Source organism: Pithys albifrons, chromosome 4 (genome assembly GCF_047495875.1).
Source record: "Pithys albifrons albifrons isolate INPA30051 chromosome 4, PitAlb_v1, whole genome shotgun sequence".
NCBI classification, from domain to species: domain Eukaryota; kingdom Metazoa; phylum Chordata; class Aves; order Passeriformes; family Thamnophilidae; genus Pithys; species Pithys albifrons.
The window spans coordinates 62,182,576-62,304,471 of record NC_092461.1 but is presented as its reverse complement, the minus strand read 5'-3'; the positions used below and the strand labels follow the sequence as shown (position 1 = coordinate 62,304,471).

General features: G+C 39.6%; 3 protein-coding genes and 1 long non-coding RNA gene across 8 annotated transcripts; 2 read left to right on the top strand and 2 right to left on the bottom strand.

Moving 5' to 3' along the window:
* Nucleotides 1–837: 837 nt before the first annotated feature.
* TRAM1 (translocation associated membrane protein 1) lies at nucleotides 838–19,736 on the bottom strand. Its single transcript, XM_071554366.1, has 11 exons — nucleotides 19,522–19,736; nucleotides 16,633–16,696; nucleotides 15,923–16,044; nucleotides 15,636–15,752; nucleotides 14,818–14,876; nucleotides 14,338–14,422; nucleotides 10,612–10,682; nucleotides 10,418–10,522; nucleotides 9,751–9,894; nucleotides 8,711–8,871; nucleotides 838–7,042 (listed from the first exon to the last, which is right to left on the bottom strand). The coding sequence occupies exons 1-11, from the start codon at nucleotides 19,642–19,644 to the stop codon at nucleotides 6,969–6,971; spliced, it is 1,125 nt and encodes a 374-aa protein (XP_071410467.1). The 5' UTR covers nucleotides 19,645–19,736; the 3' UTR covers nucleotides 838–6,968.
* Nucleotides 19,737–22,311: 2,575 nt separating this feature from the next.
* On the bottom strand, nucleotides 22,312–52,116 carry LACTB2 (lactamase beta 2). 2 transcript variants are annotated; one of them, XM_071554365.1, is made up of 7 exons: nucleotides 51,883–52,116; nucleotides 51,171–51,334; nucleotides 49,750–49,873; nucleotides 39,806–39,984; nucleotides 29,182–29,330; nucleotides 27,382–27,459; nucleotides 22,312–24,631 (listed from the first exon to the last, which is right to left on the bottom strand). In XM_071554365.1, exons 1-7 carry the CDS (start codon nucleotides 52,002–52,004, stop codon nucleotides 24,557–24,559), a joined length of 891 nt encoding a protein of 296 aa, XP_071410466.1. In that variant the 5' UTR covers nucleotides 52,005–52,116; the 3' UTR covers nucleotides 22,312–24,556. The 2 variants fall into 2 exon arrangements, with proteins under 2 accessions (XP_071410466.1, XP_071410465.1); XM_071554364.1 differs by having other exon boundaries at nucleotides 27,378–27,459; nucleotides 51,883–52,112.
* On the top strand, nucleotides 51,637–70,870 carry XKR9 (XK related 9). Of its 4 annotated transcripts, XM_071554362.1 has the most exons (5): nucleotides 58,770–58,880; nucleotides 62,318–62,359; nucleotides 62,731–62,859; nucleotides 68,646–68,869; nucleotides 69,919–70,870. In XM_071554362.1, the coding sequence occupies exons 2-5, from the start codon at nucleotides 62,334–62,336 to the stop codon at nucleotides 70,560–70,562; spliced, it is 1,023 nt and encodes a 340-aa protein (XP_071410463.1). In that variant the 5' UTR covers nucleotides 58,770–58,880; nucleotides 62,318–62,333; the 3' UTR covers nucleotides 70,563–70,870. The 4 variants fall into 4 exon arrangements, with proteins under 4 accessions (XP_071410462.1, XP_071410464.1, XP_071410463.1 ...); XM_071554363.1 differs by lacking the exons at nucleotides 58,770–58,880; nucleotides 62,731–62,859 and adding an exon at nucleotides 51,825–51,902; XM_071554360.1 differs by having other exon boundaries at nucleotides 62,318–62,859.
* A 26,370-nt stretch (nucleotides 70,871–97,240) lies between these two features.
* Nucleotides 97,241–107,596, top strand: LOC139670937 (uncharacterized). Its single transcript, XR_011697608.1, has 3 exons — nucleotides 97,241–97,328; nucleotides 98,822–99,037; nucleotides 107,444–107,596. It is a non-coding gene; the product is annotated as an uncharacterized lncRNA (long non-coding RNA).
* Nucleotides 107,597–121,896: the final 14,300 nt, after the last annotated feature.

Genomic DNA, 121,896 nt, shown 5'->3' with positions numbered 1-121,896 from the left:
AAGACTTAACACTCACTTATCCTTTTCTTCCAATTTGTTTGAGGATTTGCAAGTTACAAATGGAGGTTTTTACGAGTTATTTAACTAGTTCAATAGTTCTTCAAAAGCAACAATCTGATGTATCTAGAGGTGACCTGAATATAGAGCTAGTGGGATCTGTACTCAGTCTCTCCACAATGTATCAAATCAAACCCATGGGAAAGTAACATTCATAGTAAGAGGTCCCTAAAAACAGTCTAACTTTCCTAGGTTGGGTACAGTCCTCAGGTTCCATATTGCCTAGCTCCCCAATAGAGCAGCACTGAGGGTCAGCTTCAGATTGGATGAAATTTTACTCTTCTGTATCAGTGAAGCTGAAGTCTACGCAGGGTTTAAAAGTTGTGTAGCTGAACAGAGTGGAGACACTGGAATAGCAAAGCTCACAGGCCACACCAGACACTGCCCAACACAGCTTGTGGTGTCCAAGTTCATGGTTACCCTCGCAAGCTGGAAAATGCTACTCAAAGGATATAAAATGCTGCACAAGCAGTACAGCACACAAGCCCCACCTTCCCAAGATGAAGGGTCAATGTAGTTTCTCAAGTTGATAGAAGATGAGAAACTCAAGTCCTGAACTCCTCATAATTTTGTGCAGGCTCCAGCTCCAGCCTAAGTTACAAGACATTCCCCTTCAGATTAAGCAGATTTTCTGTCTGTGTTCACTGGTTCAAGTGAATATCCCCCAAAAAAATCACTGTATTTGTCTTTAACCAGTATGTCACTGATGCTGCTGGACTGTAAGCAAGGCCAGATGCAATTTACATAACTCAATTTTTGTAACAGACTATTCAAGAACAGTTTTAATTTGATACTGTTTATTATGATATCCAGGAAAACAATAACAAGGTGATTGCTTATTACAACTTCCACAATTGGGCTCCAGACCTTACAGTCCTGGGTACACGCACACACACACACACACACGCGCGCGCGTGCGCACGCACACACACACAAAGACAACCCTTGCCACAAGAACGTACAATCTAAATAAACAAAACAAACATAGTTAATCAAGAAACAAAGAGGAAGAATCACCTGCGTGAGAACACAAGTAAAGTTTTGACTTGATTTCTAGTCTGGAGTTCAAAAGCTGTAATTCCTACTCTGTTACAGTCATCTTATGACCATGGGCTGAATTTTTATCTGTTGATTACAATTCAAGATATACTCTTCAACACTTATAACCAATATAATGGAGACACAAAGCTCAAGTCCTAGACCATAATTAGTGGAGTGGTATACAGCAAAACCATAGTCTAGAGATTTAGAGAATTTAATTGTCCAGTTTCATAAATGAGAAAGGCAGTAAGAGTGAACTGCAATATGCAAAGGAAAAACATCCAGGAATATCAATTTCTGCTAAACCAGTCAAGATTTACTAATATTTTTTTCAATTCAATATATCAAACTGCTTAACACTTTTCTGTGTAGAATGAAGTAACAACTGTGCTGAGCTGCATGACAATGCCTGACCTTTACCATTAACCACAATAAACACAGACAAAGAATGAATATTGAAAGGCTATCAAATTATAAAGCTGCACTCTATCTGCACTGATTCTGCAAAAAGTTTCAAACACAAAAAGAAGAAAAAGGAGTTGTCATTTCTGGCACTCACATCATAGACTTGCCATCCTTGAACAGAATAAAACTAAAGTACTGGCAGAAACCTAAAATAAAAGTGACAGGACATATAGAGATCAAGTGTATAGGATTCAAAACTGGGCTGTTTAAAAAAAAACAAACAACAAACAGAAATCAGAGTTGTTGCCTTTTGAATTGACAACATCAAAAGAACTTCTCTAAAAGGCAGAAAATAGTCTACTGCTGCTAGAGCCTAGCAATGCTCAGCCATCCTTCACCAAAGGGAACTGACAGTGGCAGATGCTAATAGCAGTTCCATTTCATCCACAATGGCACTTTCTCTATGGATGTGAGCTATATCCAATGCAAGTTGTATTTCAATATATTCATCCTAAAAGTTTCAGTTTCCATGAAGGAAGTTCTGATGACAACCAAAACATTGATGTGCTTATTTCTTGCACATCTGATCCAGGAACAGAAACACTGTTCCAATTTTAGCTCTGAAGAACATACAAAATTCCTAATGTGTAGAGATATAAGCTTATCAGACCAAAAACTGAGTAGGTCAGGGAGCAGTGTGAAGAAAGGATACTCCACAGACATTCACCGCAACAACCTACAGTATATAAAACAACCCCACCAACAAACAAAAAAGCATGGGCTAATCTAGTGCTCTAAAGACAATCCACAGCTAACAATGTAAGAAATTCAAATATGATGAACAGATGATAACTGACGTCAGTCCTTTGAAGTTTTACTCTTTTTAAAGTATCTTCTAAATATTCCCCAAACCTTCATTTTCTAGGGCATTCTCATACACTGCACCAGAAGTAACCTAAATATTTGCACAACAAGATGACTATTACTACAGCCTGCAGGCATTAAACCAGAACCCCTCTCCCTAAAACACATTGTCTCCATGTGCAGGCTCTCACCAGCCTGTAAATGTTAAAAACACCATGACTGTCTCTACTTTGTGTTCAAGTCCCTTCAATACTGCCATTTTCCAGAGAACAATTGGGACAGCAGTGCTCAACACTGCATAGGGAGCCTATTGAGGCTGCCAGTCTCCATCTTCTACAACACAGGCCCAAAGGGCTGAGTCATAAATGGAACCAAACGCAAGTATGACCTAGGAATCAGCTGGTGAACTTCCTGAAAACAGGAAAACAAAATAAGAGAAACCAAACAACCCTCCCCTCCAGGTACCAAGACAGGCATGCAGTGCAGTTCTTGCAAAACTCTCTGGAAGACCTACTTCAACACATAAAGGGTTCATGTGGAAAAAAAAAAATCCCACACCAAAAAACCTGCAGTTTCCTGGCTGTTAAGGAAAGTAATCTTGTTTGTTTGATCCACGACAACCTACTAAATTCCTATTTCTACACCACCAGTATCACCTTGCACTGCTTGGAAGCCTTGATGACAGATAAAAGGTACCTCAGTACAGTAAAGTACAATTAATATTTCCCCTTCCCCCACAATATCTGCCAAAAATCCATTAATACTTAATGGATTTGGCATGTAGGAGCCACCAGAGAGACCAGCTCCTTTCTGGTACCAATGACTGGAAGCCTGTAAAGGAGATCTTCCAACTCATACTGTGATCTAGTGTCATTTTTAAGCAACATGCTGATGAAAGGTGTAGCTGACTGAGAACATGATTCATCTTTTCCCTGCGTCTTTTCTTCTTGTGTATACCTAACTACTTGAGACCCTCTGTGATTACCATCAGGCAACTAAACCAGTGGAAAAAAAGCCAAGCAAACACCTGCACCAGCTCCCTGATCTAACTCACCATGCACCCAGAAAACCTTATGCTAGCCAAGGCAAAGGACAGAACTCCCAAATTGGCAGCAGCCTACATTATTTTCAGCTTAGCATGACCATGGAAATGCTCCCTTCCCTTTAATATAAAGTTTTGCTCCTGACAAAATCACCTCAGGTGCAGTTAGTCAGAAATATTCAAAGAAAAAATGGACTACAGATGTGTACTGACCCTTTTTAAAGATGTCCAATTATTTGTACCAGAGTACTGCACTGCTTATTAAAATATATAACTCCATTAACACAATTAAAATTTTCAAGGAAAAAAGTACTAAAAGTAGTAAAAATATAAAATGCTTACAAATAATGATATTTTTCCAAATGCATTATCCCAATGTCCTCAATTTCTCTTCATCCTAACAGAAATAATCAATGCATTTTCTTATTCAAGGCAAATTCCTTCATAATTCCTAAGTTTGGGAATGGGATCACCAGAAAAGCAGTATTTCCAAGGAGTATTTCCACATTCAGGAATAATTCACACAGGAGAAATCAGTCTTTGCAACTAGTCAAAAAGAAAATGTCCAGTGAAAACTAAAACTCTGAAAATTAATTTCAGCTGCTCGGCTGCTTTGGTGTTATTATATATAATCCCTTTAAAAGTAAAATACTAGTTTTGATGGTAGATTCTGGCGCAGAAACCAAACACACATTTTGGGGGGCAAAAAAGTTATAAAATCATCTATTGTTAAATCTTGAAAAGTTCTGTGAAGATGGGGCAAAAGGAAGCGGGTTTAAGAAAAAAACCCAACCAAATAAGCCTCATTCACTGCCTGTAATTATTCCATTCAAATCCACCTATACAGACAAAGCTTTCTCTTTGTGGGACCTGTCAATTGGCCAGGATAAATTACTGCAGCCTAGCTAAAAATTATTTTATTAGGCATAGTTGAATAAAATAATGTCTATTTTCCTGATTCCATAATTAAGACATGATTAGTTTCAGCTTACTGAACTGCATATTACAAGAAAGAGCCAAAAATGCAGTAACATTTAAAAATCAGTTTTAAGCAACTCAAAAGAAGTTATCCAGTCAAAAAATAGTCTTATGCTAAAACAAGTGATATCAAACTGGAAACCGAAGTCTCAACATCTTCAAAGCTCACGAGTGTTTCCATCCCAAGGTAGAAAATTAAAAATTACTGCTTTTGCCTCATCAAACATAATAAATATGTATTTTTAGTTATGACACAAAAAACAGAAGATATTGGCTTCCAATATTCTATCCAAATTTTAAACAACTCTTATTGTTCTCTAATACTTGGCAGATGGCAACAACTCCTCTAAGGCAAGGATGAAGACTAAGTCATTGTGGAAACAAAAATGCTTTAGTGAAAGTCCAAAGGCCAAGAATGTCTGTCCATAAGGCCAAGACAAAAAACAATGTCCGTATTAACAGTCAAGAATATATTCTTTTGAAGTTTTTGGAAATTAACCTGAAGTTTGCATTTCAAGACTACTGTGCCATAGAATGAGGTTTAAAAGAAACAGTTTGCCTTAGGGAAACAACTACTACAACCCTCAGACTCCTTTAAGTCTTAAAGATCTCAAGAAGTACCTTGATTGCTCCCTTCATAATTTGTTCCTCCATGTGTCATGATTCTGAGAGCCCAGAATATCCAGATATCACAAACTGACACAGAGTCAAAGCACCAGACTAGACACTTAAAATTTTTTCCCTCCTTGGCTTAAGGTACAAGTTGAGAGCAAGGCACACAGAATTTATGAAGGTCTTGCTAGAAACATCAGACAGGAAACATGATTTTGGACAGTGCATATATAATGTACACAATTCTCTCAAAATTTCTGAGTTCCCATTTTCCAGTTTCATGGTCAGATCAGACAGATTCACCGTTCCACCACTTCAAATTAAGACATAGGATAGCTACTTCTACTGAAGCAGACTTGGCATATTACAGGGCATGCTGCCCCAGAGTTCTCAACCCAAGCAAGTACAAGTCTGCCAAGTCCACTTCAGGAGCTGTGAACCAAATACTTGGGAATTGCAACTGTAATTAGCTGAAACATATAATAAATTATACTGCAATCATTCTAAATAGCACTAAACATTTGAAGAATGGATAGTTACTTGTAGAGAAGATTTTGTACTAGAAATGTTTATTCTGAATAGTAAGCAATTGAATTGTAGAAGATACAGAATGCAGATGCATTACTTTGTTGGGTATAAACTCAATTATAATAACAGGTTTTAATTAAAATTATTTTATTTATCAGCTTGATTGCTCATATTTATTCCTCAATCAATAAGCAGTTCAATACTTGGGTTAACTTGATAGACTAATTTAGCAACTTCTTCTTAAGACTGAAATAAATCTCTCAGTCATTCTCAAGCACAGTGGGTTGAATTATGCCCATCACAAAGGTGTACAGAGGAAACAATATATGCATATTAAACTGGAAAACTAACTGGACAAAGCTTCACACTGAACACAATTTTGAAAGATAATGGAAAAATTCTAAAATTTAGGTTTTTCCAGTTGTAGCAAAGGGCACAATAAATCAGTTTTAAGAAGCTGTAGCTTTTAAATATTTTTTCATAAAAATATATATAGGAGAAATCAAACTATTTCCTAAGAGAGGTGAAACAAAGCAAAGCAGTTAGAATAAAGGAATGTTTCTCATAACTTGATCCATTTATTTAATTCCCTCTTCATGGAGCAATAATTGCCTCCCAAACAAATATAACACATTGTAAAAACCTCCACCCTCTAAAATCAGACAAGTTTTCAAAGAAGGTTCAATGTACTAATTCTCTGAGATACATACACTTTAAAAGCACAGACAGAAGTGAACAGTGCTACTCAAATCAACTCTTCCTATGAACATACACACTCCCTTCTAATTTTCAAGTGCTAAAGCTATCTCTCAAAAAGGTTTTTTGTTCCTTTTAAGAGATTTCTAACCAACAAACAGTAAGACTCTGCAACATTTCTGATTATTTCAGTTTTGTTTTAATGATATGGGGCAATTCTAAGAGCAGACATTGTGCAGCTAGTAACTACAAAGTAAAGAGGTCTATTGGTCTTGGAATCCTAATTTGAAATGCAAATTTGAGCCATGGTAATTAACTGAAAAGTCAGAGTATCTGAAAATGCATACTGAGTTTTCACTTCAATTTTGCAATACTTCTTGGGGAACTTGGAAAAAGTGAAGTTGGTAGAACAGCATATATCACTGAGATTACAAAAACTGGAGGGAAATAATACATTGCAACAGCGATCCTCATTAAGTAAGTTACTTCATCACAGTAAATATTTAAAAAAGTGTCAATATTTTTTAAAAAGTGTTGAATCCTCCCCCCAAGTATTTGAAGAGAGATAAACCTTTTTCCTTAGTTAAAATGGCTTTTTAAAAAAAGTTTCTCAAAACAACATCAATAATCAAAAAACATGAATTGTATTTTCCTTAATCCATAATATCTCTAGTGCTGAAGGGCCATCCATGTAAAAAGCAGATTCTTTGGGGACATTAGTCAATTAACTTAATAAAACTCAGTTTTACGAGGATTTATCCTTCCTGCTGCGAGGTGAGTCTGCCCCATTTGAGGTCACTGTTCCATTTATTCCATTTTCTACAAAAAAAGAAAAAAATATTTTTCAAATACAATGAGATGCTTTATATATTTTTTTACATTTTTCTAGGTCCTATGGAAACAGTCTTTTAACTTCTTTTCTGATGTATCTTCTTCATTTAACGTCATGATTTTAATTCAGAATGCAACTCTATAATGAAGCTTTTACAAATTGCAAAATGTAAAGTTTACTACAATAAATTCCCATTTGCTGATGTGGCCAGACAGTGAAATGTGTGCATTATATACACCTAGACTGAAAATCAAGACCAGTTATATAGGAGATATTCTGTGAAAAAGTAAAACACAATCTGTAGGTAAGACTGTTCTGTGAAATTTTGGAGACACACAGTATATATACAATTCTCTTGTATAGGTCTTAATTTCCACCTAATTCATATTGTAATTTTTGCTAAAATTACACTCCTTCACTTACCTTTACAAGTATTTGATATTCATAGGAAAGCCTTTATATACACATATATGTACAATTTTTAAAGCACATACTTTAAAGCTCTGATTAAATAGGACACTGACTCAGGAAAATACGTTCACTCAACTACAAGAAAAACCTCCCACTGAATTTTCTGATGAAAACAAAAAACCCCAACCCCACACAAAAGCCAAGTTGTGATAATCACAAATCACCTAAAGGGAATACAGGAATAATCTAAAGCACATAATTTTAATAAAAAAAAAAAAAACTTGGGGGAAATTAAAAAAAAACCCTAACTGAATTGATCTCCCACCATAAATTTCAGGTCTTGGTGAAAATGGTCTTGATATGCATTATGTTCAATGTATCAAAAAGTAGAACAGGTTGGTAATACATGATTGGGAGCAAAGGATCATGCTGAAAAAAGCTTTTGAAACAACTTCAGCAGTTTCAAAAAAGTCCAGAAGTTATTCAAGCTAGCAATTAAATACTCAGAAGCTACAACAGAAATACTTAGGTATGGGGGTATTTTATCTTTTTTTTAAAAGAGCACATAATTTTTCTTGGAGGAAAGAGCATTCAGTTCATCTTTCATGCCCTTTCCATAAAAAGAGTGTGACATTATCAAAAAGTCAAACCTGGAGTCATTAGTTCATTTCCAAATGCCTCAACAGAGGTTTAGAGTAGTAAGTAGTTATCACCTCCCCTTACACAACTATCAAATTCTATTTTTTATGAAAACAGCCCAACACAAGACTATTTACACTATTTACTGAGTGGATCATCAAACCATCTCTTTGCTGTAAACCCTCAGAATTCTGTGGCAATAAAAATCAAGCTTGAAATTCATTGCAAGAAAATTTTACAAATAATTGTTTATAAGAACAGATCTAAAATTGCATCTGTTCCCTTTTTGTAAGGAAACAAAACATAAGCATGACAAATTTTGTTCAGGTATCAAAATTAAAGATAACAAAAATATCATGTTGCATTAACTAAAGATACAGTAATTCCTTCATTTGGGCAACTAGAAAACCCAAACAATATACAGTGTTTTTTTAAAAATCAATTCTCCCCACAGTAATATTCATCAATACTGTTTCTGTAACTGAGTCACTTCACTTGCAAGTTAAATAGAAAACACTTCTCTAGAAACTCTGTTAAAAAAGGCTTTCCATATCCTAAAGTTGTTTTTGAGAAGTCAAGGCAACAGAAAAACTGAAACTACAAACCTCTTTCTTTTCTGGAGGTCTTTCCTTTAGCTGATACAAACTTCTTTTTCACTGACTGAGGCTGAGAAGAAGAATGCTCTCTCCACCGCCGAAGCTGGAAATTAATGAACTTCCACATCATAAATGCTTGTGTCATGCAGATGGAGGCCAGCACGCTGATTCTAGAAACAAAACATAGGTAAAGTTTTATCAGTAAGTTTGTCACACATTAGAGCGATTCCCTCTAGATAACACAAATTTCTACAAGTTCAGTTTTATTCAGGTTAATTGTTTTTTGGCAATTTCCACCTTCTCCTCCTAGTAACATCCATTTTTCTAAGCCATACAAGTGTTTGTTTATATAGGGCAACTGGGCTGAAGCATGACCAAGATGATCAAAATTAGATATACAGTGATAGTGAAGTCTCTCCCCATCAAGACTGGAAAGTACTAGATTTCTTTCCTTCCGTCTTTTCCAGAATTACTCTCAGAGTACCAGGCAGCAACAGCTGAAAATTATATAAGAGTGTCTTGCCATTCTGAGTGTCTATTCTGCAGGGTAATGCTGACATTGTCAATGTTTCAATATCATTCTTTTCTGGATTTAATTCATAAGAATCTCAGGTGGCTGGCTGAACATTCTGCATCACACAGCAGCAATAGGAGCCATAATAACTGCAGAGAAAGAAGCAGAAATCTTCAACCGAGACCAAAGATGCTCTGGACATAACACCTTGACTCTATAGATAAATGCACTGCAATTATATCTAGAATTCAATTTACTAACTCTAAAACATTTAAAATCAGTGTTTGCAATTGAATATTCCTTTTAATTCTGGGTTTTTTTTCCACAAAGAAAGAGTAACCATTTACAATTTCTCAGCTGTAGACTGTAAATAATTCACTTCACTGTGTCTTAAAAGTTTGTTATATAAGCTATTCCTACTGATCTCACTGATTGCATGAAAACAATCATTCAGAATTAATACCATACCATTTATATGGTGTATTTCACACAGGTTTACAAAACATGTGTAAGAACCATTCCAGGTTTACTATACCTAATAGCCAGGATATTAAAGTTTCCAGTACTGAAATTCAACTGCTGATCTTCTGCTCTTGCCAGTCCAAAGCCAAAAGTGAGGACTGAGAGAATCAAGGTGAGAAGCCTTCCCAAAACAAAAAGAACTGCCCACAGTGAAAATCTAGAAAAAAACCACCACAAAAACTAAATGAATTTTCCATTCAAAACACACACACTAACAAAGCAAATGTTTACCCTTTACCAAGCAAATTTTTTTGAAATATAAGAGCTTACCTAAATCCATTTGTACCTACCCCAATTAAGTCTTGTATTATGTTCTGAAAATTAATTTCAACTCAATAGAAAGTGCTTTCCAGTACTATTAGAACACAAGCATGTTAATAGTTCCTACAGAATTGACTGTATTAGCAACCAATCCTGTTTTATCTCTACAAAACTTTTAAAACAAAAATGAGTAGACATTGTTAGATTTTATTTCATTTTATACTGCTACTAACATTTACTTAAATAGGCTAAAATAAGGTAAAAAAATCGTTGTTTTAGAGTACTAACACTATTCTGGGGAACTGTGGTCTCTAAGAAACCAAAATTACAACTTTCTTGTAATTTTGGTTTCTGGTTAGTTAAATGCAAAAGGTTTTAAGACAGAAATGATGTGAATTTAAAAGATAAAGACTACTTACCCTTTCTGGTACTTTTCATCACTGAAGTAGAAAAGACGGGATATGTGGAAAAGAAATTCAACGAAATAATGCAATACCAGAAGAACAAGTCCAAGATGGGTCAGCCTATCAAAACAAATAAAACACACATACAGACATTTTGTTAGATGTTTAAGACAGAGAATGAAACCAGCAAAAGTTTACAATTCACTTACTTCAGGAGATAGGCTCCAGCAATATGAAAGAGGTAAAGCCCAATGTAGACGACCTGGCGAAAGATATCTTCCTAGCAGGAAGAAAAAAGCAACCAGGAGTTATACAAAATGTCATATAGTATTGTACAATGTTGTATATTATTACTATTCCTTCGTCTCGAAAATCTTCTTTGTTTATCAGCTACTTTAACACGGGTTGGTCTGGCACTGAATTACTCAGCTGGAATCATCTAATTCCACACACAGCTTACTGCTTACTTGGCAATAACATTCAGTATCTTACACATATGCCACTGTGATAAAACAGATCAAACACCAAAAGGATGCTTTCTAAAAGAGCCCAGTTTTATTTGACTCCTGTGAATTTGCACAAGTCAATACAATACTTATTTTGTATATATTACTGTATCACCAGATCCTACAGTTTCACACATTTGCTGCCAATCAGATTGTCAAGAGTGGTACAGAAATAAAATAATAGTCCACAAACCAAAATGAAAAGTTTCCCAAGTGTTGGCATCTATTGAAAAATTTAAGACCAACCAAAATTCTGGAACACTGTTGCTGGCAAATACAGAGAATATTGTTATTAACCAGTCATGCTAAAACACATGGTCACACTTCAAGTGAGGTTTTAGCCAGCCCTATTAAACTGAACACTTCATGGACACAAAATAATAAAGAGGAAGATACACAACACATGGAAAGCAGATTGTGCCATCTGTGAATGGAAGAATCACTAAAGTATGCCAGATCACAATAAAAATCTGTTTTGGAGTGGTATGCAAAGTACGTTCAAGTTGTGCTTAAGAAACTCCTACTTTCTGGAAAGATTCCCTAAAGTTCAAGCAAGAATCTTCAGCTTTATTTTGTATACATGCAAATAAAAAAGGCCTAAAATTTTAATCTTGTAATATCTATAGTATGTTATGAAATACTCAATCTCAAATCCAACAAACATAGAATCAAACACTTGTGACAACAGAAAGAACCACGAACATACACAAAGAGCAAGAAAACAGATGGAGAAAGACCTACTCTAAAGTATCTGAAAGAAAACAAAAAATTAATTCTTTCAGATAAATTAGAGAACAGTCAGTACAAATGGTCAGTTTCTGCAAGTATTACTAGGAAGAGCCTTTTACATTTTTACTTCAGAACTGAGGTAACATTTCAACAGCCCAAGCTGCCTGCTTAGACAAACTGGCAGAGACTGAAGGCCTACTGGAATAAAGCAGCTGGAGATATACATCACTATACAGAGGAACCAGAGTTAAGAAGTTCTGTCCTTGTCTATGTCAGCAGTACAGACAACTAGACCTGAGAAAAAGCAGCCAGTTCCTTCAAGAGAAGGAATAAGGCAAGGAAGCCAAAAGGGCAGAGGTGAAGCCATGGTGAGAGAAGTATTGACTATGAACTTCATAAAACAAACTATTACTCTTTAAACTTACTGCAAAAGTCAGTGGTCAAAATTTCAAGCAGTGATCCAGTAAAACATTACAATTCAACATACAGCACTTAGGTAATTTGTGACAGCTTTCTTGAAGTTACATTAAAAAAAATCTCCACACTTGGCTAAGAAGTTAAATTTGAGAGGTATCTTTAGCACAATATGAACACATCAGCTGCAGTGCATCTGCAAAACAGTGTTTATACTGCATCTTATCAGTATAAAAACAATGCATCTCATTACTATTTTACTTAGCCTCTTCTAGGCTCCTGAAAAAAGACCTATGGTTATATGACACCTATGTTTTATTTTCTTGAAAAAACACAGGCAGCAGAGATGCAGCCTAGTCACAGAGCAATAACAGAATGGTTTGGGCTCAAAGAGATCTTTGTACATCATCTAGTCCAACATCTCTACCATGGGCAGGGACTTCTGTCACTAGATCAGGTTGCTCAAAGCCTCATCCAACCTGACCTTGAACACTTCAAACGAAGAGGAACCCGTAACTTCCCTGGGTCAACTGTTCCAGTGTCTCATCATCTTCATTGTAAATAATTTCTTGTATCTACTCTGAACCTATCCTCTTTCAAATTAAAATCACTGCCCTATGTCTTGTCACTGTAGGCTCTGATAAAAAGTCTCTTTCCATCTTCCTGACAAGGCCACTTCATATAGTGGGAGACCACAATAAGTTCGCCCTGGAGCCTTCTCCAAGCTGAATAGCCCCAACTATCTCACCCTGTCTTCACAGGAGGGGTGCTCCAGTTCTCTGTTAATCTTCATAGCCCTTCTCTGGACCAGCTCAAATAGATTTATATCTTTCCTGTGCTGGGGATCCCAGAGCAGGACTCAGTAGACCAAGTGTGGTTTCACCAGAGCAGAGGGGCAGAATCACCTCCCCCAATTAGATGGTCACTGATTTTTATGCAGCCCAGGTTACAACTGGCTTTTGGGGTGCAAGGGTACATTGCCAGCTCATGTCCAATTTTTCATCCCCCAGCAGCCCCAAGTCTTCTGCAGGGCTGTTCTCAATCCAATCAGCCCCAGACTATGCTGATGTTGGGGATTCCCATAGTCCAGGTGCAGAACCATGCACTTGACTTTATAGACCTTTATGAGGTCCACATGGACCCAGTCCTCGAGCCTGTCAGGATCCCTGTGGATGGCATCCCTTTCCTCAAGCAAATCAACTGCAACACTCAGCTCGATGTCATCTGCAAACTTGCTGAGGGTGCACTCGATCCCTTTGTCTGTGTCACTGATGAAGATGTCACACAGCACTGGTTCCAGTACAGACCTTTGAAGAACGCTGCCAGTTACTGGTTACCACGTGGATATTGACTCACTGATGGGAACTCTCTGAAAGCAGCCATCCAGCCAGTTCCTTAACCATCTAACAGTCCATCCATCAAATCCCTTTTCCAATTTAGACATAAGGAATCTGTGGGGGATCCTATCAAAAGCCTTAAGAAAAGTTCAGTTAGATGACATCAGCAGCTCCTTCCTTATTCTCTGATGCAGTCACTCCACCACAGGAAGCCACTAAGTTAGTCAAGTATGATCTGCCATGTTGAAGAGTTTAAAACAAGGAAGTTTAAGAAGAAAAATGTATATGCAAAATTATCTTGAGTAAAAACATGCAAAAAGACTACTTAAAATTGGTCCAGGAAGGCAAAAAGTGTGCTACAAAAAATCTACAGCAAACTCAGTGTTATGAGAACCCAAACATGAAAACCCTTAGGGAAAAAAACAATGCTCTTTAAAATTGAGCACTGAAAAAAATCCAATACATACCTAACCAGCACTTTTGCTGAGGATAGTGGTTTTTAAATCAAATCCCAGACTTCAATACTGCTTTGATTTATAAAATTATTCAGTTTTATTCTACACGTATATCATGATTCATGCAGTAACTGTGATTTCGGTGACTGTTCAGACTACCGAGTACGAGAAACAATAAAAAGAGTTTGAAAAGAAAATCTCACATTCATTTGCTCAAGGAAAAATTCTTTCAGCAGATGACAAACACTAGTCATTTTTATCTACGCAACAGATATATAGCAATTTTACTGGAATTACAAATACAGCATTTAACTGAAAAGAAAAAAGCCACCTTTCTCACATTTTGAGCATACCAAATTCCATCAGGTAAAGTGGGTAGCACAAATTAGAATCAAGAATCTCGGATAACACATTACTTTGGAAGTTCAAAAGAAATTAACTATTCCACCGTTAGGTTGCTCTGGAGTTGCCTTCCATTTAGATTCTGAACTTACTTTTTTCGTTTTCTGGAAGTACAATTCTGGAAAAGCATGAAACCAATATGCCAACTGTAAGATGTAGAAAAACTTCATTTGAAACCTGTGCAATACAGCAAGAATTGAACGATATTACTTACTATGAATTATCTTGAAAAATTTTAGAAGCTTTCTAGTGAATATATTTTATCACTGTCTCTTAACCAAAGAAAAAATACAGATCCTTCCTGCCAACCAACTCCAAACTCTGATTTTTACAAACAAAACCATTAATATAAAGATTGCAAAAAATTAATTCTTTAAGTAACAGCCTACAGAAAGAGAACTTCGTATGCTACATATTGGCAGAGAATCAAGAGCCCACATAAACACAACCAAAAATATATTGACTAATATAGTTTTACAAACTACTTATTCCACACAAATCGTATGTGACACAAGCTAAGTTTGAAACACTCCCTCCTCTCGCCCAGCAATCCCCTAAGGAAGAGGCCTTACGGAATCAGAGTGTGCGGGTAGTCCCTCCACAGAGAGGTTGGATCTGCTATAAAGTTCTCCTAAAAAAGTAAAAACAAAAACCCACCCAATAAACTCTCAAACATGTTACTTTTTAGTCAGAAGTAATGACTGGATGTACATGTATGCATTTATGTATATGCACGTGTGTACATACAAACATGTGTACACATCTACATACGCAAGTAAAAGCTGCAGATCTATGCTTTTTTTTCTGAATCCCAAGAAATCATAAATAAACAAAACAAAACCCAGCCAAAAAAACAACCTCCCAAAACAAAAGACAATTGTACTGGTTTAAGAAAGTAAAAAACAACCAATCAAATTATATGTTTGTTCAATATAGAATGTCCTTACGAGATGGAAGTTATTTCAGCATCACTACAGCCACAAGTCTTCTCATGTAAACTGCTGACAGGCTGTGAGGTTAACTGAGAGAAGGAATGTTTTTCCAGGATTTATTGTTAAGGAAATAAAAAAAGATACTCTTCCCCTTCTACGAAGTTAAGCTCATAAAGATTGAGCTTTTTAAACATTTATGTTAATTAGCCAACATAAAAAACTAGAGAGAATTAAGTACCATAAGATGTTAAATGGTTTTACCTTATTCAGTTGACCGTAAATCAACTCAAGGCTGAGCAACAGCAACACTACTGGACTTCATACTTAGTTATGACTACACCCTACACAGAATTCATAAACTTGTCCCCACTTTCAACCAACCAAAACCCAGAAAAATAAGCCACCTAAATGAAGTTTCTGAAATTTCATAATATAAACAGAAAAGGAAGCATACTTACAGAGACAAGAATACTCGTTCCCCAAACACAGGAGAAAAGGTAGAATGCGCTAAGTTGCCCAGACTCATTGAACTTGCTATGCTTTGTTTTTGAAAAGTGCATTTTCCTGTTGATTTTCTGAAATGAAAATCCATTGTTAGTTACATGTTGTTAGAACATCTAAAAGTTTTAATGGATGTTTTTACAGTTAAAAGCTTTAATGCAGAAGTTTACTTTTAAGTTAATAGTCTTAAACTCTTAATTAAAACCTTTTATCTTGATGAAAGGAATTAATATTTTGTACTTACATCCAGTACGTACTCCTGAATTATAGCATGTATGATTATTGCTACAAGCATGTAAAAGAAAATCGTAGCCAAGTCTTTGATGCCATAGTGATAGAGAGTGATAGTTTCTGCAGATTGTTCTTCTAAAAGACAAACAGAATTAACTGTTAAGCACCAATACAGTTTAATGGCTAGTAAGTTTGTTTCTCAGAGTGAAACCTTTCAGACAGAAGTGGCTTGTAGTCAGGTGAACAAATGAAAGTCAAATTAAACCATCACCACAAACTAGGTCACTAGATTGTTTATAGTTATCTTCTCCATCACATCACAAAAGTAATTTGACTCTGCAAAGAGGTACTATAAAACTAAAAACTAAAGTGCACTTAGGAAGCTTACCCAAATGCATTTAAAGTGAACAATAAAAATATGTTAAACTATCACCCCACTTTGACTATTGAAGATTGTCGTTTGCAAAGCCAGAGTAAGAATTCATGAACTCATTTACCAGTCAGATGGTGGTTTTGAACTAATGATGAATCCAGCAGAACAGAAATACTGTCTTTAACCTAATTAATTAAAATGGAGTTTTAATAAAAATAAAGGGAAAATCTTGAAAACTGTTTATTATATATTGAAAGTGACAAATTCACTTACTGTCAGTCTAGAAAGTATGGCATACTAATAATGTGTAACTACACTGTCTCATAACTAACCTCCTGTAAGATACATACCTGTAGCAGGAAAGGTAACATTATATTGAAGTGTAACAAAAATGACGGCTCCTTTTGCTGTAATCTGTAAGAGAAAAAAACCCAAAGTGCCATAAATTCTTGTGGAAATAAACAATATTAAATTGAGGACATTTGTCCATGCTTTTAACACCCTTCACCAGCATGTCTGTCTCCCCAAAAAAGTGTTCAATTCACATTATCACATGACATGACTTTTCAAAGGCTGCACTAATCACCTGGTCTCTACAGTTTTGTTTACAGAATACCCAACCTGCTGAATGAAATATCCTTGAAAATGCTACTTACAAATAGTCTTTCCTACAAGACTTAAATGAAAGTGTTACAATTCTTTCTTCAGTCCACACTGTATTATTACATTAACAAATGTACATTGTCATGGAACCCCTAGACCATGATGCATTCAGCAATGGCTGAGAATAAAATTTATTTAAAACTATCTTTTTTTGATTTGACAAAATTTGAAATCAATTATCATATTCATAAACCTGTGAGTGATCTGAAAAACGTGAAGGGAAGGAAAAAAGCATAAAGAACAGAAAACCATTTCAGACCAGTGGCATACCAACTCAACACAAGTCAATACATTCTTTTGACCCTGGGGATCCTTTGGCAACAACTGTAAAACAAACGAAATTAAATTTAGCAGTAGTGGTACTACACCTTTAGGATCTGGCTGTAGGAAAAAGCAGAATGAATAAAAGCAATTTGAAGGGAGGATGTTTGCTTTAATGGCTTTTTTTTGGAGGTGGGGATATTCTAAAAACCCCAATAAATAAGCAGGAGTACAACTGCTCATTTGTCAATAAGCATAAACTTATTTTTAACTGTAACACATCTTTGTTGAATCCCAACATGAATCACCATGTCTTAACTGAGAAGGAAAAATAACTGTGCTTTACAACAATATTCACGATCATTTCTCTTTGCTGTAAAAATCCAGTGTCTTTGTGGCAGTTATAGGGCTGACAAAAAACACAGGCTCCTTTATGAATTTTGGAAGGATACTTTGAGTATCTGAAGACAATGATTAGATTATTACCATCTTAAATTACCATTCACATGAAATGAAATGAAATTTTAAAACCAGTGCTTTGTCAACAAGCCTTAGATTTTCTATGAAAACCTGAATACATGGCAGACTGTTCAATCCATGTAACTTCAGGGTATGAACTAGTTTGCCTGAATTAGTGAAGTTCCCTCGGGCTTCCTATTCATCAAGGGAGCCCTTAGAAGACAACTGAAAACGCTGGTCAATTCTGAACTGGCCTTTGAGGGTTCTGTCACCTACTCTCAGTACTTAACTGAATTGCACAAGTCAGGCAATACAAACACCATACCATACCAACTTCAACCACAACAGGTATTTTCCAAGACCTATATCAAAGCATTTGAAAAACTTCAACAATCTTCTCAGCAACACCACATCTGTACTAGCAAAGACATATGGCCTTCCTACATCAAGGCAGAAAACACCATGGATTAAAAAACCTGGAAACAAAAGAATTCAGCACACCCCCATCTCCCCCAAACCTCCCACCCTACCAGGAATACTGTTAATACAGTAAGCCTCAAGTAGGCATAAAAAGTAAATGTTTAGGTCCACCTGTTTAACTTCATTCCCAGAAAACCACCATATGGAGGCTGTCTTGGTGATTTTTGATAAGGAAACTCAAACATAACAGCTTTGTTGATCTGCCCTGTTTCTACTTTTCACATATACATATGTATGTATGTATGTATGTGTTTTTCCTAACTCCACTGGCCCTTCGTGCTGAGCAGTACCAACGGCTAGATAAAACTATTCTGAAAATCATCCATGTAACAAAAAGGTTCACGACCCTAAAAAAAGTCTAAAATAAATGCCTAAATATATATATAAACAAATGTGTAGAATACCAAAACCCCAGAAACATTTAGCCAACAAAGTGTCTTTGATGATCAGTGATCATACTCTGAGAGACCCAAGTCTCAGTGATCTGATCACAGAACATTTTGGCAGTCACACAGGCAAGCTACCTTTTCAGTTCTCTCAGAAGGTAATCGAGAAGAGCCCAAAAGGCACGTTTTAAAACATCTGCATTCAACATGAGGGCCGAGAGAGCGCTTGGCCTGCAGCAGGGCTGGCCCTCAGTAGAGCTCCCCTCGGCCGCTGCCAAACCTCGGCCCATCTCCGAGGCGGGAGAAGGAAGCGGGGGATGAGCAGCGGGGGATGAGCAGCGGCAGCCGAACTGCGCCTGGAACGGCCTGGCGCGCCGGGATGCTCAGCGGGGGCGCAGGCAGGGGCCCCGAGCGGCGGCTCTAAGGACACGTCACCGCTGCTCTCCCTTTCCCGCCGCGCCGCCCGACGGGAGCCGTAGTCCCGGCGGGGCCTCGCACACAAAGAGCGGGGGATCGGCTACGCGGCCGGGCCTCGCCCCCCGCCCCCTCTCCCGGCTGCCACGTAACCTCATCGCCCGCAGGAACCTCCCGCCGCGGGAGGCAGCGCCGACCCGCTCCCCGGCCCCGCACGGCCTCCCCGGGCGGCGGCGGGAAGCGGGACCCGGTCCTGGCGGCAGCCACAGGCTGCGCCACTCCAAGCCGAGCCGGGGAGGAGGGCGTGCCCGCCGGGAAGCGGGGACGCGCCGCGGGGAGGGCGCGCTGGTGCCGGGGCCGTGCGGCGGGGCGCGGGTCTGCTCCCTTCCCGCGTACAGCGGGGCGGGCGCGGGCAGGTGCGCGGGAGGCGGTGGCGCTGGCTGGGGACAGCCGCAGACACCCGCCCAGCCTCCTCCACTGCATCGCGACTCCCGCGCCCTCCAGCACCAAGAGCCCCCGGCGGAGTAGGGGGAAGCGGGACGAGGATCCCCGGCGGGGGCGTTGGTGCCGCCTCACCTCGAACATAAGCCCCAGTAGGAAGATCATGGCCATGCAGGACACGATGTCCGCATGGTTCTGCACGATGAACTCGTGGCTCAGCACTGGGGGGTTCTTGTTGCTCTTCTTGCGGATCGCCATAGCGGGCCGGGAGCTGGGCGCCGGCGCCGCCGCCTCCCCGCTGCCAGCACAGCTCTTCTCGGCGCGCCCAGGAAGAGGCGGAGGAGGAGGAGGCGGCCGCGCAGCCGGGGTGGCCCCGGCGCTGCGCAGCTTCCCCCGCCCGCAGCGCCCCTGCCGGCCGGCGGCGCCTCCGCCCGCTCTCCGCCCCGGGGGCGGGAGGGCAGCACCGCCATTCAAACCCGCCAACCCGGCAGCGCCCCGGGAGGCAGCGTGCCCGCGACTCGTCAGTAGAGCCGAGCGCTGCCGAGCTGTGCCATGCCACCTGGGCAGCGCCGGCCGGATGCTCGCGGGCGGTAGCCCGAAGCCCGCGCTAGGCACCGGCTTAGCTTCACTCTACTCTTCCCACCGGGGCAGCGGCGACAGAAAATGACTGTGGGCTCCGCAGGGGTCGCGGAGGAGGCGCGATCCAACAAAGCGGGCTGCCGCCGCTTCGGGAACTTCGACTTCACTCTCTCCCGGTACCCCCGCCATCCAGGTTCACCTTCGATGCCTCTCTTCTCCCCCGAGGCTAAGCTTGGTTATCGCCAGCCCTCTGTCCGGTGTAAGATGCGATCCTGGAGGGTGCAAGAAGGCCACGCTCCACGGGCTCGTTCTGGGTACGGCCGAGGCACAGCCGCACAGTGCCGGTATCACTCGGCCGGCAGCGGCTTCCACCGTCCGTCTCCTCACGCCGTACGGTGTAGCCAGAAATAACAAGTAACATGTAACAGTAACAGTAACAAGGATTCCAATTGCAAGGAAGCAGAACGGAAGAAAAGCTAACCAAGAAGTACAGAAGGGATACATTAACAGGGAGGCTAGAAGTGGATTGAAAAAACCCATCCAGGCAAAGGAGTTTTTTTGGCAGGTGAAAGTGGATAAATTAAGAGGTCTGAGAAATCAACGCTGAATTCAGCTGTCCTTCATCCCCTCAAAAATTCATGCTATGTTTATTTATTAAATTTTCTGGTTGGCACATATTTCCAGTGGATCTATGGAAAGGAAAGATCAAGAAAATGTCTAGTTTGTAGCTGAAATATAGTATTGCCAGAATGGCTTTTGCCATCAGCTAATGAATACAGGGTAGGAAAACAGGGTAGGAAATTAAGGTGCAACAATTTGGTAATGCTTTGCCTTACCAGAATTGAGACCATGCACCAAATACATTGTATGAGCTGTTTTTAATAGATTTGTTTCTTCCTACTCTGTGGATAGTGAGTGACACATGGTGCAGACTGATGACCAGGTCTTTGAACTATAAAACATCTTCATCAGCTGTTTAGATGCTCAGAGGCTTTCTATCAATATAATAACTCATCAGACAAATATATTTGGTGTCTGGAGATGATCTAAGATACTTAAAAATACAGAAGAGGCTACAGAAAAATTTCCCTTCACAGCTTTTTTTTTTCTTTTTTTAAGCTTAAACAGAAACAGCATTCATATTTCAGTCCCAAGATGTTTAATATCCTATAAATCCCTTAATCCCCTGGCCACACCAGTATTTTGTTAAAGTAAGCAGAACACTTTCAACAATAACAATGTGAAAGTATACCCTTGATTGCATACAGTGTAGTTATGGATGTAACATACCGCACACCTGTGAATCCTTTCTGCAGTATGTTTGCATCTGTTTCCCACCTCAGAATTAAATCATGTCATCTCATTTCCACAGAACATAACAAACAGGACTTAACTGGAACAAGACGTGCTTTCCTCAAGCTATAAGCAGCAAGTGCCTTGAGTGTCTGGCTGGATGTCCTGTCATACAAGCACTGAGAACCTTGGTTTCAACTTGCTTTTATGTTTGTCCTGACAACACAGTGTAAATTGCTATACTGAAATGGAAAACAAGGAAAGCTGTAGCCTTATCTGAAGTTTCCAGACCTTCCTTTTATCAGGAGTTCCCTCTTCTGCTACATCATGTTTCATATGGCTCTTTAGGCAAAGTGGGATAATCTGAAACACTCAGCCCTCACTCTGCATCTTGCCAATAGGTGGCTGGTCTGTGTTTGCCAGGTTTCTTTCTACATATTTTTGCTTTGCAACACTAGGCTTCAAAATGATCACATCATTTACAAAGGAAGTTTCCTACAATCTAAAACTGGGGAAGCCACCAGCATCTGTGCATGTGTGTGTGTCCTCAAAACCTCACCATGGAAACCAAAAAGAGCATTTCAGGTGGCAAGACTGTGGAGACACTGGAAGGAAGAGTATTACAGTACCTCCAGTTACAAGATGCATACAGAACAACACATCCTATTTGGGAACCTTTCCTGAATTCACTCATCATCAAACATGCTTAAAGATGGAAACAAGAACAATTTTAAAAGAAGTATAAATAAGCAAGTTAGCAAGAAACAAAATAAAAAGTGCCTAAAAGGTTATAACTATCATCAAACTTCTTTCCTAGGTCTTAAGCCTAATAAATGATGCAGCCTCTCAGGACAGGATCTTCAAATTAGCTAGCAGGAAGGCTGAAAACACAATATGTGCTGCCTCCAGCTTCGGTCCTCAGCTGTTTAGAAAGTTAACACAGCAAATGACATTTGCCCTTCCAGTCTGTTGTGACAGAAATTGCCCCTTCTCTTGTTTTTATTTGTAACTTTTAATGCATTGTGCACAGATGAACATATTCACACAAGGGACTGAACAGGCTAATCCCCAGTTTTATTCATACATGGCCCATAGCTTACATTACCACCATTTTCTAAATAAACATTCCATCTGGTATAATCAACAAGGGGTCTGGAGACCTTTACAACACATCATAGCAGATGTAAGCATCCTTTATTATATATACATCTTAGGAACACTGCAACCCGTGCTCTTAATATTCCAGACACAATACACAATGATTAATGACTTATCTGATTAAACTCCCCTTTCCTCCTTGTTTTTTTTTTTTTTTGGAAGATGTCAGGTATTTGTTGCAGCATAGCAGAGAACATGAAGTTCTCTGATTTGTACCCTCTTGCTTTCTTTGCTGCCTGCAAGTTCCAACAATTGTTTAATTAGATTCTAAAGCCGTTTCCTTGTATTTAAAATTTTATAATAAAAGAGAAGAAAATGGTTAAGGGACATCAGATTTCCTCTTTAGATCAAAAAGATCACCTCTTCATACCAGTTTCCTGCTGTCTTAGGTTCTTGGACCTAATGACAGAAGACTGTGTCATTTGACTGATTTGTTTTCCTGAAGCAAAATTACATCACTCAGAGCATTTGAATTATTTTTCCCCAAAACAGAAAGTAGTGATAGTTATGCTTTTATTCCCAACAATGAAAAAGATAACTACAAATTCATGAAATACCTACAGAACTAATTATTAATGGCAACAAGTCCATATGAAAACTTCTGAGTAATTATGAAGAGAGAAATGATCCAAAAGGAATTGAAAAAAAAGTTTGTGCAGGGAATGGATAAAAGTGTCTGAAATGGAAAATTCAAGTAAACAGAAAACAAAAGAAAGGAAAACTAGGAGACCTGAAAAAGACCTCAAAATGGCACTGCATTGAAAGTTAAAAGTGATCATGTGTCATGATGTAGCCCAAAAGTCAGATCAATGAAGTTTGCAAAAAGCATCATTTTAGTAGAAAGTAATTGATTCCCATCTTCAGGGGTCTCGCAGCTACTTCAGAATATGATTTCAATTTTGGACACAGTTCTTGGTAGTATTTTTGTTTTGGATATGTCTCATCTGATCAGAACAAATGCCATCAACTTCATAAAATAATGCTAATTATTCAGACATGCCTTAAACACCCAAACATATTCACGTTTCAAAAATGAGGGTACAGGATTGAACAGAGAAAGGTTTTCAAGGGCATATATTTGTTCTGGTATTTTCAAAACAATTCATATCTGCTTTTGTTTTTTAAGGTTGAGCCAACATTAAAAGAAGCAACTATGTATCATTCAATGTCTCACACTTTGAATATACACAGTAATGCAAATATTTATGCGCTATTCTTGAAGCTACACAGAGCTACACAGAGAACTGAACTTCCAGTTTAAATTGATCTTCAAACATTACATTTTAATACCCTATACAGTATCTTACAATCAAATACAACTGTTAGTCAAAATATCTGAAGTTTAATTGGATTGAGCAGCAAAACGTGAAGATTGTTAGTTACGATGTCACAGACAAGGTTACTTCATACGGTGTGTAACACATACCCAATTTATACAGCTTTTTAATCACATTTTTGCAGAATCTATAAGATAAAGAATTTAGGAACATGCTCCAACTTGGTGCACTTTTGACAACGGTTGGTTAAATTTAATGAATCGTCTGAATGAATTCCACAGAAATGGCATTTCCACCAGAAAAGAGAAGCCTGAAATTACTTTCAATGTTTGTTAAAGCCTATTGCAGTGAGCAACCAGTGAAGATGAGCACAGTCAGCTAAATTAGAAAAGGAACATAAACCCCAGTATTTACATCTGTTAATAAAAATAACTTGTTTTTTAGAATATACAGATAACTTAGCAGAAAATCACTTTCTGAGAAGCACAAGAAAATGAAAACAGGCTTGGAATACCGTCTTTTTACTAGAGACTTTTTTAATGTATCTAATTTATTAACTTTATAAGATTGCTTTATGATATTGTAATAATAAGTTTATAAGACCTTGCTATTTGCCACTGATGCCAAAATTGGGCATTTTATAACAAAGGTAAGATTCGGTCCTTCACGCTCATTAGCTTTTATTAACTCAGTACCTACCAGGATATTTTAAAAATCCTAGGAAGTAGAATATGAAAAACATTACTTAACTGACTGTAACAATGCTTTAAAACTTACCACATTTAAAAAAATAAGTAAAAATTAGTCTTTATTTTACATATAGGCTGAGATCATTATATTTTTTCATACAGCAACTGTGCAGATTAAATACATTCTTGACCAATCTTCTGTAACTTATAAATTGTTTTTCCATCTGAAGCTGGGAGTTTCATCACGTACTGTTAAGAAAAAAAGACAAAATTAGTCAGAAACCAACACTTAGATTCTATTTATAAACATTAGACTGTTTAAAACTTAAAACTGTACATGCATATATATGTCTACATGTCTTTTTTTATTAAAACTATCGAAACACTTCTTCAGGCCAGTGTTCAGTTTTAATGAAAGGTAATAAACATAAGCTGTTTCACAATGTAACCTAGCAATATAAAGAGTGATTAATAAAAAGGATTTAATAATCTTCTAGTTATTTAGAGTTCAGAATATCAAACTTTATAAATATTACAAAATCTGAGGTAGCAGATAACTTGTTGCATTTTCTGAAATTTATAAACTTCAGAGGGAAAAAAGCCTGTAATGCTAAATTAATAGCCAAATTATTTCTATCTCTTCATCAGCTGTGATGTGAAACTATGACAAAATTATTTAGATCCAAATACAGGAGAATGCTTTTATATGCATATTGTGCTGCGCTCCTGTTTACAAGACATTATTTTTCTGTTTCAAGTAAGAAAAGCAGATCTGCAAAGGCAGTGTCACTCCCAATTGAAGATATAAAAGTTATGTACCAACAAAAACTGCAATCCGAAGTATGAAGTGGTAAATTAATGACTGTAGCAGACAGTATATGGCCACCATTTGCATTGACTAACTCCCTTGTAAGGCTGTAATATGCCTGTCACATTCATTATCGATACTGACAAGATGTTTCTTTGGAAAAATATTTTGTGACAATTAAGCAGACAGTGTTATGTCTACAACTCGAGTCTTCCATCATGAGAACAAAATCTGAAATGCTGCAACTCTGAGGAGCTGGAAAGGACATCAAAAGATATCAAAATCAAATGAGCAAGTACCATGAGTACACAAACATTTATATGCTACATGCCCAGAACCAACAGAATCAGTTTTCCCTAACAGATGTCCTTAATTTGAACTGAAAAATGGACTAAGGTCACATGATGTTGTTTACCATATTTAAAAATTCAGCAATTGCAGAGACCAGCATAGAACCCCTAAGTGTTATGGAGAGATTCCTTTGCTCCTTCTTTGTGAGCACAAATTGAAGATTAAAAACCAAACAAAACCAAAAACCTTCAAAAGGCACTTCCTGTGCTTCCTGGAAAGCACATGCATAGTTTTGAACTAAAGATCTCCAACTCCAGTAAAGAGTCACAGCAATTATTCTGATTTGTATCTCATCTAGTTATTTAAACATTCCAATAATTCCAAGCAACTGATACATTGTGAACAAATACCTGACTGTATCTGCTGTCTCTGTGAAAATGAAAACTGATTGCTAAAGAAAACTGAGTTATTTTTGTTCAGTAAACACAAAAATGGTGGTTTCAGAAAAACAGACAAACCCTTAAGTCAGTGGTTCACTCAAACAAACTAATTCCTGGAAATCCAAGATGCACGGTCTTTTGTAGAGAAGACTGCAAGTCTACCTTTAAAGAGAAAATTTGTCCACTACTTGATCTAAACAGAAAATACTGTTACTTGAACTACTCTGGCAGCAAAAGGAAGGGATAACCAGTAACAGCACCTTATGCCCTTGATGAATCTGGTGGAGCCAAATTGCAGAAATGTGTAGGTCAATAATGTATATTACTAACCAAGAATTGAGATAATATTTAAAAGCTGGTGCAGTGTCATGCTGGTAAGCCTCTATGGCATTCTGCACAAAATAAGTCTAAAGACAGTATTTTCTGAATGTCAGTAATGACTCTGTGTGACTCTAGTCTATTTTGTTTGAATAAAAAGCAGGTTATTATTATTACAAAAATTAAGTTCCAGTTGTTCAATTAGTACCTAGTAGCTGTTTTATCATTAAAATAAACAGAAGGTCTAAGTTGAAAAAAACACCACTAATTTCATGTTATTCAGGTTGGTAAGTGCTGAAAACCTGAAACATCTGTGAATATTTGTGTAATTATTTATTTATAAGTAGACAGTTGTGTGTGCAGGAAAAAATATATTCCTTAGCTTCTGTCTGAATAATGTTTCCATAAGTGCATGCCATTACAGAAAGAGAATACTTCACCTTGTTCACTAAGAGTAAAGGCACAATATAAAACCAGTAGACTAAATAGAGTTGCTCTACTTAGGTACTGTAATCAGAAATTGTAAAAATTTATAGTGCCTGATTTTATGCATCTCTAGAACACATACACAAAAATACGCATTTCAGAAAGGCAGAAACTTAAATGTAAACTCATAAAATGCTATGTACATGCATATTAAGGTATGCATTCCAGAAAATACAAAAAAGTATAAATGCCAGCACTAGAAATGTATTCTGTGGTATGCTGTAAGTAAAAATGTAAAGGTACATGCTCTACAGTTATCTGTGCTAAGCAAGTCACAAATACTTTATGGAATATTTTCTAAAAGTCTGGAAATACTGTACAACCATTTTGTAAATTACTCTACTTCAAATTGAAACACAGCTACTGCAACAAATTGCATTTTTTTTTCCTAGAAAATAGTGCACTATAATAAAAGCTCAGTTGGTTAAAACTTGGCTGTAATAATACCAAGGTCATGGGTTCAGTCCCCTGTACGGGCCATTGACTTGAGCTGGACTCAATGATCCTTCTGAGTCCCTTCTAACTCAGAATAGTCTGTGATTCTGTGACTTCAGTATGAGACCCTATATATAATTTCAACACAAAATGAGTAACAGTACACAGAACATCAAAATGGAAATGACCCTCCTTTTATCCTCCATCGACAACTTACACACTTTTCCTTCTTTTTCCAGCTTCTTCAAGTGGACTAGGAGGTTACTTTCTGCTGCTTTAAGTAAATTTTCAGGGATTTCCTAACGGGAACAAAAAATATGTATGTTGTATTTGTTTAAATATACATCAATTATTTTATTATTTGGTTTATTAGCACAGATTTCCTCTTCCAAATTGCCACGTTGAACATTCAGTTAGTTATATGACTACAGTAACCTGAGTTGAATAAATAAATTTTACACCTGTTCAACTAATAGTCTAACAACATATTTTTGTTTACTTTGCTCATTTTTTTTTGTAATCCATTTCTATGATGCAAACTTTGGCCAGCATTAAGAAGTCTGTGATCTTTTGAGCTTGGTCTGCCCTGGGTTGTCAGTAGTTGAGTATTTTTAAAGACAAATTTAAGATGCATTTCTCCAGAGATACCTATCACGTCTATTCCATGTCAACATTTCCATAGGTTTAAATATCATGTAGCAATTCATGTCTGTAAATGAGTAAACAAATAAAAAATACAACAGCTTCGGGAGGACATAACATCTCTTAAAATTTTTCAACGCTCACTAGGTAAAAAATGGTAACACTGGCTGCCCAGAGAATCTGTGGATGCCCAATCCCTGGGTAGGTGGGGCTTTGAGCAAACTGGTCTAGTGGAAGGTGTCCCTGCCTGTGGCAGGGGGGTTGGAACTAGATGATGTTTAAGGTCCCTTCCAACTCAAAACATTCTATGGTTCTATGACAATTCCTCAAAGTCCCCCTCTCCAGCTTGATCATCCTAATAGCAATTTTTCCTTTTTGAAAATTAAAAAGGTCTCCTCTAAGTAATATAAATGTGGTAGGAAAATTCAATAGAAAACTAGCTAAATAAATAGTGAACCTTTTTAAAACACTTTGAAAGCATACACTTTTTTTGTAATATAAAGGTTTGGTGATACCCAAAAAATTCTTATATAGACAGGACAAGTGGTTTGTGATTTACAGAAACATGGGAATGGCTGTATCCTTAATAACTAGTTGATCAGGTGGGAAAACTGCAGAAGCTGAACTGCCACAGGTAATGGTCCATCAGCATTGCAAAATGTTCAGTTTGACACAGTCATTCTTCTGGAAACTGGGAATCAGCAGAACCATGAGAAATAAGTCGTGAAGCTGTTACAGACCTGTTCACAAGCCAAAGCCATTGGCAACTTTGACACCTTCCTCCAAAGAAAATGCTTTCTCTTTTATCTCTGCTTGTTAGGAGGGGCAACCCTCACACAACAGGGACAAATTGCAGAGGTTACAAGAGGAATGATGAAATAGCGCAAAAGTATTGTTACACCTGTCTAATGACACACACAAGTTATCCCACCCCTGAGCCGCAATATCCACCTCTGTGGAAGTGCAGTTCACCTGCAATCTCCTGCAGACTGATAAATCAGGAACTAGAAGTTTTAACCAATCTTCAGGAGACTCCAAACACACTTTGGCAAATTAGTGACTTACAGTCATGTCATACTTTTCACTTAGAACAAAGAACTACAACTTTATTTTCACTTTGCCCTATGAAACTGTGCTTAGGGCCATCTAGATAGGGAAATAAGTTCATAAGAATCATCCGGGCTCCACTCCAATGAATTGCTTAAACAACCCAATTTAAATGCAGTCATAAGTGAATCTTGAACAAACAGAAATCTTTCTTTTTTTTTTTTTTTTAAAAGCTACCATGGTGTTCACTCAAAGACTTCAACAGTTACAATTTTTTGAACATAATCTCATTTTTCTTCAGCTTGATCTAAAAACTTTTAATCAACAATTACCTGGTATACTATCTTTACAAGCTCTGAGGATGTATATGATTTTCCAGCATTCTTCTGAAACACATTTAGAATTTGCTGTTCACGTGCAACTCGGTGAGAAATGTAGTTTTGGATTCTAGTATTTGCATCACGTACTACTGGGCCATGACCTAAAAATCAAAACACATGTACCACAGCACTATTACTCAAATTTGGAATTAAGTATGCTATTGAATAATTAAAAAATTCTTACGTAAACTCTGGCAGATTTAAGAGTCATAAGAAAGAAGCAGCACCTTTATGTATCACCCTCTCAGCATATCCTTGATGTTAAATTGTCACACACTCTTTGAATGATTTTGTGTTTGGGTTTTTTGGTTTCTGTGAGTTTTTTCCATCATATAAATAGGCTAAAATGAAGTTTGAATGTCTGTTTCACAGTCTGCAACTGAAAAGCATAGTAAGAATTAGAGTATGAAATGTCTGAATGAGGAAAGGGAATAGTTCAGGTGGAATAAGGAAAGCAAGGGAAAGCCACTTTAGGCTATTAAAAAAGTGGAAAGGAGTTCACTTCTCAACAGAATTAAAAAATGAGATTCATATTATCTCTGTTTGCCTGTCTCCCCCTCCCCAAAAGATATTGATACTGATGATTTAAACTGATACTGGCCTTTGAAAAATAGTGGCTGATGTAAAGGACTCTGGTACTAACTGTGCTGTTGGGGACTACCTAGCAAAAACCAAGGAGACATCTTTAACTGTGACCAGTCATTTTCCAGGACAGACCTTCAAAACTGATTGACACACTGTATTTTACTCCTTTAAAAGCATGACAGATCACAAGTATGATAAAAAAATAACAGAAGACAAATCAGCGAGCCAATCAGAATGTGTCAGGACAGGAATAAGCAAGGCACAGGAAAGTTACAGCTGGATCATTTTATGTCTGGCTGGTTGATAAACAAAACACACATTTTTTTCTGTACTCATTGTGGCAAATCAGAAATGTTCGACTTACTGTCAGGTCTTTGAATCACATTATGAAAAGACTTAATTGGTAAAACACTAGCCTTTATGAAAAATCAAATACTGTCTCATGGTACTCTAAAATTACATGAAAATATTGTTCAGCCATTAGGATTACATGCACAGAATGTAATGTTTTACCTATAGAGAAATTTACATGTATGAATATTCATCCCATGCTTTTCATAGCAAAGTTTCCTATTTTTTGCCTGTATATCTCACCTGAAGTAGCAGCAGCAACTTTCAGCTCTGCCAGTGTAAACTCTGACTAATTTATAAAATTAGTAGAAAAGAAACTACTGTAAAAAAACGTAACTTTCTGTTACAAGTTATTTGGTATCATCCAAATCAGACAGTTTCAGTTTCTTTTGAGGTTCTCTGCCTACTTAAAAAGTCACCTTATTTTTCACTTGTACTTTTGGGTTAACTGATTAAATGGGGTTTTAGTTTTAAGGCTTTTTTCCTTTTAAATTAAAGCTTATTTTGCCTGGCGACAGGCAGCTTATAGAAAAAGAGCAACTAATGTTTCATGTTTTGAATATCTGTGAACTGAAGTGTCAAAAGAATCTGTTCTTCTGTAAGTCAAAATAATTATACACATCTCAGCTTACACACTCATCTCAGCATATTTGAAATTACTACATAGAGATTGAAGCTTATCTTGTGTAAATATAGTATTTTAAATAAAATATATGTAATGTGTAAATATAAAACTATACTGTCATATGCATTTGTATTTAATGATTTCAAACTTATTTAATCTGAAGATAATGTTTCTTACAAAATAAATTACAAATATAAACAGTACCCTTCTACTGTTACCATTTGTAAAAACAAAATTTTAAATTTAGAAAAAACACATTAAAATATACAAAGCAGAGACTATAGTGCTAACTGTTCATTCTCTTGCATTTTCTAAGCAGTCTCATAAAGTAAACAAAAAGTAAGGCCTGCACATGGAATCACAAGGCAGCCTTAAAACTTGTCCCCACTCTTCCAAGTGATTTGACTTAGACTACGACACACATGTCAGAACCTGAAACTGAACCCACATTTTGCAAAGTTGAAGGCATTTCATATCCATTACATCATCTGATCCATAGCTGTTGTGTATGCTAGGAACTTAATCCAGATGCCGATCTTTTCTATCCATCATTCTTCAGAAACAGCAACACAGTTAACTTCATCAATAAATGGATTAATATCTGAATAAATGTTAAATGTTTCTGAGCACACGAAAATCTTTCTCAAAATGTAACTGCCTTTCAAGGAATTCAGACTTGATATCACAGAGATTCATATTATTTCCTCATAACACATTGTGAAGCAATATAGAGTCTCTTCCTTTAAATTACAGTACAAAGGATAGAACTGAAGAAAACAATTGCCTCATGAAATTTCGCACAGACTCCTAACTCCAGTACAATCTTTTCTGTATTATCAAGGAGCATTGCTCATTATTACAGGATGGGGAGCCCTCTGCTGACTAAAATGCCCTTTTCTTGTCCCAGGGTGTCTCGGTTTGAGGGGAAAAACCAAAATGTTTTACCCACAAGCAGGGGAGGGGCCTCCTCCACAATAATCACACCACTCTTTATCAAATTTAAGAAAAGGAATTTTAATACAAGAAGGATAACTGCTATATATATATATATATATATGTAAACAGACTAGTGCAACCCACTTCCCCAACACCATAAGAGAAAAAAGAAACAACAACAAAACCCAGCAGGTTTTCCTCCGGGAGAAAAGGTTATACTTAAGTGTCCTTGTCACAGCTCGGCTGGCTGCAGAGTGAGTTTCAGTCCCTCTCCAGCGAAACAGACGAGCAGTGGGCTTTCAGATGGACTCAGTCTCTTCCCCCTGTGTTCCCCGTCCAAGAAGCAGAAAAGTACGAGCAACCAGCAGCAAATCCAAGGCAGGCAGCAGCACGGCAGGAAAAGGTGGTCCGAAGTAGGCAGTGGCAAGACAGCCAGGGAAAAACCCCAGCAGTAACCAGCAGGGCAGCCTGCCTCCTTGGAGTCCCCACTCCCCCCTTCCGCCGAGCCAAGACTGAGGAGAATATCCAAAAAAAAAAAACCAAAAGAGACAAACCTGCCCCCACCCCAGCGATCACAGTTAACTGCTTCTTTTGTTAACCGCTGGCCTGGGCAGTTAAGTGGCAGGGGAGAGAATTTACATAATAATCCCAAACTACAACATTATCCACCCCTAAATTCTCTTCCATGTCGATACTCTACATTAAACTTAAATTTTCTTTCAAATAATTAAGTGTTTACAAATACAGTAATATGAGTCGTTTACCCAGAGATAAGTTCCCCTTGAGGTATACATCGTGTCTCTCCATCTTCCTGCATCACCCACCAGGTGGAACCAGATCCTTGAGCAAAGACAACCCCACGAATGGGTTTGCCTTTGCCTGAGGCAGGGTTGATCCAGACTGTTTTCCCTAGCATACCTCTCAGGTGTATTACAGGGACTTTGTCTCCATCTACAGTGTGAAGGGGTTCTGATTGGGCAGGGCCGGCTTGATTGACAGAGCCTCTAGTGTTGACTAGCCATGTAGCCTTTGCTAAGTGTTGATCCCAGTGTTTGAAAGTCCCTCCACCCAACGCCTTCAAAGTGGTTTTCAACAGTCCATTACACCGCTCAACTTTCCCGGCAGCTGGTGCATGGTAGGGGATATGATACACCCACTCAATGCCATGTTCTCTCGCCCAGGTAGCAACTAAGCTGTTTTTGAAATGAGTTCCATTATCTGACTCAATTCGTTCTGGGGTGCCATGTCGCCACAGCACTTGTTTTTCCAGGCCTAGGATGGTGTTCCGAGCAGTGGCGTGAGGCACTGGGTGTGTCTCCAGCCACCCTGTGGTTGCTTCCACCATGGTGAGCACATAGCGCTTGCCTTGGCGGGTCTGTGGCAGTGTGATGTAGTCAACCTGCCAGGCCTCCCCGTACTTATACTTATCCCAGCGCCCACCATACCACAGGGGCTTCACTCTCTTAGCCTGCTTAATGGCAGCACATGTCTCGCAGTCGTGGATAACCTGAGAGATAATGTCCATGGTTAAATCCACCCCTCGGTCTCGTGCCCATTTATAAGTGGCATCTCTGCCCTGATGGCCCGAGGCATCATGGGCCCATCGAGCCAAGAACAGCTCTCCCTTGTGCTGCCAGTCCAGATCTGTCTGTGATACTTTCACTTGCGCAGCTCGGTCTGCCTGTTGGTTGTTGAGATGTTCCTCATTGGCCCGATTTTTGGGCACGTGTGCGTCTACGTGGCGGACTCTCACAATCAGCTTCTCTACTCGGGTGGCAATATCTTGCCATATATCGGCAGCCCAGATGGGTTTCCCTCTGCGTTTCCAATTGGTTTTCTTCCATCGGTCTAACCATCCCCAGAGAGCATTGGCCACCATCCATGAGTCGGTGTAGAGGTAAAGCTTTGGCCATTTCTCTCGTTCAGCAATGTCCAGGGCCAACTGCACGGCTTTAAGCTCTGCAAACTGACTCGACCCACCTTCTCCTTCAGTAGCTTCTGCAACTTGTCGTGTGGGACTCCATACAGCTGCTTTCCATTTGCGATTAGTCCCTACAATGCGACAGGAGCCATCGGTGAAGAGGGCGTAGCGTATTTCCTCTTTTGGCAATTGATTGTATGGTGGAGCTTCTTCCGCACGTGTCACCTGCTCTTCCTCTTCATCTGCTAGACCAAAATTTTCACCTTCAGGCCAGTTTGTGATGATTTCCAGGATCCCAGGGCGATTTGATTTTCCTATACGGGCGCGCTGCGTAATCAGGGCAATCCACTTGCTCCAGGTAGCATCAGTGGCGTGATGTGTAGAGGCAGCCTGTCCTGACAACATCCACTTCAGCACTGGTAGTCGAGGTGCCAGAAACAGCTGTGCTTCTGTGCCAATCACCTCTGAGGCGGCTTGAACTCCTTCATAGGCGGCTAGGATCTCTTTCTCTGTGGGGGTATAGTTGGCTTCAGATCCTCTGTAGCCTCGGCTCCAGAATCCAAGTGGTCGGCCTCGAGTCTCACCAGGCACCTTCTGCCAAAGGCTCCAAGACAGGCCATTATTCCCGGCAGCGGAGTAGAGCATGTTCTGTATGTCTGGTCCTGTCCTGACTGGTCCAAGGGCTACAGCCTGAGCAATCTCATGCTTAATCTGGTCAAAGGCTTGTTGCTGCTCAGGGCCCCAGTGGAAATCATTCTTCTTACGGGTTACCAAGTAGAGAGGGCTTACGATCTGACTGTATGCTGGGATATGCATCCTCCAGAACCCTATGGCACCCAGGAAGGCTTGTGTTTCCTTTTTGCTGGTGGGTGGAGACATTGCTGTGATCTTATTGATGACTTCTGTTGGAATCTGACGGCGTCCATCCTGCCACTTCACTCCCAGGAACTGGATCTCTTGGGCTGGTCCCTTAACCTTACTCCGTTTGATGGCAAAGCCAGCTCCCAAAAGGATCTGGATGATTTTCTCTCCTTTCTGAAAAACCTCTTCTGCTGTGTCCCCCCACACAATGATGTCATCAATGTATTGCAGGTGTTCTGGAGCCTCACCCTTCTCCAGTGCAGTCTGGATCAGTCCATGACAGATGGTGGGACTGTGTTTCCACCCCTGGGGTAGTCGGTTCCAGGTGTACTGCACGCCCCTCCAGGTAAAAGCAAACTGTGGCCTGCACTCTGGTGCCAGAGGAATGGAGAAGAACGCATTAGCAATGTCAATAGTGGCATACCACTTTGCTGCCCTGGACTCCAGTTCATACTGGAGCTCCAGCATGTCCGGCACAGCGGCACTCAGCGGTGGGGTAACTTCATTCAAGCCACGATAGTCCACAGTCAATCTCCATTCTCCATCAGACTTATGCACAGGCCAGATGGGGCTGTTGAAGGGTGAGTGGGTTTTGCTGACCACCCCTTGGCTCTCCAGTTCACGGATCATCTTATGGATGGGGATCACAGCATCACGGTTCGTTCGGTATTGCCGACGGTGCACTGTCGTGGTGGCAATTGGCACTTGCTGTTCCTCAACTTTCAACAGTCCAACAGCAGAAGGACTTTCTGAGAGACCTGGCAATGAGTTCAATTGTTCAATCCCTTCTGTCTGTACAGTGGCTATTCCAAAAGCCCATCTATGCCCCTTTGGGTCCTTAAAATATCCATTCCTGAGGTAGTCAATGCCCAGGATACATGGGGCGGCTGGACCAGTCACAATGGGGTGTTTCTGCCAATCTCTCCCTGTCAAGCTCACTTCAGCTTCTAGCACAGTCAACTCTTGAGATCCCCCTGTCACCCCAGAAATAGAAATAGTTTCTGAGCCCACATGTCCTGATGGCATTAATGTGCATTGAGCACCAGTATCAACCAAAGCCTTATACTTTTGTGGGTCTGATGTACCAGGCCATCGAATCCACACAGTCCAATAGACACGGTTGTCCCGTGCCTCTACCTGGCTAGAGGCAGGGCCCCTCTAACACTGATCCTGGTCATAGCGGTCAGAACCTTTTCTCGATGAGTACACCTGGGAGGTGCCCTCCTGTGGGTCAGATTCTTGCCCGTGGGAAACTGGGACTGCACTTACTCTCACTGACCTTCTTCCATTCTCCTTCAGTTCTTGTACTCGGGCTGCAAGGGCACGGGTGGGTTTCCCATCCCACCGTCCCATGTCTTCTCCATGTTTGGCCAGGAAGTACCACATCTCAGTTCGTGAGGTCTGTCCACTTCCTCTGGCTGGGGGGCGTCTGGCTCTGACTTCAGAGGTTCTCATTCGCACTGGTGCCACTTGGAGACTTTCCCTAATTTCCTCTCTGATCGCTTTTACCTCTGCAGGCAGCGTCTTGAGACTCTCAACCAATGTCTCTACAGCAGAAATACGGGCCTGCATTGGGCTGTGGGTCATGCTTTCATATATCCGGAGCTTATTTGCTACTGCGCCCACTGTTTCATGGTTCTCTTCCCTATACATGGATGCCAGGAAATCGGTGTATTCAGCTGGCCCCGAGCGTGAAAGGTCCCACCACATATGTGGTGTGCATCTGACCTTGTCAGGGTCATTATTGGCTTGCCCACCTCTTCCAAAAAGCACGTCCATCATTGCCATCTCCCTCAGACGTAAAATTCCTTCTTCCATCGTCTTCCAAGTCTTCCTAATATGATGTTCCTGCAGGATTTCTCTATAAACAAACTTCTCTCTTACACTCGTTAGAAGTCGTGCCCAGAGTGAAAGGGGCTTTGATTCCCTCACGAACACCTGTTCAATAGCCACGTCCTGGGCCAGAGCCCCCAAAAACCTGGCTTCAGCACCATCCAGTTGTAAGGTTTCACCCATAAGGTCCCAAACTCGGATCAACCAAGTCAGGATGGGCTCACCCGGGTGTCGAGCAATGTCTTTCCGCAAACTACGGAGATTATCAAATGACAATGACTCAGTGATGATCTCAGGCTCTGGGTCTGCTTGCTGTGGAGGTGCAGCAGCCCCCTCATCGTCTGCTGGATGGTCTAATTTGGTCTTATATTTCCTTTTCTGAATAGGGGCAACTTCCATAGGCTTGGCCTGTCCTCCTGGTTTAGCCTCATCCTTTTCTCCCTTCACTGTGGCATCAGGGGTTTTATTCTCTCGCTTTTCCCCCTTCACTGGGCTAGGTTTCTGAATGCATTCTGGAAAAACCCTGGCCCTACCTTCAAACATTCTGTAAGCTGCAGGGATACAACCCTGCAGAAAAACCATAAAGAGCAAGATATCTCTGGCATCCAGGGAGAATTTAAACATCTCAAAAGCTGTTGTAGCAGACTTGAATGGGGAATGGACAAAGGGTTGGGAGAAGAGATTCCCCTTTGTTCCTTCCCAAGGGTCCGTACTATTATCACTGAATCCCCAGAGGTAGCAGCTTAGGTTGCGGCAGGAAAACAGCCTGGAGAGCACCACCCACATGACATCCAAAGGCATCGAATTCATGGCACCATAAATCCAGAGTAAGAACTCAATAATAATTGCGGCTATTTGAGTTTTGCTCATTGATTTGTTGATAAGACTTAAACCTGCCGCTCCTTTTGGCATGAATTTGTACCAACAAAAAGCCAATATATTATACAGGATGGTCCTGATGAACCCTAAGCTCAAGACCCACATGGTGCCACAAAATAGCAGTTATCCTTCTTTGTTTACAAGCCCCACGTTGGGCGCCAAGAAATGTCTCGGTTTGAGGGGAAAAACCAAAATGTTTTACCCACAAGCAGGGGAGGGGCCTCCTCCACAATAATCACACTACTCTTTATCAAATTTAAGAAAAGGAATTTTAATACAAGAAGGATAACTGCTATATATATATATATATATATGTAAACAGACTAGTGCAACCCACTTCCCCAACACCATAAGAGAAAAAAGAAACAACAACAAAACCCAGCAGGTTTTCCTCCGGGAGAAAAGGTTATACTTAAGTGTCCTTGTCACAGCTCGGCTGGCTGCAGAGTGAGTTTCAGTCCCTCTCCAGCGAAACAGACGAGCAGTGGGCTTTCAGATGGACTCAGTCTCTTCCCCCTGTGTTCCCCGTCCAAGAAGCAGAAAAGTACGAGCAACCAGCAGCAAATCCAAGGCAGGCAGCAGCACGGCAGGAAAAGGTGGTCCGAAGTAGGCAGCGGCAAGACAGCCAGGGAAAAACCCCAGCAGTAACCAGCAGGGCAGCCTGCCTCCTTGGAGTCCCCACTCCCCCCTTCCGCCGAGCCAAGACTGAGGAGAATATCCAAAAAAAACAAACCAAAAGAGACAAACCTGCCCCCACCCCAGCGATCACAGTTAACTGCTTCTTTTGTTAACCGCTGGCCTGGGCAGTTAAGTGGCAGGGGAGAGAATTTACATAATAATCCCAAACTACAACACAGGGATTCTCAATAAAAATCAGCTGTAAGTAGACATCATGAGTATTCTGCCTGAGTAATTTCCACATTAAATTAATAATGGAGCACGGAAGAAGAAGGATTGGTAAAATCCAGCTACTCAGAGCTAGCCAGAAGTCAGCTTGTTACAAAAATTCATCTAATTCTGAAGCTGTCACATGTGTTCTAAAGCATGGATGGGGAACAGAGAAACAGTTAAAGAATTATGAAGACCTAAACCTGCAGCAAAGTATTGTGTTTAGACAGAATGTATGGCAAAGCAAATTACATTCTGCTAGTTACCCAACAGTATAAACAATTGTTCTGATCGGACAATAACCATCTTCTGCAGAACTGCACACATATTTTGTGATGCATGGATGAAAAAAGAAAGCTAATTCTGAACTGTCTGAGGACCTAGCTACCCATCACTGAAAATGCTTAATATCAGACTGGCTTTCTAATTGGAAGGACAATATGAACACAGTTACAACAGCAGCAAACAGTTACAAATAAAGGGCACAAATATTCAGCCTTGGTGAATCTGTAATCCAGCTATATAACCATTAAGAACAAAGTGAAATACAACAGATAAAATTGATAAACCAGATAGAATTTAGCATATGTGGGGTTTAGAAGGCAGAAATTCAATTAGAGTCACAGACTGTGCTTTGTAGGGATCTGAGAAAGAAAGCAGAACTTTTGAGTGAGATTCTAGAGGCTAAAATATTGTTAGTTTTAAGAGTAGTGAAGTCAATAACTATGATTAAGTCACTATTCTGTCTACATCAGCCTTCACGTCTATGGAGTATCTATAATGAAGTTTTTCTTAAATAGCATTTCTATGCTTAGATCTTACAGCATTTAAAGGACACCTACTTCAAAAGAAAGCTATTTTAAGAGTGAACACAAGACAGTAGGCTAAACATAGATGGTTAATGGAGCAAGACAGAACTGAAAGCATAATCACAGTAGCTCAGAATGACAAGTTGAAGAAGATGAAACAGAAAAAGTCAGAAAAAGTCCTAAGATGTACTCTAGAAAAGCAACTGAGGAGCTTAAACCTCAGTCACACAGTAAGTTCTTAAAATGCAGTCTTGTCAAATAGACACATGGTTTATATGAAATGTAAATGCATTCCAAAGGTTTGCAGAGAGAGGAAAAAAATTAAAGGAAAGTCATAGACTGAGAGAATTGGCAATTTATTTTTAGAACACATTTGGCCCCTTGGCTCTTGTTCAAATTTAACCTAAGTCATTAACTAAGACAACCATTTGGCAATTCTGCAGCTTTCCATGATGAATTTCTGATTAATTTGTGCTGCAACAGACAGACATAGATTTCAAAAAACATTATTAGGTTACTCACATTGGCAGTGTACGTGGGGATGAAAAGGAGAAAAGAACATCGAGCATTTTTTCTTCTATAGTAACATTAAGGCATACGGATAGAATAGTATAAGAAAATTAAATTTGCTGTATGATTCAAACAGTGAAAAGATTCTGGCCTTTGGAGGCTTTGGGCACAGAAACGGAAGATTCACTAAATACTACTAAAAATTTTCAAGTCTTGCAAGTCACCATGCCAAAAAGTCAGCTTAGCACTTATTAAGGAATGAGCTTGAATTGTTACATCAGGAACCGTGTTTGATTGTAATAAGAGTTCTCAAATTCTTAGAGGAGATACTTTAAAATTACACAGTAAGAGAGAAAAGTTAAAAATAGAACCACTTACCTGGATATATCAAATCTGGTTTCATTTCTAACAACCTTTTCAAAGTTTTCATGTAATCATACAGATCTTCAATTACTGTTGTTCCTTCCCCTAAAATACAGTCACCGGAAAATATAGCATTTTCTTCTTCTAGATGTAAAATCATGTGATCATCAGTGTGTCCTGGTGTATATAAAACTCTGTTAAAACAACAACAAAAAAACATAAGTTTTTCACACAACATATACGCTTAATTTTTGAAGCTACAAAAAATAATGATAAAACCATACACTTGCAAAGCAGGCCCCAATAAGAACCAGAAAAAACTGACTGAAAAAGACTGAAAAGTGAGGTAAACAGGGTATCACTTTGTCAAATTGCAGTCCATTTCCTTATTATACCATGAAAAGAACACAGATCATCATCTCTAACATGCTTTTACTCAGGACACTTCATTATGCAAGTGTGTTAAGGGAGCTGACCAGCCATGTAGAATTTCTGTTTTAGAAGGCTTTACTCTGAAGCTTTAAAAAAGAAAACCTGACATGTTATTTTGAGATTGAAAAGTATGAAATGCTTGACATACACCTTGTACTTAGCAACAAGGTTAAGGATGATATCTATTCCTTTAGAAGTTAACTCTAAACTTCTGAACCCTACCCAGACCAAGTTCAGTTTCCCAAAGTTTATTTTTCCCTGAAAGCCCCACGGCACAGTGGAGTAGAGCTGTCAAAAACTTTTAGGTGTTCTACGTGCAGGTCATTAAACACCTGCATGGTAAAGATTAAGGATCCACAGCTTGAATGAGCACTGCATTAGCACACAGCTCCGAGCAGCATCACTGCTGAAATGGATCAGCTTCTCCGTAACGGCAGATGACTCAAAGCAGTGACCAGGAATTGACAGAGCTGGTGCCAAGCATGGTGTGTACAGGGCAAGGCTAAACAGCTCCCAGCCCGGGCTGGGAGACCACAGGTGCAGCACCATCCAGTGCAATGGACTTCCAGCTCTTACTGAATACTTAGCAAGAAGCAGGTGAGCTATCGCCCTGTGGAGGCAACACCAAAATCAACTTGATGGGTTGTATATTGCCTTTGTGGGAAGTGGTATCCCCCAGTTATTGATTAAACTTTACCAGGAAACCACTAACACGTTCAAACAATGGAAAATGAACCAAACACTGCCTGGCACACCTTGAAAACTTAAAGGTTGCTAATAAAAATTTAACATGCTGATACTGCTATTTTGGAACCAGTAGTGAATCTGAGAGTATCCTTAAAGTGCTTACTGAATTAACCAGGTGAGAAGACCTGCTTTTAACCAAGCAAAAAGTTTGGCTGCATTACCCCTGTCACGACTCCATAGGGGCTGTGATGTTCATTATAAATTCTCATCAGGCTGAACAAGGATACGAGAGCATGTGTCAGAGAACTCCTATGCTTTATGGTATAATTGTCTTAACTCTGGCAACCAGCTCACTATTTAGTCTCAGAAGTGTTTGTAACACTCCAGTTGTGGGAGCTGCAGGCTCATGGCTCAGTCAGGAGTTTTACTTTAAAAAAAATATATATGGTTCTTTAATACCTCAAGAGAGCATCAAGAGAATGAGCCACAAACTTGTTCCCAAGGGGTTTATTTATTAATTTAGGGAAGAAAATAAGAGAACTTGGCAAAGGTTCAAAAAGGGCACTACACTGTAGGAATTTTATATGCAGTTAGGCCCAAAGGCCAAGATCTGTTAAAAAAAAATCCTGGGTTTGCCTCTGTGGCTTAATGCGGTGCAGCTTTGAGGGAGCTGAAAGCTGCCAGCTGCAGAGTTAGCAACAGGACGGCCTATCAGCGACTGCTCGTGAACACCTCGGGGTAACCAATAACAAAGGTCTACTGTCCGCGTGGACGGGGCCATTAGCCAATCGTTAAGTGCTGAGCCACGAACCTTGTGCATGAACCCTGTACCCAAGGGTATATAAGTGTTGTTATTAATAAAACGTCTGTTACGGCTAATTCATATTGGATCGTCTGTTCAGTTCAGACCCGTCTCCCATATCTGGCGCTCGAACAGGGACCCCAGACCCGCAGAATTCAGCTGGCCTGAACGTGCGTGGATGCTTAACCCATAGAATCCAGCAAAGCTTGGACGCGTGGGGCCCCGCAGAATTCAGCTGGTCTGAACGTGCAGGGTTGCTGACCCATAAAATTCGGCAGCCCTTGAAAGAGGAAAGGTTCGGGAGAGAAGGTCGTCTGCACCAAAGGGACAGTTGACACTCCGGGTGCCCGGTAAGCTGCACAACTCGGTCAAATGACGAAGGAAGTGGCTCATCAATTATTTATAAAATTTCTTGCTATGCGAGAGGCTGCCGTGCCCGCAAAAAAGCTACAGAGTTTGCTTACTTGGGCTGAAAAGGCTGGACACTTTAAGTCGCCCTCGACAGTCTTCGATATCGGAGAATGGCGAGAGGTGGGAGACAGACTTTGGGAAAAAACCATAGATGGCAGTAAAAGAAGCGAAAGAGCTAGGGCCGATTTGGCGAGAGGTTATGAATCACCTAAAGCAATATAAAGCCGAAAAGAAGGCGGCGTTAGCGGCTCATCAATTCTTAGATGCCGATGAAGATCACGGTGGACAGTCTAGACTATTCGAGACAGCCCGTGTGGCCCCAGGCGTTCAGGTGCCAGTGCGTGAGAATGCAAAAAGGGTCAGTGAAGCGGCAGGAACGACTCACTCCTCCATCGACTGTGGAAGCCGAAAGACCCAGCTGCCGCCCGAAAACCCCTAAGACGACCCCATTACCAGACAGCTCCAGCACCTCCAGTGACTCCGATTCCGAGGATGACATCGACCGCAAGAAACGGATTCGGAATTATAAATATCCCTCTGCTCCGGGTTATCGCCTACTGCCATTTGCTCCACCACGGCCACCCGCTCCACCACTGCCACCCGCTGACATTACAGATAATATGAAAGCTCTTAGTTTGGGGAAAGATGGGGTTATCGAGTCGGGTGGGGGGTTAGTGTTACTGCCAAAGGGGAGTGGGCAGTGGTCTGGTGTGGTTCGCGATGCTTTATTAGAAGGGGATTGGGTTGCAGCAGGTGCAATTGAGTCCACTTTGTGTTTTCCAGTGGCCCATGAGAATAACGCGCAAGGTCAACTTGCAGGGGTACATCGGCCTTTTGATTGGAAGCTGTTCCAGCAGCTTTGATCCACAGTGACGCTGCATAGCGAGCCATCGCATCAAATGTTGTTATATTTTTGGTTTGCAAATGTTGTCTGCTAATGATTGTATGGCTCTTGCTAAAATGGTGTGCACTCCTGCACAGTATTTGCATTGGGAAAAGTTGTGGGAAGCGGAGTGCCGTAAAATCGTTAATGCTCCTCGCCCTCAAGCAGATCCTTTATATGCTATACAATTGGATATGCTACTAGGGCAAGGTCAGTATGCTCCCACGTCTGCGCAAATGCAGTTTCCAGCAGAATTCCATAGGGCTTCTGCTGATGCGGCGTATAAAGTACTCCTACGCATACCGCTGGAGAAAAAAGGACCGAATTGGGCAAGCATTAGGCAGAATGACAGTGAAAGTTATGAACATTATGTAAACAGATTGGTAGAAGCCTTAGATTCTGATGCGGATTTGCAAGGTGACATGAAGGAGAACTTGCTAAAGACACTGGCTTTCGAGAATGCTAATCCAAAAACTAGGCTATTGCTCAGTACCCTGCCCAAGGCGCTCCACTTGCAGACATGTTAATAAGAGTTCCTAGGGCGCAGGCACAAACAAAATGTCCTCCTCGCTGAGGCGGTCCCGACTGCGGTAAACGAACAGAACCAGCCCGTCGCTGAAATGTTACAAAAGCTCCCTTCCTTGATTGTAGCCCTAGCCCAACCGCATACAAAAAGGGGGAATGGAGGTCATAGCACCTCTATGGCTTAATGCGGTGCAGCTTTAGGGGAGCTGAAAGCTGCCAGCTGCAGAGTTAGCAACAGGACGGTCTATCAGCGACGGCTCCTGAACACCTCGGGCTAACCAATAACAAAAGTCTATTGTCCGCGTGGACGAGGCCATTAGCCAATCGTTAAGTGCTGAGCCACGAACCTTGTGCATGAACCCTGTACCCAAAGGTATATAAGTGTTGTATGGACATTAATAAAATGTCTGATACAGCTAATTCATATTGGATCGTCTGTTCAGTCCAGACCTGTCTCCCATAGTGTCCTATTCAGTTATTAGACACGGGTGCAGATGTCACCATGGTTAGCCACCATAAGTGGCCATCGCATTGGCCGTTAAAGGCAGACGATGGAGGAGTTACCGGCTTAGGGGGTATGGCTCCTGCAAAAACATCCCTTGGCCCTGTACAAATCATTACTAAAGAGTCAGTAGTTTCTGTTACCGTCTATGTCTGTCCTCTCCCTCCTGGGCTTGCAGGACTTCTTGGCGGAGATGCCATGACTCAGATGGGAATAACGTTGTCTACCGCAGGAGTGGTTTTTTTCGCCGCGGTCATTGGGCAGCCGCCCCACCCCGACCACTTCAGTGGTTGACTGACAGCCCCACGTGGGTGGACCAATTGCTGCCGACGAGGGAGCGGCTTGTAATTGCTCACCAATTAGTGCAGGAACAATTAGAACAAGGGCATTTAAAAGAGTCTGTTAGCCTGTGGAACACGCCGTATTTGTCATTCCGAAAAAGTCAGGCAAGTGGCGCTTGCTCCATGACTTACGAAAGGTCAATGAGCCGATGGAAACGATGGGAGCATTACAGCCTGGGTTACCAAATCCAGCAATGTTACCTGAGAATTGGCCACTGTTAATCATTGACCTCAAAGACTGCTTCTTTACCATTCCCTTGCATCCTAATGACACTCAAAGGTTTGCATTCACTCTGCCTTCTATCAACAGAGCAGAACCAGCCAAGTGGTTTGAATGGACAGTCTTGCTGCAAGGCATGAAAAATAGTCCCACTTTGTGGCCGCTGCATTAGCTCCACTAAGGAAGGCATGGCCACATATGCTGATGTACCATTGTGTAGACTATATGGTCTTCTGCCAGCAATGGACCTTTGCCTCCGAACAAATCCACATAATTCTTAATACCCTTTCTGCTTTTGGGCTCAAAGTAGCGCAGGAAAAACTCCAGTTTAGCCAGCCCTGGAAATATCTGGGATGGGTTATCTCAGACTCGGTAATTCGCCCTCAGAAACTAACCCTATCTACAGATATTACTACACTGCATGACGCTCAAAAATTACTAGGAGACCTGCAATGGGTACGACCGGTTGTAGGTTTAAGGAATGAGGACCTTGCACCGTTACTGCCACTGCTAACAGGCACAGATCCTACCCAGCCTTGTGTGTATGTCCGGCACACAACATGTTGCCCTTCAGAACATTATAGACAAAATTAACAGTATGTGGACACACCGCAGGATTTTAAATACTCCATTCTCGGTTTTTATTCTCCTCTCCGCCCCGTATGTAAATGCAGTCATTGCCCAATGGCAAAAGAAAAACGGGGGAAACCAGAAGGAGAGAGTGTGTTTAATAGAATGGGTATTCGGTCCTGTGATGCCGAGGAAGAGTATTGTGCCACTCATAGAAAGCATGGCGAACCTTATCATGAAGGCTAGGATAAGAATAGTTGCCATTTCAGGGGCAGAACCAGAATACGTACACTTATCCATGACACTGAGAGAACTCGAATGGGCATTAAAGAATTTCAAGGTGCTCCAACAAAGCTTGTTAGGGTGGTCAGGCTCGGTAACCACACAGTTTCCATCAGGGGAACTTGGGGCTCTGTTAACTACCCAGAAATGGTCAGGCATACCCTTATGTTCTACTCCACCACTTATAGATGCTGTCACCGTGTTCACTGATGCAGGAAAATTGTCAAAAACTGCGGCAATTGTATGGAAAACAGATGATGAGTGGCAGAAGAAAGTGTTAAAGGGGACAGCTAAGGATACGCTGCAAACATTAGAACTTACAGCAGTATGTTGGGCATTTAATAACTGGATAACGAGTTCCCTGAACGTGGTAACAGACTCGCTGTACGTTGCAGGGGTTGCCCAGCATATCAAGGATGCAGCAATAAGAGAGACTGGCAGACCGCAACTACTGCAATTGTTCCAGCAGCTCCAGCAAGCTATTCGACAACGCAGCTTGCTGTATTGTGTCATTCACATACGGAGCCATCAGTGGACCTTAGGTCTCGGACAGGGCAATGAGCAAGCAGATGCGTTAGTCTTTGCTGCAATAACTGTCCACTGTCCACTTAACAAATTCGAGTCTGCCAGGATGGCACATGGTCAGTTTCATCAGAATGCCAAAGGTCTGATGAGAGATTTTGAGCTCTCTCTCACGCAGAAGCCTCTCGGATTGTAAGGACATGCCCTCAATGCAGTCATAATGGGCCTGGGACTGGCATAGGTGTAAATCCACGCGGGTTAAAAGCCTTAGAGATCTGGCAAATGGATGTCACACACGTACCCAGCTTTGGTAGGCTTAAATATGTTCATGTAACAGTTGATACCTTTTTGTGGTTTGTATGGGCCACTGCACAGATGGGAGAAAAGGCCTTACATGTGAAACGCCACTTGACACAGTGTGTGGCTGTCATGGGAGTCCCAGAGACTATTAAAGCAGACAATGGACCTGCATACATCAGTGAGAGCATGAAAAGGTGGTTTCAGCAGTGGGGAATCAAACACTATACAGGTTTTTTTTCCCCCTCATTTGCTGCTTCTTTCTTCTCTGTTTTCCTTGTTGGGAAAATATTTTACAGAAACCAAACATTGAGGATTTAAACTTCCCAGATTATTTTAAACAGCAGCCAGAACTCAAGAAAGAGCAATATCTAACATCTTCAGAAGTTCTTTCTTGCCAAGTAGTAAATTGCAGAATCTCCCAAATATCGTGTGGTCTTTTCATGTGTGACAGGAATTGTGGTGTCTGGGCTAATACAGAAGGGGTTAGTCCTAATGAATGCTGATTTTTTTAGGAGAATGTAATCTAAAGGGCACTTCTAATACAGCAAAATCTAATAAATGATAAAATCACTCAATAATGAAATTTAAAGTTCCGCATAAAGCACATAGTCATTATATGTGATATTAAAGAGCACAACAGAAGCTTTCCGCATTGGAGCTGCTCAAGGTATCATGTCAGAATCACAATCTTCAAAAATTGGGGTAGAAAATGAAAAAAAAGGTTAATTTCCCTAGTCAACCTAGCATAGCAACAGATGCTGGTCAAAAAGAACTAATTCCATCTAATGCAAAACACAGACAGTCTGCACTGTTTTAATGTGTCTTTTAGATGATCCTTGATTCAGGCTGCAAACGTGTTCTGTAATTTAAGAGAGCAGACCTGCATTCCAGTTGCTCCAGTGGCAGGATAAACTGCCAACTGTTGTGTTTTACAGAGTGCAAAACAGTCAGCTACATTAAAAGAAAAAAAATCACAAAACCGGGATTCCTCACTCCCCAACAGGACAGACTATAGTTGAGAGGATGAATAAAACTTTGAAGGAGTACTTAGACAAATTTAAAAGTGAATTAGACATTCAAGAGAGGGTAAACAAGGCGCTCTTTGTAATGAATCATTTGTGTGTCTTTGGGGACAGTTCGGAGCCTGCAGCCCTTCTACACGGCAGAGCTCTGCCTAAGATACAACCTAACTGCGCTGCGAAAGTTATTTATAAAGACCGTAAAACAGGTGAATGGAGGGGCCCTGCTGAAGTAATATTTTTTGGCAGAGGCTATAACTGCGTATTAACACCTACAGGCCCGCAGTGGATCCTAGCGAAGTGGACTAAAGCAGCGACCAAGCAGAAAAACAAAGAGACATCAGAGGACGACAACCAGCGTGGCGACGACGTAACATTCCAAAACCAAACTGTAGGACTTTGCCAATTGTTTATGTCTGTTTAGGTCACGTAAGTTGTAGTCTCTAATGACAATGATGCTGTATTTGCTGTTTTTTATTCTGACCGTTATGAACGTGGTTTGCACTAGCCTGTTGCCTTCCCAAAACATTTAGCTCACCTTTGCCACTGCGACTAAGCAAGAGGAACTTTGCATCAGTCTATCTCAGGTAGGGAATCCTTTCAAAACGTGTTTGATTGGCCTTCCGAGTTTTAACAGCACCGATTTTGTGCCTTTTGGCATTGATGATGCCAGTATGAATTTTGCCTCTATTCGAAATGCACTGAATTGTGCTCCAACTAATAGCCATCCCTGCTGTCAGAATGACACAGGCAGTTGTCTCGGGCACGCAATGGCACAAGCCCTGTGGCAACTGAATACCTCAATGGCTCAGAAGCCTCAGGAATTAGAACTTCTAGGATCTGTTTCTGCAAACAGTTCTGTGTTTTGTGTTTCGTATGCCCAATGCTCAACAATGGCTGGAATGGTCAGCTAAGTATGCTAATGTAACATGGACAGACATAACTCCTTATCAGCCCTTATATGCTAATATTTCCCAGTCAAGCAGCTCCTGGTGCTGGAATGCCAGTGGTAGTTCCAACTTTTCTATTGATACGGTGGTTTCCACTAAAGAGGCAGGAGAAGGCTATTGCCGCCAAGATATTTTCTTACTTGCGGGCATCGAGCTTGGGCTGGAATTCCAACACGAGGAATAGAAGGACCATGTTACATTGGTAAGCTGACCCAATAATCACTGATCTGGTGAGTACCAGTGTTGGGTTAACAAGCCCTTACCTTTGACAACACACTTCAACAAGCTCCTAGTCCTCGCAACAAACTTTTCAAAGGTCTTGGCTAACTAGCCCTGTATTTTTACAACACACTTCAACAAGCTGTCAACTCCCACAACAGCACAGCCAGCCTGTTAAAGCCCTCCAAGAAGTGTGTTGGGATGAGGGACTGATGCAGGCAGTGTGAAGGCAGAAAAGGAAGTTGGGTCAGAATAGGCTGCACCACCTTCACGGAATCCTCTCTGCCAATCACAGTTTGCCTGCCGTGACAGTTGGAATGTTTGAGACAAATCATGCTTACACTTGCTGGTCCTTCACAACCCCAAATTTCAAAATGTGCCATTCTTGTCTTACTTGGACTGAAATTTAAAAAGTTGTTTTCCATCTTTAAATTTTTGGCCAAACATGGGCCACTTAGGGAAGTGAAAGGTCTTCAATATGCAATATGATACTGGGTCTTTTTTACACTAACAAAATAAAATGCTTTTGGACAAATATATCCTAAAAATACTCTTTTTTTAAAAATACGTTTTTCTTTTTCTTCCAATCAACCAACTGACATTCTGCAAGTTGGGATATAATTCCCAGCTAAACTGAGGAAAACAAGCAAACCTTGTGGTTAGAAGAGTAATGCCTTGTTAATGAAAGAAGTCCAGAAACAGAACAATCAGACCTTTTTGGTGTGTCTGTGTGCTTCTGTGAGGCAGAGCGGCTTTCTGTTTCACACTCATTCAATATTACACATTACAGGCAATATGCTCCCTGTGAAGAAGACCTGTCAAACTGGCACCCTATAAGAACCTGATAACTTCAAGGTTTAACATTTAACATTTCAAGTATTAAATGTTTCAATGTCTCCTAGGGAAATATTTTTAAAGTAAAGAGAAAGGAATGCTAAATAATCCATGCAGACTACATACACTTCCACAAAAGTATCAATTTTAATAGTAACTATTTATGAAAGAGTGATGAGAAAGCATGCAAAATTTTATTTGCTTTTCCCAAACACAATATTTCGCTAGGGAAAAGTTCTTAATTTTTCTGCTGAGTCCAAAGACTAAAGGCTAACTCCTGATAATCTGTACTCATAAAACCAATTTCTTTGTATTAACATATCCTGCTAGACCATGTCACGAAATCCACATGCATAAGTGCTGAAAATATTAGATGTAAGGATTTGCAATCATAGAAATTAGGATACATGTACACGTCAGAATTCTGAAGAAAAAAGAACTTGCAGAAATTGGTATTTACCTGAGTGTGGCTCCCTCTGTCTGTATCACATCTCCCTCTTTAAGATAAAAATATTTGTGTCCTCCTTCTATTGTTTCTTCGCAGTGAGGGACATGAGGGAGCTTACAGATGCGATATTCTGACTCTAAAGAAAGAAAATGATGTTTTGAATTTGTCACTTACAAAACTAATTCCATATAGAGGTTACTTTTTAATAAGTACTATTAATTATCACCGGTATGAATACAAAACTAGAAACAAATTCTGCATAGTAACTTTATAGTTGTAAAGCAACCTTACACTAGAGCCAAAACCACCCAACAGTGAAAACCACTGATTCTGAATACTATACCCTGTACCAGCAAAAATCTGAAGATTAAAAAAATCACAAGCAAAATTACAAGAAACGTCAGTAATTATTATATTTTACAAATGTTTCTTCTTGACTCACCAACAGACAACCTTGCCAACCTTTTACAACACCACTAAGATTTCTGTGCTCACATTCTGCTTTCCAATTCACAGAAGCACCACTACTCAACATTTGCCTAAAACTGGATGAAGACTTTTTGACCTGCAACTTCCCTCAGCTTTTATCATTCTGAACTATGCATGAACTTTAAATGCCTTGCCTGGAACAGCTATGGGTAAGAACCCACAAAGGCATCTATATCCCTTGCTAGTCTTTACAACCATGCTCATGGGTTGACAAGACAAAATCCTCAACAAGACACCAACTGTTTTCAGTAGTGCCCAGGCTTCTTTGCAGATAAACACCTGGCAACTTTACAAACTAAAACCTGTGACAAAGCTCATGACAAAGTCCAATGATGTTAGGAATTACTGCATGATCTATACTGATTATTCTCTTCCCAGATACTAAAGCAGAAATACCTCTTACTGTTTACCAACACAAAATAAACGTTTTTAGATCAGAATCTACCTGCAGACTACCCTACCACTTTTCCCTCATGATGTGAGGCCTATGAATTTGTCAGCAACTACTAGTGGGCTCCTCTAAGGAATCTCAAAGTTAGGCATATTTCTTTTCAAAATTCAAGTTATTTGTTTTTACATAAGTGAAAATAACATCAATTTGTCATTGCCGTCAACGTAAAAAGGAAGGAGTATCAAGTTTTTCTCACATCTCTTAATACCATGTAAACTGCTGACAGCACTCTAAATTCTCATTATCCCCACATAAAAAAATCACTATGAAGGTATGTGCAGGTATTGAAGAAAAACGGTAGTACTACAATTACAATATTTAGATTATTCATTGTTCTCATTGAACACACTGTAACAGTATCATGAAATTACGCATAGTTTGTATGAAGATTCCCGCAGAATAATCCAGCTGATTTGCACAGAAGCATTCATGAAATGTTTTTTTCTTGCCACGTATCTACCATTTTCAGCAATATCCCAAATCTCTGGCCTACCACTCGGGATGTTTTTGCAGATATCAGGTATTCCACCAGTATGATCATGATGCCAATGTGTCACTAAAATTTCTTGAATCGAGATATTGAAGTCCGACAGTGCCTGCTTTAAACAGCTGATGTATTCAGGAATAGCGGGCTCTCCGGTGTCAATAAGGACTCTTCTACACACGAACAAAAAAAAAGGGAGGGACACACACCCAGGAGGGAATTAGGAGTGTTCATACGAAACACAAATAGTAATAAAAGCCAACATTGCATGGAAATGTGGCAGTAATGGATGTCTCCATATCCAGATGCCATCTCTTCCCTCCCGATATTCTGTACCCGTTTCACGACAATTTAAAAAGTGGGATAAATTCATCCCACACATCCGGGACAAGTGGCAGGAGCCGCCACTTAGGACGGCCGGGGAGTTGCGCGGCCTGAGCCTCCCCCGCGCTTCCCTCTGGGCGTTCCCCGTCTCAGCCCAAGGCTAGCATGGCCCAAGTCCACCCCCCACCTGCCCGAGCCTTCTCCGGGAGCTGGTCCCGGAAATTTAATGCTGTAGGGTTTATTTCCTCCTTTAATGCCTAATGACGGGACTTGGGCACGGGCCGGCAGGCGCCTCCCGCTGCGGAGGGGAGCACAGCGCCGGCGGGGCGGGGGCCAGGGGCGATCTCCTTCGCCCCGTCCCCTTCTGCCTTCCCCGTTCGCCGAGCAGGGTCGGTACCTGTGCCCGCTGCCCACCAGGTAGGTGTTGGTGCCCTGCAGCGTCATGGGCCCCGGGTTGCAGCCCAGCACCCGCACCACCCGCGACGAGAGCCGCTCGATGCGCGGCAGCAGCGACACCATCCCTGCAGTGAATGCCGCGGAATTCCCCGCTCCGCTCCCCGCAGACGCCCCCGGGAGCGCAGGCGGAAGGGAAGGCTCCGCTCCCCGTGCTCCGCCTCCCGGAGCCGCTCAGGCGCCTTCCGGGCCGGGCCGGCGCTGGGGCCGCTCCTCCCGGCCCGTCGTGTTCGCCTGAACTCGGCCTCCGGCAGCGGGCACTGTGGGGATCCACTGGGATAATGTTCGCTTCCATGGAGAACAGGCCTTTGCGGCATTCCGTTCTCCTTTTCCGGGTCGGTGCCTCGCTGCTGCTCAGTCAGAGACAGGACCGCGCTCTGCTGGTTTCGTCCAGAGCAATTTGTTTTAGGGACAGCTGCACCTTCTCTATATTCCAGGAACATAGACTCATAGAATCAGGAATCATGGAATCAATTGGGTTGGAAAAGACCTCCGAGATAATCGAGTCCAACCCTTGGTCCAACTCTAGTCCATTTACTAGATCATGGCACTCAGTGCCGCGTCCAATCTCAGTTTAAAAACCTCCAGGGGTGAATCCACCACCTCTCTGGGCAGGCCATTCCAATGCCTGATTACTCTCTCCATCCTGGGAGATACTCAAATTTCAAATATTGTCTGATTGTTTTATACCTATAATAGATCCCCTATATTACCTATTACAAATAAATGTAAATTTCTAAGGTGATTATAGTAATACAGAGCACAAAAAAGTGTTTGGTGGTAGCATATTTTTTGCTTAAATGTTTTTTTCATTATGTGAAAGTAGAAGTGAAACTCATATGTGATCTGGACTAATTTCTAGGACTTGCATAAGCAAACAAAACAGATTCTTACTGTCTTCTGAAGGGGCAGAGATCCCCAAACATGATCTTGATAGGAAAACTTCCCAAAGACTTGTTAGAAACTAACAGCTCAGTGTACAGCATGGAACTGAAAAACATTTCACATCTTCAACAGAATTTTGTAACTTCATGAAAATTCAAAGATTGTTTGTTTGTTTTTTATGTGTGCTTAAATGCTAATCTGGGCAAATAATACATGCAATACATTCCAGGAGATGTGCTATTTAAAGCTTCAGCATACTAACAAATGTCTGCATCTTGCCATGCATGACACACTGGTGTCTCCACTCTAACACTACATCTCTTTTCTCCTCCTGTTGCTGGTTCTCAATCTGCCACAGATGCACCTGACACCTTTGGCTTCCTGGGCAGTGCAAGGCAGAGGATGGCATGAGGCAGGTAGACAGCTCTCAGGTAGGTCTGGCTGCCTGCCTAGTCGTGCTGCACTTGCTAGTGTTGGCTCACAACTCCACATTTTCAGCTGGCCTCCAAGGGCAGAGAACAAATGGTGCCTTTCAGCTGCTTAGTCAGACAGCAATGATGCATATTCACTGTCCAGGGACCAACAGCAAGCTTACCTCTAGGCTGTTTCATCAGTGCTAATTTAGCTACAGTTAGTACACTTAAAGTGCTAGGTAACCCTTCAGCCACACAATGTGCAATACCCTGCAGTTACCCACACAGCCAAGTAGTTTGCTTTGTGATGCACAGGTGACTTGCCAGACAATACCTTGTGCAGGGCTGTATTATACAGTAACTAAAAATTCTACTCCTGGCCATGGACTTCACCTGTTAATTGGTTGGCATCACAAAAGCAGACAGAAATTGTGCCACTGATGCTGATAATCCCTATATTTAGGCCTTCAATACAATTTCTTTATCTGATAAACCTTTACTTATTTGAGATTTGAGATGTCTACTTATTTGAAATATAAACACATTGCATTTATTTTTTCTTTTCAAGCTCATTAAAGCATGAACTACAGAAAACAGAAAGGATGTTTCAGGTCAAAGAAAAGAAGCCTTTTTGTGTGCAGGTATGCTGCTGAAGTCAGCAAGAAACCCCTGTACACAACATTCCAGTCTCATATCATTTGCCTGTATACTGTTTTATAAGTAACTGTGACTAGACATGACTTTATGTAATCTAGAGGTGCCCTATTATGCTTATTTTCTAGCATATTTATATAGCTGTTTGTTGGTTCATTCAACCCATTTTCAGGTAATATTTAGTTGCTGTGTCAATAGAAGAAGTTACTACATAAGCCAAAGCAAGCTGTGTATTTAAGTGGTTTTCTACTTCTAAGAAAATTCAGAATGTTTAGTGAAGGTTTCTGAAATTATTTATCTGAATTTTACATATCATTGATTACTCACAAGTAGTAAGGTGCCAGTTATTTTTAACACCACGAGACAGTTTTTTTGTTTGTTCATTTTTTTAAAATAAGAATTGTTTGGGGAACTGTCAACTTGTTCCCCGGGGAATACTTAGGACTGTTATTGTCCTGTGGTAAAGCATTTTCCCTGTTAGGCAGGAGCTGTGAGTCTGTTTCATCTGTAGGTGGCAGCAATGGTGTCTTTGGAAACCAAAGTACAGGTTCTTCTATCATCTTCATTTCCTGCACATGCCTATCTTTTTAAAAAATCTATGGTTTCTCTTCTAATACAGAGGTTAATAGGCACGTGGTGAAAGTCTTGCTGTTATGCTCTAACGTGGTACAAGAAAATAGGAGTGTATATCCTTGAGTGTATATCCTGAAGTTCTTTTGGTTCTCTGAATGTTTTACGTTGTTAAGACAAAATTTTGAGGCAAAAAATGTTCTGAAGTAGATAGTGTTAGACTACCAGTTAAAAAAAAAAAAGCTGAGTTTCAATAATGCTAAAACAAGATTTGGTGGTATACAATGTGATATATGATGCAAGATTAATTTTGTAACAATTATGAGATACACTAGACAGAGACTGGTATGTCTGAAAATCTTACCATGTCACTGTTAGAATTTTTAGCAATCAAGAATCTTTGAGTACTAGCACTTGGCTTTCTTCCACATTTTAACTGTAAATGAGGATAAATTTCTCTCTGCTGTGGCTGTGTAATAGCATAGTAGAAGTAAGCACAAGCATGTCATTCTATGACAATTAGATAGAATCAATAGAATAGTGGAGAGAAAATGTCTTGCGAGACTTGCCTTCATAGGCATTGGTATAAGAAAGTCTTGTTGAGATGATTTTTAGTTTGTAGATTTTGAAGTTATTGTAATGCAATTATAACTGCTATTTATGAAAGTAAGATATGCATGTATTTCTTAGTACTTGCAGAATTTTAATTTCTGTTTCATTGTATTTTATGCTTTTTATCTGGTACAGAGGTAAGTAAAGAGACATTAAACAAAAAGAAATTAAGCGGATTTTGCAGAGAGAAAGGCTGTAGGCTGCAAGATTTCTATATTAAGAGACAAGATTGTGTAGAAAATGTAAAAAGTTGGATCAGCAGATTTGTGGGAGATGATTAGAGGTGATGATGAAGCGACTGGGACATCTCTCTAAAGGCTGAGAGAGTTGGCACTGTCTGTCCCGGAGAAGGCTCAGGTGTTCTCATAAATGCCTTTAAATAACTGAAGTGGTAGTGCAAAGAGGACAGAGTCAGGCTCTTTTCAGTGGTGCTCAGTGCCAGGACCAGAGGCAATGGGCAGAAACTGATCATAGGAGGTTCCTTCTGAATATTAGGAAACAGTTCTTCAGTGTGAGGGTGACCAAGTGCTACACAGGTTACTCAGGGGAGTTGTGTAGTGTCCATCCTTGGAGGTATTAACAAACTACCTGGACATAGTCCTGGGCAGCCTGCTGTAGGTGGCCCTGCTTGAGCAGGGTTGTTAGACCAGATGACCTCCAGCAGTCCCTTACCACCTCAGCTGTTCTGTACCTTTGTGAGATTCTCCCAAAAATCTGTATGTTAATGCTGCTCAGAGCATAAAAATTCATTTAAGGTCAACTTTTGGGTTCCCCGGACAGGTGACCAGGAGTTCTGCTGTAGCAGAGTACCAAGAAACAATGATAATAGAAAACTGCTGAGAGCTTGTACAACTGTACAAGAGTAATTCATGAAGAAGCAGGGGAATCTGTTACACTGAGATGAAGTCATCAGCCAATACATTCTTTCAAGCCATGCATTTTCTCCTGTAACTTCCCTTAATAGCAATGACAAAAATTTCACTGCAAAGCTGAAGTATCAAAAGTAAAGACACACAATAAATCTTCAGAAATTTTCCAGGTCAGCATTTCATCCTGTGTATTCCTGTTTATCCTAGTGAGGACCTTGGTTTCCAATGTCTGAAATAATTCAAAGATAAAATGTTCAATGTCCTGTTAACACTAATCAAAGCAGAAAGAAAAGGTCCTTCCTACCCCATTTGGAAGCAAATAAAAGGATGTGTACTGAATACCAGAGGAGATCTGTCACTATTTAGAAATGTACTTGCTTTGATGCCAAGTATAACCAGAAAACAAATAAATTAACCAGCCAGTAATTTAGCTTGTGAGCTGCTTGATTTACAGTCCATGAATCAGATACACAAGCTTTGTCTCTCTGTCTCTGTGCTACAGAGTTTTTGTCATTTTTAAATTGTAACAAAGGTCACAACAGTGTGGTTGTGACTTGGCTGATTTAAATCTGTAGGAGTTGTTATTTAGGCATATAGTTTGCAAAGCCTATTACAAATTTTAAAAAGCTCTGGTGGAGCTATAAGAATTTGAAACTATATATCAGACTCAGTATATAATGTATTTATTGTTCTGATGCTAGATTACGTATGTTTTAATAATTCCCATCTTGCAGTCTCATCCACTAAAGTCCCAGTGAAGTGAATGTTGTGAAGAACCAGTGGCAAAGTCCATTCCACTGGATTTTCTGCAAGTGGAACAATCAAGTCAGGAGTATGCAAGACAGGATGGGCGTAGTGAATCTCTTTTGTTTTTCACAGCAAATACCACAGAGATTTATATTGCTGTCAGATGTTCAATTTGCTGCAAAAACACACAGTAGCTTAAGTCTAACCATAGAATAAATATCATCACCAAAAGCTATATTCTGACAGAGTACTTGTATTCATTTGGTCATTTATGGGACAGAACAAGCATCATTGTAATTGCTAAGCTGCTGCTTCTCTGAAGTTACTGGGATTTTATTGTGGAGCAATATACAGCTACATCATTAGCTGGTGCATTCATGTTGCTCATAGCCATTGCAAAGATCTTGTTGGGCATGCATGCAGTAGGCCTGTTATCTTTGAATCCTCCCCAAGATGATTCTGCACAGGCAGAAAGGCCTCTGCTGTATTTATTGAGAGGGTCATTATGGCTACTGCATTGCCCCACTGATGTTCTAAGCTGTTTCCCCAGTGTGTTGCCTTGCTGGAATGAATGATGTGCAATTGAACTAGGAATAATGCAGAACTGTTTTTGTTGGGGGAAGGCTCAGAGCCTGGCCATGATATCCTTCCTGCACAACCCACTAACCAGTGCTGACAAGGCTGACCAAGGGCACTGTAACCTTGGGAAAGCCTGACAGCAGGTAAACAACCATGAAGTCAGGGAAAAACAGGCTCCAGACAGCACCAGTGCCTCGTGGCTTGTTGCATGAAGGCTGCCCTCCATCCAATCACCATAGCCATGAGAGCGCGTGGACTGTCGTGCTGGGCCAATCACAAGTTGTTGTTGCACGCGCGATAGTTCAGGAAGGCATATTAACCTGTTCGTTCCATAATAAGCAGACATTGACATTGATTGATTGATTGATTGATTGATTGATTGATTGATTGGGATAATAAAGTTGGAAGCAAAGCATAGGTGAAATCACCTTGACTTCCGTTGCCAGAACCCAGGGAACCATCGGGGTAGCTAGCTGGGGCGCGAGGTACAATCCCTAGAAGAGGTCTTCCCTCTTCATGTTTTGGATTCAGACACTGTGTATTTAGCTTTGGAAAATTCACTTGATCTGTTGATTCTATTCTTCAAGTGATGATATGAAAATAATGGTATTTCAAGCACTGCAAGGATTGCTTAAGAGTAGAATGTTTCTGACCTATAAGGGGGGAAGCAGGAAGGTGCACAAGAAAAGGCAAGCATTGATGTTTGCTATGAAGACACTGATAGCATTGTGCATCCTGTACTAAGAGCTATAAAAGCTATAAACTGCTCTGGCTGAGGGTGTGCATCATCCTGTGCAGGACAGTCATCGAGCCGTAATTGCAACACCTGTACCTTGTGCCCTACAGCTATTTTAAACATGCGTAAAAATTTCATATTGAGTGCCAATAACTCAGCTAGAGCAGACTCTTGCAAACATCTGTAGTTTTAACAGAGGAAAACAGTTTTACTTGTTTGTCCCTGGATACATGCAGACTCTTCATGTATCATTGCACATAAAAGCTTTTTGTACATTTTTTAAAACTGTGTTGTACTACAATTTTCAACTGAAGCAAAAAAAATGTATTTTTGTATAAATTTTTTGAGATATATACAGGGGTATACTGGTAAATAAATGAATTTATATATATAAGCAAACATATACGTATGAACACACACATATATACATGCCTAGTATCTATCTGTGAAATATCTATTGACTTTTGCTCAAGAGGTCTAATGAACTAAAGTCTAAGTTTGAACATAGATTCACAGACATAGAAAGATACAAAATTCTACTGTTTTAAAAAATTTTATGGAGTAAATTGTTAATTTATTGAAGGGAATTTTGTAATCTGTTAAATTTAGTAGTATCTATAGATAGGGAGGACTTTTAAATTTTTAGAATAGAATTTCTGTAATATATTCATAAGAATGACAGTTCTTTACAGGTAGGAAATCATTAACTGTGTCACATGGTTTCCATATGAATTTAGTTTCACTTTGTATTATATCAGTAATCCCTTCAACTTTCCTTAGATTGCAAACCTTGTAAAGGTATGGGTGGGAAGCCTGCAAATATGCAAATCTACAATTTTTTGAATTGAAAAAACCTCTATCCATGGCCAGTATTAAGGTAATCATGCATTTTTAATAGAATTTTAAATGTATAATGAGAATGGAAGGATTTGCTGATCACATTTTATTGTTTCTGCTTTATCAGAAGATGATCCTGTGCAAGTATTTTAGTTTTTAGAGTAGTTATATTTATGTTGACTGACAGACACTTTACTCTTCTTTCTCCTGTCATGTTAGATCTCATATGTTTAATAAGACTGGGGACAATATAATTGTGTGATATAAGACACTCTCCTCTGGCTCTTAATTGAACACCACCTTGCACATGAGACCATGGTGCTCTTTGGAATGCTATCATGCATTAAATTTAGGGGATATTAAAGGCTGAGATCTTCAACAGCGATTTCATCTGTGAGCAGGTGCACCTATGAACAGACATTGGTGCTTGCACTTGGAATTAAGACTTTGGACATTTGTGAATACAGATTTGTGAGTCTCTGGTAGCATGTTTTTTAGGTTGCCATGAGAAATATGTCTTACCAACAATTCCAAGGCTCTTTCAAGACTGGATTCCTTATTCAAGATAATTATGAGACAGTGAGCAAGCCGTCATGCTTGGTGTGGCTCTTCATTTGTCTCAGCTTACCTGATGGCTTCATATACCACCAAGATGTCCAGACAGGTCTGCAGACTGCTGGCATGGTAGCAGTTTGGACAGTGGGCTTGTCAGAAGCAGAAATCACCTGGCTCACAGCTACTCTTCTTGCTGTTGTTTCAGAGGAGTCTGAAAGTAGCCTATAAAACATCCTTTCTTATGTTCCCCTTTGTGAAGTGCTCAGATACAAAAAAATAGGGAAGCTGTAAAGAGAGAGGAACCCAGTTACTTTTTTTTATTCATTTCAGGTGCAAACTTAGAGGCTACTCCTTGCCACTGGAATCTCTAGTACAGTATTACTCATTGAATGTGAACCTTGACATACTGCTTACTTTGGCCATAAATTCCTTCTGAAGAACTTTCTGTTTGAATTCTGCTATTGACTACTGTTTTACTCTTGTGCTTCCTGCAACAGTCAAATGGTGAACCTGGTCAGGCTTGTGGGGTTTTCTTTGTTTGTTTGCTTTGCTTTGTTTTGCTTGGGTTTTATTTGTTTTGTTTTGGTTTTGTTTTATATTTGTTTTTTTTTTTTTGTTTTAATCTGTTCTAAAAGCAATGCATAATGTTGTTACAAAAAAGGGTGCAGCTTCACAAAGGTAGTATGTCAAGTTGCAGAGTTACATGATGTTACATAAATACAGTTTCCTTTGAAATTTTGGTGAATGAGCTGTAGTAATAAACTCTTAAGTTGGTTTGTACACAAGTTTTCAGATATAAAACATTTCAAAGAATCAGAGAACAGTTGGGTTTGGAAGGGACCTCTGGAGATCATCTATTCCAACCCCCCATTAAAGTAGGTTCGCCTGGAGCACATTGCACAGAATCACATCCAGGCGGGTTTTGAATATCTCCAGAGAAGGGGACTCCACAACCTCTCTGGGCAGCCTGTTTCAGTGGTTTGTCACTCTTAAAGTTTTACCTCATATTCAAATAGAATTTTCAGTGTTTCAGTTTGTACTTGTTCCTTGTCCTTTTTCTGGGCACCACTGAAAAGAATCTGACTCAATCCTCTTGACACCTGGTCTTAAGGTATTTGTATGCACTGATAAGATCCCCTCTTGGCTGTCTCTTTTCCAGCCTGAACAAGCCCAACTTTCTCAGGCTTTCTTTGTGAAAGAGTTGCTCCAGTCCTCTAATCATCTTCATAACCCTCTGCTGGACCCTCTCCAGTAATCCTTGTCTTTATTGAACTGGGAAGCTCAGAATGCAGCCTCACCAGGGCAGAGAAGGGTAGAATAACCTGCTTCAACCTGCTGGCCACACTTGTTACAGTGTACCTCATGTGCACTCTTGGCCTCACAGACACATTGCTGGCTCATGATTAACTTGTCGATTTGTGTTTGTAAATACAAAGTTTAGTTTATGCTGGACTTTGTACCGAAATCCACTTCTCGGAATCTAAATGTGAATTGGATATAAATTGCGTTAGCTATTTCAAAGAGATTAGTTGTATTTTATTGGAGGGGATAGGAAAGAACAGCAAAAGGATTCCAACTATCCCAGCTGTAAGATTGCCTGATCTTTCTGACCTCTTCTAGGCCAGGACCTGAAACCTAAGTAGAAGATAGAATGAAAGGCTAGAAATAGCTAAGGCCTAGAAAAAAAATAATGTTTAGACACTCAGTCCCTTTTAAGGCTTTTATGTTTCACTTGTCTTTATTAGAAAATTAAGAGTTTAAATTAGCTTTTTTGAATTTGTACCTGGGTCACAGCCTAGACAAACCCAGTCAACCAAGCAAAGAATAGTCATGCCTTTGTTCATGGATTATTAACCAATTCTCTCATTTCATTTGTCTGTGACAGTGTGCCTGAATTCACAAAAATCCAAAGGGACCTCCGTCTACATGCCTTTTCCCTGCTCCAAGATCCCTGGTGCAGCTGTTCACTATGTATTGACTGCTGTTGTTTGGCATAGGGACTAGCCCAAACCCAGTTCTTTGGCATGTCCTGCATCTCATTCTTTGTGTTTGCTGCCAGCATCTTTTTCCTAAGAGATGTAGATGAAATAAAGGGCATTTTTTTATAGCTTTGCAGAGGTGGACATGAACGGGACAAAGAGTGTACTGCCCTAGAGTTTTTCTGTTTCACCTGGCAAATACCAAAGATTACAGAGTAAAAGGTGTAGGAACTACCTAAAGAAGTAACAAGAATCCTTGAAGTGTTGGGCAGTGTAAAGGTAGTTCAAACTGCGAATTAATTCTCTTTGTACTGGACTATGTGGTTAGATTATGTGTGTGTGTAGCTACTACTCACACACCTTGGAAAACAATTCTCAAAGAGGTGTAGACTGATGCAGGCATGGTTCCTTGTAAGCCTCTTTAACAGGAGAGCTGCAATCCTATTCAGCACACTCTTGCTACATGTGGGAAAACAAGCAGGAATGACAAAACCAGTAGACATACACACACAAATGCAGTAATACCATTGGAAATTGCAGAATGATATGTCCTCTGATATGAGGGTGTGTAGTCAAAACAAAAGTTTTCTCAATGTTTGGTGCTGTGCAGAGTAAAGAAGAGCTCAGAAGTTGAGAAAGTTCTGAGAAGGAATCAATCTTTTCTCCATAAACTGCTTTTAAAAACTTGCTTGTTTCTTAGTGTTTTGCAACTGTTAGGAATTATCTCAACATCTGCTTGAGTGGAGAGTCAGTGATTGGGAGAGTGAGTGACCTCAGCAGGTTCAGAGTGCACCTCTCTTGGGTTGATTGTTCACCAATATCTCAGTACATTCTGCATTTTGTACTTGTTTAAATGGTTGTTAGAATTTAAAGAATTTGCTGTATGATACTTTAAATGATGAAGATACTGTTACTGCTAACCTTCCTTTTTTCTTCTTTTTAGGAGCCAGTAATGAAGAATGACTCCACCAATTAAAAAGAAAATGTACATTTATCTTTTCCAGAATAAATGTGTATCAATGAATTTAATTTAATATTTAGATCAAGAACACAGAAAAATGCAAGTCCCTTTGGTGTAATAAAAATGCATAACCTGACTTTCCTTTGTTTGGAGAGGTGATATCATCAGTAAAAAGACTCCATTGTAGTAAAGCATTTAGATTCCTTTACATGAAATGAGGAGAGAATGATAATTGTGAAAGTCTAATACATGATGAAATTTACTAAGAAGAATTTTGGTTTTTTAGTTGGTGGAATTATAATTTATGTAGTTGATATTGGAGTGGACTTTTGGGTAGCTAGTAAATATTTCTGTCAAGGACAATATTCTTGGAGTATATTGATATTGTGTTTTAGAGGTGTTTCATCTTTAATAACTCAGAGATTTAGTTATGAATGGTTTAAAAACGACTGGGAAGTTACTGATATTGGGAAGCTGAAATGGATTTTTCTAGTTCATCTCTTTCAGTGTGGAATTTTTATAAGGTAAGCACACTTTAAAATGAACAATTGTGTTGCTTTAAGACAGTTATTAAGAAATGCTTAGAATGGCTTCAGGAGCAACACCAATTCTGTCCTTAACAACTTGGGATTCTTGAAATGATAAGATTACCAAATTATCTTCCTTCATTTCTTCCCTTCTTTCTTTGCTTCTTACATTTCTCATATGCCTGTTACACTACTTGATCCGTCTTTGAACTAGGGAACTTGGGACTCATAGAATGGTTTGGTTTGGAAGGGACCTTAAGTATGATCTCATTCCAACCCCTCTGACATGGTCAGGGATACCTTCCACTAGACCAGGTTGCTCAAAGCCCCATCCAGCCTGGCCTTGAACACTTCAAAGATGAGGCATCCACAGCTACTCTGGGGCATCCACAGCTTCTCTGGGCAACCTGTGCCACTGCCTCACCACCCTCACAGGAAAGAGTTTCATCCTAATGTTTAATCTTAACCGTCATCTTGAAGCCATTCCCCCTTGCCTCTCACTACATGCCCTTGTATAGAGACCCTGTCCAGCTTTCTTCTAAGCTCCCATTAGGTACTGGAACTGGTGAATTACAAGCTGCTACCCTTTAGGTACTGGAACTTTGTCATGTTCGTACAATGCAGAGCACAACCTGAATCAGTTTGGTTATGTTATCACACTGCCAATGCCTAGTAACAAATATGAAAATTGTATGTGTATACACTTATGTAGGTACATGTATTAAAAAAGAGAAAAACGAAAGTAAAAATATTTCATATCTAATAAGGCTTTAGTTTCTTTTAATGAAAAGACTGTATACCTGCAATTGTATTTTATATGAAATATTATTCTCTACAAGGAGACAAATTTAAGTTGATAAAGTATATATTAACTATGCTGATTAAAATGATTTTCAGGCTGACCCATCTAAAGGGCTCACACAGATGTTGGTAAAATTAAGAACAGTCTGTGACAAAACAGACAACAAGACAATAACACAGTCAGGGAATGTGGGAAAATGGGACATTTCCCTAGGGAACCATATGAATTCTGGAGCCATCTGATGCATAGCAGTTTGCAACCTCAGTCAAGGACACACCTGTGGGAGACTAAATTTTAGCAATTTCTAACCTTTGCTGTCAGAATAGAAGACCATGCAGGCAGCAGGGAAGTGGTGGCATCACCAAAGCTGGAGATATTTAAAATAGATGTGGCATTTAGGCACATGGTTTGGTGGTGGACTTGGTAGTGTAGAGCAATGGTTGAACTCAATAATCTTAAAGGTCTTTTCTAATCTAACTATTCTATGATTCTCTGTGTTCAATCATATTTTCTTAATATAGATTTACTGACCTAAGTATTCGCTTAATTGTATTAGTTTCATGGATTTAATGCAAGTATTTTGATAATTAGAAGGTAAAGTTTAGCATGCAGCAGACAGTGTTTCCTTTGATTAATGATTTATACAATGTTGAATACTGTGACTGTGTGACCAGCATTTAGACAGGACAGTCTTTATTACCAGGCTGCTCACACCCTGCCTGTATGAATTTCCAAATGGCACCCAAATAATTCTTCATCAGTGTAGTTTGAGGAGATGGGATGTGTTGTGTAATACTGAGGCTGTGTTGCAAAGTCCTCAGTGGAAATCTGAGGGAAAGCTGTGATATGGAAACATTGGCAAGGCAGTTCACCAGTCGCTTGTGAAGGCTGTGAAGCTGTGAAGCAATAAAACCAAATAGCTGTCACCTTTGTCTCCCAGTCAGAGACAAAGCCTTCCTAATTTTAAGGGAGATAAGGAGCAAACTTCATCTATTATGAAATGATGATGAAAATGTAGGAGCACCTCCTGATGGTGTAGATATGTTTCCCATGAATGTTTATAACAAGCAGGAGCTCTGTCATCTGTGTTCTCTACAAATCAACATGACAAAGGCAGAAACCTTTTTCTGTCAAAGTGAATATGATATTCAGAAACCCTCATAATTCTTTACTGTTCACATATAATTACTCCAATTGTAAAAAAAAGTGTTTTTTACTCTGTTGGCTTTAAAGTAACTTATATACCTTGAATTAATGAAAAATATATTCTCTTTAATGAATTTAGAGAAAGAAAAGTAAATAGTAAACCTACATTTCTCTGTATTATTGACATATTCATTTAACCTTCAGTTTAATATGTACATCTACTTAAAATACATAACTACAATACTTTTAATTAATGTGGGAGTTTTATTACAATTGAAGTAACTTTTTATAATTTATGAATATTGAAGCACAGAGCTCCTATAGCAATAAATATATGAAAATAGATTATAGGAATATAACTATGATAGGGTGAGAGCAGGCACAGAGTTTAGGTGAGGTGTGGGCGTGATTGAATACTTTGGCAAAATGTCAAATATAAACCAAAGCAACAGAGGAGAAAATTTGAACCTGACCTACCCTTTAGTATGGACTGAACTTTTCCCTAGGCTGGGAATGCAGTTGTTCAACACTGGGCCTAAAAGTTGGCTATGAGCCCTTCCTAAAATGTCCTTCTGTTGCATGCCAAATGGGCAGATGAGAATGGGAGTGTAAGCTCAAAATACTCTTAAAAGATGAAAAATTTCTTGCAGTGAACTACTGTAAGGTACATAGACATGTGGAGCTTAGAGAACACCACTTTGCCTAATACATAGTGAAGAACAATAGAAGTATTTGGACTTTTCTAGAAAAAACCCAAAGCATTATATACAGTATTCAAAGTGAGAAGTACACTTCATGGTATACTGTATCATACCATCTTATAACAATATAAACCTAGTATGCCATGCTCAGAAGGAATGTTCTTCGAAAACTGACAGGTGATTTCAGGTGTGCATCCAGCTGAAATATTCCTCTTAGGATGTGCCTTGCATATCAGTTGCTGTCTCAGATGTGAGTTCTGCAGCTTGAAATTTGTGCAGGTGGTTTCCACTTCTTGCTGCTTGGACAAACACAGGCTCTGGTGAGTGAGTCCATGGACAGCTAACAGATCTGTCTACCCAATTGTTTTTTCTTGAAAACATTGCAGACTTTCCAGATGTGTACATCTCAGATGAGAACCAGATGTTTTGGAATACTAATTGTTTTATAAATGGAAAAAGCTGTAGATGCCTTGCCAAAGAGTTCAGTTCTTTGCTTATGAGTGATTACTCAGAGAACAGTAAGATAAATACACAAAAACATAAAAGTAGAAGAGTATCCTCTGGGAGTAAATAATGGATCTAGAGCCAGCTCATGGAATGACCTGAACAGCAGGGATGCAGTCTATGAATCTCTGCAAGGAGAAGAGAAAAGGTTCTAAGGGTCTTTAATAGGAACATAGCTGCTCCACACCTACTCCTACTGATGCTTCCATGTTGCAATTCTCACTTTATGGTCAACATGCTTTAACATAGCACAGAATAAGCCATGAATCCTCTAGCCTGCACTTAACCCAGGACCTGCCAACCTCAGCTGTCTTGCTTGTACCTGTGGAAGAACCCCTGACACTCTCCCCTGTGGTCTAAGGATTTGGTCTTTAAAGGTGATGAAGATGTTAAAATTATGACTCCTGAAGGAGTCAGGAATTCTTCCTAGCTCCCTTTGTAAGGGTAATGGTACTGTAATTCAGACGAGATGATCCTATGAGATCTGGGTGTCTAACGATCTGCTGCCTTCTGTTCTCTACATATGAGAAGTGCAGTGGCATGGGTTTCATTGGGTGTGTAGTCTGTATGATCCTGTGGATAGTCAAGGAATTGAGAAGCTGCACTTTAACATGAATCTTGAAATCATGTCAGATGCAGCATTAGAAAATGGAATCAGGAGGCAAGCTAAGGCATAGAACCTTGCCTTTCTCAGCCTGCACATTAGCAGGCTTGCACAGCTAAGATAACCAAGTAATGCTGTATGGTGTTCTGCTTAATTTCGCAAGAAAATAGATCTAAATGAATGATGTAATTGTCATAATCTGTTTACTAAACTAAATTATTCTTTTGAGGGGAAAGCCTTTAGTGGTGTTTATAATGCTTGAAAAATTGACTGAATAACAATTAATTTTATTAGAAAAGGACTACTTCTGTCCTTGCCTGCTGATTACATTCAGAATGGGTTATTGGAGAAGAATACTGGAAGTGCAAAACATCTGGAAACTAAATAGACAAATAATAGAGAGTGGTGTCTGAAGGCTATTATGATCAAAATCCTGTTTATGGGCAAACACATGGATTTATATACTTATAAAGCCAAGAACTTAGTATAGTGACATTCTAACAGTTGATTCCAATAATTATTATTAGTCTAGATCTATTATTACAGGAAAAGAAAGAATACTTCTTTGCATAAAAATATTCAGTAATAATGATAATAACCCAGTTGAAATTGTTATGTACATATTTCTTAGTTCCTGTTCCTTTTTTTTCCTGTGTTTTGCTTACCTTTTCTCTGCTCCTCTGGATTTTACAGTTATCAGCAGTTTCATTCTGGTGTCTGGGGGCGTTATGGGTGCTACCAGTGTCTGGAGTCTTGCTAGGAGGAACCATGATGTTCCATTTAATGGTTTCTTCTTCACTATTACGATCCACTTTGGGTCTTTCTTCGACGTTAGCACAGTATTAGACTGCTTTCTGTTCACTTCTCTGCAGCTTCATGTTACATCCAAACTTTTACACGTATTAGATACAATTTCTTTGTTCTCTTTGCTACCCCTAAAATTAGTTCCATCCAGCTGCAGGTCTATGTTTCTAAAACTGACTATTGGTGAGTTCTTTATAGCCATGGAGTCTCCAGTGTAAAGCCATCCCTTATCATCTCATGCATGTACTTTTCTACACTGTATCCTGTGTCTCAGGATCTCTGCTATCATAGCGGGACTAGAGTTTTCTATCCTACATCATCATGTATGTCATAAATACCTCATTCAATACAGAATATCTGCTCATTACTGTTATATAAAACTATGACTGTACAGCACAAAAAAGAAAAAATAAAACAAATTGTCAACCTCATCATTTGGAAGAAATCACCAGTTTTTCACCAGAAAACCCAAGCTAAAGCAATACACAAAGTCACAGATAGGTAAGGTAAGAAAATTTCAAACAGAGCAAGCCTGGCAAGCCTGAGTTCTGACGCCTTGCAAATCTTATGCTGCATTAGCAGCAATGACAATGCCTATTTACCTTCATACTAAGGAGGATACTTTGTGCTTTCACTTGTTTACTAGTTCCAAAAGAGTCTGTGTTTGCTGCTGAACAGTTTGACTGAAAAGAGGTCTTTAGCTGTGAAACCCACTTCTGTAATTGCCCCTTTAATCTATTACAGAAAAGGGCGTTTCCTACCTTTCTTGATTTCCAAAGCACTAATGCAATGAGTCAGATCCCTCGCCAGGGCTGTGTGTGAGTCCATTAGGGGCAGTGAAACACTATGATTTCCAGCAGCTGGAGTTCTACATTTCCAACATCAGGTTATAGCCACCATCCTGTTTTCTCAAACCCAAGTGTAAAGATTACAATGTACAACAGCTTGTTTCTTCCTTAATTATTAAAGGAGATTTTGATTAAAATGTAAGTGTTTTCTCCTCTCTAAGGTACTATTTGCACCTCCAGGCCTGAAGCAAAAGTCCTGAAAATGGGAAGAAGTGCTAGGTTTCATTTATCTCTGAGCAAAGCATTAAGGATATCCTGAACAGAAAATATTCTTTATGAATGGAAAATTAAATGGGAAAAGTTGTCAGGCTATGTCATTTTATTGAGTTCTCTTCTAAGAACTGCTGTCTAAATAGTTTTCTCTTTTTTAATAGGTATTGGTTTGCTTTGAAATATGGCTTCCAAGCTGCATTTAAAGAGAAAAGCAGTGGAGATGCTTCAGAAACAGACCCTTCCAACTTAATTCAAAAACAAGCTATTGATGCAGTGACTGATATTAACATGCTCAGGGTATTCAAAACTTTTCTTGAGACCACACCACAACTTTTTGTCCAAATTTACATCCTCATGGACCATGGAAAAACTGATTTCTATCAATGTAAGTCTGTCCTTTTTTCCTTAATTTGTAATTTGAGTATCTTACCTAAAAATATAACTCATGATTAGATTATATTTTAAACATACCTTGGAAAACATATATTCCACTGTATAATCACTCTTCATTTAATGAGATTTTCTCTTTAGTAAATGGTCCATTCTGCTAAATTTAGCTATAAAAAGTCATAATATCTTAGAAATATAATGATATGACGCTTGACAATAAGCTATTAATACCACGGATTTGTAGAGCAGTTTGGTTTGTGTTGTTTTGCTTACAGTTTCTTTTAAAACTGCTAGCTGGGTATCTTGAAATCAGCAACATACTTAAAGCAGCCCTATGAGCTGTCACTACCATCACCCATGTTACGATGAGGTCAGAAATAAAACTAAGGACATATCAGCATTGTAGAATGCAATATGAGGAAGAGATACTGGTTCAACTCTCAAAAGCAAGACAGCACCTGCACTGTTTCCAGCTCTAAAACTAGCAGGAATATTGGCAAGATATTGACTTTTTAAGGGTTGGAATTTATCTAACCAAGTGGACAGATCTGCATTGCTGTCTAGTGTTCCTTCGTAGTCCATGGAGTCAAGAGGTACTCAGGCAAAATGGGCAGACAAATCTCATCATATATATGACCATGTGAAGAGTCAAGTCCTAGATAGAGATTTCTACATTTTAGACACCCCAGACTCAGTATCAGTTGAGTTGCAAATTTTTATGGTCAATTTGCAATACTTTGGGAATTCCTAAGTCTCCTGTGGTTGGAGATGGCAAATATGACACACTGTTTAGGCAATACCATTAAGAACAGAGGCTGGTCAGGATAACATAGGCATATCAAACAGCATCAGATGCCTAGATTTAGGTAACTAAAGTGAGCCATAAAATTAAGGTGAGTTGTTTCAGAGCACAAAGTAAGTATAAAATTGGGGTAAAGAAAGTGTTAAGAAAGCATGTATTTGTCCAAAACTTCATCCAGAAATTATAATGTAAAATAAGTATATTTTTCTCTGGTTTAATATTTTTCCTTGTGTTTTGTTTAGATGCAGCCATTTTTATGTCTTTTTGTGGTATTTCCTCTTCAGTGGTTGATTATCAGATATCGTTACGAAAAGCTCTGCCTGACAAAGATGAATTTCATGGGCCTTCAAAGTTCATGTATCTCTTCTATAAACTGCTTACCATCACTTCCTGGGTACTCAGTATTTCACTGATCACTCGACTAAGTGTTAGAATTTCTGTAATTGTGCTGATCTTTCTTTGGGTCTGTGGCTTCACTTGGACATTGAAACAATGTACAACATTTTGCAAATCTAAGAACATGGAATATCTGTACAGAATAGTAGTTGGAACAATCCTAATTTTCACATTTTTTAACATAAAGGGGAGAAGAACAAAAGTTTGCATTTCTATTTATTATGCTACTCACACTGTAGTAACCCTTGGTATTTTGTTTGTATATATATTCTGGAAACCTGCCATTATCAAGGAAATATATTTTACAATTGTGAGCATCTTAACTATTTTTAGTCTGGTGTTAGGTATTATTTTTCTTGTTGTTTATTATAGGCATTTTCATCCCAGTATTTATTGCAGATCACTGGCATATTCAGATGAAGTTGACGGAGTGGCAGGACAAAACAACGGAGTGAAAAGTGGTAGATTTCAAAATTTCTTAATGCCATGAATACTATAGATTTTTTTTTGTGCAGACTTCAAAGCAAATACCTGCTGAACAGTTGGTTTCTCTGTCATTGTTTCTCATGTATCATGACATCAGGGATCAGTTATTGGCTTTGAATAACTATTTGTTTTCTGTGATGCTGTACAAAGACTCTGTAACATAAATATTTATCCGCTGGTGAAAACTACTTTTGAAAAAGAAACAATCTATCCAATACAATCTGCTGTTTTAGTTTTATTCACAACACAAATATAACATAGGAAAAGCTAAAAGTTATTCAAACAAAACCTAGCATTAAACCCACATTCTATTCATTTATGTTGATTCTGTTAAAAACAAGGCTCGCTTTTTCTTTTTCCTTGCTGGAAGGGAAGAGAAGTGCATTTGAAATAACTGAGGGCAGTGATCAGTTGTCTGCTTTTCCCCATTATTGTAAGAGCTGCAGTTCATCTTTAGATGCACATAGTAACAAACTATACTGCCTTCTCCCTAAAAAACCCCTGAAGAAGAATAGCTTTGATTTTTGGCCCAATCACTGTCTTGCCACAAGGAAATTTGGGAAGATATTTTCAAGCCTTTTATCTTCTACGTGTTTTAATGACTCCTTTATTGGTTTTGTTCTGTTAATCTTGCACAGAATCTTCTGTATTGAGGTGCAATGCCTGCTTGTCCTAGGTTACAGTAGCAGCCTGAGTGATTTATGGATGGCAACAGGAGTCTTGCATGCAAAGGAAGTACTATCTTCTGTAAAGCTTGCATCTCGTTTGGGCTCTAAGATGCAACATTTAAATACTGTTTCCACTGAAATATGAAGCTGTGCAAGGTATACAGTGGTACAGTATCTTTCATCTGTGTCACTGGAGAAAAGATGAGCCATTTTGAATAAATTGCACTCACAGGGACTGGGAAAAGATGTAGTAACTACCTTGTCCATCAAGAATTTATGGCAGAAGGCAGAGTGTAATTAGACAACATTTCATTGAATGCCAAAACAGTCAAGTAAGTAATGTTGATAGCCACAGTTTCTTCAAAAACAAAATCTAAGCAGAAGTATTTCAGAGCTTCTACATTTTAAATCTCTATTATGAAAATCTGAGGCACTTTCTCTCCCCTCATTTTTACCCTTCTAGTAAGTCCAGAAAGTCACATTTGCAGTTAGAATTAAATGGAGGAAACATGGTTTGAGAAAAGAGACTAGAGATAAGAAAATCTATTAACTTTGCCAGGTACCAAATCTGTTAGCATTATTGATTGACAGCAAACTTCTCTGAAACTTTGGGGGAATGTCTGATACTTTGGTTGATAATTGGGGTGCTCAAGTGTTGTGTCTTGTGACTTTTGTGTCAAGTTCTTGGACTGCAGACTTTTTCTTGTTACTCTTCCAGCATTGCCAGTGCTCAGGGAAGTTTGTAAATGTGTTTTTTTTTCTGTTCCATGCCCACAGTTCTCTTTACCAGGCCAACCACATATTTCGTCTTCAAGGAAATTAATTTCTATGTCCACTGTTTGGACTGAATGGTCTGACTTTCTGAGGCTAAACATGAGAAAGTGATGTAGTGAGAAGAGTTTCCTTCTAAAAATCCCTCATTTCCACTTAGAGGTAACTAAATGTGGGTCCAGAAGTTAAGACATAGAAAATCATGATCCATGAGACTAAAGCAATAGTTTTTCTAAAATTACTATATAAAAGAGTACCTTCGCTTCTCTCTACTCTGGAAAAGAGATTTCCAGATTTGTTTGCCCTGCAACATTCCTTCTTAGGTAAGATGAAAATGCCTAAGACTCCAACCTGCCTCATGCACCACAATTGCCCTAAGTTCTGTCTCCTTTATTGCAGTGTATTTGTTACCAGTGATGGTGTCTATGCCAACAAAATTCAAGCCTGGTTTTAGGTTGAATATACTCTTATTTTGCTATGAAAAAAAATCAGAACCCTAAATAGTGAAATGATTCCTATATTGCTTCCACACGTTTATTGTTTATTCAAAATCCTGATAAGGGATTAGGGTAAGGTATCGTGGAAAATGGGAGAGTATTATCTCTATCTTTCGGAAAATGATAAGATTTTTTTTCTAACCATTATTTGGAAGATGGCCTCAAACTTTATACATTATTTGAGAAGCAGATCTCTGGGGAAATAGGAGATCCTGAGCAGTCCTAGTCTGGGCATTTCAGCCATAGGGCCTCCAGGTTGTCTGCCTGCTGACAGAAATTTGGAGTCTGAGTTCCTCTGCAGGAAGGTTAGTTGTCTTGGTGATTTTTTTTTCTCCTTTCAATGAACTGACAAATTCCAGATGAAAATATTTCATTGCCATCTCTCTGGTCAACTCCTAACACTAATTTTCTTTTATAAGAGAAAAGCTGAATATTATGCCGCCTTCTGTTGTTCTCCTTATGTCTCCTTACTGCCTCTTCTGTGCAACTGAGAGAAGTAATATTCTGAAGTTGAGTTGTTAAGAAAGACATCTAGGTGGCTATTTATATCAGTCTAATTCAAGTACACACCAAACCAAATTACTTCAGTTTCAAGCCCTATTTTATGCTTGTAAGTCCTAGTGGATATAGCCGTATCCTAATCCAGGGAAATGATCCTTTGGGAAATCATGCAAATTTTTCCCTAAAGCTTAAAGGGACCTTCAGTGTCTTGCCACTGATATGTTTCCATTTTGCTGTCCTCAGTCAGAGGGTGCCAAGAGATGGAAATTCCTGTTTGCTTGTGCCCTGTAGATTTTTATCTACAAGAGGATATTATAAGAATAAAAAAATTTCACCTGTAAACTATTCCCTCTCTTCTTGATGTTGAGTTCAAGGTTTTTACTTGGTTCTCTTCATTTTCACAGTTATGTAAAGGGCTTCTCATTCATTTGGTCATCCTAACTCAGAATCACTGTAGCAGGGTAGACAGAATTGACTCCAGACACATTTCGTAACACCAGTGACCACTTCAGACAAAATAAAGTCCCACTTCACCTGGGTGTAAAGTTTAAACAATAGGCTTCATACATATCCTTTCTGTTTCCCCACTACTCTTAAAATTCAGCTGCCACTCAGTTCATGCATTGTGTTTGACCTTGTCATTTTAATCTAACTGCTAATTGAAAACAAATGTGTTTTTTTTTCATTTTTCCCCCTGTGTTAAGTATGACCATTACATCTTACCAGAAGTATTTTAATAAGTTAAATAAAATTAATAAACAATTTCATCCTGTTTTGACTACTGTCAGACCTGGGTAAGAAGAACAACATTCAAGAGAATTGTTTTAATTATCCTACTAATATTCAACGTGCCATTTGATGGCATGGGTGAGCTCACCTGATGTACCACAGATAGCACTGATTTATGAAGCCATAATTGGGTTTCCAATAAACATTTGTCAAAATAATGTATTCATTCAAACCAAAGCCTTCTTTATTTATTCATATAAAAGAGCACTTAACTTTCAACAAAGAATTGCCTGCCATCAAAAACACTCCATAAAAGGGAGAAATTTATGAAGATACAGTACCAGAGGGTGATCGGTGGAAGACTAAAGTTCATCTTAACCCTTCAGAGTGCTGAGTTCCACCTCTTGCTAGGTACTGGTACTATACATATTTCTTACTGAAAATCACGTCAAACATTACCTTTTGTATATTTACACATTAAAGGACCATCTTTTTTTTTCTACCATGGAGTCTTACATCTCAAAGACGGTTTCAAAACTAACATCTCTCATTTTTATTATGTAGTGTAGTACCATGCACACAGCTCAAATGTTTTTAGCTTTACATACATTCTGCCCACAGGCTTCACCATGTGTACATTCTTCCAAAAAAAGATAAGGTTTGAGAGGTTAAACAGTGTATCTTGTCTGAACCTGAGGAAATACATGTACTTGTCATTCATTCTATGTGAAGAATTTTTCTGTTCTACATCTTTGGGCTCTTCTCTAATTTGACAGAATTTTAGTAGAAGAATAGCAAAGAAGATGGGCTGTACAATAGATATTTGAATGGAGTGCAGCTAACCCCTCGAAATCTCATCTTCAACAAAAAATTTTCTTATTTTACCTCCAATTAGCTAACATATAAAAATACAAGTCGTACCAATGCAAGTCTTACATTCATTAGCTTAGTAAAATGTAGACCTTGGTGGGATAGGAGTGATGCTCCAAGCAATGTAGCACCTATTGAAAATACGAATTGCTCTGGCCTTCCTATGACTCTATTCTGGTTTGAATAGATGTTTCTATTTTTAGCATACTGTTTTTATTTCTGACAGTGAACTCTGATGTAAATAACAGAATATCATTATTGTTATCATTACTGCTAGTGGCATTTTGTTGAGGTGTCTAGGATGGCAATGCTTAGAGGAAAATCTATCTGTTGCAACTGGAGCGCAAGAAAAAGTAGTAAAGTTCTGTAATGCATTGTCTGCTCAGCACTTACAAGTGATCTTAAGTCTCTCTGATTCAGCACAGGTATTTTATAATGGGAGCCTAGAAAAGAGATAGTTAACTATTTTGGTCTGTGAGCAGTAAGTAAACTGCAGAAAATAAGGGCCTCAATGGTACTGGACAGTGCCTGGCTGTTGTAGAAAGTAAATGGCAAAACTACATGTTTGCAGGTCACTTGCAAAGATGAGGGAATGGAGAAGAAGGCATAGTGGATAGAGACAATGAGAGCTGTTTTTCTTCTGCGTAACATACTCCACACATTCATTCTAATTTGAAGTGTGTTAATGCTGTCATAGAGCAGAAAGAGACCTGAAACATAATTCTGTAGTTTGTACTACAGCAGGATCACTGTGCTTGTGCCATTCCTGCAGAGGTTTTCTGATTGGTTCTGAAAAATAAAGTGTGTGAGGCAAGCTTCCCCAGATCTACGCAATCTTGTCAGTCAGAAGCCTCCTATGCTCAGCCTCTCTACTTCACTCTCAGCCCCTTGTTGTCATCCATGCCTTGCAGAACACAGGGTTTCTTTCTTCTGTGAAGCAGAATTTTATGTATTTGAAGACCATTATCATGTTTTCAGACTTCTATGAGTTCCAAACATGAAACCACTTAGTCATGCATGCCTTTTCTTCTAGACTGACAGTCATTTCTGCTGCTTTCTCTTCCATTTGACCATGTTCTCCTTGACGTTTAGGACCAATAACTTTGTGCAGTGCTCAAGCTACTGCTGAGTGTATCACATAGATTATTTCTTGTGTCTACAGGCTATAATCCTATTTTTATATAATACTTAGTTTTAATATTTTTTTCAACATCATGACTTTTAACAACTCACATTCAATGCATTGTAGTACAAATATTTCTGTGCAGAAGCACTGTAATTTCTGTTCTTCCCTGTTCATGTGTTTGCTTGCCACTGTAAGATATAAGTTCAGCTCCTGCTTTCTTTTGGGCTGGGCTTCCTTCGGAGGTTTCTCTTCATGAATATACACCCCATGTTTGAAAAAAACAGCTTCTCCTCTTCACTGGCAAGTGTTTAGTCATCAAAATTTGTCTGAGTGTTCACATAAAAGTTTGAGTGATTTCAGAAAAATGCCATTAGGTTTTTACAATTCTGCTATGCTTACATTTGGAGTCTTAAAAAACTACGTCCTACATGAAGATGTGCATCTTTAGTGAACTTTGCATTATTCAATGGAGAGAAGAAATGTATTTGCCTGGTTGAAGTTATGCTGTGTGGGGATACATGCCACTGCCAGGATGGAGACTGAGTGCTGTTGATAGTTTTATAAGCCATCAGGTCTTTGTCATACTCTTTGAATTGGATGAAAAGGCAGAGCGAGAAGAGAGTATTTTTGTAATCTGGGCTCTGGAAAATCATGTCAAACAACAGCTACAATGATGGAGAAAGACTACATACTATAGGTCTCTTCCACACTGTTGGGGGCTGTATTTTGCTGGGCTATAGACCTTCCTAATCTTAGATTTAAAAGAATAAGTCTTAGTCACTTGTCAGTTGCTTTTGTCAGCACTTTAAAGCAGAAAACAGTTCCTCCAATAGCTTTGTGCTGCTTTGTCACATTCACTAGTGTGTGTCGGTGTTATCTGATTGGTATTGGTACCCTTACTTGTAGGCTGGTACTTACCTCAGATTTCTGTCATACATAATAAATTGAAAATGCATGTGAAGGGGTATAAGTTTCTCTAAAACCAACAGACAAAAATTTCGCACCCAAGGGACTGCTGCCTATTTAGGATGTGATAAATATTCCTTTAGAGGTGCTCTTTCCCTTTGGCTACAGAAAGAATGTCAACAGGATGCACTTTAGGTAGGTAAAACCAGGTTATGTAGCTGACCCTTTGCACAGTAAATCTATCACATGTAGCAGAACTCCAGTAAATTATCAGTAAGAATCTTTCTTCAGGTCTATAATGGGAGCAAAGGGCTGTTAGCTGGCTATTTCAACCACTGAATGTTAAAATCTGAAATGCAGGAACACATCTATTCTCTCTTATAGACATGGACTACTCTGGGGTGTTGAGAGCCTTTGAATCTCATTTGCTTCTTCTGTGTGAAGGGTTACATTTAGCATTCAGACAGCCTTATTAAAGTCTTTGGACCATTTCTGAACAGCACGTTAAAATAAGTAACCTTTCTCTGTCAACTTACATTAGGTATTTCTTAGGTGCAAATTGCTGATATGAACCTATTTTCTCACTTGAGAAAAAAAGTGGAAGAAACTTATACCTGGTGAATTCTCTGTGGGTGCTCTACCATAGCCTTGACTACATGATCTTAACTGAGTGTGACCTTACAGTCTGCAGAGCTGAATGGCACAGTTGCATAAACTCAAGGGAAAACTGGCTAGGCCACATAATATGGAAGAAGTCCCTTATAAACAACTTCTTAAATGACACTATCACAATTTTCATAAGCTGATGAACCTACACTTGGGAAACAGTTACCATAATCAACTGCATTTTAAAGAAGCATAATATAAGCAAAGTTATATTTCAAGTTCCGTGTCCATTTCTACTGTGTTCTGTTAAACAGGGTAATTTATAAAAAGAAATAAGCATGGTGGTTTCAAACAAGAATGACTATTGTAAGGAAAAAAAAAGAATATAAAATGATAATTACTAATTTGACATATATAACTATAATTTAGGCCTTTCTTTGAAGAAAGAAATGAAACCCCAAAAAGCCATTTCTCACTTATGTTCTCCGAGACAAAGAAATAATGTTTACACATATGTATTTAGAAGTATAATTAAAACAACTGTGTGTGACCTTCCTCCATACATTTCTTTCCATCAGAAAGAAAACCAAAACACACCACCACAAGGTGTTTGTTGTTGTTGGTTTTGGATTTTTTTTCTCTCTCTTTTTTTTTTTTTTGCTAATGAGGGATTGTGTGCGAAAGAATAGAAACTAACAACTTGCAAGCCTTGTCATAGGCAATAATTGTTTTTCCCCCACCAAAGTGGACTGGACCTCTGAGGCTCAGCAATTACCAAACTCCACATACAAGGTGGGTGGTGCCTTGTTTGCTGATTAATGGCTACTTACACTTGTGTTTTGACACAGGTGCTCAGCTCAACACCTTGGGAAGAAAGCAAGTGAATGCCACTAAGTCTTCCAGCTTCCATTTATCAATAAAATATTCAAATGGGTGACTGTCAAAGCAATGATTTATTTGCTGATTCCTAAAGTCCCAACCATATTATGTCAGTGGTATCTTATGTATATGTCAGACATCCATACATCAAGACAAGGGTTCTACATGATCTAAGATCTCAATCTGAAGTTTTGTTTTAAGAAAGAGCTTTCTTAGCAGTAGATTGGAGAGAATTTGTGGCTACTGATACAGTTCACTGTAGCTAATCTCAGGAAGTTAATGGGTGTTGCTCAGGGGAATAAATTGATCAATTCAATATAGAATCTTAGAATCATAGAATCGATTGGGTTGGAAAAGACCTCCAAGATCATCACGTCCAACCCTTGGTCCAGCTCTAGTCCATTTACTAGATCATGGCACTCAGCGCCACGTCCAATCTGCGTTTAAAAATCTCTAGGGATGGTGAATCCACCACCTCTCTGGGCAGCCCATTCCAATGCCTGATTACTCTCTCTGTAAAGAATTTTTTTCTGATATCCAACTTAAATTTCCCCTGGCAGAGCTTAAGCCCGTGCCCCCTTGTCCTATTGCTGAGTGCCTGGGAGAAGAGACCAGCCCACCCCACCTGGCTATAACTTCCCATCAGGTAGTTATAGACAGTGATGAGGTCACCTCTGAGCCTCCTCTTCTCCAGGCTAAACAACCCCAGCTCCCTCAGCCTCTCCCCATAGGGCTTGTGCTCCAGTCCCTTCACCAGCCTTGTTGCTCTTCTCTGGACTTGCTCCAACACCTCAATATTCTTTCTGAACCGAGGGGCCCAGAACTGAACACAATACTCACGGTGTGGCCTCACCAATGCAGAGTACAGGGGAAGGATCACTTCCCTGGTCCTGCTGGTCACGCTATTTTTGATACAGGACAGGATCCCATTGGCCTTCTTGGCCACCTGGGCACACTGTTGGCTCATGTTGAGCTTCCTGTCAGTTAGCACTCCAAGGTCCCTTTCTGCCTGGCCGCTCTCCAGCCACTCTGTGCCCAGCCTGTAGCGCTGCAGGGAGTTGTTGTGGCCAAAGTGCAGGACCCGGCACTTGGCCTTATTGAACTTCATCCCATTGGAATCAGCCAGTCTCTCAAGTCTATCCAGATCCCTCTGCAGAGCCCTCCTGCCTTCCAGCAGGTCGACATTCTCTCCCAACTTGGTGTCATCAGCAAATTTGCTGATGATGGACTCAATCCCCTCATCTAAATCATCAATAAACATGTTAAACAGGATTGGACCCAACACAGACCCCTGGGGAACACCACTGGTGACCGGCCGCCAGCTGGATGCAGCTCCATTCACCAGCACTCTCTGGGCCCGACCCTCCAGCCAGCTCCTAATCCAGGAGAGGGTACACTTGTCCAGGCCATGGGCTACCAGCTTTTCCAGGAGTATATTATGTGAGACAGTGTCAAAGGCCTTGCTGAAGTCCAGACAGACCACACCCACAGCCTTCCCCTCATCCACCAGGTGGGTCACCTGATCGTAGGAAGAGATCAGGTTGGTCAGACAGGACCTGCCCCTCCTAAACCCATGCTGGCTGGGTCTAATCCCTTGTCCACCCTGAAGGTGCTGTGTGATTGCACTCAGGATGAACTGCTCCATAACCCTGCCAGGCACGGAGGTCAGGCTGACATATGATACCATGCTTAAAAAAGAAAAAGTAAAAAAAGCCTGTTTTATAAATTTTTGAGGACTGAATTCTTCTTCTGTGTACAGACCTCCAGAAGTAAGTTCTCAGCAAGTGCAGTTCAGCATCACTATCATCTGGCAGTCAGAGCACAGATTGAGAAAATAGCACATACAACATCATAAGCCATCAAAAATTAATTTCAGAAGAGACTTGCCCATACCTTGTCCTTCGTACTTCATTTTCTGTGAATGCCCAGCTGGTGTTCTTCAAGAGTTAGCTCTGCAGCTGCTGTTCACCAAGAAACATCTTTGTGTAACATGCAGGCAGTCTATGCATGGGTAGGTCAAATGGCAATAGGATTTTGAATACCACCTGAATGGGACTGAGGTGTAGGAGAGAAAAGAAGAAGAAGCAGGTTAGTCTCTGCTGTCTTCCAGCATAAAGTCCATGTTTCAGCTCAGTCTCCACTAGTCCCCCACTTGTACCTGTGGAGAGGGCAGGAGCCCATCTGCTGCACAGGAGGACAGACTGGCTGTGCAGCCAAACAAATGCCTCGAAGTGAGGCTCTTTTGCTGCACCTCCCCCCTGCTGCTTATCTAAAGATAATTTGGTAGTTGCATAGTTCCCTTGCTTCTGCAGGCCTAATTGTTGTAGTTACATGGCCTACTTTCCACAGCTTCTTCCTTTCTGTGTGAGTGTCTCCTTCATACATTACGATGCCATGCAGTCTCTCCTCTTCCTTCAGATGAAGAGTACTGGATAGTCCTCCTCTTTCTATATCAGAGATTCTATCACACCTTTTTCAGGAACTTTTTTCCAGTGTCTTTTCCACCCATCCTTTCTGTCTACATCAGTTTGTCAGTCTCCTCTTTCAGCCGTTTTACTGCATCTGTGCACTCATCCTCCTTTTCCCAGGTCTTGTCTTGCTCCTTCATGCTTTTGTGTGATTTCTCCATCCTTCAATGCCTTTGCTGTACTTCTGGCCCTGACATAGTTTTGTTCCTGATGTATTACTTCTCTTTCTGCCCAGCTGTGTCAAAATTACAGAACAGCTGAGGTTGGAAGGGACCTCTGGAGTTTATATGGTCCAAGCCTCCTGCTCAAGCAGGGACACCTAGAGGCACCTGGATAGTTAGTTATGAAAATTCCACAAATGCAGGTTGCAACATACAGCAAAATGTTCCTGGCTTGGAAATTTTGGGCTGTGAGAACTTGAAAAAAGAAACACACCAAGAAAAGCCCCCAGATTATGAAGTAGCATTGTGTCATGGGAGCAGGCCACAGTACTTAGCATTTCCAGGTGAAATTGGAAAACTTAACTGGACCCAATTTCCAGAAAGAGCTATAACTTTTAGAAGGCTTTCAACACTTAAAGGCCTCATGTAATATTCCTCATTTATATGGCTTGTGAGAAATCTCAGCCTACATGTTGTTGCTCTGTCACAGGACCCTTCTTGAGATTGCTACTCCTCTAAATTCCTATAGAATGAGGTTGAATAGTCACATCTTTGTTGTTTGTGGGTATCCACATAAGCTGCAGACTGACTAGGCTGCAAAGGCAGGGACATGGGGCTATCTCTAAACTGCTTTGAAGGGAGGCATGAAGTGTACTGCACCTTGGATCCAGACAGCTTTCCTGTGGATGTGCTGTGTAAGCGTAAGGGTCTCTGGTCTTCACCCAAAGTATCCCCACAGTGTTTCATTGACCCATGTAGAGGAAGTTGTTTTGATTAGTAAGTCCAGGACTCTGGGGTCGCTGACCTCTTGTCTGTTTAACTTAATGCTGTTCCTATGGCCAGACTCATATATGTCTGTACAATCTGCATTTATTTCATCCTAAGTATTTTATTTCTGTCACTCTAGGCAATGTAGCTGACTGCAAAACCAGCACATCTGCAAGTGACTTCTTCTGGTGTAATAAACAGAGCAAACATGAAACCAACAAAAATAGCAAAAAGCACCATGAAATATTTATATATATACATATACATACATATAAAGAAAACAGATGGTTGTTGCTGTGCTGGGAGGGGCAGTACTGCTTACTGTACAAGCAGCCGTAAGTGTGGAGGCTGCTTTTCATTTTCTGAATCCTTCATTGAAATCGTTGGTTTGTTGCCTAACAACTAATCTTCTTCATGCATAAACAGTTAACCAGCAGTTCTAGCATTCATCATGCAGCTGACTGTCTTTATCTACGCACTATTTTCATCTGAAAAACTGTTTACATTAGAAACACATTCTTAGCAGAATTGCTACAAGGACTCCGTATTCTTTCAAATAGGCATCAGAGCATGGTATCGTGATTTCCTTGAATGGTAATAATGCCAGAAGTTCGGTATGTGAAGAAAGTATTCTCTGTTTCTGAGATTTAATTCCCCAAGTGATTATTAAAGAAAGTAATAGAGGGACAAAAATAATTTCATAGACTAAATATTTTAGCAACATTTTTTATGACTCCATTCTATTCTCTATTCCCCCTATAACTGTCAGAGTTTTCTTTTTCCCTTGGCTTACATAGATGGGAAGTTGACAGTGCCAGTGGTAACATTTCTCTTTTTGTCCACAATTACAGCACAGGTAATGGTATGTTTTCAACCTATCCTGTCCTATTAGGTCAGGCTGTTAATTCAAGTAGTGTCTACCTGAAAAAGGTCAGGTAGCACGAGCTTGAACACTAAATTTTTTAGAAAAGTTACTGTGTAAAAAAAGTGGCATTAATGTCATATATCACTTAGAGTATGGGATAAGGAACTTTTTGTGTTTTGATTCTGTAGTGAAAGTGCCTCAGTTCCCCTAGACAAGAACTTCAATGAAGCTTGCAAATAGCCAGAGACATTCTAGTGAGGTACTCCCCTCATGGACTTAAACACACCTGTAGCTAAGCAGAAGGTTACGTACATAAACACAGGTTGAGAGTTTGGATTTACCTGAAGAATTATAATTATCCTATAATTATGTAGCAATCTCTGGATTATTTAAGAAATCTATTTCAATTCCCCATTACCCAAGACTTGGTCCAACAGATCAAGGATTGATCAGCTCTTTAATTGAATTAGATAAGTGATGGCAATTTAAGTTGCTTAAAATTCCTCTATTACTGAGTGAACCACTTGGCTTTGTAGATGAACTGTAGGCCTGGCCTTTGAGGTAGAAGAGCTGCAGCTGAACTCCAAACTGAGGTAACATTTTGTTTCTCAACACTTGTATGAAGGGATTCCTTTTGCAGCAATACTGGGCCATTCTACAAGTTCACGATGTGCTGACCTCAAATGCTGTATGCTGTTCTTATTTCCCCATCTCAGAAAAGGAATGTAGTATGATTACAAAAGATACCTATAGGGAGACAAACACAATCAAAGCTATTTCACAGCTCTTACAGAAAAGAACAAGTTGTATCAAAACTCTTCAGAACAGAGTGATATAACAGGTATTAACAGATTGTGCAAGTTTATTCAGGCACTGTGGAAATGGGGAGTGGGGAACAAACAAACAAAACACCACAGAATAAAAATTATGGGAGGGCTATTAAATCACAATACCTTGGCTCCATCCTCTTGACACCTTCCCTTCAGACACTTGCACACATTGGTAAGGTCCCTTCTCAGTTGTCTCTTCTCAAGACTGAACAGGCATAACTTTCTTTGTAAGAGAGATGCTCCGGTCCCTTAATCATCTTTGTTGCCTTCCATTGGACCAGCTCCAGAAGCTCCATGTCTCTCTTGTACTGAGGAGCCTGAAATGGATACAGCATTCCAGATGCGGCCTCACCAGGGCTGGCTAGAGGTGCAGGATCACCTTCCCCGACCTGCTGACAATGCTTTTCCCAATGAATACCAGGATACCATTGGCCTTCTTGGCCACAAGGGCACACTGCTGACTCATGGGCAGCTTGTTGTCTGCCAGGACCCCCAGTTCGTTCTCCACAGAGCTGCTTTCCAGCAGGTCAGCCCCCAGCTTGCAGTGGTGCATGAGGTTATTCCTTCCCAGGTTCAGAACCTTGCATTTGCCTTTGTTGAATTTCAGACAGTTCTTCTCTGCCCATCTCTCCAGCCTGTCAAGATCCTTGTGAAGGGCTGCACAGCACTCAGGTATCAGCCACTCCTCCCAGCTTTGTGTTGTCAGTGAACTTGATGAGGAGGCATCTGTCCCTTCATTCAAGCTGTCGATGATTAAGTTAAACAATCATCGAACCACCATTGAACTCTAGGAGACACCAATAGTGACAGGCCTCCAACTAGATGCTGTGACACTGATTATGACTCCCTGGGATCTGCTGTTCAGTTAGTTCTTCAGAATCTTTGAAATGTTAGCATTACAGTGTGACAGGAAACTGCATATGCAGAGATCCACATTTTAATAGACATCCAAGTCTAAGTTGCTAATGGTTGCTCTAAACTACTAATAAGAATGGATTACTAGTGCCCTAGCTACATTAAGGACAGATTAATAACCACCTACAAGTGTAAAAATGACAAAACATAAACCAAATGTGTAACAGCGATTTGAATGTTCCAGTTCAAATCACTAAATCTAAGTTTCTTGGTATCTTATTAAGGAGACAGAAATTACACAAAGCAGCAAAGAAGCAAGGATGACTCATCTAGCTCTCTCTAGAAAAATTGCTATGATTGCCTCAGTCCCAACAGCACCTGAACAGGGTCCTGTTGCTGCTGCTGCAGGTTTCAACTGGTAGTCTCTGACAAGCCAAAGTGATGAATTAGGTCCAAAGTTCAGCCAGGGTCACCAGGAGTAAAAACAAGGCTACTGCCCAGGTCTGATGTCCATGCAGGAGATACAGTTAGAAATGGAGTTGGAGAGAAATCTTCCTACTACAATAGGAAGACCCAGTATCTATCCAGGGTAAGTGTCCAGGGAAACCATTCAATAATCCAGAGCCAAATATAAATGAGGCTCCTGAGGCCATGGGCAGAAGGACAGGGGCAGTGTGAGTCCAAGGTGAGGCTGCTCAGGGCAATGGAAGCCAGTTTGTGCAGCTGGGGTCTTGGCAGACTCTGTGGAAGAGTACTCAGCAGGACTGAGCTAAGACAAAGTGTTTGGTTTGACAACTTCTGATTTGCACGGGGATTCAGAGGGAGTTTTCTCAGTCTCACTGAAATCACTGCCCATCTTACAATATTTATATGCTCAAGACAAGCAGGCACTCTTTTAAACTTAAAAAAAAGGTCAAGTTTTGTCTGACTGAGGTCAGTAATAAAATTCCCATTGATTTCAGTGGGGTCAAGACTGTTTCTTTTCCTGAGCTGCTGTTTTGAAGTCCAACATGCTAATAAAAATGATTACAGGAAGTGCCATAGACTCTCTTTTTCCAAGCCTTTTCTGGAAATCATGGACATCCTTCTTATACCAATGCAATTTATACTCCCCACTTTGACTCACCCTTGTGTCAGGCTAATGGGCTTTGTGATTAAGAGTCAGATAAACCTGCTCCAAAGGGCATCAATATAACTCCCTTTTGGCCACAGGTCTGGGTCAGTGATATGAGCATGAAATATGCCTTTCCTCCTGACCTGCTGATTGAAAAAATTTGTGCTACTGTAAGGCTTACTGCTCTGAGTTAAAGACAGCCTAGGAAGTGAATCAGAAGTGGAGTTCTTCCCATGGTAATTCTTTATGCCCAAATTCTTTGACTGTCTTCATCACCAGGTTTTATTGCCAATACTTTTACCCCATTTGTTTCTGGAAATGAATGAATACTATTTGTATCTTTTTGTCATAAACAGGGGCATTTGTGTCTGTTTATTTTTGCTTGAGAAGGATATATAACTGGGTCAGTGTGACTAGTAACATGCCAAGACTTTAAACATGCCAAGACTTTAAATGAAATGCCTAAGTTAGTGCTTTCAGTATTTTTCTTCTCTGAGGGTCGTCATTGTTTGGTGTTTTGCAAATGAGTGCTTCTGAGATGATCCTCATCTCTGCTCTCAGTGAGTTTACCAAGGCAGCCAGAAGTAAGTTCCCATCCATCTTTAAGCTACGAACTATGGAATTGACACAATGCATTTGATGTCTGCCTAAATTTGGCAGTGAATGCATATGTGCAATAGCTGTCTTGCCTATGAACTTAGAGTTCCTTAGGGAGTTCTTCAACTCACTATCCAGTAAAAATGGGATTTGGTTGCCTAATCATATATGTCTATGGACATTTTTGATATTCCAGGATATTTTACCTGGCTACCATTTGCTGCTCTTGAAAGGCAAAGATTTTCTGTTGGTCTTGTGACCAGCCTCCTTTGGTTCTGTCCCCAGTATCCTAGAGCATCTCAAACAGCTTTTGAGATCTCTTTATGAGAATGAAGGCTTCTTTTGTTTATTTATCTTAGGATACAGTGAAATTCTCTCCTGGCTTCATTGACTGTATTGACTAGATCTCCATTGATTACTCTGGAAGTTTAAGATGACCTTGGCTCAGAGCAGACACTTAAGTTCTGATGACTTTCTGTCTGAAACCTACTCCTTGTGCCCCTACCTAAGATCTCCTGAGTCTTCAGTATTAGAAATAGTATTTCTCAATATGTCCTTGTTTAAGGAATTATTATTTATTTGTGTCCATTTGCCCCTCTAATCAGAGTATGCAGTGGTGCTGGTGTTTTCACATGGGGCCTTAAAAGGGACTTAAAATGTGGAGGAGTTTGCACTAACAAAACACGACAGAGATCAATTTTGTATTTTGTATGTTTTGTTTTTAAAGAGACTTACTGACCCTGGAGGTTTTGTTCATGCATTTATGCAACTTGCTCAATAATAGCCTTTGGTAGACCTATTGTGGCACTGCCAGAAGTTAGTATTTTTTCCTAATTGTGATTATCTCTTAATTCAATCATTACCTTTGCTTATAAATACCAAAAACTAATTGAACCTCAATTTTTGCTAAAGAACTTATGATATGATATTATGATATATATCATATTCATAATATACACAGTATTTTACAGTGCCTTTGCAGTAGCAGCCTCATGTTGAAAGACGTTATAACTCCTCTGAAGTTGTATAACTCTGTCAGTGTGCTGCTTTTGATAGTTTAATTGTTGCACAATCTCTGTAGGTATCAGCATTCAGCCATGAAACTCTTGAGGAATTAATGATTTGGGGTAGAACAAAGGAAAAATGCCTTTCCTGCTTTCCACTGAGAAAACATAAACTTCTCCCTGACCATAAAAGGGACACAGAATTACATTATAATTTCCTCCTCGGACTAGCTAATAGGTCTGTTAATGAATAGCAAGCTAGATTTACATTTATATACTATTTTTACCCTACAGGTCAACAGAGCTTTGCAGTCTTGTAAAGGAGGCCTCAGCTTTTGAGGTCTATCTTTATTTTGTTTTTCTCTTCCAAAGAAGGATTGACACACAGGCAGCAAGACTCCATTGTTTGCAAATTTGTATCTGAAAATTATATTCTTTTTTAAATGCATGCTGCTGCACTTTATTGTTTAGAAAATGACATATGATATCAATATCAAAGATCTCACAGCAATGCATGTTCCCAGGGGACAGAGTCTACGCTATGGTGTATAAACTTAATTTGATCATTTCCTGAGTTGTGCTTGGCTGATGATAGCCCACTCATTTGCTCATGAAGTTAGTATTTACAGATAGCATGTGCAAACATAGACTATATTTAATTCTATTTTTGTTTCTGTTATTTTGTATTGTAGTGCATCTACTGAAGTCTTTATGTCATAATTGATTGTTAAAAAAATAAATGTCTTATTTTTCTTTAAGAAAAAATTTCCATTAAGAAATCTAATCTTTGCTTATACTCTGCAGACTTAGTGAACTAGAGCACATAAAGGCATTCCAATGCCTGAATGAAATGTTCTTGTTTGCTTGCGTTTAGGGGAGGCAGCAGTGGAACCATTTGCAGATACCAGCACCTGTGGTAACCTTTTGTTAATAGTGTTTTAAAACTGAAATCGATTAGATGTTCAAGAAAAGACAGACCTTGTTAGTTGCTGTTGATGCTGTATGACGCCTGAAATGCTTTGTATATTTTCTACCAATTTTACATCCCATTTCTGCCTGTCCAGCAATGAGCCAGTCAGAGCCACTCCATTTTATTACTGCACTAGCTATTGGAAATGGTATTGCATGCCCTCTGCTCCCTCTTCCAGCTCCGGGGCAGAATTTCCAGAAGAAATGAAAGATCAGGCTTCATTTTCTACCTTTTTAGTTTGCTTTCTCCACTTCCTTTTTAACACAGGACTAATTCAGCTTGAACTTTATGCCAACTGTCTGATAGAGAATATTGGACTTTCCTATAGTTTTAAAGTTTCCTAGTTGTTTTCCTATGCAATTCATGAAACCAGCTGGAGTAGAATATACACACAGAGCATCCAAACAAGGCCTGTATTATGCTTCTACAATAACAGGAACAGCCCTCTGACATCACTGGAGTTCAGCCTCTTGAGCAAAACAGTCTTTTGGTGGTCAGATTGTCCCTTTGGTGGTACATGTAGTTTCCTCTTAACTTTTAAGAGAATTAATTTTCAAGCTTGTGTCAGCTAATTCTAACCCTAATATTTTTTGTTAAAATTTTGGACAGCAACTGTGAAGGAATAATATCAAAAGCTGTGATTCAGATGGTGAGGGTTAGTTCCTGTGCATGGTTGAGTGGGATGAGCAAGGTGTAAGGGAATGCTTTTCTTTTGGATTGTAGCATGCCTGAGTGTCTCCCTAGCATTCAGCCTTTCCTATCTTTTAAACTGATGTTCTTTCTTAACTCCATACATAAGTATGTGCTTTGCTAAGCTGAGCAATGGATTTAAATGCTCAGTGGCACTTCAGCCCAAAAGATCAATATAGCTTCTATGTGCATTAAAAAATATAATTGTCCAATTTGTTTCAAAACAGAAATGGTTAACTGGAAAAGCACAGCCCAGCACCACAGGCTCTTTATGTGCAAGGACTTTAATGACCCCCAACTTTTAAAAATTTGTCAGACATAAAAGCAGTACTAATCCGATTAGTAACTGTGATTGAATAAATCTACTGTAAAAATGGACCGTGCCCTGTTTTGAACATGATACCATGCTAGTCATTTGAGAACTGCCACTGTGAAACATAAAAGTCTCTTTGATGGAATATTTATTTCATGAGTTTCAAAAAAGGGATAATATAGCATTGTTTGTTTTCAAAATCACTTGTAAAATTTTATTAGCCAAGGAGCCAATATTCAAAACAGTCAAGAAAATGTGTGCTGTTCAGTAAGAGAGACAAAAACTCATCAGAGAGAAAATCAAGTGGTTAAGTCCAAGAATTGCTCTTTCTAATCCTTTTTGCTGCATCACTCCACAGGAATAAAAAGAAGATGAGAATTTTGGAAAAACATATTTGCTAAGTTGAATAAGTCATCACTTGGTTGTGTGGCCTTGGAAACTCCCACTGAGCTTTCTATCTGCCTTCAGAATATTTCTGCATGTCCCTTTGGCAGACACAGCTACTAATTTTGAAGCAGAGAAGTGTATTCATTCCTTAGGGCTCATGTGCACTGCAATTAGCCTTGTTACAAAATGTAAAAAAATCTCTGGAAGCTAAAATAAAGTTCAGGTAAATGTCCACAATATTAATGAATGAGTTCCCTGAAAAGAAGTAGGGGTGGGCATGAGCCACAACATTTGGATCTTGATCTAGTTCTGGAAAACCTGAGGACTGTGTTTTGGCTTGACCCACTATATATATGTACATAAATTTTGAAAGAGATCAGCAGCAGCATTTGTATCCAGATTTCATTAACTGTTCATTTGAAGGGCATATGTATGTACACACAAGCATGGTTTACAAAAGTTATCCAAACTTCAAATAGAACAATAAATAATATTGTATATAAAATGTCTCATTTTACATTCGTCCACATGTAGAGGTATTTCCTTTCTGGTCAGAGTGTCTAAGAGGTTGTCTTGAGTCAGGAATGCTTGACCAGCCTCTCCTACTCAACGTTAATCTTCTATTTACCTAATTAAATATTAGCTCAAGCTGTTTGCATGGCAGAACATGACAGCTATTAAGAGAGGAAAAAACCCCCTCTTTCCTAAGCCAAAAAGTGCATTTTTAAGACATGAGATGCAATTCATCACCCCAGCTTAAAAGCTTTTAATTTTTTAAAAGAAAAATGAATTCACCTTGTAACGAAAGGCTTCCATTTTATTCACCAAAGTGAAAAAAAAATATCATTTTAAGGATATATAGAAATAATAATTTGTCCTGCAATAAGTCTCTTGCTTCATGTTTGTCTGCATTTTTGTACAGAAGGAAACATTTTAGACCATATGCCAAAGAAACTGCCAGGACATTGCGCCTGCTTTTCCCTCTATACCAGAGCATTTGCAGTCCCAGGGACCTGGAGCCCAGACCTCCCTCCTCTCTTGCAGTCCTGCACCTGTGTCTTTTGGTGTCCAGGGAAAGTTCCAAACCACCACAATATGATACAGTAGTTCCCATCAGGAAATGAGAACATGTCCTGCTCTTTACATGGAGCAATGGAGGAGCTGTGGTGATACCAAGGCACTCATGCCAGCAGGGTGGGTGTGGGTCCTACACACGGCAGGTGACTGAAGGGGACTGGGCAGAGGACCCACAGAGCCCACTGCCCAAAGCAGTGCTGCTGCACTCTCACAGGAAAACCAGCTTCAAATTGTGCCCGTGCCTGCAAGATCTTGCCATCAACCAATTTTCTCCTGGATCCAGGTAGCTATCAAGCACTTGTGGGAGAAATCCCAGGTGCAAAGCCCTGACACTTTGATTTGGGCAGCAGGGAAGTCCTGAGTGCTGCCAGAGTTCACAAGTGAGGCTTTAAACTCTGACTGTGGGACAATCCTCTGCAATGAGTTTTGTGGACTACTTGCCATTAAATCTGCATTTCTTTGAACAAAGGTGTTAAATTTACAAGTTAAATCTGGTTGAAACAATATTTTTTGATGATTTACTTGTAATAAATACAGAATAATTAAAATTCCTCCTCCATAGGCTATGCTCTGCTCATTGAGGAGAAAGAAAAACAGACATTTCCAACCATTTTAACTTATGACTCCAGCTCTTAATTTTGTGCATATATACACGTGTTTTAGTATATATAGATACCTACATATATTTAAAAGATATTTCCATAAAGCATGCCTCCTATAAAGACAGATCTGTGAAAATTAAATAGGAGATAAAGGATATTTTGTCTAGGTTGGGGTAAGCTTTCTGGAGTGTAAAGATCAGTATTCTTTGTTCCAAACCCAACAACTTGCATCTCTGATGTGCATTTTTTTCTGTTTCGTATCTTAACTGATTTTTTGCAATGTTTCAACGGGTGTAAACTTTAAAAACAAATCACTAGAATGGCTTATTTTTATAATTTTCCTCATCATATTGTGTTGTAGTAGAAGCACGGTAGAGATGGTCAGCTTATGAATGAATATAAAGTAAGGTAAAAAGCAATTTCCTAGGCTTGAAAGAATGAGTCATAAAAAGGAAGGTGAGTGACTAGAATGGTTTGTGTGCTGCTTCTCAATACCACAAGTAAAGATCCAGTACAATTACTTTTTTTCAAATATTGGATGATCCACCCTATATAAAAAAACATACGTAACAGTAACCATAGCACACTCTTCTTGTGACTCTAAAAGGAATCTTTGATCTTCAGATAGTTAATTTATGACATAAATTCTTTAATGAGCAATCATATACATGCACAACGACAAGGAGTAATAAATATATAATATTTTAGTGCATAGCAACTACAGTGCAGTCAAGTCTGGAAATCTGAAGGAGCCTGCAAAATAGTTCCAGTAATTTCTGATATCCATGAAACTATATGTCCTAAAAATAGAGGGCTCAAATCAGGACTGTTAAACACGATATGGATTTTCTCAGCAACATCCTGACACAATCTGAACTTGATTCACTATTCTCTTACACTTTCAGCATATTCTATTCCAGTATGTTTCAAAATCACACCATTTGCTAGAAATGGACCTGTTTGTATTGACCCACATAAGGAATTACACATTTTCATCCTTCTGAATTAGGTAGTCCCAAATATATGGTGTCCCAAGTTGCTTGTTAGGGATGATGGTTTGTGTAGAACAAGCAAGGAACAACTCTTTTTTTAATTTCCAAACAGTTTTATAAATAGAGCTCACTTACAATCTCATAAACTTCATTCTGTCCTGAGGCCTTTCTGCAGAGCTTCATTTACACACACACAAATTGAGCATTTAAGAGGTTTACTTTAGTTTGATAGTGATCTATTAGGACTGATTATATACATATAAAAATTGGGTATCTAGTACAAATATTCTTTCACATAAACAACGCGTCACCTCGTTTCACTGTGGTCTCATTTCTGGGTGGGGTATCAAGTTCATAACATTATTCTAGGACAAAGTGACTTGGTCTTGTAACATAGTGCTTTGGAGCTTATACTCTTTCAAAAGCTCCAGTCCTTCAGTAGTTTTTGGGAAGATCCTTCTTAACAGAGGCAATAGTTGTAAATCAGGTGAGATTTTATGTGTATGTATGTTTTTTTGTGTGAGGTATGTATCTGTGCATATATATGTGGAGAGGGGGGAACAGAGGTGGAGGGATGGTATTAGTTAGTGGGGACTGAACCCAACCTGGTCATTTAGAAAGGGCATTCAGCATGTCAGTGGTTATTATCAAGGCTTCTTTTTTTTCAAGTTGTAAAATATCTCTTGATTGCTGTTCCACAGCAGGATGAGTTGGTCTGGGAAGAGAAATGGGGAACGAATAGATTGAGGAAAATTCTGATTGCTGCTTTACATCAACATTTGAGGTTATCCATCAGAAACAGCGAGGAGGAGGTAAGAGGAACATGTCAAGTAGGGGTAAGTATAGCCCAGACACTCTGTTGTCAGTGATAGTGCTGCCACCTAGAAAAGGGCTGTCCTGATGATGGGGACTTCAATTGGCTGGAAGGAGTCCAAGGGAGCAGGGAAATCTACTGGAGAAGAGATGAAATGCCGAAATGAAAAAAGGAGAAGGACTTCTGGCAAATCTTTTTCTCCTCAAGAATATGCCAAGTATCACTTGATCAGAGGCCCAAAACTATTCTTCAGCAAAGGAACAAAAGGAAAATCTAGTCACCTACCAGTGCCTTGGTGCACTTAACAGTTCTATGAACCAGTCAAATAGTGAAAATATTGACCTCTCTTTAAACTGTGCCTGACTTATTTAATATAGACGGACAGTCCAATATCAGCAACTCAGTCTCAAGCACCAAAAAACATTAGTGCCATGTTACATCATCTCCAGTGGAAACACAAATGAGCACATAACCATTTTTCTCATCTCTCTGTTGCTGTTATCAGAGCAGAATGCAGTGGCTGGTTTTCCGCTGGAGAATCCATGAGGCCAACGATGTAATTGAAATAACTGGAGAAAACACAGACACAACAATTTTAGTTTTCATGCTAAATCCAGATTATTTTTAAAGCCCTAACTAACTTTTTTTTTTTAACCAAGCTTTTTATTCAGAATTTATTTCAGGTATGATACTGTAGTTTTCTGGTGCTACAAGGAATCCACAAAAGTATTACCTGATTGGGTAAAGCCATGGATAAGCCATTTAGGTATTTAAAGGTATTTATTTAGGTATTTAATTAAGGTATTTAAAACTAGCACAAATAACTATGGCTAAGAATATGTGGCTGAAAAAGTAAATAGGAAGAGTAAAAATAATTTTAAAATCCTGTCTAGATTCACTTACTTTTTATTTCTGAAGGACTTTATTTCCAGACAGGCATTCTCAGAGAAGGCTGCAATAGTTTACTGTCAGAAAATGTCTGATTCTTTGTTAACTGTTTACATTTGATGAGATCTACAATTTCCTTACATGTAACATCAAAGACTGAGCCAGTCCCTGCATTCAGGTTGTTCCCACACTTGAAATTAATACCTTCTGAAGAAAGCTGTGGTTCATCACTGCCAAAGGAGTCGAGCCATGGATACAGGCAGCAACAGGGCCCTGCTGCTGATAAATATGTGATTGAGGCTCAGCATTGTTTTCTGATGAATCGATAGTGATCCTTAGCTCTAAATATCACTCAGTATTGTCAACTCTAAATATCTTCCATTTTCTGAGAGAGGCTATTTACAAGGGCATGTAGTGACAGGGCAAGGGGGAACAGCTTCAAACTGAAAGAGTGTATGTTTCGATTAGGCGGTAGAAAACAATTTCTTTATCGAGAGGTGGTGAGGCACGGGAACAGGTTGTCCAGAAAAGTTGTGGATGCTCCATCCCTGGAAGTGTTCAAGGCCAGGTTGGATGGAGCTCTGAGCAACCTGGTCTAGTGGAAGATGTCCTTGCCCATGGCAGAGGGGCTGAAAATAGATGATCTTTAAGGTCCCTTCCAAGCCAGGCAATTCTATGATTCTGTGATTCTTATTTGTTGAAATCCAAGTTGGTTGATCATCAGTTCAAGCAGAGAAAAACCTTTCTCACAGCATTCTTTCTGTTGGAGAAGAATGTTGGAAAAAATAGGGGAACTTTTAGATTTTTTTCTTTTTTTGGATAGTAACCACAAGTTTTCTGGTCGTTGTGTGTTTCTGAAAGGACTGTCTGACCACCTGGAGCACTGATATGACTAGGACTTTCTAACTGCTTGCAGGACTGAAAAGACATGTTAAGAAGGGGGGAATAAAATAACAAAGATGAAAACTGTAAGTTAATCAACACTGAAGTTAAAGATATCTCCTCAGTACTTTACACACAGAATACAATTGACAAAAACATATGAACCCATGTACTGATCTTATTTTGAAGTTGCAATTTGTAAATTCAACCCTGTTAGTCAGTGGGACTCTCCATTCATAAACTAGCACTGTCTCAACTTCTCTGCTGATCCAAGTGATTTGTTCTCACACAATTCTTCTTGGAGGGCAGATGCCCCCTCGGTTTCCCGCACGTATGCCGTTTATTTCCACCTGAAGCAGCGACAGCGGAGCTGCTCGGCCTGCAGCAGCGTAGGGAATTGTGCAGGGCCCGCGTTATCCTTTCCTCCCCGTCTCGCTGTGTCCCTAAGGAAGGCGTTCCCGAGCAGCGCCGAGGGACCGGTCCCGCCGGCAGGTGGCGCTGCCGCCCCACGGAATCGCTGCAGAGGCTGCGGCACGTTTGCATTGGACATCAGGAATAATGCTTTGCTGTGAGGGAGGTGAGGCACCGGGACAGGTTGTCCAGGGAGGCTGTGGGTGCTTCATTCCTGGAAGTGTACAAGGCCAGGCTGGATGGAGCTCTGAGCAACCCGATCTAGTGAAAGGGTTGAACGAAATGATCTTTGATGTCCCTTCCAACCTAAACAAGTCTGTGATCTTATGAGGTTGATTATTTTTTTTTAATATATTTTATGCTTTAGCAGTTGGTGAAGCTGTTCATCCACCAGACTGAATCTAGCAGTACTGATGCAACGAAAGTTTTTTTAAGGAACCTGTAGACACCACTTAAAAAAATGCTCACGACTCAAAAATAAGAAACCAGCAGACTGTCAATTTTTGCAGAAATAATGTCTACTGTGGCAGCATTTTCTAGAAGTTCTAAAAGTTGTTTCTTGACACTTTAAAACTGAAAAAAAAAAAGACTGGCAATTCTGAGTCATTCCAATTTTCAGAATCAAAATATTCAGCATTTTCTGAAAAATCAAGCATATGGTGTTTGAAACTGAGAACCCAAAATTACTGGTTACTTTTCAAAAACTAAGCACATAAGTGCTGGACCTCTTACTGCCACTGTACTGACTGATAAAAATTAAGTATCTCATATTGCCATCTGAAATATCTTGGCCTTTGGAGCAGACACTGTTATGCTGTGTCATGAGATCATAGCCAAGTCAACAGTATTTGTTCAAACCTTTGGTTTTTGCTGGCCAAACCTCAAAGGATCTGTGTTTACCTTCAACTGTTATCAACCACTCAAATGGAAAGCAATGCAAGAAATGATGCTCAGTACTTGGTTTCATAGTCAAACATCCTCAGAGCTTGAGGACAAAGAAGAAAAGAAAGGTGATTTGGGAATGGGTTTGATTCACCTCTTTGCACAAATAAGGCCCACTGAGATTTTTGGATCTGGATCCAAGTATGTATGAAATGTGGGAACTTTCAGATCCATGCACATGGTTTGGTTTGGATCTACCTCTCTGCTTTGAACTGTTTGGGTGTTTACTTGAAGCTTGTCCAACTTGTGTGCATTTTTTGAGTCTAGAAAACTGAGCTGAAAATGCCTCTTTTTTGTGGTATTTGACAATTTCAGTTCTCAACAGAAACTAAAAATGAAACCTGCATATTTTAAAAGTCCAGCACTTCATCTGACAATTAGCGTTGTGTGGTAACAAGGACAGAGGTGCAGATGTGAGCGTGCCTGAACACTCCTGGGTGTCCCTTCTTCTTTCCTAGACTCAGAGTATCAATAGTGTGAAACGTTCTTACATGAAAAACGATTTTAGAAGGGACGATGTTAAGACAGCACATCCTCATAGATACTTCAGTAAGAAACAGACTTTTGTACTCCTTGATTCACACACCATTTCCATTTTGAATAAGGAAGTTAGATGAGACTTATGGAGCAGAAAACTGCTTCTGTTATGAGTGCCTCTAATTTACTCCAGTTCTGGGCATTTGAGATAAAACCTCACTGGCTCCACAAAGGTTTTTAATCTTTTTATATCTAAAATTACCTGAATTTTAATGCATTGTTTATTCCTCTTCCACCACTTTTAAAATACAGTAAAAATAATCAGATCATCCACACTGATTCTAATTTTATAATTTTTCATAACTACACATTATTTTTATTTGAATACTTTGTTTTATTTTCCTACTGTGATAGTGCTCATAATCCACAAAACATGATTTTGAATGTAGTTGGGGGTCTAGCATTATTAGAATGTTTATTTAAGATCTGCATGTATTCATTATGTGATTTCATGTTGCCCTTGTAATTTCACCTCCTAAGCACTCTGAGTACTCTAATTTATTTCAAGCCTATTTGTGTCCACAGCTCCGTGTAAATCTGCTTTCTAGCAATAGGAATCCACTGTTATTTCCTTAAAATTACACTGATGCAAATATTTGCACAACTGGAACATCAAGTCTATGCAGGTTTTCCTTATGTAATTTATAAAGCAAGGTAAGGACAAAAAGAGAAAACTCATATGTTTTTGTTGTACTAAAAAACCTGTATGTATCAGCTGTGCCATGGGTGCAAGCCAGAGTGGGAAATGACATCCACTGCTGTTACTTATAGTCATGATTCTCTGTCATTTTTTGGGTACCTATGTTCAACAGTGGCATACAAAGTTAATTAAAAAAAGAAACAAACAACCAACAACCAACAAAACTTCCTGGAATTAAATCTGTGTAACAAATCTCTTCAGATACCAGTCTACACTTCCTGATGTCAAAGGGTAGGTGGTTCAGCATCTTTCTTTTCTACTTTCAGACTAAGTACAGAAAAGCTTTCCAGGAACTTTTCCATGTTACTGATGCTACATACCTCTCACAAAGTGGTTGAATGATGACTGTGGTAAGTCAGAGATAGTAGCTAGAAATACAAGAAACAGGGTCATAGCTTATTTCTCTTCTAAAACAGAATAAATTGCTTGGTGCTTCAGGGTGAAGAGCTTTAAATTTGCTGAGTGGATATTCTTGAGCTGACAGTCTTTGAAGAGCTTGACCTGTAACTTGTATGCTCCTGTTCCACTGCTAGCCCAGTCCCATAACTCACCCCGAGAGAGAGTGACAGCCTCAGCTATAAAATTATGTCCTCTCTTCACTGGTGAGCTCAGGATTAGTCTCTTTGAAAATGCTAACTGAGGTTTGAAGGTATCACATGGCTGCTTGGGACAGCAGTGGTGATGTTTGTGGAACCATTCGCTGTCTCAGGGCTAATCTCCAGGATAATTTAGATTAACCTTTCAGATCTCTGGAAACCCCATTCCCCATGATGGACTATCTCTATTATATCCAGTCTCAATCTTAAAAGTTTAACCCAAGCTAACATTATGATGTTATATCAAAAGCTTTAAACTGATATATATCTAAATAACCTTCCAACCTTTCTTGATTAGACTTTACCTTTTGCTTTAAAGTCTTTTCACCCCATCACATAAACACCCTATCTACTGTGAATAATGCTAACCACAGAAAGCAGGACATTTTGACATCTTCTTGTGTTTATTTTGTCACAAGACAGATAGCTGTGGCAAATAGATGTGATGTATCAAAGAACTCCCCCTCCTCATGTTCAGGAAGGTTTTGAAATCGATCACCTCAGGGTTGGAAGGGAGCGGGGTTTTTTACCTTAGCAAAGGTACCTCAGGGGCTGACTCTGGCTTCTGGTGTGGGAAGCCAAATTATTCTCTGTTAGTAAAAGCATTTAGAGTCACCATTACAACTTTGGCTGTGGAGTACATGGCCAAAAGCCATTAGAAGCATAGAGAAACATGAACTAAAAGTGCAATTCCAGTCCAAAGCTGGAGTAAAAGAAATAAATCATGCTTTGTAGAATTATTTAAAAAAATTAGCCTGTCAAAAACTGTGCAAACATCTTTTTTTTTTTTTAAAAAAAAAGGTTTGCTGCCAGGAGAAAGGAGTTTATGTCTCAGGGATTTTTACGTAGCAGCCAGAGTAATACTCATGATACACCCTCCTGCTGAGGTGGCTGCCACCTGCTGCACTGACCAGCTCTCATGTCCCTCCGCAGCCCAAGGCATGGATGAAAGATGCTGTATGTGGTCACCAAGGTCTCAGCAGTGTTTGGGCCAGGGCAGACTCTTCTTACCTAAAGACCTATTTCTACTGGCTCACCTGAACTGACCTGCACCACCCAAGCCTTCTCAATTCCTCCTCAGTGTTCACCAACAACAGACTCAGAACAAAGAAGTTTGGACAGAGTTGTTCTGCTGCTTTCTGTTATGTTTATGGAAAATCTTATAGAATATGTTGAGGGGGAGGAAAAGAACTATGTGGAGTGTAATAATCTTTTTATGCACATGTCCCCTTTCCCTTTTTCATTAGATTGGACCACACAACAGAGAAGGTGAAATCCTTCTGAAAAAAAAAAAACTACACAACTCCTTGGCTTCATTTAAGCTGCTCATGCTCTCCCTGGGTCAATACAGAGAAGTTTTCACTTCTTGGCAATTTCAAGGAGGTTGAAGATCAGTTACAGAATAAAGAAAAAAATATGAACCTAAGAAAGATAGATCAACTACCATGTTTTTCAGCAGTTGGGTAAGTTTTTTCTTCCAGCATGCTTTTCATTCTAGTGTCAATTATGGAGCAATCAAAGCAGCTGCAAAATAATGATGCAAAGAGGCCATGTGTCTTATGGTTTATGTACAAGACAGAAGCTGACAGAACATTGAAATCTTTAACTGTCTCAGAGGCACCAGCCTTGGGAGAACATTTTTTTCCCATTTCCATGTTGGTTATGCCCTGGGGAGTAGTTGCGGGACTGTTTCTCTGGTCTCTATGATTTCACAATTATGCAATTTACCTCCAGGGATATGAACTGTTGACTCAAAAAATAAAACAAAGATCTAAATAAAAATGAGCAAAAACGTACAATAGGGAGAAAACATGGAAATTTCCAAGTATTTCTACAAAAGTGGATAAACTGAGACACATATTTCTTTTACTCAAATAGAGAGCAAATGTGAAGTAGACAATGATGTGATTCCATGTCTTTGTAAAGCTGTTCTAGTGGCCCAAAGCAGGTTTAAGCATAGCCTTGAAGGATTTCTGGGGTAAAATCCAGTGTAAGAATCTTCATTGCTTTTTGTCTGTGCCTTGTAAATGCTAAGGAGCACTGATCTGTGGTATATTTGACCTAGTACTTTAACTTCCCTGTGATGTTCTCCTTAGACATGCCTGCTGTGCCTACTCACCTGGGCCCTGCATCTGCACTGGTGTTAGCTGTAGCTTATCTTTCTGTGACAATGCAAAACGACTGTCAGACTGCTCTAAGGAGCAGCTATGTATTCCTTCAAATAAATTGCTCTGAAGTTTTGTCTTTTTGGCTTACTGGTAGCTCATGATCTGAGGAGCAGCAAGTCAAGTCAGCCCCTGCTTTCACTCTTACACCTACCAGATGCCTTCATGGCCAATGGAGATTGAAATTCTCCTGCCCTCTGTGGGGACAACTACTGCCTAATTAAATACCAACTGTTTGAGGGACTGGATGATCTGCTCCTTCATTCAGATATTGGGTGACTTAATGGCCTAAAATAAAAGGCCCTTTAAAAGTTTAGATCACTTTGGTGCATGCGTTTCATAGGCTAGCACAATATTCTGAAAGCCAAGAACACAAAAAATCACACAGTGTTTTCTCTCTCACACACATCCTAGATAATGTAAAACAATATGAAGTCTTTCAGTGTGAAATGGAAAGGGAAGAGATTGTAGGAGAGTTCTCAGTGTTTTTTTTAACTTTTTCACATCAGAAGGGGAGGTTTTTCTCTAGGGTATGAGGTACGACCAGCATAAATCAGGCAAGACCTTGGGATCTTGCTGCGTTCAGGTCTGGGGTCTTCAGCACAGGAAGGAGAATGACCTATTAGGGTAAGTCCACACAACTGCCACAAAGATGATTAGAGAGATGCAGAACCTCTCCTATGAGGAAAGGCTGAGAGAATTGAGTTCTTTCAGCCTGGAAAAGAGAAGGCTTTGGGGTGACATAATTGTGGCCTTCCAGCACCTGAAGGGAGCCTGCAAGAAAGATGGAGAGGGATGTGTTACAAGAGCTCGTAGTGACAGGACATGGGGGAATGGATTCAAACTGAGAGCAGGTTTAGATCAGATATTAGGAAAAAATTTTTTACTGTGAGTGTGATGAGGCACTGGAACAGGCTGCCCAGAGAAGCTGTGGATGCCTCATCCCAGGAAATGTTCAAGGTCAGGCTGGATGGACTCTGGGTAACCTGGTCTACTGAAAGGTGCCCATGGTAGGGGGATGGGAAACTGATGATCTTTAAGACTGCTTCCACCCCAACTCATTACATGATTCTGTGATTCTATGATTCTATGATCCTGTGCAAGATGAATGATCTGAACTGTTAATGTTGTTTCCTTCTGCTCTTTTACAAAAATAGTCTTATTTCAAGAAGTGCTGACAATTTTGCTTCCCTGTGTTTCAAATTCAACTCCTGACTAAAGAGGTACTAAAATTCAATTAGTCACTTAAAAGACAAAAGTACTATTTAATCTAGGTATGGTTATTAATAATGTGACAGTATAACTGACTTGATTTCTAACTGCACTTGCAGACATCCTTCCTACCACCTGCCCCAGGGATCCTCACTGTGGTACAAGTGATCTCACAACCATTTTCTTCAGTAGGTGGTTTTTGTTCTGAAATCACTAATAGTGAGTCAAGGAATCTGTTCAAATGCTGTGATTTATGTGAGAGTTAAATGCCACTGAAAGGCAAAGCAACTACTTCTCAAGACTGATTGCTGTTGCGATGTTTGGTGTTTTTCTTTAAAGTCCCAGGGAGAGTTTCATGAGAATCCAGTTACTTTAAATTTAAACTAAACCCCAACAAATTTATAGGTCCTCAAAAATTATGAAGGAAACATTAAAAGGGAGGCGATTTAATGGCTTAGAAGCAAAAGAACCAAATACTTAAGCCAAGGAACTGAATGTTTAGCATTTGAATGAGGATTTAAAACCCATTGCTGCTGCTTTTAAGATAATGATTTATGAATGATTGCTTTGGTGATGCTGAACAAAACCCTGGGCCCTGAGGCTGTATATCCTCTGTGCTTGCTTTGGCATTCAGGAAATACAGTTTTACTCAAGGGTGTAGAGACTTGGAAGGGATTCATCTCATCTGACTTTGGTGACTAAATAGCGGTCTATGTATAACATAGATGTCTGCTGCAGTTGTCAACCTGAATAACTATTGAGTGACTGCAGCCCACAGCAGGGTGGGAAAGTGCTGCTGGAAAAGTGTCCTCATTGTGTACAGGCGGAAAGGTCTCATAACAACCACCTGCAAGCTGAAGCCTTGGCACTAGGACAGAAAACAGTTGAGGTAGGATGCTCAAGGAACAGGGCCAAAGGGACTGCAAGGAAGAATGGCTTGGGTACTGTGGTTGCAAACTTCCAAGGCAGGCTTGTGGCTCATGGGAGTGTCCTGCGGACAAACTGTGGACATGGCAGATGCTGAGTGTGTGTGTTTGGGGTGGCCGTGGTAAGCAGCCTGTGGCAGGGCTTGCAGATGGTCTAGGGGATTCACTGAAAAACTTTTCTGGGGAACAATCCTTTAAAAATTGGAAAGCTATATGCCTAGAGTGAAGGGCAGGAAGAACCAAATCTTGCAAGGATGGGGAAAGGACTACAAGCTCCATGCAGCAACACAAAGGAGTTGAGGCTACTGAAGAGATATTTTGTCCCTGCTAGAGTGAAAAGGAGCAGTTTGGTTAGAATTGGTTCCACAAAGCAGGCTCAGCGAAGGAGATTCCTGTGTGCAGTCACCTGTTGTGTGGTGTGTGAATATCTCTAAGGCTCCTCAGAAAGAAATCCAAGGCACGGCAGCTGCTCTTCATCGAATGAGAAGCAAAAAGAAACAACTTGGATCAACTGTGGTCAAGGCCACACATTTACTGTCTGCCTTTAACAGTTTAGAGCAAATGAAAAATTTATTTTGTAAGAAACATGCTTCATGTCTTGACCCAAGTCACATAACAAAGATGTGGTTGTAGAGTATGAAACAGTCCAAGCTGATATGGTGAATCCAGCTAACTATTATTTGCAGGTCATGTCACCCATGTGTTTTGAGTGCTCAGACAGTGTAAAAGGCTGTAACTCTCAAAACTAAAGCATTTCACCGTAATTGATTAATCTTTTGGCACAGACTTTTTTAAGTGCTTTATTCTCTGGGTGCTATTTTTCACATTTTGTCTCCTTATTAAAATCTGCAGACATCCAATCAGCTCTCAGAAACAATGACCTATGACTCATGTAACCATTGACAGACTGTTTTGGAACAACTCACAAAAAGCTGAAATGCATTAAACTATTCAGCTAATACATAAATAGAATACAGGGTCAGTTTGCAAGCCATTTGTTAATAGACTAAAGGGCTCCCTTCCCACAAAAATAATTTAAAACATGATTTATCCAGCTTCTTCCAGAACAATTAATTCTTTCCAGAGTTCTCCTCAATGCAAGTTACAAATAAAGGCTAGTCTGACTGTGTCTGTCAAGGGCAACTTTTTTGCAGGTTTTGGATCATTTTTCATTCCTTATATGCTGGCAGAAGCCTAGCTGGCTATGGTAACTTGGCCTGCAGATAAATTTCAAGAGTCTTTTTGCCTCTCTCTATTGGTTCAACAGAGGAGCCCCCTTAATTTTGAAGTATTTGGCATTTTCTGTTTACATGGGAGTTTCTGGAGAGTTGGGGAGATCCCAGCTGAGCAAGCTGATAAAGTAAAGAGGAAGTTCTTTATGTAAATAGACCAAATGCTGAGACAAAGGATTGGATTTCATTGAAAGAGGATTAGAAATTAATTTCTCCACATTTCGTTATGTTGAAAAATCTTTTATTCTTCTGAATACACAACAGATGCCATTGTAGCATAGTGGAAATGCCATCTAACCATTTAACTGATTCATGCCCCCATTTTTCCTGCAGTGCAATTAAGAATATATATTAATATATAGATATCAAACAAATTAGAGGCTAATTTCATCCTCTATTCTGTTGTCAGTAGCATCTAATGGCAAGTGCTTAAGAAATGTAAGAGAAAAGAGCAAATAGATAGTTGATAAGTTCAGTGCCTGTTTCAGCTCAGGGTTTGCTCTCTTAGACAAACTATCTGGTTTTCTGATAGCCTTCAACAGAGCTTTTTTCTGTGAGTTTGTACAATCAGTGCTAAACACATGTAACGTGTTGGCATCCATTATGTTTTAGGGTTTTACTAGGGATAGAGTTAAGCTTCTTTTATTAATTTTGAATATAACTCCAAATATTTTTAATTGATGCCACCAACTTTTAGAGTACTGTGTGACATTCCACTGCATACCACACAGGAATTTACATATTTACATCTTTACTGCCTTGATTGCTTCTTCTTCTTCAGACTAAGCATTTTAATCCATGCTGAAGACATTTGATCAGTCATATATATATACCTTTCCATCTCAAATTCTAATATAGACATTATGTCTCAGTAATGGTGCATGTAGCTGAATGTGCTAAAAACCCCCCACATTACTCTCTGTAAGTTTGAATTATTGAGACTATCTGATAAAACTGGCTGCGAAACAAAAACCTTTTTTGTCAGATTTCTGGATTTGATTGTGGACCTCCAAGCCTAAAATGCTCCCAACCTCTCAACAGCAGCAGAGTACTGCAGTGCCTCCTATGCTGTTTCCCTCTAAACCAGGCTCTTAATTGTCACATACATTGTGCTGGCAGTCTCTTCATACACTCTGCCACACATTTACAGCCAAAATAGGAGCCAAGCATAACTTTGCACCTGCCAGTCTGCAGGATTCAAATTCTTTTAATCATAACTGTCCCCTCTCTGGCTCTGCCACAGTAGCCACTGGGCTGGCAGAGGGCACTGGCTCCCACGGCATTCCCTGACCACATGCTGCAGGGAAGCCCCCTGTTCAGCAGCAGGCTCTGCTGCCTTGGGGCTCCTCTTGAATCATTTCCCCGATGAGGAGAGCCAGTGTGCTGCTGGCTGACACGTGCTGGGGGGTCACGGGTAATCCAAAGTGCAGATGCGGTTGGGTGGAAACTGCAGCACACTTTGGAGAGGACGGATGTGACTGGATACGTGGAATATACACGTGGCATTATGTCACTGAGAACAGCTGGGCTTGCCTACGTGGCCATAATTTTGCATATAATTACATAAGTTCCTTCTGGCCTTACAAGGCTTTTCTTTCAAAGGTCAATCATGCTGTCCAGTTATGTTCTTCTAATGCTTTAGTATTTAATTATGATATAGAAACACACAAAGGTTGTACTACTGGATTACCTATCAGCATCCATCCTAAATGATCCATAATATATAAAGCAATATATTTTGAAATGAAATATGAATCTAAAAAAAGAAATCAGGTTTTGAAAGAAATACATTACCTTTTTGTTTTAAAAGGTAAAGGAAGTTGTAAAGATTCATTATTTTTCACACATGGTTGTGCTTTAAAAGGCATCAGATAGACAGAGCCAAGTTTCACAGCCAGAAGAAAGTCACTGGCATCCTCTATAAATCAAGATTTCCTTTCTTTTACTCTCCTGAGCCAGGTGCTCCAAAGAGCTACCACTAGGAATTAAATCTTTTCAGTGGGGAAAAATAACAGTACATAAAAATGTGTAACTTGCAAAAAGAAAGACTGTGTCAAACTTTATGCCTTTGAATACATGTCAAACAAAACCAAGGTTAATGCTTTTTGTTCAAACTGTAAGCTGTGAGCTTTCTGGGACCACAGAGATCACTTTGCAGATTCCTGGTCAAAACAGAGGATCTCTGAAACTTTCCTGAAAAGAAAGTAGGAAAACCCAGAAATGGAAGGGCATACTGTTGAATGACAGTAATATAATTTAATTAATCATTGAGATTATCTATCATTGTGGGTATCCACATGGGCACAGTCATATCCCATGTTTAGTTGATATGAAATATGGATGAAAGTAGTGCTGTAATTCCTCATCCGAAAGATATGAAAAGACCTAGGTTTCAGGACAAGATAGAAAACATGGCTTGGACATTATTTAGATGGTCTTCCTTTGAGTGAAAGGAAGGGGATAGACTAAATAATGGCTCTTGTCATATTCAGCTCTGATTTCTAACTCTGTGAGAAGAAGGCAGTACTGTGTTGAATATTCTTAAATAAAGTCTGGTTACCCCTCCTCAAAATGGATGTAACAGTACAGATAAGGCAATAGATGGGTTACCTATGGCTGTAAGAATTTTTGTCATTATTTGCTATGGTGTTACACTGATGGAGAAGGTGAAGCACCAAAACACATTGTCTTTTTCTCATCTTTAACATAATTAGAATTAATGTTTGTTTTGCTATTTCTTCATAAGAGGAGCATGCATATTTCTTATCATCAGTGTACACTGGTGCAGAAATAAGTGAATTGAAATATCCTATGTAACCACAAACAGAACCAATTTGATTGCCATCTTTGAAATGAGGATGCAGTGGGTACTCAGATGAACAAAGGCCTTGAAATGTGAAATGAATCTTCTTTGATTTTGCCAGTTTTAACAAGGACTCAGACTGCACAATTTCTCTGTATTTTCTGATTACTTTTGATGACATGGGAAAACTGTAGTAGATTTTATCTACCCATCTGCTTCTTTCTTTGGTGAATAGACAGAGCAGGAAATGTGGTTTGAGTATGGTCTAACCTACAAATCATATTTCCCTTAACTTCGTTATACTGGGCAGGATACAGAAATTCTGCAGGCATTTTACGAAACCCAGTCTTCTGAAAGGATTCCCTGGCAGAAAGTACAAGATCTTCATGGAACCCTTCACAGTGGTGCTGTTTAGAAGATAGGTGCTTGGGAATACCTACCTAAGATAAATTGGTTAGCCATAGAGGATCAAACAGTGGTGAAAAACAAATGCTTCAGTTAACTTCTTTAGTCTGGTTTCTTGGGGAAGTTAATAAATGTGTCAGAAGAAATATGCAGTGAATGTAGATCCTCAGCTGAACACATGGCAGTCATGTAGTCATAAAAGTATGAAATAAAAGATCAGCTATTTGCATATTAGATCTGAAATGATATTTTTCTCAAGAAATGCTTCAAAAGCAATAAAGAACTAGATGACTTAATGGTGACTGAAATATATCTCATAGCCAGGCAAAATATGCACTATCATAATGTAAAATAGGTAGAAATAAAAAAAAAATCCTGAAGAAATTAATGAAACATATAAAACATTGCATATGTTTTTGCATGAACAAGCCTCCCTCTGAAAGACACAATTTTCAAGAAGACAGAATTTTAATTTTAAATCCTTCTGTGAACACAATGAAGATACTATAAACCCCACTGCAGAGATACAAACTCCATTTTATTGCTGAAAAATAATAAAATGGAATTTAAAATAAGTAGAATACACAGATGTTACTGAAAACCATAAAATCCTGGTGTCCTCAGGCTGGCATAACTGGCGGATGTACAAACATAAGCACCCACCATGGCAGCCTGTGTCCTCAGTTTCAGTGTCATGTTTTGTGAGAAGGTCATAAATTAGGAGTACATGATCATGCTAATGTTTTCTGAGGGAAAATAAAGAAGAGGTGGCTAATTTGTTAGCTGATAGCATTGCACATAAAGCCATGCTATGGGCCAGACTTATTTCCAGACTATTGTTATTATTTGTAAGGAAATGCGCAGCGTGGTTTGCTGGAGGTCAGTAGGCACAGTGAGAACACAGCGGGAGCGCTGAACGGTTACCAGGGTGTCATGAAGTGAAGAAACAGCGACTTCTTTATCTGCAAAAGCAATTAGATAGCAGTCTCACAAATGAATTGGTTGCTGAGTGGTGCTCAGAGAAACACACTACTTTCTTTTCACACCTGTCCTATGTGGCATCTGACAAACAGTAGTGAGCTATTAGCAGTTATTGACATTTGTCAACCCTCTGGTTTTCTGGCAGGAAAACGGAAATGGCAGCAATCATGCCCAATTTAGCTTCTCATGATGTCAGGACTTCGTGGACTCACACACACATCAAGAAGCGCCCAGAAAAGGTTTACAGATGTGCAGAAGGCAGTCAGCTATGACAGTGATGTTGCCAATGTTGCACATGGATCAACTAACGATTAAGATATCAAAAGCGATCACCATGGCTTACTGACAGCGAGCTCAATTGTTTGCACCTGTTTCCCCTGCATTACACATGAGTCTGGAATGGATTACCCTGCCTTGTGCTAGACACATTTCACCTTTCTACAACATGATATACTCCAGCAACATCTCTGCTAAAGATCAGGCAACCACTTTACCATAAGGACCAGGTAAAAGAATGGGACGATTTGTTGCCTGTTTTATCTTTAGTGAAAGATTTCAATTGCTATGGTGATTTAAAGTGAACATATTGGCTTAAACAAGAACTTATTGCTTCTCCTCTGCAGAAATCAGGTACTGACTGCAAGCCATCCAGTCAGACATCATCCTGACCACTTAAATCCAGAAACTGACCTGAACTTCATCTCCCATGAATTAGAATTACCTCTTTTTCTTACCATGGTTCAGATCCCATAAATCTCACAGCACAATTTTCTTGGACTTGGCTTCCAGGGTTACTCAAACTAGTTAAATCTAACCTGCCACAGGTATGTCTGGCCATGCTGCCATCTGCCCCTTCTTGTAATATAGGCACAATTTCAGATCTGACTGTGAGCAAACTTCTAGGATCAGGCAGCTGGATGCATGCAGAGATTTTTTTGAGTGTTTATAGTGCAGAATTATCAGCCAGGAATTATGGCTGATTTGTCCAAAAGTTCTTATCAAAAATACATTTTTAGTAGAGGGCTGGTGAGAAGACTGAGTTCAGGTGTCTAAATTATACTTAAACCATTCAGAAACCAGAAAGATATCTTCAGAGAAATCCAGTCTATGAAAACAGGCTAAATTTACAAATAACATTCAGAACAAATGGTCCAGCTGTGTGTCATGTACCAAACGTAGGGACTGACATGCAAGTTAGTAACACGGCTTTCACATGAAATCATCAATGAAAAGACACAAACCAAGCACAAATAATTTCACAATGAATGGATTATATTATTTTCTTGGTAGCACTGAAGCAAATAGCTTAATGGAATTTCTAATAATTTATGGTATTTTCTGCTACATGGTGTTGCCACCTGTCACAGATTTCTAAATGTTTAACATCAGCTACTTCTTCATTTCAGGAGGTGCAATTGATCTGAATGAAATAAAATGAAATCCCAGCCTTAGGGCATTTCAGCTTTTGCTTTATCAATACATTAGTTTACTGTGATTAACATACATTTCTGTTCCATTTCTTTACTTTGTGGTGTTTTGTCTTCATTTTGTAGATGTCACAGGAAAGGGATGGGACATTTAAATAACAAGACATTCAAATGGAAACTACACTATTTTCACTTGTGCTTTTGTGGCTTCACAGTGGGTAAATATCAGCGCAGGCATTCCTTGAACACACAGAGAACACAATATCCTTTTTGAAAACAGATCAGCTCCTCTTAGGCTGAGCTTCATCTCTTATTAGGCTGAAGGGTTTTTTTCATCATACATGCTAAAGATATGCACAGTTGATAAACAGCATTGTGCATTGCTCTGGCTGGTGTTCATATCAGTATGATCTGATGGACAAGATATTGTCCTTGGATTCAAAGGAGATGGATGCTATTCCTGATTTCACTTCAGCCTGGACGGTATTTGGTCATTATAGATCACTGTTTTCTAACCTATAAATCAAGGGGAAAGCTATTAATTTACTGCATAACAGGGGAAGAACTGATGAAAAGCCTTACAAAGATCTGTAATTCTGCCAGCTTTTACAGAATCATGGAATGACTGGTGTGGAAATGGACCTTTGGATGTCACCTAGACCAATTCCCTGCTCAATCAGGGCCACCTAGAGCCAGTTGCCTAAGACCATGTCCAGCAGGCTTTTGAATATCTCTTAAAGATGGAGACTCCACTACTAGCCCAGGCAACCTGTGCCAGTGCTTGATCATCCTCACTCTGAGGAAGTGTTTCCTGATGTTTGGAGGGATGATCCTGTGTTTCAGTTTGTGCCCATTGCCTCTGGTTCTGGCGCTGGGCATTACTGGAAAGAGTCCTCTTTGCACCCTCCCTTCAGGTATTTACATAGATTAATGAGATCCCCAAAGCTTTTGTCTTCTCCAGGCTGAACAGTCTCAGCTCCCTGTCTCCTCACAGGAGAGATACTCCAACTCCTTCATCATTTTTGTGGCCTTGTGTTGGACTTTCTCCACTAAGTACATATCTTTCTTGTACTTGAGTAGAGAGGAAGGTTCACCCATCTGGACCTGGTGGGAACTTTCTGACTAACACATATCAGGAGGTTTTTGGCTGCCTCTCCTGTAAGGATATGCTGTCATTTGCTGAATCTGGTGTCCACCAGGACCCTCATGTCCCTTTCTATTAAGTTTCTTTCCAGCTGGGTGATCTCTAGCCTGTACTGGTGCACACAGTTTTTCCTCTTCCAGTGCAAGACTTCGCATTTCTCCTTTTTGATCTTCACAAGAGGGCAGTTGTCTGACCTGTCAGGGACTGTCTGAATGGTGGCATCTGGTTAATAGCTAGTTTTTATGTTTTACTATTTATCAATCGTTTTCAAAATTAACTCAAGACTTCTCTGCTCTATGTAATGAAAGTTGAAATAAATTAACACAATAATTAAAAAAATTAGCAGTTTGCTTAGTCTATGTAACTCTCTACTCAGACACACTTGTCACAGCATTTTCTCAAAAATTATTCCTTAGACATGAGGGTCTGTAAGATATCCCTCTGTAATCAGTGGTGCAATGAATTTTGGGGGAATAGAGCAATAGCTATTTAAGGTGAAGAACATTCTGTAGATCATGTGTATAATCTAATGTGTTGCAGAGCTTATCTTGTTAAAAGGGTAGTCCTTTATTTTTTTGATTAGATATAACCATGAATTAAAAAGTGGTACCCTAAGGAACAGCAGAAAACCAATACTCATGATACTTGTGCTATAAGCTGTCTCTGAACTGGAAAGGTTTAATTCTGATGTTATGTGTATACTGCACATACCATCTTGTGAAATCAGCCACTATGTCTGAGTGAGCAAGAGGTATTTTACAAGATTCTCTTGCATGTATAAAAATAAAGAAACAGACCATCTTACCTTATTTTCCCCTTAAGACAACTAATCTGAATCTCTTTTAATAATACTAACACTACAACTACCACTAATGCAATAAATAGTATTAATTTCCCAATATTTTCTAATTGTTTTTATTTCTGTTTAACCTGTAGTATGCTGGCCAGACACAATTGTCTGAAAGACAGGCAACAACTGGACTACAATGGAGGTGGTCAAAAACATCAACTACATGTTCAGAGTTTGGGGCTGTTTGTTCCAGGTATATGTGGTTAACACATGGTTGCCACATGGACAAGTGAAGAATGTTCCCCTCAATAAAACATCAGAATAAAAGTAATTAGAAAGCAGCATAGTAGTATAGCAGCTCTTTTGAATTTCTGTATTTCCAAATAAAATAATTTTTTTTGGTACATTTTTTGCATCTAGTGATTTTTTGTGTGTATTAAAACAAAGACTTTATTTTAAGGGGCAATACAAAGGATGGCATTTTCTCTCAAATACAAAACCAATTCCTTTAGTATATATGGTATCACAACATCTAGCCCTTGGCCCTTAGGAATAAAATAAACCAATAGGAAACTTCTATAGGGGTTTTTCTTTTTCTTTCTTTCTTTTTTTTTAAAGTAATTTATATGCAACTGCTGCTGATCATTACCTAAAGTCATTATTTTACAAACATTAGTAAAGTAAGTGGGCAACAGAAATGGGACAGACATTAACTGAAGTACATGGTCAGATTACACAGATAAAGTGACATGCAAGAAGGCCTCAAACTACTGGGCCATAGTTCTAGGAAATATTTTTTTTTACAATTTAGAAAGATGAAGCCACTAATAGTGTACAAAGAATTCCCTTTATGCCATGCCACAGGGAAAACAGAAAGAAAAATGCACTATCCAAGTTGAAGTACATTTATTTGGATGTTAAGAATTAGACTATAATCTGGGTCAGTAGATTTTCCACAGGTAAAATCAGTGGTAAAGTCAATGCCTTTAAAGAGAATTAAGAGAATAAAAGCTACATTTTTCTTGCACATATATATACACACACATAATATATAATGGGAAATGGATGACCCCCTTCACAGAGAAATGAAAACACTAATAGACTCGCTTACAAATGTGAACTACAGAACATTTTCTTACAGTGATGGGGAATGGAAGAATGCAGATCTGACATAAATTTTTTTTAAAGAGCTGACATGGACAGTTTAACAGATCAAGGTATTTGAAATGCATAAATAATTTACTGGTCCTTTATATTCAGAAATTACATGTCATTCACTATTATTAATAATTAACAGAATCAAGATCCTCCTATTAATTTAATTTTTGAGATGAAAGAAAAGGTACCACACATTGCTAGCAAACTGTCATGGCTCAGTAGTACAGCTAATAGATAAAGCATAATCTAACTTAATTATGTAAAATCTAGCAAAAAGGGAAAAGAAAACCATGAAACGGTTACAAATATTTTGTGAGATCTGTACAAGAGCCCCTGGGGTCCGAGGACTTCACTTAAATCCTGGGCAAACTCTTACCTTTCATTACATGTGGTAGGAGGGACTTCCAAAGTTTAGCTATTTGTTATGCATGTACACCCATATGCCTTTTGTCTCCTTTAAACCTGCCACTTACTAATTTCATTTGATACCTCTTAGACTATGGTTAGGAAGAGACAAGGGGCAGTTGATCTGTATCTGTCATGCTACTTTTTGTTTTGCAGGTCGTTATCACATCCTCCCTCAGATGCCTTTTCAAGGTAGAAAAGTCCTCCCTGATTCCTGCCCGAGCACTTTCTTGTCCCTTTGATTATCCTCGTTGCTTTTCTCTGAATCTTTTGCCATTCCACAATATTCAGTATTCTCCTTTCTGAGAAGTGAGATGTGAGCAAACTGTTTGCGTAGCTGTATGATTGTGAGCAGACCTTGCTACCCCTTGTCTATGAGTGACACCGAGTGACATCTGCCTCTGTACAGAGTCCTGTGAATTCCCCTGGTGACCCTCTCTGCTGTGAAAGTGACTTTTTAGCCCTAACTTCTGCTTCTGCGAATGTTAAGTCACTCATTTGAACTGCTGTAATTGTTCTTTTGATCTATGGCTTGCCTTTACAAAAACTATGCTCACTCTTCTCTGGTATCTCTCATTCCAGTTCAGATGCTGTCTGAGCACAGAAAGTGGGAGGTGACACCTCCCAAGAATGTGCCCAAAGTATCCTTCACAGATGCAGAGTATTTGCATGTTGCACAGGCAAATTTGAAGACAGTTTTTAGCTTTCCACAGAAGACAAGACTTGAAGGAGTGCAAAAAGACATATTTTCCAAAACTTTGCCATTGGAAAATTTACTGGATAAAGACATTTAGTTTAAATAAATTACACTTTAGGTATATAGCAGTTGCAACATACAAATGTCTGTTTATATATGGTTACTATCTAAAGAATATATATAAAATAATGTCAACCATATCTATGAAACATCTTTGTTACAAATAGTTGAGGAAGTGTAGCTGGAACTATGGTCCTGCAAAATCTACAGTTTTGAACTTCCAAACCCTTGCACTTTGCATTTGTTCTCATTTATTTTCTGTCAGTTTTCTAAGATGAGATCCATACTATATGAATGAAGTTTTCGTTGCTGTAGCTGGATATCTATTTCATATGTGGAGAACTGAGGCAGAAAAAGAGCAAACGAATTGCTGAAGGTCACACAGGCCATGCAGAGCAGCAGGCGTAAAAGAGGATTCATATTTTCAGGTTCAGGGTAACGCTAAGCACAGGACCATGCTGCTTGCCCAAACTAGGGCTAATTTAATCTACAATGTTGGTAACAAAGGAGACAAAGACATTTGAAAAGGGTAATTATTCCTCTCCAGTTCCAGTCAAAATAGCTTTGTGACCACAATCTTGGGATTGTGAACATTCACAGTGCTTCACTGCTGCTAAGGAAAAAAATGTTGTTTGCCTCAGGGCTATTTGAGCAGAAAGAGAAATGCCTCACAGTGTTAGGAAACAGTCTATCTCAGTTGAATGAATCACTCATATACAGCCACAAGCAGTACAGATGTGTCGTAATCACTGCTTAATAATTGCTTTCAGATCAAATAATGTTCAAGAGATTACCACATCTGTAAGAGGCTCTAAGCAAAAGTAAAGGGCATTTTGTACAGACTGATTTAGAAAAGCAGGCTATTATTTTTAGGGATGACAACTTTTTGTGTTATATTACTGATGTACAGTGAAGCAGGATCTACATTTTAAGCACAAGAGCAATATAAATAAACTCAGTGCTCTCATAACTTTAATATTATTAGCTATGCTGGCCTTCAATATGGTCTTTTATTTAGAAAGCACCTGTAAAACTGTGCATGTTGTGGATCCTCCCCTGTTCCTTCTGGATGGTGTTTATCATTCTGCACATGTGTGCTGTGAGCATCAGTTGAATTATTTCCCTTGATTGTCTGAAAGCCTCTCATCATAGTCCAAACTCAAATTAAGGATATTGCATGCACTCATTTCAGTGAGACTCGTGTTGAGTTTGGGGACTAAACAGCTACAAAAGCACCTACACAGTAACCAGAGGATTAGCAGGCTTCAGCTCTGCGATCATTAGGCTTGTTTTGTTTTCCTTCCCCTCTCTCCCTCTGCCCTTTAGAAACAGGTGGTATTTATCTAAGCAGCCTGCACTGGGCAGCTGGCTGATGGGTCCCTCCAGCTGGACATCTTTTCTACATTTAGTTCAACCACACCTGCTTCAAATAGCATACAAGAAGCATTTTTATCTCCTGTATCTGGAGGAAAAGGTAGGGAGGGAGGGGACGGGGGGCAGGCATGAGTAAAAGTAGAATGAAAAATCCTGGGCTAACCACATCTCTTTCAGCTGTAATATTTTGTGACAATTGTAGAGCCCATCTGTCTTGTACCAGAGGAAAAAAGAGTGAAGTTGAAGTTTTTCTTTTGCTCTGTTATACTACTCTTTTTAACACAGTTATTTCATTATCTCTTGCTATCATTTGATCAGATTTATATTTATTAAAACTTCCTTTCCCTTGAAGGAGACAGTGACATGAGAATGCGTGCCTTTCCAAGCTTTTATTGTTCTGAATTAAGAAATGGTAGAGTAGTCTCATGAAAGATTAATGACTTCCCGTAAGCATCTTTGTACCTGAGGACAAGCAATTACAAAAATATGTCCAAAAGAAAACAAGAAAGGGTATTAGACTGTATTGGCCAGGTATTTCTTGGCAGACAGCAAGTTTAGCTTGTTACACTGCCAGGATATTTAGAGCTAAGGCAACTTCTGTCTTGACCCCATGTATCATATTTTGTTTTGTACATTAGTAGCAATGTTGTCTTTGCAAGAAAACCTGACACCACAGGTATTTTCCTTCATGTTTCATTATACTTAAACTCCCATTTCTGCCTAGTACCTTCTTTGAGAGACAGTTCTACTTAAAGCTAACATTTTAGGACTGAGAAAAAAGAATATATTTTGGAAGTTATTTCACACTTTTCAATTCTTTTTCTTTCCTATTTTCTTTTACTTTTTTTCCCCCTTGTGCAGGCATTATTCATAAGGTTTGCTTTTCGCTCACTCAGAGAATTAAGAGAAGAATATGTAACATAACCCAAATCTTAAGCAGTCTTTAATACTCTAAATATTGGATTAAGCATTCACCATTTGATAGGCTGACTGTCACAATCTCTGAGAAAGTCTGGAAAGCAAGGAGCCTCCTGTTTCTCTAATAAGTGCGCTGACACTACAGGGTGGACTGACTGGCTTCTCCATATCCCACTGGTGTATTGCAATTAAATGGAAATACTGATGGCAAAATATTGTGGAGGATGAGAGGTAAAGCTATAAAATTCATCAGAGTGGAGACTCTTTACCACAATTCTGACCGTGACACACTATCTCAGGAAGGGAAGTGCAGATGCCTGTAGGATCACCTCTGCAACCATCACGTGAGGTATTGGGTGTGCACAGCCTTTACATCTGGCTTTATTGGAACTGCTGAAATGTAGAGACTCCTGTAAAATCTCCACTCCTGGGTCAGCTTGTAATTACATTGAATCTATTTTGGAAAGTTAAAGGGCAATCCTACAACTTGCCTTAAAATGTGATATTTGAATGGAATTAGCCATGATGCACTTGATTTCCCTGTCCAGTTCCTCAATACTATGGTTATTTTAGCATAGATGTCTAAAGTATGTAAAATTACTGATTTTCATCCTCTTCCCAGTAAAACAAGTAAATGGATATTTACTGACTTTGAGAGCTCACTTGGGAACTTGCATAATCACATTCCTTAGAGACACATATCACAGTAAGTCTGTAATTCTTCATTGAACTGTGCTATGAAATCTCTCCTTTGGAGAAGGGGCTATTTCATGCCCTCAAATGGGTGTAATGTAGCCTATTGTGATTGCGTAAGAAAATGCTGTTCATATTGGACCAGTATAGCACAGTCTATTTTGACAGCAAAGCAGTTTTAGTGGTGAGCGGAACAGATGCAAATAGGCTGTAACTCAGAGGAGAGTAAGGGTGTGTTGCAATCACTTTTGTAATATCAGCATAACAAACCAGGATGAGCAACAGCAGTACAAGTACACTATTAATTTTTATTCAACTGGAGTTCCTTAAGTAAAAACATAATCTGCACTTAATGTACTCTAGAGGCACAGAATCATTGGCAGTAAAACTATCTTTTGTTTCAATGGGTGAATTTTTTGTTTCAGCCAATTGCCCATGGTTGCACTGCTGAAATCTGAGACTGAAGGGTACATACATATCTTTGAAAATGCAGCAGGCATATGGGGATATATCAGCTTTTAAAATCCAAAAGAAATACTACCTTCTCTGCTATGGTCACAAGAGGATGCTTATACTTCATCAAGAATTTAGGAGATTTTCTCCTGAGTTTGTGAAAGCTATATAGGATGCACTCACTACACGATAAGGGGGAAAAATATCCATAAACATATTTTTACAAGTAAATGCCATCTTAACTTACATCATTAAACCTGCCTAAAGCATAAGAATTGGGTTAACTAGAGGGACTATTGTACACTGCTAAAAGTGACATACCTAAATAAGGTAAAATGACTAAATGACAAAGAAACTAAAATAATAAGAAAAGCATTTATAAAGACTGAAATATATGAAAATTAAATCACCATTTTGACCCTAATTATGGATCAATTATTTTAACCACTAATAATTTGTATGTAGAATGGCCTTATAAAAACCTACCATTATCCCTAACTGGGTTAGTAACATTTTTTTACACTGCCAGTTTTCCACAATGCAACTATGTGAAACTTCTTTCCTTAGAGTAAGATCATGCAGTCATGACCCACAAGTGTAAGCATAGGCAGGCAGACATACAGAAGACTACAAAATTAGCAGGGGTAAGCAGAGGATGGCGTAGTCAAGCAGAAGCAACCTGTGCTGTCAAATGTTCAGGTGGGAGAGCAATTGCAGGAGATGAGACCTCAGCTAGCTTAGAGAATACACCCTTATGCAACAGTGTATTGACATCAGGATGCTGGATATGCAGTTGTTGGTCTCTAACCTTATCATGGTGTTCCATGATATATGCCAAGAGCTCAGAGAGTGTCAGCTGCTCTAAAAGGGTGGGGATGCTGCCAAAAGAAATCCCTACTTCTCTGAGTTCAAATCATGTCTTTGTAAAATAAGCATGAACAGAGTTCCCACTAATCCTAATTTTTGAAGCAAAAAAGCAAACATTACTAAATGCTCATAGATAATCTGTTTTTGTATAGTGCATTTCATTTTATGTGATCTTACTGACTTCTGTTTTATTCTCAACTTCAGATAATTGATTTATTGTATTTTGTTTGGATTTTTGTTTGTTCAATGCTACATGTTCCTTATTGCATAAGGATCATAATTCTCACAACTGTTTAGGTTGGGGGTTTGTTTGTTTCATTGTTTTTTTGGGTTTTTTTTAATATGTTACAGTCAGGATAAACTGCGAGCCAAATCAGTTCTCTTCCTCCTGAGTTCAAATCCTGTTGCCTGAAGAACAATAATGATACTGGATAGAATAATTTCTGATACAGCTTTTGGTGTATCAAAAATCTGTGAAAGTGAATGCAGAAGTGAACTGCAGTGAACACAGCAAATATAAGGAACTGCTCTTCTTTATGTGAGACCATTCCCAGAATGCTGGGACCAGCCTGAGCCAGTTATTGTCTTACGCATTATGATGTAAGGTGAAGGGAAGATTAATATGGACATAAATACATTAAAAATTGGAACGTTCAAGTTACTGTTTGCAGAGAAAGCATGAAAGTATCTTCAGTTTCTAATTGCTGCATGCCTTATTACTGCCATGGAAGTGTGGCACGCTCCAGCCAGTAGCCCTGGTTGATGGAAATACTCATATTGAACCTTGCCTGACTGCATGTAGGTCTTTCAACAATGGGATTTAACATTCTGACCTAACATTTAATGTATTAATCCTAATTTTATGCTGATACTAAGACTCTCTGCTGTATTAAATCAACCTAGGTTAATTCAAAATTATGTCTCTCCCACCCACTATCAATAGGTGCACTGTTTGGTTCCAGAGAATTGACCACCCACTTTTATGAGAATCTGCAGTGAATTAGAAAATCTGTCATTGCTGGAGGAGCCGGACAGCTAGGATATGGCCTGTCATTCCTTCCATACAATACACACCCTTTGTCCGCTATCTCTTAAACTAACCTGACATAACTTACCCTCCTGGTCAATGGTATCTTTATTCTCTCCCAAGGAATGCTTCGTTCACCAGTGTTATTAAGAAATTTCTGGACAATGTTTAGTGGCTGTGCAATCATCCAAGGTTCTATTAAAAAGCCATCTGGGTAATTAATAGCACATTTGTTCTCAGCCTCCTCCCAATTTGTCCATTAGTGGAATAAAAGCACAGGACAAAGGCTAATGTGGTTCAGTTATATTTTACAAGAATTCTTCAGGAAGTTGAAAACACATGATAGTTTTCCTAAGATACATATGTTTATGAGCACTCTGCAAGAGCTGCAAAACTGCACAAGCCAGAGGTTGTTAATCAGATTTCTCCCCTGTCGATAGCAGATCAACTATTGACTGTGGGCTGCTTTGTGCTGATGCTCTCCAGTCTGAGATGGAGAGGGCGTGTGAATTGTCTCCTTCATCTCAATTCAATTACAGCTGATAAAACTGATTCCAAGATCCATGTCAGGGCACCACATCAAACACAACATGAATGACTTTTATACTCTTTCACCTGATATTTGAAGGCTTTTCTGAGGTTTCTTTTTAATGTCTTCTCTTGAAAGCAGAATTACAGCCTCAGGCTGCACTCTGTGAGGTGGTTTTATTCCCCTTTAATTTGCTCTTTCTTCTCTCTTGAAAGCACCTAAAGAAGAAGAAACACTTTAAGATTTCAGAAGTTTTTTTGAAAAAAATAAGGAATATTTCTCTTAAGTTATGATTTTAGTCTTCCTTCCTTCCTTCCTTCCTTCCTTCCTTCCTTCCTTCCTTCCTTCCTTCCTTCCTTCCTTCCTTCCTTCCTTCCTTCCTTCCTTCCTTCCTTCCTTCCTTCCTTCCTTCCTTCCTTCCTTCCTTCCTTCCTTCCTTCCTTCCTTCCTTCCTTCCTTCCTTCCTTCCTTCCTTCCTTCCTTCCTTCCTTCCTTCCTTCCTTCCTTCCTTCCTTCCTTCCTTCCCTTCCCTTTCCCTTTCCCTTTCCCTTTCCCTTTCCCTTTCCCTTTCCCTTTCCCTTTCCCTTTCCCTTTCCCTTTCCCTTTCCCTTTCCCTTTCCCTTTCCCTTTCCCTTTCCCTTTCCCTTTCCCTTTCCCTTCCCCTTCCCCTTCCCCTTCCCCTTCCCCTTCCCCTTCCCCTTCCCCTTCCCCTTCCCCTTCCCCTTCCCCTTCCCCTTCCCCTTCCCCTTCCCCTTCCCCTTCCCCTTCCCCTTCCCCTTCCCCTTCCCCTTCCCCTTCCCCTTCCCCTTCCCCTTCCCCTTCCCCTTCCCCTTCCCCTTCCCCTTCCCCTTCCCCTTCCCCTTCCCCTTCCCCTTCCCCTTTCCCTTTCCCTTTCCCCTTCCCTTTCCCTTTCCCTTTCCTTTCCTTTTTCTTTCTTTCCTGTGAAATGAACTATTGCTAAATAGCTGTGCTTCAGCAGCAGGGATCTCTCTTGCACCACAGAGAATTAAAAGTAATGTTTGTGTGTACATAGTTATAATTGAGTGTAGGGCCAAAGCTGGTGTAAACTCAGTGATGAGCTCAACAGGACTGTGATGATTTATGCCATATGTGGATCTGGACTCTTAAGAAAATGAGTCTGAAATTCATTAGCCAGGGAGATTTTTCATATAAATTCTGTTGATGAAAAGTTGGACTGTGGATGAAACATGATTTTTTATTAAAAAAGCCTCTGCTTTCTATGAAAATTTTTCATTTCTTGGGATTGAAAAATGAAATTTCTGGAAACCAAGACATTTATTTGCCTATATTGCCTCAGTCTCATGAGGATTATATTTCTGTTGTTTTATTTGTCTTAGTGGACTGTGCACTGCAGGGAAAAATGAATCATGATATAACAGTTGAGGTTCTCCATCTCATGATGGATGACAGATTAAGAAAGTCTGCCTAGACAGCCTGTTGTGTCCATGCTTTGCACATGCTGTCCAGTGCACAAAACACCATGACAGTGTTTCAGAAACCACTAGCCTCCACTTTTTAAAATTTTGATTTTAATTTTCTTAATTAAATAAAAGTGAGAGTGCTGTTTTGCTTTTCTGTTTTGTTTCACTTGTTTTAGCTTAGCATATTCCCTCGGAGGTGCAGCTACTCAGTGTTATTTGAGCTTTTTGGATCATGCTTTCCTTTCTTACTGGTTCTTTGTTTTCCACACTAAGAGCAATTCTCCTTTGTCTTGTATTTTGGTGGATAATTGTGGATCATTAACAAGCACTGTGTGAAATTACCATTTTCACCATATCTGGTGAATTGTTGCAGCTAATGAGATTTCTACACAGATGACAAGGAGCCACTCTTTATAATTTTCTCCAAACGGCAAATAATGCTCTTTTTATAATAAATCTTCATTTGTGAAACAGTTTTTCATTGAAGAATGGAAAAACTTTCCTGTTTTCTATTCAGTTCTAGTTTGAGAGATAAAAGACCAAGTCCAATAGACAGCTTTTCCCCACTTTCATGGAGAGTGTTGGGATTTCAGTCTGGATTTGGGTCAAAGCAAAGAGAATGTAGGGCACAGAAGCAACACAACACACATATAGTGGGTTTTTAATTTACTTTGCTTTCCAAAGCTTCCCCTCACACTTGTGTGAAGGAGGTCTTTCCACAGCACTATAAATATTTGTTGACACTTCGCAGCCTCAAGTGCCTGTAAGAACACTGTGTTTATAAAGTAAGTGCTTTGTAAATACTCAAAGGACTTAAGGTCGCTATGTCTGACTGTGGAGCACCCATATTTAAGCTTTGTAGACCTACCAACTTAAGTAGTGCCCTCAGTAAAGGTCATCAAAGCCCTTCAAGTTTAACATTCATTCTGAGAGTAATCTCATTAAAATCAGCCATGTACTCATAATTCTGCAGCTTCCAGTGGACTTGCAGCTATTGCCATACCAGCCATCAGGCTTTACAAGCTTTTTTTGGCATGATATGGCTTCTCCTACATAAAATGTTCCTTAATGTTTTCATTCTGTACATACCACTGCTACATTCCTTAGTGCCATATTGGATAACAGTGCCTCTCTGGGTGATATTTCTCTTGCCTGTGTTCTAGAAAGAGGAGCAACTCACTCTACACAGGGTCCTGGGAATGTGAGCAGATTTTCTGACTTCCTTGTGTGAAAGGATGTACACACTTCTTCAAACATCCTAAATGAAAAGGGGCAGGAAGACACCGTAGAGGAAGTAAAGGACACTGGTACCAAAGAATTGGGTTAAAAGTCTAAAATCACTCAGGTGGAAGGCACAAGTGGCAGAGAAATGATTAAGAAAGATTTTTACCACAGCTTACACAGATCCCAGATATCACATTCACAGCTTCAGGAACCTTCTGGGCAGTCAATCTCACCAGAGTTGCCAATGACACTCAATAAATCATCAGTCACATGGGCCACAGTTTATGGCTACATTAGTCTATAAAAGAGAAGTTTTCTGTCTTAGAATAGTATTTAGGTCTGTGTCTGTGTTTGCTATTGGTGTAAGAACCACACAAATCTCTGAATCTG

Coding starts and splice junctions, on each gene's coding strand:
- LACTB2 (XM_071554365.1), bottom strand. CDS start 52,004: ATGGTGTCGCTGCTGCCGCGCATCGAGCGGCTCTCGTCGCGGGTGGTG. Junction 51,335..51,882: donor CTGGTGGGCAGCGGGCACAG/GTACCGACCCTG, acceptor GTTCGTGTGTAG/AAGAGTCCTTATTGACACCG. Junction 24,632..27,381: donor AGCTGGAAAAAGAAGGAAAA/GTGTGTAAGTTG, acceptor TTTTCTTAACAG/TACGTGATGAAACTCCCAGC.
- XKR9 (XM_071554360.1), top strand. CDS start 62,585: ATGATGAAATTTACTAAGAAGAATTTTGGTTTTTTAGTTGGTGGAATT. Junction 62,860..68,645: donor CAGTGTGGAATTTTTATAAG/GTAAGCACACTT, acceptor CTTTTTTAATAG/GTATTGGTTTGCTTTGAAAT. Junction 68,870..69,918: donor AAAAACTGATTTCTATCAAT/GTAAGTCTGTCC, acceptor TGTTTTGTTTAG/ATGCAGCCATTTTTATGTCT.
- TRAM1 (XM_071554366.1), bottom strand. CDS start 19,644: ATGGCGATCCGCAAGAAGAGCAACAAGAACCCCCCAGTGCTGAGCCAC. Junction 16,697..19,521: donor TACTGGGGCTTATGTTCGAG/GTGAGGCGGCAC, acceptor TTTCTCTTACAG/ATTACAGCAAAAGGAGCCGT. Junction 10,683..14,337: donor ACTTCCAGAAAACGAAAAAA/GTAAGTTCAGAA, acceptor TCTTCCTGCTAG/GAAGATATCTTTCGCCAGGT.